Source organism: Mustela putorius, unplaced genomic scaffold (assembly GCF_011764305.1).
Source record: "Mustela putorius furo isolate JIRA1106 unplaced genomic scaffold, ASM1176430v1.1 tig00003972_pilon_pilon_pilon, whole genome shotgun sequence".
NCBI lineage: Eukaryota > Metazoa > Chordata > Mammalia > Carnivora > Mustelidae > Mustela > Mustela putorius.
In genome coordinates, this window is record NW_025422115.1 from 18,404,529 (window position 1) to 18,545,872 (window position 141,344).

Below are 141,344 nucleotides of genomic sequence, written 5' to 3' on the forward strand. Positions count from 1 at the left end.
TGCCAGGGAAGGCAAGGGACACTTCAGGGAGGTAGTGTGTGAGGAGGGAGGGAGAGGGTGTCAGTCAGAGGAGGCTTATCAGAGGAGCTGATGCCCTTGCAGCCACAGGGCAGGGTGAGGAGAGAAGCAAAGAGATGGGGGCAAAGCATGGCACAGAGGGGACAGCCCCTGCGAGGACACACCCGGAAGAGGCAGCTGAGCGCCTCTGATTTCAGGAACTGGAACCTGAAGTATGGTGGGGATGGAGGGGGCAGGGGGGCGGTTGTGCGTGGATTTGGGGAGCAGGAGATAGAAACAGTAACGCTCTACCATGTGTGTACCTGCACTGAACTAGACTTGCTTAGTGTGGTTACCACAAGATAACCTTGTGGATAACCATAAGTAAAATGCTCACATTGACATGTGTAATGTATTATTTTGATATTATTTAAAAAAATAGTAAAATTTGAATAGATGGTACAGTCACGTCTTTCAAATTTTTTTAGATTAAAAAGGCATACTGTGAAAATCGTCCCTCATGCTCCTGACTCCATCCACATATTTCCCACCCCTTCCTCCTTTTCTTTTTTTTCCACACATATATATACAAGAAAATCCGAATATATATCCTCTGGATTTTTTAAAAATACAAATACATGGCAAATATAATGTTGCTTTATTCACTTAACATTACAGCCTTGAGGATCTTTCCATAATAGCACACACAGACTTTCCCCACTGCGTTTTGTAGTTACACAGGATTCCATTGTTCGGACGCATCATAATTTAACCTGTCTGCATTGATGGATATTTAGGTTATTTTGGGGATTTTGCTATTTTAAACAATGCTGCAGTAATGACCTTTAATGTAGGATAAAATTCCAGGAGGGAAATAGCTACGTTCAAGCATCTGTAATTAAACAAGTATTGTTCAAATGCTCTCTTTAAGGGCTTATATTCCAATTTACACTCCCGTGATTAGTGATTCAGTGTGCGTTTCCTCACAGCCATGCCAGCACAGGGTGTTATTAAACTTTTGGATTTTTTGATAATCTCATAAGTGAAAAACTGCATCTCAGTGGAGGGTTTTTATTATAATTGTCCAGTTGTTCGTCACTCTTTAACTTGGATTTTCAAAAGCACAGGGTTTTTGCTGTCTTCCTCCAGCATTTACTTTTTTTTTTTTTTTAAGTATACTACAATGAGATGCACCCAGTCTAAATGTAGTGCTTGATATGTTTTGACAAATGTGAACACCGTGTAACCATCAGCCAATACAATCAAGAGTCAGAACATTTCCATCAACTCACAAATTTCCCTCCAGCTCCTTCCCCAGCCCCTGCCCCCTCCCTGAGCCCCTGGCCACCAACAATCGGCTCTTCAATTGCTGTGGATTAGTATTTTTTTTTTTAAGGATTTTATTTACTTATTTGAAAGAGCGAGAGAGATAGCAAGAGAGGGAACACAAACAGGGGGAGTGGGAGAGGGAGAAGCAGGCCTCCCTCTGAGCAGAGAACCCCATGCAAGGCTTGATCCCAGGACCCTGAGATGAGATCTTGACCTGAGCCGAAGGCAGAGGCTTAACCCACTGAGCCCCCCCCCCCCCCGTCAGTCTTTTTCACGTCAGCCGTTGTAATGGGTGTGATTGATGGTGTCAAGCCTCTTAATATGCTGACTGGGCACGTGTCTTTTGTCAGTATCTTTATTGGCATCCCATTATTGTGTGAAGAAAGGCATGAAAAATCACAGTCGTGATACTGAGCCTATGGATCCATGACCGTGGCCTGTTTTTAAGTCTTTTGTGTTCTTCAGAAGTTTTATAATGTTTTTCATATTGGTTTTGAACATTTCTTATTTATTCCAAAGTACTTTATCTTTTCTGACACTACTATAAATAAGGTCTTTCCTTCCATTATAATATTGATGATGATGCAATTTATAGCTCTGTGGGAATTTCGCCCTTCACTAACTTACTGTATTTTTCTTCAGAGAATTTCACCTTCAGTACACAGTTGTCTGCAAATGTGAAACTTCATCTCCTCCTATCAAGGTTTTAAGATGCTTTCTCTTGTCTAATTGCATTGGCTGGCATGGAGGTGGGCACTGAGGGACATGAGAGTTAAGATCCAGTAGGAAGAGAGAAAGAGGTGGGGGGGAGGGAGAGAAGGTAATGGAACCTGAGCCTGATGGAGGGTTTAATTGTGGACAAACGGAGTGATCCCTTACCCCAGAGAAAGAGAAAATAAGGATGGAGTAAATATCTGGGTGAAGGTGAAAAACCATACTATAGTCCAATGTACCCAGGGCCCCAACACATGGGTAGCAAGTAGTTGGTGGGAAGATCTCAGTCATTGGGTCACTCACTCAAGGCCCTGGCTTAGTCCCTGGTGGGGCCCCCAAAACCTTGAAATGAGAGTAATGAGGAGGTGGCCTTTGGGAGATTTGTGAATGGAAGGGATGGGAACTGAGAGAAGAACACTTCTGGTTCTTTCTGGTGAGTGGCTTTTGGAATGAAGAGAGGGGAAGGGAGGGAAGCGGGGAAGGGAGGGGAGGAGGAGGAGGAGGCAGTGGATAAAAGGGCTCACCTACCACAGTCCTTCTCTGCTGGGAGCTTCTGTCCCTACACTGGGACTCTGACTTGCCTTCACTGACCTTTCACTGATTCTCCTAGAGCCTGGCAAAGTGTCTGCCATGTAATAGTCACCAGCAGCTGGTTTTTGTTTTTGTTTTTGGTTTTTTTTTTTTTTTTTTTTTAATTTTATTTATTTGAGAAAAGGAGAGAGAGGGAGAGAGAAAACACAAGGTGGGGGAGGGGCAGAGAGAGGGAGACAGGAACCCCAAGAGACAAACACAGCTGGGAGACTGGGACAGAGAGGGAGCAGGAGTCAAACCACAGTGGTGAAAACAGGTCATGTGGCTCACCCCGGAGGGGCCAGAATCACCCTGAGAGAAGAAGCCTGGGGAGTGGCCCCAGGGGGCCTCCTAGCTCTGGCTCCTTGAAGGCCGCCCACAGAACCTCAGGCTTGAGCTTGTGGCACCACCTGGTGGCGATGTGGGGGATTGCTGCTTCCCCCATTCCAGAAGCCATCCAGGAATCCTTAGGAGACAGTGGAACAACCTGAGTTGGGAGCAAGCCCAGAGGGGACAAGAGCCTGGGCAATGTGTACCTTGCTTGACTGCACGCGCGTGCGCGCACACCCACACCCACACACCCTGTGTGTGCTCAGGCCCAGGGTGGGCTTTTTGGTGATAGTGGGTAAAGGAGGGGTGGAAATAGGAAGGCAGGAGGACTTGGCCAGGAGAAACTGGGGAGGTTGACTAGCGTGACTAGGAAACTGCAGAGCACAGAGTTAAATCCGTAAAATGGGGCTAATTGTATCAAAGGCCATTTTAAGACGTCCCTAGGATGAAGTACTGTTACTTTTGGAAGTTCCTCCCCAAATCAATTATTAAAATCCCAGAATTGCTGTATTAAATATAACATATCACTGTAAAATAATATGAAGTGATTTTTGTAAGTCTGCCTTGGAAATTATTTGTCTAAGAGTAATTTGTTCACAGTATAATTATCTGCGAGTTCTCAGTGCTCTCTGGTATTCGTTCGCATTCTTGAAGTGCTCACAGAGTTTTTTAAAAAATCTAATCCATGGGGCGCCTGGGTGGTTTAGTGGGTTAAAGCCTCCGCCTTCAGCTCAGGTCATGGTCCCAGGGTCCTGGGATAGAGCCCCGCATCGGGCTCTCTGCTCAGCGGAGAGCCTGTTTCCTCCTCTCTATCTGCCTGACTCTCTGCCTAGTTGTAATCTCTGTCTGTCAAATAAATAAATAAAATCTTAAAAAAAGTATAATCCACAAATTATTTCCAAATGTAATGAAATTCTTATGAACACAACATTTAATAATTAAAGAAGTTGACACAGAATTAATGACATAAATTAACAACTGATGACATTTTGTAGACATTTCATTAAACATTTATTAATTTGGGTTACTGTATAGTTTTTGCATTTTGGAACCAGACCTCTTCTTGGGCTTTAAACTTTCATGTAGGTCTCTGAAGAGCTCAGGGACTCAGTACTGCTTTCCCAGGACTACCTTGGACAGGAAGTGACTCTGATGACGTCACCTCCATAGGAAAGCTATAAAGAATAAAAGTGGGACAATATATTAATGCACTTTGCACAGTGCTCAGTAAACTCCAAGCACCTGGTAAAACGTAGATGTTATTAAATATATCTGCACACATATACTCACGTATAAGTTCACTCGTTTTTGTTTTTGTTTTTAATTATACTGGGCACTCGCTCTGGGCTGGGTAAGGCAATGTTCTAGGTGCTGGGGTAGAAGTCAAGATACCAACCCAAACTTTCATCCTCGTGAAATTTCCACTCTAGCTGGGATATAAACAACGAGCATGAAAAATAAGAATGTCATACAGATGTGAGAAGACCAAAAATGCCTTGAGAGAGGGCCTGGCACGTTCTGGAACAGCAGGGTGATCAGTGGGGCTGGAGTGGAGAGTACAGGAGAGAAGGAGGCTAGAAGGGGAAAATGCGGCCAGGTCAAGTAGGGCCTTAGAGACCATTGTGAGGACTCCGTGCAATGGGGACCCGCTGGAGAATTCTAGCAGAGGAATATGGGAGACTGAATATATGAGCCAACAATGGCCAGGCTACATATAAAAACAGAACTCTGACACACACCTGCAGCGACCTGTACAGGAAACCACGCTCTTTTCTACAATCATCAGCGCAGGAAGCCAGCCCGCTGTACCGCAGGTTTGTGGGAAGCCACACCCCTTTCTCTAGTGATGATCCAGGAAGCCAAATAACAGTCTCTGTGACAAATGGCCTCCCAAAGGGTCAATAACCGACAGGTTCCCGCCTTTTGGTCCCTCGTCCCCACAACGGTTACATACATGGGACCATGCCATATGGGTTCTGAGACTGGCTCCTCCACGCCGCATCATTGCCTGCAGATTCATCCAAGTTGTCGCCTGCATCACTGGCTCATTCCCTTTTGTTGCTGAGTCGCGCTCCACGGTACAGATGTGCTGTCCTACGTTGAGCCACTCACCTTTTGAGGGAAATCTTGGTGGGTTCCAGGCTGGGGTTTTACAAACAAAGCTACTTAGGAACAAGTTCCTTGCAGACAAGTCCCTCTGCGAAAACAAGTCTTTAGTCCTCTGGGCTAAATGCAGTTGCTGGGCCCTTGGTAAGTTCATTTTTAATTTGGGAAGGAAGTGGTTTTATTTTGAAGACAGAGCCACAGGGTCACCCAACAGATTAGTTGTGGGTGTGAGAGAAAAGACAGGAGTTGGGGAAGGTTTAGAAGGAACGGATACACTTAGAGCAGTGCTGGGACATGGTGTTGGCTCACGTCGGCTAGATAGCAGCTACGCAATTGACAGCAAACAACAGCACGACGTCTGGGGAAATGAGAAGACTCGTGAGACACCAGAGGCCACGGGCACCAGGGAGTCCGTCAGAGGGCAGCTGGTACATGGAAAGCCGTTTGATTATCTGCTTGTATCAAAAGTGAAAGAGGGGAATTCCGCTTTCTCTTGTGACGCAGAAAGGCACAAGAGAATGTCACTCCCATTCTAAAAAGAAAAAGCCAGATAATCTACAAACTGCAAGTTTTAAAACTCACCAGGCTGAGGTGGTTGTGAGCAACCAAGAGAACTGAATTCCCGGGAGTGCCAAGTGCCTCTTAGGAAAGACAGGACAGTTTGCTTTGGGAGCTCATGTGGGGGGGCCAGAGGGAGTTGTCCCCCTTTCCCAGGAGGAAGACTAGAGGCAGAGCAGGAGGAGCAGGAGAGGGGAGACCCCTCCCCCCACACACATACATGAGCAGGAGGTCATTAGCTGCGGCTGGAGCTAATGGAGCTAACAGCCTCACCTGTTTCTCAAGGAGGTTCTCTCAACCCCCTCGGGTGGGGCGGGGGAGGGTGGGGCGCAGCCAGCTTTGGTTCCACAGGGGCTGGAGAAGGGGCAGAAACTAAGATCCTCCACTTTGGGGGAAGAATAAAAGTCAGACACCGCCTCTTGCCCTTGTGGTAGGTGCAGATCTACCACCAAGGTCGGGTTTTGTCAAAAACCCACTAAAAGACACAAGGCGAAGGTCAGGAGCAGGGCCCACCCTCTGAATCGCAGGTGCCCAAGTTCTGCGAGGCTGGGCCCGGGGAACGGAGAAACAGTAACAGAAGTCTACCACTAGGGGGAGAGCAAGAGCACACAAAGGGACGACTCGTCGCGCAGGCAGTCAGGGACCTCTGAAGGCTGAGACTGGAACCCCCCCTCCCAGTCCCACCCCTTGCCCTGCACCCCAGGCTGCCTACAAGAAACCCACTTTAAATATAAAGACCTCGGTAGGTTAAAACTAAAAGAATGAAAAATAGACACGCCACGCAAACACCAATCCAAAGAAAGATCAAGTGCCTAGACTAACACCACACGAAGGAGACTTCGGGACAGAGTCAAGTTCATCAAGAGGAAAATCAACCTCTGGGGGGAGAACAGGCCCCCCAGGGATAATTACAACTGATAGAACCAAAAGGAGACATAGACGCATTCACTTGTCTCTCAGTACTTCAAAGAACGAGAGAGTAGACAATCTCAGTCTGGATGTATAACTCGAAAAACTGTTAACTGACTAAACCCGACTGACATTTATGGGACACTCCACCCAACAACAGTGGAATACACATTCTTCTCGAAGCATGTGGAACCGCCCCAACATTGATCATATTCTGAGCCATAAAACAAATCTCAAACAACTTAAAAATAATTAAAATCACACAAGGATGTTCTCTCATCATAATAAAATTAAACTATAAATCAATGACTGAGAGATATTGGGAAAATTCCTGGATATTTGAAAATCAAACAATAGGCTTTTAAGTAACTCATAATTCAAAGAAGAAACCACGAGACTAATTCAAAATACTGTCATTAAATAAAACAACACAACCTAGAAAAATTTGTGGAATAAAATTTAAAGCAGTGCTTACAGGGAAATGACAACATTACACATTTATATTAAAGAATAAAGGAGAGTATCTTGGTGACCTTGTGTAGGTAGAGATTTCTTCACTGGAACAAACAGTACAGTCCATAAAAGAAAAACATGATTATATTGGCTTTCACCAAAATTAAAAACTTCTGCTTTTCCAAAGGTACTAGCAAGAGAATGAAAACACAAACTCCAGACTGGGAGAAAATACTTGGATACAGTATTTTATAAAGTTCTTATAAAGAACCTATGTTGAAAATAGATGAAGAAGCCTTCTGACTCAATAATAAGACAGGCAGGCCATTTAAACATGGGCAAAGGATTTAAAGAGAGACTTCCTCAAAGATGAGATATGATGGAAATACATACATAAACATATTCTTACCACTATTTGTCATTAGGATATGAAAAATTAAAAACATAATGAAAAAAGTGGAAAAAACCCCATAATGAAATACCATTACATACCTATGAGAATGGCTTAAAAAAAAAAAAGGCAGTCAAAAGTCCTGGCAACAGACACTTTATGGAGCAATAGCCACTTTGGACAATAGTTTGGCAGGTTCTTGTACAGTTAAGCATGCTCTTATCATATGACCTAGTAATCTCATTCCTCGATGTTTACCCAAGAAAAATGAAGACATATGTCCACTCAAAGATCTGTTTGTGAATGATGACAGCAGTTTTCTTCATAATGTTGCCAAACTAGAAATGACCCAAATACTCATCTTCTGGTAAGGGGGGGGGGGGGAATCTATGGTCCCTGGGATGGGATATTACTCCACAAGAGAAAGGGACAAGGTATTGTCATGCGAGGACAGGGATGAATTTCAAAAGCATCCCATTGTCAAAGACGACAGACACCATTTATATAAGGTTCTAGAAAAGGCTAACTGTAGGGGCAGAAAGGAGATCTGTGGTGGCCAGGGGCTGGAGGTAGGGGTAGAAAATTGGCACACAGTAGCGTGAGAGAACTTTTAAGGAAATATTTTACATCTTGATTTTGCAGGTGTTTTTTTTTAACAACTGCACATGCTCATCAAAACTTATCTAACTGGGTGAATTTCACTGCATACAAATTATTCTTTAATATATCTGAATTAGTTTAAAAGTGAAAAAGACAGTTGCTGAGAATCAGAAGCGAGGTGGCTCTTGATGTCAAGTATCCTGGAAACAGAGTCGTGCCCCCTCTGGTGGTGTCCAGAGACAGTGAAGTCTGTTTTCTGGCTGAGAAGCTCCCAGCCAGCTGGGACCCCAGATGGAGGCCCAGACCCACATCTCTTGTCTGGCCCGGGTGCACCTCCAGCTGGATCAAGTCCCTCAGGCTCAGGATTTGGTTGCCCTGGTCATTGCAGGCACCGCCCCCGAGTTTTTTGAGGGTACACATATTGGTATCACAAAGAGGGAATTCCTTCAGGACTTGATTATTTAATCAGATGTTAGCAAGCCCAGCAGGGAGAGGGCGGAGGACGTAAACTCTTTAAAAGCAAACAAGCAAAGACTTAAGAACCTCTCAAAAAGAAAAAGAAATGACAAATTGTCAACCTCTTGGGGTATTCTGGCTGACTGCAAGTTTCCAGCCAGTAGCAGTGACTCAAGTTGTAGCCTTTTTGCAGCAAGCTTTGCGTGCTGTCTCTGCATCCTGAGTGGGGTGCTTAAGACTGGAAGGGAGTGTTGCGTCCCTCTCATTTGGATCGAGATAGGGGTCTAGTTTAGCCCCCCAGCACAGATCAGGGGTACGGGAAAGCATGACACATGCTGGGTGTTGGATAATTGTGGGCAACCCTGACTGCGTTAGAGGACACAATGAAACAGGGTTCCGTTTGCTGGTCTTTTATCCAGGTTTTATATGCACTGCCAAGAGTAAAATTGGTCTGTGGTTATCGTCATGCGGGCAGGTGGGGTGATATGGTTTTCTCTGTCAGATTTGGGTGTCAGGATTCTGCTAGCTTCATAAAATCCATTCAGAAGCATAACATCAATCTACATTTCTCCTATATGTTCTGGGAGAGTTTAGCATAGAAATGGCCTGCTCCCCCGGTTTGAAATAACTCATCCTAATACTCTCTACCTGTAGTGTCTCTTTAAGGGATGATAACTTTTTTTTTTTTTTAAAGATTTTATTTATTTGAGAGAGAGAGAGAGCGCGCACAAACAGGGAGAAGGGCAGAGAGAGAGGGAGAAGCAGGCTCCACGCTGAGCAGGGAGTCCAAGGCGGGGCTCCATCCCAGGATCCTGGGATCATGACCTGAGCCAAAAGCAGACGCTTAACCGATTGAACCACCCAGGCGCCCCTAGAGATGATAACTTTAAAAATTTATTTTGTCGTTATTGGTCTTTTGCTCATTGAGTCAATTTTGGCAATTTACAAAAGTGTTCCTAGAATGCTCTGATTTAATGTTGAAACACTCGAACTTATAAGCATAGAGTTGTACATACTACTCTCTTTAATTTCCAAAATAACCTCCACGTGTTACTATTCCCTTTCTTATCTCATATTTTGTGTCGTTTTTCTTGACTAGACTCATTGATGGCTTGTCTGTTTTAATTTGTTCCTACCTTCCCCTGCTCGGAAAGAACAATCTAAGTATGAATTATACTGCTTCTAAGAGGAATTTTGCCTCCCACCTCCCAACCACTTTTTGAACTGCTGTTTCCAGGAATCATGATTCCAGAGAGCCGCAGAGGAAGGAGATGAAGGTTTGAACAGTGGTCTGGCTGTGCTTCAAAGCACAGGCATATGGCATTCTGTCTCTTTCCAGATGCCCACCTCTAGAAATGTGGCTCTCCTACTTACCAGCTGGGGGAAGTGGGGCAAGCCACATGGCTTCTCTTTGCCTCAGCTTCCCCATCAGCAAAATGGGAATAATAATAGCGCTGCCTTCAGAGGGTCATCGTGAGGATCAAAGGTGAATATTTGAATAGCACTTAGTGGGGAGCCTGGCACATGGCTGTGTTCCAGAAGTTACCTTTCGTTAGCATCATTCCTGGTGTGTTCTCCTGCAGGGTCTTCCCCTCCCATCCCCCCGGAAGGTACTAGCTCTTCCCCACCCCAAGGGCCAGATCTGCAGTGGCTTTGTGAACCAATGCACAATGTGGGGGTGATGGAAGGTTGTCCCAAAGAGGAAGAGGAAAGGAGGGAGGGATTGGGGAGGGCATGGTGGAAGCAGACAGCAGCAGGAGGCTGGGAGAGCATTGCCCTGGACTGGAGAGACGGGACTGTGCCTCTGTTCGTAGCACGGATGGTGTCGGCTCTGGGCAGCACCCTGAGGCTGTAGTGAGCCTCCAGGCACATGTGTGGTGTCCTTGTGCCACTCCATGGAGTTCAGCCAGTGGGCCAGCGTGCCTGGAGCGGACTGAAGACAGAGGGTCCTGCTCTGTTGTTCGGGGTAAACCAACTAGGAGTCAGCGGTGCGAAGCAGGTTAAGTTTGATTTTGAAGAATTAAAAAGAAGAAGACGTGATTTCACATAGTCAGGGAATGTGGAAACCCAAATAGATACCCGCTCCCCTGCCTTCTGTGTTTTGAGTTTCTCTCTGAAAGCTTCTCGGGACCTTCTTAATCTCAGAAAGTTCTGCTCCAATGTCCAGGGTAATGTGTGTCCCCCACAGGCTCCGGTGAGAGTCCTGGGGGGTGGGTGGCCTCACTCATTCTCCCTGGCTAGCTGCTGCCGACCCCGTCCCTGGGCACCCTCTTCATGACTCAGTCTGGGGGGACGGCTGGGGGGCTTTTGGGCAGGCGTGTGGCACTTTCCAGCAAGTGCTGTGGTTGTAGGATGCACCCGCATGTAGACATAGGGAGGACCCAGCCCTGTGAGTGGCCACAGGGCTCAGAGGCTCACAGCCCGTGGGGGGCTTTGGCCTCTTTTTTTTTTTTTTTTTATTTTAATTTCTTTTCAGCGTAGCAGTATTCATTGTTTTTGCACCACACCCAGTGCTCCATGCAATCTGTGCCCTCCCCAATACCCACCACCTGTTTCCCCCAACCTCTCACCACCTCCCCCCACCCCGCCTGCCCTTTGGGCTTTGGCCTCTTGTCCTGAGCAGGGAGGGGAAAGAGAGGCCTGGAGGAGCTGCGAAGCAGATGCCCCGCCCTCCCCCACCCAGGCTGGAGGGCACGTGTCATCAAGCTCACTCAGTCTGAAATCCTCAGGGCCCATGGGAACCTCCGTTGGGAGGCTGGCCTTAGAGGTATCATCAGGGGTGAGGTGGGCCTGCGGGTCGGGGTGAGGGCTGCTGGATCAGGCAACAGGACCTCCGATGCAGAGGGATAGGGGCTGGGCTCGTGTTCCCCATTTCTTTAGGGTCAAACATCCGGGGCTTTGTTTTCATGAAATCTGTAAATATCTCACAGGCCCCTTGCCCCTCCCTGGCCAAGCAGGGAGTGCTCTCTTCTGGTCCGTCCTACAGATTACAAAGCTCCTTGCCTAAAAGTCAGGAAGGATGTGGGCCAGCTAGGCCTGCTCACACTATAGTTACCAGATGCTTCCATGACCCAGACCTAAGTAGCTTCTCAAAAGAAGTGGGGTTTTTGTCAAGTGGGGGGAGCTAGGAGGGGTAATGTTTTCTCTCCGACCCTACCCAGTAGGTGCTGCTGCTCTGGGGAGGGGGTGGGCGTGGAACTAGGTGGCGGAGAGGGGAGAGGACCCAGGCTGTGGCCAGGAGAGTGGAGGGATCTGGGTCTGAGCGGTCCTTTCATCAGAGGCCTCTGCACCCCAGCTCCCCCAGCCCAAGGCCCCCTGGAAGCCTTTATGAAGGTTCTAGCCGCAGCCTGGTTTGGCATCTGATGCCCTCACTTCAGGGCAGATGCCTGTCTGTGGACTCCCACAAGCCTCACGATGCCCCAGGCCCTCCTCAGGCGGCTGTCTTGCCCCTGGTGCCCTGCTTGTGGTACCCTGACCCGTCCCAGGCGTGTCACCACCTCTCCTCTCCTCTGCTCAGTTCTCTGGAAGACAAGACGCAGTATGGGTGTCCAAAGTGCCTGGCTCCAGGGCACAGGTGGGGAGACTGAGGCCCAGTGGCCAGGAGCGTTAGGTCCACAGCCAGGTCCCCTGTCGCTTGCAGGGCGTCTGCTCTCTCTGTCCTTCCTGCTTCCAGCCATGCCCTCCCCAAACTGTTAGTACTTCACAGATCCCATGGCCCAGACCTGTGAGGAGGCTGACAGGAGGGCCGCTGTGCCCTGAGATGTTTCTCACAGCGTGGTCTGAGAGAGAGGTGGTGAGCTTCTCTGCCATGGGCCTGAGCAAACTCAGGGTGGGGGTCGGGGGGGGGGGTACTGGGCAGGTGTCCAGGAGGCCCTTTGTGACCCAGATGCCACATGGGTGCCCAGACATGCTGGTGGAACCCCTCTGGGTCTGTGGGCCCTGGAGGGAGGTCCTGAGTGATGGCTTGCTCACCAGGCCTCTCTTCGTCCCCTGGAAGGTCCTGTGTGGGGCTGAGTGCTCAGCTCCGTGGGGCACACAGGACCAAGACGGACTCTGGCACTGAGGACCTCGCTGACCAGTCCAACACTATACTGTTTTCTTGGGATGGGAAGGATTCCAGCGAATCACCCTTCGGTTCAGGCAGGGAAGATGGTCCCACTCTTCCCCCATTCTTCCTGCTGTGGTGCTGCTCTCTCTATACCCACCCCACCCCACCCCAACCCTGTGCCTCCTAGGAGGCTTCCTAGAGCTGAGGGTACAGATACGCCCCCCTGAATACACCAGCACAAACCCGGCATTCAGCCCAGGCCCAGGACTGAGAGCATGGGTTCCAGCATGGGGTCTGTCTTGAAACTCACCTGGGCCCTCAGACAGGCTCCCCTTCTGGGTTCCAGTTGTCCGACCTGGGAACTGGGGACTTTTGACTTGACCTTCTAGGCTCCTTCTTGTCTGAGACCTCCCTTGCTCACTCTGGGAGCACCCAGAAAGGAGGGGTCTGGGGCTGGAATCGGGGCAGCATCTCTGGGGTGCATATGGGCAAGGCCACAGCACAACGGGGAGACCCTGATGACAGGTTCCCACCCACACTCCTCAATCCTCTAGGCCGCCCTTCTCCAGCGCCTTACGGAGAGAGGCAGTGTCTCAGTGCCTGCCCTCGCCAGGAAAAGAATCCCAGCACGACTCAGTGAAGGGAGCTGTGAGGCTACAGACTGGCTTCACTGCAGCCTGTGGCCTGGGCTGGGCTGGGGCCCCAGGACTCTTCTGGAAGAACTGCTTGGCTCCAAACAGCCCTGCCTTTCCACCCTGTTGCTGCCAGGGGGCCCCAAGGCATGAAGCATGTGGGAGCCGAAGGGAGGTGGAGGGCTGGGCTCCCATGTGGCTCCCCCGTGCCTGTCCCTGTCACAGTGGCTCACCGGCTCTCTGTGTCAGCATGTGAGCCAGGCACAAGGGCATTCCCATCTTATGGATCGGGAAACCAAGACCCAGAGCATGCCTGACCCAAAGTCATATAGACAGTGAATGAGGAGAATTGGCCTTGGCCCCTTAGGGCCCTGGTTCTCGCCAAGTACCTTGCCCGTTCTCACTAGTGTTGGTCCCCTAGGAAGGAAGGAGGCTGGCAGGGGCAGATGGGTGCAGAGATACTCCAAGAGGAGGGTGAGAGGTGCCCACCTTCTGCTTCTTCCTGCACCGACCTGCTGTCCAGGACCTCGGGGATACCCCACCCAGGGCAGGAGAGGGAGGGCTGCCCAGCCACGGGGCCTCCCTCCATCTCCCACTTGGACCCCGTTCAGCCAAGTACATTCTAGTCCCTTCCCTTCCTGGGAGATGCCACCCGCCTTCAGAAGTCTCTCCCACTTCCCATGGTCTCACTAGGCGTGGTGAACACATTCCTCCCGTCCCCGGGAGCTCCCTCACAGCAAGACGATGGTGCAGCCCCAGCACAGGCCGGGCATTCAGTAGGAACTCAATATGTGAGTAAGGCCTTTGGTGGCTGGTAGAGTGAGGGACGGTGTGAGGAAGGGAGGGGGTGGGAGTGTGAAGCTGCAGGAGGAGGGGAGGGGGAGGTGGGGGACCCTGAGTAGGGGTGAGTGGGCTAGAGCTACCGCTCCCGCCCAGGGTCTTCCCGCAGGGCTGTGGGCCCCTGGCCACACAGCAGCCTTGTCCTTGGGATAAACCCACCGGGTTTCCACACTGGTCAAGCTGTGGTCCTGACAGGTGGTGGCTGTCCTTCCCACATTCTGCTAGGGGAAGGAGGAAGCTGGAGGATGTCCCCTGAGCCCGACCTCGCTCTGGCCAGCCCAGCCTGGCCGGCCGCAGTGCTGAACCACAGAGTAGAAAATCCTTGTTTTATTCAGCCCAGGTCTGGGCAATCTTGCTCTGTGATATGGCCAAAATATAAAAAATAAAAACCAACAAACGACAAAATACCGTTGTAGAGAAGAGTTAAGTACAAAATTGGGCCTGGCATCCGGAATCCCTGTGGTTTCGGTCTGCGTTTGCTCCCTGAGGCCGGCAGGGAAGGATGCCTGTGGCTTCCAGCTGCCCCTGCCTGTGGGGTGGGGGCGGGGGGGCTGAGCCCCTTGGGCCGGGTCTGTCCTGGCAGGAGGCTTCCTGGGGGAGCCTGGCCGGCTTTGGGGAGTAGGGAGATTGACCGTCTGTCCATCTTCTGTGAGATCAGGATCTAAGGAAAGAAAGCGAGCAGTCAGTGGTAGGCTGTGGGACAGGTCTCCTTCCTTGAGTGTCGGCAAGGCGCCCCTTCCACGGCCCGGATCCCACATGGGAGGGAGGGCAGGTGCGGGTGGAACCCTCAGCCAGCCCCAACCTCCAGAAGAGGGGTGTCCCGGCCTCCCCCACCCACGCAGGGGCCATCTTGGCACCACCCCCTCCCCGTGCCCCGGGTTCCACAGTGTTCTCTAGGCCATTAGGAGAGCTACTACTGTCTGGGAACGCTTTCTTGTTTTTTTTTCTAACAAAGTACTTTTTTAAAAAAGCCTCCTTCCTCCTCTTCAGAAACACGATCGCAAGCCACAGGCTTCAGTCCCGTGGCCTTTCTGGGAACACTGCGTCCAGCTTCCTGTGCCCTGGCCCGGCCGCCCGCCTGCGGTCAGGGTACCACAGACGCTCTAATGAGACTTGAGCCTTTCCAAGCACTTATGTAAAGGGCTTAGAAAGGAGGGCCTCCGCCCTCCCTGGCCCATAGGCCCCTGGGACTGCTTCTCCGTCTGCCTTGTTGAGGAGCCTAGCTTGTGGCATGGCTGGGGATAGGGATGCTGTTTTATTCCACCCTTCCCGGCGGCGGCGGGCAGGACAAGAGGGACGTAGGCTCCCTGCCTCCCTGCACACCCCTTGGCCCTCTTTTCCTCTTGTGTGCCCCTTCCTTTCTTCCTCCTTCTCCTTCCACGGTATTGCTTCCCAGAAACCCTCTACCGTTTATGTGACCCCTGAATTGGGAATGGCTGAATGAGACAGGCCCTGGGGAGGGAGGGGGGTCAGAAAACCAGGCCTACAAAAGAGCCGCCGTGCTGGGGATGGGGCAGGAATCAGTTGTTTTAAATATACTCTGTGACCTGGACAATCTGATCAAATTCAGTTTATGAGGAATCTAATCTCTATACTGGACTAAAGACCGCTATTCTAATTTTTAATATACATGGGCTAGTGGTGGTGGTGGTGGTGGTGTTGTTGGTGGTGGTGTGTGTGTGTGTGTGTGTGTGTGTGTGACCAGTCAGCTTAGTGGTTGCAACTAAAGGGCCAAAGGGCTGTCTCTAAACAGGTTCTGACTCTGATACACAAAGTGAGCCTTAATCCTGGTCACACAGGGAACCCTAATCCCGGTCTCACGCTGAGCCCTAATCCTGGACATACACTGAGCCCTGACCCTGGTCACACATTGAGCCCTGACTCTGGACACACAGAGTCTTAATCCTGGTCACCCAGAGTCTTAATCCTGGTCACACACTGAGCCCTGACCCTGGACACACACTGAGCCCTGAGCCTGGTCACAGGCTAAACTTCATACCTGTCAATCATTAATAAGCATATGCTTTTGTCTCTCTGGGCCTTGAAATCTCTGCCATTTTCCCCCCAGATGATGGACTGAAGTTCTAGAACTAAGCCTGTTTTGTTTTAGTTTTTGTTTTAATGGCAAAGTGTTGATTTGAGCTGATCAAACATTTAAAATTCTCATGGAGTGGGGCGGGGGGTTTCTTGGTGAGTCTGTAAGCAGAAGGTCCCTCTGCAAAGTACTTTACCTGGGGAATCAGAAGAGAGGCTAAAGACAGATAGCCTGGAGCAGTGGCAACCAAAGTGCCCAAGGCCTGGGCCAGAGTCCTGCAGTTTCCAGTACACCCGGGCCCAGCCACTGGGGGAAGCTCGTCCCAACCAGAATCAGCTCTAATCTGGGGCTGTTTCATTGAACGCACTTGACAGAGACACAGCTGCCATTCTCTGGGCACCCTCGGAAGGGCTCTCTGACACCACACAGCAGGCCTTTCAATCTTTTAATCTCCCAAGCCTGAATGGGAAGGGTCTCTTTTGTAGTTGAGAAAAGGAGTTGAGAGAGATGAGGCGACCTGCCCGATGTCACAGCTCAGAAGCTCAGAAGCAGGACTACAGACTTTGCCCCAGTTACACTGCCCCTGCCGGTCCCCCGCTCCTCCCCGTCTGAGAAAGCTTAGGGAGCCACACCATCTGGGCCCAGAGCCCCACCAGGAGCACTCAGCTGGGGTTGGCAACGGACAAGGCTCTTCACCCTGAGTGGTTCAAGTGGCCCCATTTGTTCCCCCGGGAGGACAGGGACCGCATGGAGAGGATGACGGGTGAGCACTTACTGGACGATTTTGCAGTTTGTTGTAGAAACATAGCGACCTGTGTAGTGAATGTTGCATCTCACCACATTGTTGGTGAAGTCCGACTCCAGAACAATGTACTTGGGGTTCACATGGACCTGAGGAAGAAAGGACACCAAGGGAAAAGGGATCCGGTCAGAGAGCCGCCCTTCACCTGTTCACCAGGGAAGGTGGTAGAGATGCAGACAGACAGACAGACAGATGCGGAGGGGCCAGAGGGAAGGAGATGGGAGGGCCAAGAACGACTACTTGAGACTGAGTGCTATGGAGACAGAGATATGCTGGTGCAGAGACGTGGAGAGATGCAGAGAGAGGAAAGAAGAGATCGTGCGTGGTTGAAGAAAACAGCACCAGGTCGCTCCTACTGGAAGATGGGAGGCTGCCCCAGACCCAGAGCCTAGGCCCGGTGGGCCCTGTGTGGGGTGCTTAGGGTCAGAGAGTTTGCATCTCTGCCCCAGAGGACACAGCAGTGAACGAGGGGGGTTGAGCAGGGATCCTGAGCCTGGTCTCCCGAGTCCGAGTCCGACACCCTTTGACCACACATGTCTGTCAAGATGACACAGGCAAAGGCTGTCCCCTGTCAGGTGGCATTTCCCAGCGTGGAGCCGGAATGTCTGACACGGAGATCATGGCCCAGGTATAACCTGTGCTTTTTGTCTGGAAAAGAGCTGTTGGGACACAAGGAAGCCTTCAGAATGTTGGATTAACGGTGGGGGAGAGGGGGCGGGCTGTACCAGGGGCGGCTACACCCAGACTTAGAGTTGCAGAATCTCTAAGAACATGTTACTTTTAAACCCTTTACTCTCCCCCCACCCCCAGGGCAGGAAGTGTGGGCTACGGATGTGGTTTGAATCCCGAGTGCCTGGAACTCAGAGGGCCTGTGTACACATGTGGTGAGTGGCTGGACATGGGAAGGAGAATAGCCCCACCAACCCTGGCTCTGGTCTGAGGCTGAGCAGAGGGGCTGCTGAGCCCGCTGGGAGCCACCAGGTTCGGGGCATGACCAGAGGCTTCTGGGTTGCCTGTGTTCCCAGTGCAGCTTTCCCAGCAGGCCGCGTTCACGCAGGTCAGTGTGCCTCCCAAGCCCCTCTTCACTGCTCACTGCTCTGTGTAGTGCTTTAGGGTGTGGAGCGGCGGGTCCGAGGGCCCACAGGAAGGTTCCCCGCCCTTGCTTCGCACCTGCACAAAGGAGGAGGCCATGACGCCCTGGTCCTGGAGCAGCGTGTGTGGACGTACCACACTAGGCTATGTGTCCTTGACATGCTTTTCTCCTTGTACCCACCCCGCCTCAGGGGAAGTGGCATTGGAGCAAGCAGACATTGGAGAAGGGGTTCAGGCCAGAAGGAACTCTTGGTCCCAGGAGCCTTTGGCTTTGCAGATATCCCTGTGGGGAGCGGGAGGTCTCTTTCGAGCATGGCGATGTCCTCTCGCAGATGGCACAGAGCCTCCCCTGTCTGCAGACAGGGGGTGCACCGTGTAGCTTTCCTAGTCCTCTGTCCCCTAGGGAAGACAGTGTCACTACCCCCTCTAGCAGCGCCACACCTAGGCTGAAGGTTCATTTTCTTATAGAAAGGGAGGCTCTGCCTGCTTAAGGCCAATACCCTCCAATGGGAAGAGGACACCTCCACGTGATGTCCAGGCTGCTCCACAGCCAGGGAGGAGGGAATGCCCTAGAGGCCAGAGCACATCCCTGGGGCAGGGACATGGAGCGGGAGGGGCAGGCAGGAGGGAGCGCCCTGGACCAGGAGGCCCACCTTGAGGATGTAGTTCCCAGGCTGCACATCCGTTATGTCAATCCACTGGCAGTCGATGTCCGCATTGTAAGTGTCATAGCAGCCGGGGCTCAGACCCTGGGAAGAGGGACAGGAGTCAAGGCTGGGGTGCTGGGCCCTGCTCAGAGCCACTCCAGCAGTCTGGGCCCCTCCTTCCTCCCTTCTAGAGCCCACTGGGTAGATGGACCAGACAGAAGATAGGGAGGCATAACAGCCAGCTGGGAGGGACAGAAGGAGGGAGGGGGATGCCTGGGGAGTTGGACAGAGGAACAGATGAAGAGACAGACAGGCAGGATAGACAGATGTTCTGTGGATACCTGGACAGACTGACAGAAAGGTACATTTGGGTGGACAAACAGGCAATGGAACACCATGTCATCTAGAATTTGTTGGAATGTTCCTTTCTTTCCACAGGCGGACTCGCCTGGGAGCGATGCAGGAAGGGACGCCGTGGTGACCCGATGACGCGTGAGAAGACCCTTGTTGCCATGGAGTGGAGTGGCCAGGAGCCTTGGCACAGGCCCAGCTGGGCATTGCTCTCTGCTCCCTCACCCCCCTCGACCCTGCTCCCCTGGGCAGGGCTTTGTCCCCGGACCCCTAGGTCCCCGCCTTGGCCCTCTCGCCCGGCCCGGACCTGCGTGTGAGACGTGCACGCATAGCGCTTGAGGTTGCCGAAGTCACAGGTGCTGTCCTCCAGGCAGAAGCTGGCCTTGTGGCCCTCCGCCACCTTCTTGCCTGTGGCTGCATCCAGCAGGTCATAGTGGCTGAACTCATCCATGCTGTGGTAGTGTCTGGGGGCAGAGCACGGGAGGAGAGACAAGGGGGCCTAGTCACCCCTGCGCTTTCTGAGACGGGCCTGGAGAGCCTGCTGTGACCCAGACTCCTGACCATCTGGGCTCCTGGGGCTCCTTGGTCCCCTGTGTCTCCCAGGGCAGTGTCTCTGGGGCTGCTCCCAGCCAGATCACCCAGGGAGAGCAGCTCCTCTGGAGCCCTTGCTGGGCTCCCACCTGGGCTAGCCTTCCTTGGACCATTCCCTGTATTCTAGACATTCCCCCTTAAAACCCATCCTCCTCTGGGGAGCTTTAGCAAAGGAACTCTTGCCCGGGGGCGGGGGAGTGGTGTTGGTGGGGGAGTGGTGGTGCTGTGGATCCTGGCAGGCCCTCGCACCAGCATGGGCTCCGCCCAGAGCACGGAAGTGGGGGGAGGAGCTCAGGCACCAAGGCCCCGCCCCATGGGAGGGGCCTGACTTACTGATGGCAGCTGTGCCATTCCCACGTGTGCCTGGGCCGGTTGGGGAGGAAGTCCGCGGTGCCCTGGTTCTTCACGCGCTGGGGGAAGCGTAGCAGCACCCGCACGTCATAGTCGGTGGCCTCCGGGGTGTAGGCTGTGCTGCAGGGACAGGCGGGGAGACCGGAGTGGGGCTGGATCCGGGGGACACCGAAGCCCAGAATGGGCCCACCATCCCTGAAGTTCCTCTCCACCGACTCCCTGTCCTGTGGCGGAGGCTCAGGCCTCTCCCCATCTCTCCTAAGCGCAGGGGAGAGGCTGTCCGCTTCTTTCTGGCTTCCAGCCTGTGGCCGGCAGCTACCAGGAAAGCCTTGCTCAAGTGGCATGGGGCCTAACCAGGACAACCGCACCTGCTGGGGACAGCCTGGGGGGGGGGGTGTGTGGGGTGGGGAGAAAGGCATATAGAAATCTTTGGAGGGCTTTTTGAAAGTGGCCCTATCCAGGAGATTCTGATAAGGGGACAGAGCCCTGACTGTTGACCCAAGTACGCCATCTCTCAGGTGCGGCTCTTCAGTGTCAAAGCCGTTTCAGTTTCCCAATCCTGTCTGCCCTGCTGCTCCCCCACACATCCTGGGGTTCCAGCTCCAAACACTGTTTCTCGAGCAGACTTCTCTCCTGCTAAGCTATACTGTTGCGCGTGTTTGACCCAGAACTCACCCAGCCTCCTAGGCCTAACTCAGGTTCCCTCTTTCAGGAAGTCTGCCTTGATTGCCTCACTCACAGTCCTCCTGACTGCCTGTGAGCTCCAGCAGCACCTCCTGTGGCCCAGCCTGATACCACAGGCCCCGTGGGCTCTGTTAGTGTGACTAGGCCACCTTTCCCTGACTGCAAAGCTGCCAGGACTGAGAGGGGCTTTGTAAGAAAAGGAAGGGAGAGAGGAAAGAGGGGCAGCAGCAAGGGGGGTGAGACAGACAGCCCAACACAGACACAGACACACATGTGTGCAGGGACTGACCAAGGCTCCTCCCCTCCCCGGAGGCCTGCTGACAGCTGTCCTGGCTGGCCTCAGGGGCACTTCCTGGCACTCCTGAAGGTCTGGGTCCTGAAGCCAGAGGCAGGAGGCAGCCAGTTGCAGGGATTAGCTCGCTCTCCGAGAGGACGTCTCCTGTCTGCCAGGACATAAGGCCCTTGGCCTTGTCTGGGGGAGGCTTGGAATCCGTCTGTGTCTGGGTTGGAACAAAACATCCTCCTTCCCTCTGTTCAGCTCAATCCTGCCCTTCTGTTGCTCAGCACACCGTGGGAACCCATCAGGGCCTAGGTTCGAGGCCCAGCTTGGCCACAGACTCGCGGTGAGACTTGGAGCGAGTCCCTTTCCTTGTCTCCGTTCGGCGGCAGCCTGTGCGCTGGCTGCGCTCTGCGGCCCGTACTGTTGATGATCGCGGAGAGCCCTGCCAGCTCAGCCTCAGTTCTGCTGGGTCTGTGCCCTGCACCCTGCTCCCTAGCCCGGCTGGGAGCTCAGGCCTGGGCCCGCAGGATGCTCCGTGAACATGGGATGGTAATTTGTCTTTGACTCAAAACTCCTCAAAACTCAGTCTTGGTGGGCTGCCACAGAGGCTGTGAGGTGCTCCCTGCCGGAGGGATTGCAGCGGGAGTCGGATCACGATGCCCTCTTCCCGGGGACAACTGATGAGACCACACCTAAATGCCCAGGCCAACAGAGTGGTATAGTGGACCCCCTGATCTGCGGTCTCCTTTTCCCTGGTTTTGGTTACCCGTGATCAAGGGCAAGATGTTCTGGGCCAAGGAAGCAGTGAGTGAAGTCACATTCTGGTACAAGCAACTTAGGTCATGATGGGCAGATGACACCTTGCAGGTGAGCTACCCGGAGCGGCGGCAGTTCTGTAAGCGGGAAAATGCTGAGGATCTGACAGCCTTCGAGCACACTGAAGAGTAAAAGCCAATAAAGCATTCAAATGCAAAAACAAAAATAGGGCAGCAAGTAACAAAGAAAAATAGGTGCTCTCCAGCATAGAAGGATGTCAATAGACAAGGCAGGCCGATGTCATCTTTAACAAATTCTTTCAGCACAGGGAGATGGCCCCTCAGCTCAGGTATTTGAGCAGAACGTTCGTGGTTCATACATTGGGAAGCAAGCTCGGCAGGCGATAGGATCACCCAGGAATTAGGGAGAGCTGGCGGGGCTCCCCTTCCACAGTCTTGCAAAGTGGTCTCCTTGCCCTCTCTCCCCACTGAGGCCTCTGTCATGTGTGCCCTCTGCCCCGGCTGGAGAGCCACACCTGTCCTCTGTGGGGACGGCTCCACACTCCCACCCTCTATCCTGAGGTCTCATTCCCCCCACTGGGCTTCCCTGCATCCTTGGTTCTAGTCCTCTCTTTGCTCCTCGGCAGCCTGACTGGAAAAACACATACCTTCAGGGCTGGTGTGAACAAGTTCCCTGTCTCATGACCTCTATGGAAATGCTCACTTGTCCCTTTCCCCTCTTGGTTCCCTGGGGGTAGGCGAGACTCCCAGACGAAGAGGTCAGGGTCCCGAGAGGTTGAGGGGTTCGGCCAGGGTCATTCAGCTTGTGGGCAGCCTGACTGGCACAAGCACAGGCTCGGGGGACTCCCCAGAGGCCATCCCCATGTTCCACACTTCAGCCTCGGCCCCTTACCTGGCCAGACACTTCTCTTCCGCAGCACAGCGCAGGGAGTAGAGATGGGCTCTCTGCACATAAGTGGAGGCTTGTACGTAGTTGGGGTCCGGGACCAAGTCGGGGAGACCTGGAGGTGGAGTGGGAGAGACGGAGGAGGGGGAAAGAGTTGGCGTCGAGGGGTGTCAGGCTGGCCGCAGCTAATGCCCAGAGACCCCTTCAGCCACAACTGCCCTTTGTCATTCTCCTTCCTCCGTATAGGCTGTCACCTCCTCCAAGAAGCTACCTAACCAGAGCTAGGGGCATTGATTGGAACAATTCCCCCTGGGCTCAGGTGTGGGCCAGGGAGGTCAAGGAACTGGGGCTCACTTCTGGAGCCCCGTGCTATGGGAACTTCTGAGATCCCTGGAAGACCTGGGATAGGAGCAAAGCCTGGGAGGCAGGCCGGGGTCTGGTGAGCCAGAGAACAGGAAAGGGTATACTTGGCAGGAGAGCCGCATGAACAGGGGCCTGGAGGCAGGACTGAGCGAACCAAGCAATTTCCTGACAGAGGCACTCCCTCCATGTCCTCGTTCCCCAGGCCTCTGGACACCAGCCTCCAGATGCCTTCTTGCATTCTTCCCGAACCACCAGGAGAGCCCTGGGTTCTGGCCCCAAGTGGCTCCCAGAGAGCTCACGGGCAGAGCCAGGTGAATGGTGGTTGGCACAAGTGGGGTGGGCAGAAAGGGAAGGGCGAGTGGGAAAACACATCCCCAGAGTAGGCTGCTGACGGTGCATGATTCTCGGCCTGGGCACCTAGCCTGACCTTCTCAGGATTCCTTTCTTCTTGCCATCGGCCCCCAGACCTGACCGCACCCTCCTCTGTCTGCAACCCGAGGGGCCTGGCAGCCTCCTCTGCAGGGCCCAGGGGAAGTCTGGAGTCTGCTCAGCCCCTGTGAGCACTTGCTTCCCAGGACAGGCGAGAGCCAGGGGCCTGTCCCTCCGCACCTCCCCCACCCAGGGAGCGGGTGGATTATTTGGAATTAGAAGAAACCAAACTCAGGTGTCCAGACCCCGTCCGCATCGGAATAGAGAAGGAATGATCTGATGTGGCTGCTGGGAGCACAGGAGCTGGTGGGGCCCCAGGGTGGGCTGGGAGGTGGGCAGGGGGACCCCGAGCCCCTGGTTCTCGCCCAGCTTGGCCGTGGACTTCAGGGTGAGTGAGCCTGGGGCTTCTCCGTCCCCTCCACCCCCCTGGCTCCCAGGATTCCAGTAGTTAAGGGAGGACATGAGGCTACAGGTCGCTCTTCAGTTTCTTTCAAGACCTCTGCTCTCCAGGGACAAGTAAGGTGCGGGAATTCGAGTCCTGCGAAAGCATTCCGGCCCCTCTTCTTGCTGCCAAAACCCTCTTGTCGGCTTTCGGGTCCCGAAGGTGAGGCAGACACCCCCGCCCCCCACCCATCCCCTCGGCTCTGAGCCCCCAGCCCACTCACCCCAGGCCTGGGCCCCATGCGGGAGGCCGGCCCCGCAGCCAGCGTGATCTCACCTACTCGGAATGAAGAGGAAGCTTGGAGCACAGGGTGGGTGGGGATGAGGTGGCTCCTGGCTGAGGGGGGCGTCTAGGCCAGCCGAGGTCCCATTACTCAAGCTTCAGGAATGCCTGCAGTCATTTCCCAGGGGACCGTTGGGCCCTCAAAGCAAGGGCCCACCTCGCTGCCAAGCTGTTTCTCACCCTCTGGTATCCGGAAGCCTCTGGTGCGGGGAGGTAAGGAAGACAGGAGCAGTCCCCTTCCCCATCATCAAAGTGCCTCTCCCGCAGCAACGTGTGGGGGTGGGTTAGCCTGGCCGGAAGCCTCATGAGACCCAGTATTTGGCACCAGATGGCCTGCCTCCCCCACCCCAGGCCCGGTTTTAATAAACAGTGTGCAGATGGCTCCTCAAAGCTTTTCTGGCCCGACCCTTCCCCTCCAGGCCATTCCATGAGCTGGCTGGGCAGTCCAGCAAGGTTCCAAGAGCCAGCTGAGTAAGAGGCCAGAGGTACTGAGGCCCAGCAAAGGCTGGTGCCCCTTCTGGCTTATGGCTGAGCCCCGACCCTGGTCCTATACTGAGCCTGAACACACCGCAGTTAGATCCTATTAGCAACTCAGAGCCTCGAACCCATTGTTTGTCCCCAGAGTATGTATTAAAAACTCTGTATTTGAAACACTTCTTAAGGAATTGCTTTGACATCATGAATCCTTTTTACTGTAACTGAGTGGGTTTGGTTTGGTTTTGTAAGCTCCAAAGCTATGGGGGAGGGGCCTCTGTATTGTCTACATGTGGGGATTTGGAAGGAAGACCATGGACAGACACCTCAGAGCTGGTCCTCACAACCTGAGCTCTGGCCCTGGCCCTAGATACCATCTTCCTCTTATTGTTGAAGAATCTCAGATTCACAGGTGCCTCCTGCTCCAGGAAGTCCTCCCTGACTGGCTGTGATATTCCAGACCACACATAATATCTGTCTCACCACTAGATGTGTCTTGATCTTTAGTTGGATTTCATTGTATTTACCTGGATTTACTTCCCTCCAGACTCTGCACTCTCTGAGGGCAGGGACTGGGTCCCACTCACACTGTTGGCAGGCAATGCACCATGCTTTGGGGCTGACAGCCTGCCCATCATATTGGCCTCTCTCAGACAAGTTTCTTTCATCCTAAGTGGCTTTACTGTTCCAAAGACTGGGTGTGCTCTGTAACCTGTCCCCTGCAAGGCACGAGGGCATACAGAGGTGCTGGAGGGACCAAGGATCAGAGAAAGCAATGAATTTGCCCATGGTTGCACAGCGAGTAGGGGGTAGCCCTAGGAGAAGCTCCACACCCCCTCCTAGCTCTCCACCTATCATTGTTTTTATAAAAATGAGCTTTCTGGAAGTGTAATCTAGCCACAGAAATGCAGACTTAAGGTATACAGTTTTGGTAAGTTTTAACAAATGGTGCCCACTTGGGACCACGCCCATCATCAAGCTCTGTACTGTTTCCATCATCCCTGAAAGTTCCCTGCTGTTCCTTCCCGGTAAATCTCCCTTTCCTCCACCACCCCAGGTAACCGTTACTCCTCTTTTTCAATCACCGTAGATAGCTATGCCTTTTCTAGACCTTAAGTGGAACCACTCCTACCATTCTTTTCTTTTCTTTGTTCCGTATCTCTGACCAGCACAGGGGTCCCATGTTTCCCCTAACAGGCTCCTCTTGGCCACGCTCCACCTCTGTCACACTAGGGAAGCTGCTGGAAGAGAGTAGCCTTGGGAGTTCAGGTGGCTTCTCCTTACTCCTGTCAGAGGAGGGGACACCCCCGCTCCCCCTGCAGAGGTCCTTGGGCACTGCAGGCCCCTCCCTCAGCTGGAACAATGCCTCCTGCTCCGCCTGCTCTCCTATGAGGCACTGCATCAGCTTATAGGAGCAGTGGGCCCTCAGGCTTGGGCTCTCAGCCCCTGGAGGGACTGAGGAGGTACCCCTGTGTTGTTAGAAGTGAGGGGGGGAAGGTGTAAGCAGGGGCTTGTGGATGTAGGGAGAGGGGACTGGCTTGCTGTTTCTGGCTTGGGAGGTCCAACCGGGCCTTCTGGGCATGATGGCCCATGTTGCCTGAAGTGTCACTACAGTGGAACCATGTGCCCATCCCCCATCCCAAGAGGTGTGCGGAAGATCCCCGGGAGAAGGTAAGAACAACACTCAGTCGTGAGGATGTCATTTTGAGGAGGGGCTGGGATCTTTTATCCAGAATATATGGAACCATCCAGCACTGGGACCTGGCACTGGAGCCTCTAGAAAGTGGGTTCCAATGAGAACACCTCCCAGAGATCCCCATTTCTCTAAATGCAGACACTGAATTAATTACAGTTCTAACGTCTGAGCAAACTAACCATTATTGCTGGTCTGGGTTAGGCCCCTCTCTTGGAATAACATTTTTTTTTTTTTGCTTTTCATTGTCACCCGACCCCTCTGACATGTCTTCAGACAATTTGTGTTTCTGTATACAACCTGCAGTGTATTGGAGGCAGGCATGCATTCTTGAAACATTATAAATGAGATTGTCTTAGAATCTCATTCCACTTCTTGATTTTTCCATCAACGTATAAACTAGGGTCTACCTAGCTCATGATTTGTCATGGCTAGATAGGGCTCCTAGGGAGTGCCCTCTGTGGCCCACTATGGCCAGTCTTCCAGGGTTGGGTCCCAAGGTGAGACCAACCATGGACAGTCTTGGTGTATGGTTTGCTGAGGCTACCCAAAGGGTCCCTGGTCACCATCAGCATCCTGCCATCCCCTCCCGAGAGGGAGACAGGAGCCTGGTGGCTTACCCTCCTCTGCCACAGAATTTCTGTGGGACCCAGGGCCGGCCTGCCCCCTCTCCAGCCCCCACTGCCTCCATTCGTCCAGCTCTGCTTGTCCTCTATCCCACGCAAAGCCTGGAAGGGCTCTGGCCAAGGCCCCTGTGGGCACTGTTCCCCAGAAGCAAAGTGCTGATCGTGGGGGCTGGACACACAGGGACTCGGGCTGTAGAGTCCAGACCAGGGCTGGACGAACACAGAGGCAGAGAGCAGTAGAGGCCCCGGGGATGGCTGAAGCCAGGCTTCTCTGCAGGGAAGGGGCTGGGTGTAAGTGAATCGGGGTCCCAAGGCCATTCTGCAGGCAGCCCTGGAGGCACCCTTGCCCCCATCAGACCCTCCTGGGCAGGGAAGACCCAGAGCCCGGGATAAGGACCTTCTGCATTCCGCATTCCTGCTCCAACCCTGGTGCTTCCTCTGAGGGTGATGCAGGCCCCTTCACTAGGCCCTCGGGACCAGCCTGCCATGCTCCCCACCCCAGGCTGGCCCCTGGGTCAGCCTGCAGGAACCTGAGGCCTATCTCCCTTTTCCCTGGCAGGACCCGGTTGGGGCCTTCTCCGGAAAAGACACCAGAAGGCAAGTTTGCCCTCTCATTCAGTCCCTGGGTGGATAAACCCTAGGTCCGGTTTCCCCACCTGGACAACGGAGAGAGACTACGCTAACCTGCAAAGGAGCCGTGAGGAGGAGTTCGATGGCTCCCCAAAACACCTGGAGAGAAAATACTTTTCAGGAGCTCTTCAGTCTCTTCCCCAGCCTCGGGCAGGAGCCCAGACCTCTTACAACCTCTGCAGACGATTCTTCAGCAGCCAGGAAATTCTCCCACTGTCTGACCTAAATCCTTCCTGCTTCAGAAGAACTCTGGTCCCTCCCGCCCGGCAGCTCCTGGAGACTGCCCAGTGCAGAGGGCCTGTGGTTGCGTTCCTGCCGCTTGCTCACACCTCACCTGTTTCCCTCTTGGCTTCCCCCTTTTTGTGGGTTCCATAAACCTTGGCCCCTTTGAACGCTTTCCTCTCCAGGCCTCCTGCTCCCAAGCCACAGAGGAAGGAGCAAGGAATGCAAGAGGGCCCTAATCTCTTGAGTCTCGGGGGCTGGAGGATAAACAAGGTCCAGCAGGAACCGGTCAGCGGGCGGGCGGTGAGAGCTGTGTAGGGCGGGATGTTTTGGCTCAGCAGCCAGACTCTGGAGGAGCCCTGAGGTGGGGAAAAGGGGCAAGCTCACAGAGTTTGGCCTTGCATAAAGAGGAGACGACAGGGCCTACAGACTGGGAGGAGCTGGCAGCTCCGAGCCCTGTGAACTCGTCATCTCGTAATCAGGCCATGAGACTGTCTGGGCTGGCCCGGAGGGGCCGCACCTGTGTGATGATCGGGTGGGCAAGGTGGCTGTGGGATTCCCTGCATCCTGCTGGGAAGGGGCAGTCCCAGCCCAGGCAAAGGAGCTGTGACAGCTCTAACGCCAGGCTCAGAACCTGCAAGGGCTCCCCGCCGCCTACAGAATTGGGCCCTGACTTCTCAGGGCGGCAGCTAAGACCTTCTGTGGTCTGGCCCTACCAGAGCCTTCCAGATCTCATAGCCTGAAGGGTCAGGAGGCAGCTCCCTCGCACACCAGACCTCTCCTGCCCCAGCCCCTGAGGCATATTTTGGAATTCTGCACACACGAGGGCACACGCTTGCACACACACACACACACACACACATGACCTTGCAGGGGTTCACAGTCTTTAGGCCCCAGACTTGTCAGTGCTGACTACCCCCCCGCCAGCACACATCTGCCCCGCTCAGTGGGTGGAGACAGTCCAGGGGCCGTGACCACCTTATCCCTCCTTTGAGGGCCCAAGTCTGAGAAGGGGATCTGTGAGGGTTTATTCGTCTCAGCGACCACGCCGGACATGGGCTGGGGCTGAGCTGGGAGCAGGCTGACATAAACCTCTGGGGAGGTCAGCTGCCTCCTTGCACACCTCACTCCCTCTCACTCTCCCCGCCCTGTGAACACAGGTCCCTGCTGCTTTCTGCTCACCTGCAGGTCTGCAGGGGCCCCCCAGCCCTGCCACCAGGAGCCTTGGTGGATGCTTCTGTCCCCCGGGTCTCTCCCTGCCCCTCAGGCCCTTCACATTGACTCGAACTTCCATCTTTCTTATAAAACCTGCTCAACCCACTGCCTTCCCCTCTCAGCCCATGGCAGCTTTATCCTTCCAGCTGCACAGGCTACAAACCTTTGTGTTCATGCCTGACCTCTTTTTCTTACACCCCATGTCCAACCCATAAGGAAATCCCAACAGCTCCATCTCCAGACTAGATCCTGAACCTGACTTCCTACAACCTCAATCGTTAGCCTGCCTGGTGCCATCACCCCTGCCAGCATCTCTCCACCAGCCTCCCCACTGCCTATCCCAGCCCTGCGGTGAGGGGCCCTGTTTAAATGTCACTGCCCAGCTCAAAGCCTGCAGTGTTACCTAGTGCAGGGGGCAAAAAAGCCTAAGTCCTCCACGGTCCCGTGGCCTTTCTGCTCTGCCTCTTATCACACCCCTGACTCCTGTCCTGCTCTGCTCCAAACAGAAGGGAACACACTTGAAACCCCCAAGGGAATTCCTGCCTCCGGACCTTTGCACTGGCTGTTTCCCCTTCCTGGAATGCTATTCCTGATCCCTGCGTGCCTCACTCATTCTACTCCGTCTCTGCTCAAATGTCGCCTTCAGGAGGCATACCTTAACCATCTTTGCAACCTGCTCCCCCCCTCCCACACCAGATCTTAGTTATCTCTATTTTCCCACAGTCCTTAGCACATTCTATTATTTCCCTATGTATTATTCTATGCAGGAAAATATGTCCGCAAAGGCAAGGGTTTTGTGTCTTTCTTTTCATTAAGGAAGATTCAGCTCTGGCCTGTGCCCAGCACACAGTAAGACACTCAGTAAGAGTTCCTGAGTGGATGAATCTCCATTCAGGGGAGGGACTGCCCTTTGCCTGCTACGCAGCTGTGGGCCCAGGTGTCTGCACATAGCAGGTGGGAGTAGGAGAGATCTGTGAGAAGGTGGTGGGTGGGGGATGTCTTGTGGCCTGGTTTCTGGCCGCTGTGCTGAAGCCTTCGTAAGGACAGGCCTGGCTCTGGCACACCCCCGACTTCTCTGTGCATAGCCTGGGGCTGGCCCTTGTGGGCCCTGGCGACCACAGGCACAAACACCTGCAGGGCCTTATGGCATCTGTCTGCGTGAGCAGACTTCATTACCAAGCAAAGGTTGGCACTGATTCCAAAAGTTTTTTCTTTTGAAAGAGGATTAGGGGTGCCTGGGTGGCTCAGTGGATTAAAGCCTCTGCCTTTGGCTCAGGTCATGATCCCAGGGTCCTGGAATCAAGCCCCGCAATGGGCTCTCTGCTCAGTGGGGGGTCTGCCCCCCCCGCCTGCCTCTCTGCCTACTTGTGATCTGTCTGTCAAATAAATAAAAAAAATCTTTAAAAAAAAAAAGATTAGCTTTAGGATTGGAAAACCCATGGTTGCTGTTGGTCTACAAGCAGGAGGAGAGGTGGGTTGTCTGTCTCCTGAGGCTTCAATGGCAGAGGCCTCTGGGAACTTACATTCCCCACCTGAGACCCTTCCTGCTCTGGCGTTCGGACACAGCCCATTTCCAGGTGGCAGGGAAATAACCAGTTCCTGAGTGCTCGTCAGCAAGGGAGAGAGGGACCCAGGCCCAACGGTGGCCCCGTAATTCTGAATCCATACAGAAAGGCCCTCTGGGTCCAGCTGCCTCGGGAGAGGAGGCTGGTAGGTCAGAGCAGGGGAGGGGACCAGACCCAGCCTCTCCTTCCTGCTTCTGAGCCGATGGCTGCTCTGCAGGAATGCCCGGCACAGGAATTGGAAGCAGGTGTGGGCTTACGGGCGGACCACCCACCTCCTCCCCCGCTTCCTCTCCTGCCATTCCAGTGCTGCCCTGGGGAGTTTTCCATGTGTTCTTGGCTTGGACAGGAGTGGAGTGGACTCAGGCTGGGACTGCTGGCAGTGTGAGTATGAGTGTGTGCACCTTCAGAGCTGAGAGAACACTGAGATGGGGACCCCTGGGGTTAGGAGAAGAGGGAGGAGGCAGGATGCCCCTAAGGCCCTAATGATTCCCACCCTGCTCTGCTACCACCCCAAAGGCCTGTGGGGCCTGCAAACTTAAGGCAAAAGTCCAAATTTTGGCTTTCTGGGGTTTTAGATCTGAGACAAACAAGGAGACAGACTTTCCCTGAGGGGCAAGAAGAGAGAGGCTTCAGCCGTCTAGCAGGAGAGAGGGATGGCCTGGCTCCGAGTCTGGCTCTGACCCATGGAGACCTTGGATGACTTATGAACTTCTGTGGCCTCGGGCTCCTGGTCTGTGGTGGGGGAGAGGGGTAGGCGGGAGGAGGCGAGCAATAACCCTATCTACCTGCCGCCCTGGGTTGCTGGCAGCACTAAATGAGAACATGAAAATCCAATGCTTAGCATTGTGTCTGGTGCACAGTCAGTGTTCAAGAAATACTAGCTTTGGTGATTGTTACTTAAAATAGGAGTCCTCTCTTTTTGCGGGGATGGTCCAGTTTGGGTCTCGGGGAGAGAGGATGTGGCCTTGCAACCCGATGATAACAGAGGAGACAGGAAGTCTGCCTGAGAGGAGACTGCTCGGGACACAGCTTGTTTGTTCTGACACTAATGACTTTGGCCAAACAGGGGAGGAGGAAGAGTACCCAGGTCCCTCTGTGTCCACAGCCTGTCCAACCTCTCTCAACAGCTTCCTCGGCCTGAAGGCTCCATTTCTTTCTGAAGGAGCATCCAGGACAACCTCAGGGAAGGAAGAAGGGAGGCTGAGCTAAGATCCTGGCTCTGCTCGTCACCAGTGATGTGACCCTGGACAAGCCACTTAACCTCTGAGAACCTCAGTTTGCTTGTCTGCAAAATGCGGCTGGTGAATACTACCTAGGGTTGCCTTGAGGATTAATGGACTTGAACCGTAAAGTTCCAGGAAGGGTAGAAGACACCGAGAAAGCACGATATAAGCGCTTGTGACCAAAGTGTTCTGGAGTCTAGAGTGAGAACGGCAAGCCTTCGCAAACACCACACCGGGAAGGGACTCTGTTTCCTAAGCCTCGCAGGTCTGCTGGCCTGACAGCCCGTCCCAGCCAGGGCCCAGCACAAACTGGACAGTCAAACAGCTTAGGAGTGAATAAACCAGGTGTGCAGCAGAAGCAAGAATACATCAAATTAAACAAAATTAGGTCTGGGGGTTAGGAACTCGGCATGGGGGTTCATGCGGGACCCACAGCCTGGTTTCACAACTAAGAGGCTGTGTGAACAGCAGCGAATGAGCCTGTCGCCTCATCTATGAGATGGGACAAAGATTGGTACCTGGCTCGTGGGGTAGCTGCGGGGACTAAGGGTGGCGACGTGCACAGTGCCCACAAATGCCAGGGTCAGTCTCCCTCCCCTGGTTGCAGCTGGGGAAACTGAGGCCCAGACAGCCACTGGAGGAGGCCGAGGCGCTTGGCCTGACCCACCTGGCTTGCAGGTGGCATGTGGGTCCTCCTGGGGTCATCTGGGTGCCGTGCAGAGATGACAGGCCGGGCCTGAGCTCTGGCTCAGCCATGTGGGCGGGGAGGCTGCCCTGGGTGCCAGAGGAGCACTGTGCCCCCTCTCCGGGAGGCCGTGAGTGACACTGCACAGTTTAGCCACCCGGCTCAGTGGGTGCTCCTCAGCAGATAGCCTGCTTGTTATTATCATCCCTGACCTGGGGCTTGAACTCTGGATGCTTTGGGGATAGAGGCCAGCTTCTACTTTTCTCTCCATCTACTCCAAGCCTGAGGAGGTAGGGAGGTGACCTGGAGAAGGGGAGGTGGGGGTCGGGAGCTGGCCCAGGTGTAGGGGGGGGGCAGGGAGCCAGGGCTACTGTCAGGGATAAAGGGGTCTTGTCTGGCTTCTTGGGTGCAGGAGACTAGATGGAGAGGGGAGGACACTAGAACACCTCTGGGTGTATGGGGAGGTGCAACCTCCAGGCTGGGGAGTGATCTGGTTCCCATGAGGCTGTGGGGGTATGAGACGGTGAGAAAGAAAGGAAGGAGGTGCCCCTACTTTTGGAGCAGTAGGCTAAGGCATTTATTTTGACCTGAAGGCCTTCAGGGGCCCCAGAACTTTCTTGAGCAGGAGAATAATGTGGTCAGCTCTGTAGAGGGACTGGCCAGGGAGAAGCTGGGAGCAGGGGAGCAGGGGAGCAGGGAGGAGGTAGCCAGGGCTTCCTCCTGGGCTTTGATTGGTCGTGTGGGGATAGGGTTGGAGGGCCATGCCAGGCAAGGCTGGCACAGCTCTCCATCCGCGAGGCCCAGGAGAATGGCCAGGGAGCCTGCTCCATATTGTTTTCACAGGGTTTCCAGGACCAGTGAAGCAGGCCAGGAGTGGGAGGGGGAGGCCTGGGGAAAGAGCTGGGGTCTTCAGGGACCAGGAGTCACCTTAGTTGGTCCAAAGACCACCAGCTCAGAAAAGCTGAGACCATGAGGGGATGGGGTGGGGAGGGGGCAGTGGGCAGGGGCAGGGGCAGGGATAGGAGGCCAGGAAGGGAGGGCCTGGCCATGGTGGAGGGAGAGGCACAGTGCAGGAGACACAGCTAGGCTTGGGAAGCCGCCGGCCACCCTCCAGGCGTCTGCACGGATTTGCTGAGAGCCAGGCAAAGTATGTGACCCTCTCTGGGCCTCTGTTTCCTGGTCTCTCCAGTTACAAGTTTCAGAGTTGGAGACAATGGGATTGCAGGAGGCCCGGGCAGCCCCAGCACTGGGTGGGAGGGAAGAGGGTGCAGGCGCCAGAGGAATAAACCCGGGCTCTGGACAGACGCTTGGAAACCGCCCAGACGTGGAGGGATGTGGGCGGAGCGCACATGTGTTTGGTGTTGTGAGGACACATCCACGCCCACACGCACATAGGCTGCCAGCACCCAGCCTCAGACCCCTGGGTGTGTGGCCAGGAGAAATGAGGTCAGTCCCAGAGAATCTGCCCTGGACTCCCACACCAGGCCTGGGGGTCTGATCTCAAGCACAAGGCTTGGCCTTCTCTTTACTGGGATTTTCCATGGTCTGGGCCTAGCAGGGTGGGAAGGGGGAATCAATGATGAGAGAGAAGATACTGCTCCTTCCTTGGTCTGTGAGCCCCAAAGTAGCCTGTGCCCCCACACTCCCTCTCACCCCACACACCACGCCCCCGCTCCCATGACTAGGGGAAGGAGCACCTGGAGGGTGCTGATGGCCCTTACCTGCAGCAATGCACAGGTACCTCCTCCTCCGGGAAGTCCTCCCTGAGCCCCCAGCCCCTGACTGGGGAGACCCTTCGTCTGGGCTCCCCTAGCTCATGCCTCCAATGCCTGCCCAATCACAGCACTCATGTGTCCCTTTTGCTATGCCTCCCCTGACCCCCAGCAGGGGTGGAATGTGATGCTTACTAGCACACTTTTAAGCCCAAACCAACTATGGGGCTCAGGGTCAAGACTGGAGACTCTGATAAGCACCAAGTACCCTCACTCCAGACATGGCCTTAGCCCTGGCCGGTCGCCTTTGAACTTTAAGAACCGTCAGGGCAAAGAGGGTCCCTAGAAAACCCCACTGGTTTGGCACACAGAGGCTGAGGACCAGGCTTAGCTCTGCCGGTGGTGCTGTAGCACTGGAAACCTCCGATTTCTCCCATGCCCAGAAGTGGGTCACTTCCATCCGAGCCCCACTCTGAGGTCACAGAGCCTAACAAAGCCACTGCGAAAGCTTAGTACCCTATAAGGTGGGATGCCCTCTCCTCCAAGGAGCTCTAGGAGCAGATGATGCCCAACTCAGAGCACCCTGCTGCCAGGATGCACAAAGTCTCAGTGAGGACCAGATGTGGATGGGGCCACGATGGGCAGGAGGACACAACCTTCATCACATCCCACAAGCCCCGCCCCCCCCCAAAAAATCAGGCTCCTGCCCCGAGGCCCCTGCAGGTTCTGCAATTGGGACTCGGCATCCAACTTGAGTGCTATGCCCTGGATGTGAGGCAGTGGATGCTACCAGTGGGGACACTCCTCTCCCCTAGCCTTGGGCTCCAGCAGCCCCACAGAGACAGAACCACGTTGCCCCTCTCCCCCTCGTCCCCTGCACAGTGGCCTCTCACCTAGGTCCGTGTGGCTGGAGACAAACCAGCAGTCCCTGAGCTAACTGAGGTAGAGAAGCAAAGGTTGGGGCTGTGCCCCTGTGCCCCTGGGCCCTGCCGGGTTCAGCCCTCACCTGGTGAGCCTGGCCCGGCAACCTTGGAGTCGGGCAGAGAACTGGGGCACTGACTGCAGCCTGATGGGACTGAATGGAAAACCTTTGCTGAAGCTAACTTTGGGCTTGCAGATACAGAGGCAGAAAGGGGAACTCTAGGACAGCAGAGGATGGGCCAATAGCCATCTAGCCTTGGCCAGGCCCCTAGTGGGCCCTTACCACAGTCGCCCCCCTGTGTGTGGAGTTCTCTGTCTGAAGATGGAGAGTTTCCCCTTCGCTGTGTTCTTATGTACAGATGGTTTGGGCTTTCCCAAGACCAGGTCATATCTTCACATCCCCCCTTCCCCCAGAAAATACCAGAGGGAGGCTTGTCTACAGCTCCCTCCCGGGGCTCTCCTCCAGGACCGGCACTGCAGTGAGAGTGAAATGAGGGAGCTAGAGCTACTGGCCTGGGCACAAAACACTCAGCGACCACGAGAAGTAGTATTTGCGGCAACACTTTTAAAAATCAAGATCAGTGCCAGAAAAATCTGTGATGAACCAAATATCAGAATCTCACATAAAGACAGGATCAGTTTGCTTCAAGCTCCAGTATGGCTTTGTATGGCACCGTTACTAATTCTACGTAAAAGCTGGATCTTTTGCTCATCACAGGTTTTTTTAGATGTTTGCATTTGTTTTTTGACCTAAAAGGCATTAAAACATTACTTTCTTGATTCCTGAGCTTTTTGACATCCCCTTAAATTTTTCACCCCTGGCGGGTGCCTCACTACCTCTCCCATCTGGCCCTGGCAGTGTCCCCTGCGCTAACTCCTGTCATCTAGTCTGGACTCCTGCCTTGAGCCAGAGCGGCCTCCCTAACCTTCTGCTCATCCAGGCCAAGCTCACAGATGCTAGTGACTGGGACCTTGCCACACCTCCAGGGGCATCCCCAAGGCCTTTCTGACCCTGAAGACCCAGGTTTCTGATGCTGATACTTCCTGCTTCCCCCTGCAAGGCTGGCATAGGGGCATCTCCAGAGCTGGAAGTCAGGCCCTACTGAAATGATGGAGGGGCAAGGAGAAGCACTCCTTCCCTTTGTGCCCAGAGGACCCACTCCAGGTCTGGAAGGTGCTTCAACCTCAAGCCCAGCCAGTCCCTCCACCCCCGACCCCTCCAGCCAGGGTCAGAGCCCAAGCCTGCCTGGCCAAATCCTGCAGCTAATGATGCCTGGACCTGGGGAGGTCGGGAGGTGGTACACACGGTGACTGTCGAGGTGGGGGGCCACTTAGCTCAGGGGAGGCCCACGGACCGCGTGGCTGTGGCCTGGCCGTGACCGCAGGGCGGCCAGCGAGGCACTGGACGGTACTCACCGCGGCCGTTCTGGTTCGGCCGGTACACGCTGCCCACACTGAGGCGGCCCTGCTGCGCGCCGCTGCGCTCCCCTCCTGGCGGGGGTGCGTCCGAGCTGCGCACGGGCAGGTAGGGCGGCTCCAGCACTCGGAAGGGGGGCTGCGGCTCCACGGCCCGCGGCGGGACGTAGGCCTCGGGCGGCACGTTGGCGTAGGGCGGGTACCAGCCGAGGCGGGGGTCGCCGGCGTAGGCACCGCCACCGCCTCCGCCGCCTGTCGCCGGCGGCGCGTCGGGGCCCGGCTCCGGGTAGGCCTGCTCGAAGCCGGTGGTGCCCTCGTGGTAGAGGCTGTGCGAGTAGCGGCGGTCCAGGCCGTCGGCGGGCTGCGGCGGCGGCGGCGGCGGAGCGTAGGGCCTCTCCGGCGCGGGGTAGAAGGTCTGCGGCGGGTACTCGGGCTGCTCCTCGCCGCCGCCGTACTCCTCGTAGCGCGCCCGCGGCTGGAAGGGGTAGATGACCCCAGCCGAGGCCACGGCCGCCGCCCCGGCGCCGCCGCCACCGCCGCCGCGGTAGTACACATAGCCCTGGTCGTAGGTCCGCGACGCGGGGTCGTAGGTCTCGTACTGGCTGACGAAGGGCGCCTGCGGGTAGGGGAACTGCTGCGGGAAGGAGGGCGGCTGGCGGTAGGTGGTGGCGAAGGCCGAGGCCGAGACGGAGGAGGCGGAGCCCCCGTGTCGTTGCTGGGAGACGGAGGTGCGGACCCGGGCCATGCCTGTGCTGTCCCCGACGGCCACCTCGCGCCAGTTGTCGGGCACCTGGCCGAAGCCGAACGGGTGGCGCGCCTGGCCGCGCACGGTGTCCGAGCCGACGCGCCCCGGCAGGGGCAGCGTCGGGGCCTGCCTACGCCGGAGGCCTCCTTGGCTGCGCCGCTGAGGGGCCTGGGGAGCGCCGGCCAGCAGCACCCGGGAGCTACTGTCGGTGCGCTGTGGCCCGGCCGGCACGTACTCTGAGCCAGAGTTGAGCAGGCTGTACACCTGCCCGTTGTTCTCCCACTGAATCAGCTGCCGCCAGCGCCCCGCGTCCGAGCCCTGTCCCGGCCGCGCCTCCTGACCGTGCACCAGGACGCAGAGGCAGGCGCCCCACACCAGGGCCCCCAGCTGCCAGCCAGCTCGGGCTAGAGCCATCGTGGCCCCTCTGCAGCGGCCTGGTGGACGGAGAGGCTCTCAGGAGTGTACTCCTGTGCGTGCTTCTCTTCCCACGGCCTCGAGGACAGGAAGGCTCCTTGCCTGCCTGGGCTCTAGCTTTGTCCATCCTGGCCTTGTCCCGAGCGGGACGGCTCCTCCGATGACAGCATTTCGAGGCCAAGGGGTCAGGGCAGGGCAGGGGCGGTGCCCAGGGCAGCACGAGGCTCTCTGCAGGGCACCGGACAGGCAGGACTGCCTGGGAGACTTACATGGCCAGCCCGGTACTGGCTGGCCGCTGGGCAGGCGCTTTCCCACTCTGAATGAATAAGCAACAGGCTGGGAGCGTTGGGAGGTTTCAGGCAGCCTAGTCCGCCTGCTGGGGCCTCCTCCGCGGGGCCCTACGGCCCGCCGGGTTTTAGCTATGCTGCTTGTTCCACAGCTGCTGTGCTCCCTCAGTCTCTGGAGCTTCTAGCCAAGCTGCAGACCTACCTCTGAGGAAGGGAATGAAGCAGGGACTAGAAGGGGGCCTCTGGGGGTACAGGCAGAATGTGGCTGGGGTGTCAGCATCCCTAGGGCCCTTTCCACGTTGGACCCAGCATCCCTGGTCTCACCTTCCTGCTTCTCTGGGCTTGAATGAATGAACCCCCAGCCTCTCCCCAGGACCCCCTGAGCTCCCCTTCCCCGAAGTCAGTGCTAAAGGCCACCCTCCTTGTTGGTGGGCCTCCCTGAGGAGATGCTGAACCTAATATTGGACCCCAGGGGCATCTCAGTTGCTTAGGCCTGAGTACAAAGGGGCTGGAGCTTCAGCTTTTTCCTCTCTTGGCACATCTCTTGTGCTTACTCTCTTAATCTGTAGAATGGGCGTATGCCCTTGTGCTGACTAGAACTTGTGAAATCATGGGAGAGGTCAGCCTCTTATGCATCGCATCAGGGAGGTTTCTGCTCTGTGTCTCTTGAATCCTGAGTATGCCCATGGTTAAAATGCAAGCCAGGGGCTGTCTTTGATATGGCACAGCATAGAACAGCAGGAAGGGGGACTCAGGAGAGCTAGGCCTAGTCGTGATGCTGGGATTAATTCGATGGTTGATCTTGGGGAAGCTCCTTCTTTACTCTGATCAATGGAGGATTAGACCAGATGGTCCCCAAGAGTGCTTAGGGAGTTTCTCAGTCCTCTCTGACCATAGCAGAGATAGGAGGGATGCCAGAAGTTTGGACATCTTGGTATCCAAGAAGTCACCCTCTGAAGGACTTCCCTAGGCTGCTTTGTCCTACCTTGTTCGCGAGCTGGAGGGCAGAAATTTCCCTCCTGTGCTTATACCCCAAGTAGGAAGAACTTGCCCTTAACTTGGCCCCTGCAGATTCTCCTCTACTTTGGAAACTCCTGGAGCCCACCTGGGAGAAGCCTCCAGAGTGGACATTCCTCGGAGACCCTGGAGCCCCAGCCCTCACCCTTGCCAGCTAGCATTTTTTTGCCCATTTCACTGGGCCTCAGGATGAGGCTTGATTCAGGTGATTGTCTACCCTCATGAGCCAGTGGGCAACCATTCAACGGGAGCCCCTCAGCTGCCCCATGTGGGGTTAGGTTTCAGACTCCAGGCAGGACTCCTGCAAGGAGTGATGGGTTTGCTGCCCCTCCCATGCCCCCCCCACCAAGCTAGATGCAGATCTGGGCTCATGGAGGGGGCCGGGACCTGGAGAGTTAAGTCTTCCCTGCCTCCCGCCTGCCCCCTGCAGTGCTGGCCCCAGCTGCTTGGAATCCCTGGGGTCCTATAGGGCCCTCCCGCCAGCCAGATGGGCAGCAGCGCCAGGAGAGGAGGAGAAGAAGTGGAAACAGGCCTCAGGGTACCCCCAAGTCGGGGAGGGGAAGGGGGGAGGATGGATGGGGAGAGGACAGAGGATGGCCATGAGGTAGGGGAGTCCCAGGGGCTGAGACTGGAGAAGGGCAAGGACCGCTCTTGGAGAGCCAGGCCCAGGGCAGGGGCTGCCTCGGGGCTTTGAGGCTGTGGGGAGATCAGGGCACAGGCTCTCGTTCTCAGCTAGACCCTGCCTCAGAGCCAGCACTTGGCGTGAAACCCTAGCCAGCGCTGGCTCCTGCTCCGCTTTCTTTTTTTCTTAATAAGGTCGAATCAGAGTGAGTTAGAGGAGCCAAGTTTCCTGTTAGGCTCTGTTTGAATAAACTCTGCTCTGAACAGAGCTTGGGCCTCTGCATCAGTTCCCTGGGCCAGGGCCATGGCCCTGCCAGCCGTCCCCGCTGAGACCAGAGAGCTGGGGTCCCCAGGATGACCCGGCCAGGGACCTGACTTGGCCCTTGGCCATTCCCTGGGGAAGCCCGTTCCGCTCTCAGGGCTTCGGTCTTCATCTGTGTCTTGGGGGTGATAATATGTTTCTTGTGGTAAATTTGGGAGGATGAAGTGGGAAGATTATGAAAAGTGCCCGGCACAGAGCCAGGCACACGGCCACTATCTTTCCTCCTCTTGCACCAGTGGCAGGAGGCGAGGCTCCTCTCCCATGGGTGTTCCCTCTCCCCACTTCCCCCTCCTTTTCTCAGTCCCTTTCCTGTTTGGATCTATCTCCAGCATCCTTCCTAGTCCAGGGGAAGCTTTGTGCGGAGGGGGCCTGGTACCACCCCTTTCCACCTCTTCACTTCCTCCCTCAAGCTCCTTCTTCCTGCCTGCCTGCAGCTCTGTGAGCCCAGGGGAGCCTGCCTAGCTCCCCGTCTCCAGACACCGTGCCAGGCCTTGCCTCAGTAGCTGGAGGTGTCCTGGCATCCTCCCAACTGAAACCTTCAGAGTGGCAGCTCACAGAGAATTGGACAGGCCGCAAAGGGTGCTGAGCTTGGCTTAAGCGAGGCCCTTGAGTCACCAGGCTGGGCTGGCCTGAGTTGTCTGGATGTAAAGGGATGGCGTGGGGGCTCCTCTCTAGGCCTTGTCCTTACAGGCTGGGATTCACAGCCACATTTTAAAGATCTAGCCCTGTGGTTGAGGTTTGTTGCACCGGCACTAGGAACCAGGCTCAGGGGACCTCAGGAGGGCCAGCGATCCAGGGCTGAAAGTTTGCCGATGGCATGTGACTTCATTAAGACCTACTGTGTGCTTGAATCTGGGCTTTGTTGGTGGCGCTCTCATAGAGCAATTAGCGTCCTGTGACCCTAGGATGGAAATCCACGTTCTGGAAAATCCATGCAGGAGTGAGGAAGCATCAGGCCTGACCAGCAGAGGGTCTGGGGAGCAGAGGAGGAACTGAATGTGGGACTCCTCACTGCTTTGCAGAGGGAAGGACCAGGAGGCCCACTGGGGGGGGGTGGGGTCTGAATGTTTCTTTGATGGGGGGTGGAGTGGGGTGGTAGGGGTGAGGCAGAGGGGCTTCCCCTCCTCCCCATGATCACTGGCTGCTGAGCCCGGGGCCCTGGCACCTGGGTGGACAGCCTAAGAAAGGCCATTGATGGGATCTGTGTTGAATTGGGAATGGAAGCTGCAGCCCAACCAGCCTTGAACTACGTATACCCCCGGCACTGTTTCCGGACAGGCGGCTGAGGGGAGTGAGGAATGAGGAGGGCTGGTGAACTGGCACAGAAGTTGTGGACTCTGCAGGGAGAGGACCACCGAGTGACCACTGCCAGCTGAGGCCTGTGCTATCCCCTCCCAGGCAGCAACATCTGGCGCAATGGTTGGGAAAGCAGGGGGGCTTTGGTCCCCAGAGCCAAGAAAGCCAAGGGAGGGGCCCATGGAAGGGACTTCGGCCCTTTGGTTTGGAGCAGCTCTCTCTAGGGCTGGAACTCTGGAGAAGTCCGGAAGTGGGGGAGGTGAGGTCAGGACCTTTTCAAGGGACAGATGTGGGGGGAGGGGAGGGAAGGAACCCACCCTTCTCTAGGACCCAGAGGAATTCAGTGGCTCTGGCTGCCTCCCACTCTGCTTTTCCTCCCAGCTTTCTGCACAACCCCCTCCCGGTTCCCTGGGGAATTGGAAATACCAGAGCTGAAATAACAGTCTGGGCACCGAGGCAAGTTTCCATGACTCCACGGAAGCAGGAAGCCCCCTCAGTCCCCCTCGGCCACCAGCCTGGCCAGTTTCTCCCTTTCCTGACTTTCTCCCCCACTCAAGAGGCAGGCATGGCTGGGGCCTGCTGATTGGAAACCTTCCCTGTTCCCACCCCCAACCCCTCCAACCCAGGGCTCAGAACTGGTAGAGGCCAAGCTGATCCTCAGTACCAGAAGGAAGAGAGGGGGAGCTCCTCCCAAGGCCTTCCTCAGTGGAGGGGTTGGCTGGGGCCTGCTGGGTGGAGAGCCCCTTCTGTCCAGGTTGGGGGGCAGGTGGACCTCAGCCAGCGTGCAGTGGGAAGAAGGCGGGAGCAGAGCCCCCTGTCCAAAGGAGAAAGACCCAGAGGGGTGCCAGTCCCTTCAGCTACAGCCCTGTAAAGCTGGAGGAGAGAAACTGAGGAAGGAACCCAATGATGCTGACTAATAATGCCCTGGCAAGGCTAAGGGAAACCTGTGTCCTCTCCTTTTCCTGCCTCTTTTAACTCTCATTTGGGTCTCACTGGGTTTCTCTAGCTTTTGTTTCTTTTTCAATAGCCCCCCACTCCCCAGCCATTCACTCCCTCCATCTCTGCGGCTCAAAGTCTCTTCCACCTGTCTGTGCTTTCACGTGGCTTACCCACTCACGTCCTCTGCTGCCAGTGTTTCTCCCAACTAGTCCATTTGTCTGCGCATTCCATCAGCAGGCCCCCTGCACGCCAGCTGAATGCCAGCCCCTGGGCGGGCGGGGCGGGTGACAGAAGGTGCACCTGGCCGGTTCCCCAAGACCTTGAGTCTGATACTTGGGCTTCTACTAAGAGGGTGTTTTGCAGGCGGTTCTGGCCAAGAGGAAATGCTGAGATGGATTAAGCTACTGTATGTCGCAGGACTGGACAGAGTTAAGGTTCTTCACTGATAGTACTCTCTGTAGTTGAGTGTATGTGACCCCTGACCCCGACCCCAGGAGTCCTTCAGGAATTCAGTTTTACCCACCTGGGTCCTGGAAGTGGGGGGCACAGGCTATGAAAGCGGAGTGGAGACAAGATACCAGCGATCTCTCCCTTACGTCTCCTACAGCTTTTTAATTGCAGATTACAAAGGAAACATGTCAATTACAGAAAATTTAAAATGTAGACTAATAAAAAATTGACTTACTCTGTAACGTAGAGAAAACTACTCTCTTCGGCTTCCCCCTCCCCATCCCTTTAAAAAATCGAGATCGTACTGCCTACGTTGTCTTATAACCTGCTTTGTTTACGTGATATTTGGTGACCATTTTCCCATGGCAGAGTAACAGTCAAAACCTGCTTCCCTTTCCAAGTATTCTCATTGCTCACTGGAGCTCCTGTTTGCCTAGAAGAAGTGGTGGTCAAGCTTTCATTCCCTCTGGGTAGGACCCTGGGGGAGGCGGGCTAGCTCCAGCACCCACCCCTCCCCTGTGAAGCCCTCACCCCCTTCAAGGCTAAGCCTGGACCCTGAGACCATTATTGTCAGACCTTCCATTTCCCTCAGACAGGATGAACTCAGCTCTAACTGGGGACCATCCTGACAGGGTGAAGACGGCAGGTGGAATGGTAGGGGTTGCCTTAATTTCTATCTGCCCAGGAGGCTGGCCAGCTCCTTCCTTTTTGGAGCAGGTGGTAGTTACCAGCCTTAAGCCTACATAACCAGGAGGGACTGCGGGGACCCTAGAAGACCTGCACCACAGACATTTTTGTGTTTCTCAGAAAGAGAAGCATCTGACAACTTAAAATTCCAAAAACAGCTGTAACATTTTTTACTATAATATATACATAGAAAAGAATGCGACGTGTACAGCTTGATGAATGATCGCAAAGTGAGCACATCCGTGGAATTACCACCTAGACCAAGAAATGGAACATCCCAGCAGCTGGCCACCACTATCAGGAAGCTCCTGGAAGTTCTGCCTGTGTCAGCACTCGGCCGCATCTAAAACAATTTTTCTTCAACAGATTTTTAATGACTGAATTATGTGCATAAATCATAATAACCTCCCTTGGTTGGTTTCATTTTACTTTCTTAGCTCTTCTCAATGATGGTGTAATCAGCACCCTAGCACAGGAACCTTTGTGTCTGCCCTGCCCTGTACTGGCCTCAGAGTGCCCCGGTTTGGTGCCAGCCCTCCTTTGTGCATTGTAGGACTCACTCTGCCTTTTTTCTTTCTGTAAAATGGGAAGAACGATAAGGATTTAAATGAGGTGACATATGAGGTGTGTTTAGTACATGGTCTCATGTGTACAAACACTTAGAAAACAGCAGGCTTTATTAGTGCCTTAGATGAATTAGAAGTTGGATTTCTGGAGAAAGGGTTTGAATATTTCTAAGGTTATTTTATTTGTCAGAGAGAGAGCGAGAGAGCAGGGGGAGTGGCAAGCAGAAGGAGAAGCAGGCTCTCTGCTGAGCAAGGAGCCAGATGCGGGGCTCGATCCCAGTATCCCAGGATCATGACCTGAGCTGAAAGCTTAACCCACTGAGCCAGCCAGGTGTCCTTATTTCTAAGGTTTTGACACAAGTTACTCAGCTGCTCCCAGAAATGTGGTCTCCATTTACCTGCCCAGAATGCCCTGGCTCTTATCACTACCGTGTACTGTCTTCTTAAAAGAGCATTCGACATTGGGTAGGGTTACAAACACAGTGTATTTTTTTTTTTTTTCAGTTGTCTTTCTTTGATTACCTGGGTGAGTGAGCCTTTTCTCTTGTGTTTGTTGACCTTCCTTATGCTTCTATGTTTGTACACAAGTCTGTTCTAGGACAGTCGCCAGAATGGTCCTTTGAAGACATGAGTCAAAATTTCTCTCTTCTGCTTAAAACCCAGCAGTGGTTCCCCATTTCACCAGGAATAAAAGCCAAAGTCCTCTTTGTGGCCTCCGGGGTCCTCACTGTTTGGACCCTCACTCTCCCTGCTCCACCACACCTGCCCCCCCCACCATCCCTCCAGCAGCCACCCTGCCCCACCCCCCACAGCGCTCTGAACTTGTTCAAGGCTTTGCTCAATGAGATCCCAGTCCCTCACTCCTGATCTCCTTATTTATTCTTCTTTTTCTTTTATCCATAGTACTTCTAAAATACCGCACCATTTACTCCTTTGCTGCCTGTCTCCCCCTAGCATGTAAGCTCTATAAGGCTAGGCACCTTTGTCTTGGTCACTGCAGTGTCTCGAGTACCTAGAACTGTGTCTGGCAGGTAGGAGGCACTCGGCAAAATATTTATTGACTCAATGAATAAACGGTGAATTTCCTGGTCATAGTCTTCGACTATTGGGTTTTTTAAAAAATTGTTTATTTATTTGACAGAGAGAGAGAGAGATCACAAGTAGGCGGAGAAGCAGGCAGAGAGAGAGAGAGAGAGAGGAGGAAGCAGGCTCCCCGACAAGCAGAGAGCCCAATGCGGGGTTCTATCCCAGAACCCTGAGATCATGACCCAAGCCGAAGACAGAGGCTTAAACCATTGAGCCACTCAGGCGCCCCATTCTTCAACTATTTTCCATCATCACAATCATCTGTGTAGTCTGGACTTATAAGATGTGATATATTTAGCACTTTTCCATACAGAACTCTGTCACATCTTACACAATGAATTTTTGAAGTTTGTTGTTCATATTAATATTTTTTATACTGATGTGCCAAAGGGCTTTGTTTTTTCTGCTGTCAAATTATTTGTTTCCCCTTACGATCTCAGACTTTGTCGTGTGACTTTTGCCTTCACCAAGCATATATATATTTTCATTAAAGTTTCTTTCATGGTTTTATGATTTCGCTTTTTAAAAAAAAGATTATTTATTTTGGAGACAGTGTGTACGCATAGTGGGGAGGGGCAGAAGGAGCCAGACAATGTTGTTAGGCTCCCTGCTGAACGTCATTCTCATTCTCGCTGGGGTTCAATCTCAGCGCTGAGATCAGGACCTGAGCCGAAAATCAAGACTGACTGTGCCCCACCCCCCCGCCAGGTGCCCCCGTGATTTCATGTTTTAATTCCTTAACCTCTTTGTCTTCATGTGTGGTAAGAAGTAAGAACATAACTTTAAAACAAATTAAGCAACTATCCCAATATGGATCATAAGCGAATCACTCACTTTCTAGTCATCTGAAAGGCCATTAATCATATACTGAATATATTTTATGTGTTTGGGCTTTCCATTCCATTGGCCTGTCAGATCATTCTTACACTGATACTGCCCATTTTAATAATCGTGACAGTTCCCTTTATCATTTTGAAGTTGTGTTTTGCTACCGTTATTTATTGCCAAAGTAAACAAAATCAAAACAATACTTCTGGGAACTGGAATACGATTAAACTTTTAGATTGATTTAGTGACAAACAACTTTACACCATTGAGTGTTTCCATTCAGAAACATAGTGTATCTTTCTACTATGAAGGTTTCTATTCTTGTTATTCTTCAGTGAAGTTTTGTTTTATAGATGAGTCTGTTTCATGCTTCTTTTCATGAAATGCAGAAATTGTGTCCATGGTGGGCGGCTTCTGAAATGGCTCACGGTGACCCCTGGAAATTCTCACTTGTATGATCCCCTCCCCTCGTCTGTGGGCTGACCCTAGTGACCCGCTTTTAATGAGTAGAATACGGCAAAAAGTGATGGGATGTTACTTCTGTGATTATGTTATAAGAAACTGTGACTTTTGTCTTGCTAGAACTCTCTCCGGCCCTCTCACTTGTCTGCTCTGATCACACCAGCTGTCATGTTTGTGAGCCACCTTATGGGAAGCCCACGTGGCAAGGAACTGAGGGTGACTTCTGGCCAAATAGTAGCAAGGAACTGAGGCCCTCAGCCCCACAGCCTATGAGGAACAGAATCCTACCCGCAACCATGTGGGTGAGCTTCCCCGAGTGAACCTTCAGATGAGACCACAGCCTTGGCTAAGAAATTGACTGTAGCCTCGTGGGAGACCCTGAGTCAGAGAACTCAGCTGAGCCACACCCAGACTCCTGACCCACAGAAACTGAGATGATAATGTTGTAAACTTCTAAGCTTTGGGGTAATCTGTCACAGAGCGAAGGATAACTAATTTAGCATCTTTTATTTGGTTTTGTTGTGTGTATTGTGTTTTCTAACAGGTTAGTAGGCAGTAGAAAGGACATTAATTTTTCCGTGGTTGTTCTGTAACTGGCCGCTTCACTCAAATCTTCTATTCTGATAATTTTGTATTTTCCGAGTTTTTCAAAGAAGACTGTTGTATTTACAAATATGTTATAATTTGTTCTCTCTTTTTTTGGGTGGGGTCTAACTGCATTAGCTAAGATCTTAAGAACAAAGTTGAATAACAAAACAGTAGAAATCTTCCTTGTCTCCGTATTTAATGAGAATGTTTCTTGACTTCCACTCTTTTGGTGTTGCCTGTGGGTTTGAAAGTTTAGTATTTTTTTTATCATGTGAGATAAGTATACTTCAATTTCCAGTTCACTAGAGCTTTTTAAAAGAAAGTCAGGAAATGGATGTTGACATTTACCGAACATCTATTGGGCATGTGAAATGATCTTTTTCTTCTCTGACCTGTTGCTGCGGTTAATCAGCTCACTGTGTTTGGGATAGAACATCAGCCATGCATTCCAGGAAGGTTTGCTCATGGTGTATTATTTTAATATATTGCTGGACTTACTTTTGACTTCATCTGATTAAACTTTTATTAGGACTTTTACATCTATATAAATGAGACTAGTGTATGACTCACTCATGTATCCCATCTTTCTTCGGTGCTAGCTGTATTTTAATACCAGGGTTGTTCTGGTTCTACAAAGAGAAGTGTGTGTGTGAGTCAAGGTCCTGGCTCCCTGTCTCCCAAAATGGCTTAGATAGAGACACCTGAATGAAGGGACGACATACAGATGTGTGAATAAGGGGAAGGGAACAGACAAGGGATGGCAAGGCACCTGGAGACTAGCGGTGAACAGGAGCCATTACCATCCCCGGGACCACAGGGACAGGGGAGGAACCCATGTGTCTAGAGCACAGAGACAGCTGGAACGGAGGCTGGGAACATTAATGCCTAGAGAGAGGGCACTAAAGTAGGGAGGGAGCAGGAAAGGGTATCCCAAACAATCCTGCCCCCCACCCCCAACCCTCCAGTCTCCTGCCCATGCCTCCTGTGGTCAGAAGCCAGCCAGAAGCTGGCAGACCAGGCAGCCTCCGGGATGAATGCAATTTCTGGGGGTCAGTTCTCTGGAACCTGGGACAAGGCAGGAAAGGGTGTGGTTTCTGCCTCATGATGGGACCCCGATGGATCTGTCCAGAGCCATGTGTCTAACTGCTTTTATTTATTTATTTATTTTTTAAAGATTTTATTTATTTATCAGAGAGAGGGGGGTGGAGAGAGAGCACAGGCAGACAGAATAGCAGGCAGAGGCAGAGGGAGAAGCAGGCTCCCCGCCAAGCAAGGAGCCCGACACGGGACTCGATCCCAGGACACTGGGATCATGACCTGAGCCGAAGGCAGCTGCTTAACCAACTGAGCCACCCAGGCGTCCCTCTAACTGCTTTTAAATATTCGCTCCCAGGTCTTTTATACAACTTCCTCAACAGATTTTTATTTTTTTGATTCCTAAGATTTTGCTTCTCTCCTGCTTGCTAGGAGTGCATGGCTGAGTATCCCCCACCATGGAAAGAAGGGCTGTGTGTGATGTGTCCTAAGTTCTGGCGTGTAGGAAAGTCTTTCTCTCTTGTCTTCATGCAAGAACACACCTGGAAGATGGTTGCAATTTTAGTTCACAACTGTGACCTCTCAAAACGCTGTAGAAGAGTGGTTCCCAAATGTATTCCATTCAGCACCCTCTGACTGTGTGGGTTTTATGGGGCTCATGGGGTTTCATTGAGTTCGTGGGTTTCAAGGGTTTCATTGTCAAATAAATGTGGAACACTGTGCTTTCTAATCTTGCTAAGTTAACAAGATACACTAACACTTTAAAAGTCCCGAGAAAGCCTCATCAGTCTGGGATTTGTCTTTTTTTTTTCTTTGCTTCATTAAGCATTTCTTAAGTTTGTTTTATGGCAGAAGCTCTTTTCTCCAACAGAAGCATTTCTCAGCATTCCATGGAATCTCTCTTCCAATTATACATTTTCAGAAATATTGTAGATACTCCCTGCATCTCTCCTCCATGGGTGCTTATAGGATTATTTCTTTATCCTTAAAATGAACAAAATCCTGGGTGGTATTTCCAAAGATGCCTTTGTTTTTTTATTTATTTGACAGGGAGAGAGAGAGATCACAAGTAGGCAAAGATGCAGGCAGAGAGAAGAGGGGAAGCAGGCTCCCTGCCGAACAGAGAGCCCAATGCAGGGCTTGATCCCAGGACCCCGAGATCATGACCTGAGCCAAAGGCAGAGGCTTAACCCACTGAGCCACCCAGGTGCCCAAGAAGGAACCTTTTAACCTTATAGGCTCAGGCTTTTCATCAGCCTTCTTTCTACTTTGATTCTTGCTTTTGTATGGTTTCTTCTTTGGGTCTTGATGTCTGTTATGTTCTCTCCTATTGTTTTTAGCCCTTTGGGCTTTTCTTCTACATTCTCAGAGAACTGCTATCTTCCATATTTATGGATTCGATTTTAGTTTTAGTTTTGTTCTTTACCATCTAAATTCAGTTTTGAATTCTGCTGCTGCTTTTGGTTTCTTTCTTTCTTTTTTTAAAAAAAGATTTTATGTATTTATTTGACAGAGAGATCACAAGTAGGCAGAGAGGCAGGCAGGGGGGCAGGGGAGCAGGCTTCCTGCCCAGCAGAGAGCCCGATGTGGGGCTCGATCCCATGAGGCCGAGACCATGACCTGAGCCGAAGGCAGAGGCTTAACAGTCTGAACCACCCGGGTGCCCCTGCTTTTGGTTTCTTTACAGACTTTTTTTTTTTGGTATGGTTTGCTCTTGATTCCCACCTGCTTCTCAACCAGAAACTTTCTCATTTCATTCTTTCCATTTTGTTTCCAACTCTCCTTTCTGAAAATTCACATTTTAACTAAATGACTTGAGTACAAAGTGAGTGTGACCTGATAGTCCCTTACGTTTCTGTGATAAACCTTTGTCAACAGGACAAAGGTTTATCTTTTTCTCTGCCTTTCTAGAGACATGATATTTTCCCTTCATGATACAGAATCTTTCCGAAGACTGGGTTTGCAAGCCTGTGTTTGCATGTGGGTGTTGTTTGCTTTTACTCCTCCTTAAAAAAAAAAAAAAAAAAAAAAAAGAGTATTTTGTGAAATCTTATTTTTTTCCCCAAAACAGGAGGGAAAGAAGGAGATCCTCTTTAGCTCACCATCCATCTGGGTGTTTTTCAATCGTCTGATCACATTTTAGGCTGAAGGACTGGTTAACGCAAACGTGTGTCACCGGGTGGCTATGAACACAGACTGTCTGTGACATATGGTCCCCCACCTCATTGCCGGAGTTGACCGTGGGTCTCACTGGCTCTGGGGTATCTATATGTTTGTGTATTGTGTACATATACCCGCTGTTTTCCATTCAATGTCGTCCAAGGGCCATTTACAAGCTCAGGGATCTAGTTGAGGGAAGGGAGGGCACTGGCAGAGGGCAAAACGAGTGGGGAACTCTGTGCATCAGGGCAAGCTATATGTCATGCCCCACCTCTAGGTAACTGACAAAGCCACGCCAAGACTTATGTCCATCCTGTCAGGACAGGAGAGAGGTGCCATCTGGGAGACACTGTTCAGGGAAGAGTTTCTCCCAGTTATCTACTTGGCCTAGCAACTATGGGCACCCCAAGACCTCGCAGTGAGCTCCTCCCAAGTGCTGTTGATCCCCAGCACTGACACATCGTTTTCTTTTCTTTTTATTTTTTAGATTTTATTTATTTATTTGACAGAGAGCACAAGTAGGTAGAGAGGCAGGCAGAGAGAGACGAGGAAGCAGGCTCCCTGCTGAGCAGAGAGCCTGATGCGGGGCTCAATCCCAGGACTCTGGGATCATGACCTGAGCCGAAGGCAGAGGCTTTAACTCACTGAGCCACCCAGGCGCCCACTGACACATCTTCTAAATGACACACTGTCTGCAAGGCCCATGCTTTCCACCTGCCCTCCAAATTCAGAGGTGGTCAGCAAGTGCTGTCAGGATCTCATCTACTTGCTTCTCATGAGGGACGTTTTTGCTTTTGCACAAAGTAGAATTGTGATCCAGCTCCTGGGTAGGGGGTGCCTCCCTCCAGTCTGGATCTTGCCCATTTCCCATAGATCGATAGCATTCCTGGCCCAGGGATATGCCTCCCCTGGCTTTGAGGCCAACACAGGCTTTCCCTTCTTCATACTCGTCTGATCAGTTCCGCTGGGATCTGGGCAGGAGGAGAGCCCTGCAGCAGAATAACAGGAGGTTGCGTGGGACTCTTCCTTCTGTTCTGGAATGCAGCAGAGACCCAAGCCCGAGTACAAACAACACAAGGGTCCCTCTGTCCCTACACTCAGAGTTGCCTGTGAGTAGCGGAACTGTATCCTCTCCCTCTGGCAGGGCTCTCAGAGGGGCTGCACTGGCCCCTCTCTCAACAACCACCACCGCCTCCTAAGGGGAGTATGAGGGGGGGAAGCCATCTGTCATGAGGGGAGAGCGGGGTTTATGACAGGCTACTCTCTCCCGTCTTTGGGGGTGGGCTGCTGCTTCTCCCTGAAGCCACAGGGAATTTTGAGTAAGGCAGACCAGCACGGTCATAGCCCAGGTGGGTGACTGTGGACCCTGGGAGCCCCCTCTGAACCGTCTGAGCAGGGAAAGGGCAACAGGAGAGAGACGGCAGGTGGAGACAGCCGTGTGTGCTGGCTGAGCTCATGCCTGTGCGTGAACACATGCTGCTGCCCAGCCCAGGAGGACCTCGGGCAGGGCTTCAGAGGATGCCTTCACAGGTCCTCCAGAGGGAGCCAGGTTTTGGACAGAGAGTTAGTTGGAGGAACAATGGAAGCCCTGATGAGCCATCCAGGAAAGGACAGTCTTGGGAGATTTGCGTCCACATCCCTCTCCTGGACCCCCAGTCCGAGAGGTCCCCAGAAGAGAGAGCAGGAGGTTGGGTGTAGCCGAATTCCCCTTGCTTGGGCCATGCCACTGGGGCTTGGCGCTCTGTCTGAGCAGAGGTGGGGATGTCTGAAGGCAGTGAGCAGGAGCCCGTCTCGGTTCTGGTTTTGGAAGCTGGAGTGTTCCCAGAGATGCAGAGGGTGGGGAGTCGTGCCCTGCAGCCATCACCAAAAGTCCTCCCACCCAGCAGTAGAGGGGATTTTAGCGGCGGCCAAAGGTAGTGAGGAGGGTAGTCGTTAGAAAGCAATTCTACGGGCACCTGGTTGGCTCAGTGGGTTAAAGCCTCTGCCTTCGGCTCAGGTCATGATCTCAGGGTCCTGGGATCAAGCTTGGTGTCGGTGTTGGGCTCTCTGCTCAGCAGGGAGCCTGCTTCCCTTCCTCTCTCTCTGCCTACCTCTCTGCCTACTTGTGATCTCTGTCTGTCAAATGAATAAATAAAAAATCATTTTAGAAAAAGGCGATTCTATACCTCAGCACATGGAGACTCAAAGAAATGTGCTACACTTGAACAAAATCCGTCTTTAAAAGCAAAAGGGGAACAGCCCAGCTTGGGAAAGTTTTAGGGTAGGGTAGGTACAGAACCATGGGATGGGAGCCATGAGCAGGGGACTGAGGGGCTGGAGGAGCATGTTCTTGCCCCTTGCCCTTTTCCTTGCAAGTGACAGAAGCCCCGTTCACACCAGCTTCTGCAGAAAGTGGAATTTAATGGAAGGTTCCCAGAGCATCTCACAGAATGTAAGTAAGAGTCCAAGAGTTGAGCGGGAGGAGGGGCTGGGCCGTTGGTGGGCATGAATGACATCAAGAACTGGAGGTCTGTGAGCCCCAGGGCCTTTGCACACCCTCCTGTTTTACTCACCATATTGTCCCCTCACGCAGACTCGTCTTCCTACAGGGCAGAAAATGCGACCACTGACAGCTTCCAAGGATTCGCCGCAAGACAGGACTGCCTCTCAGTGGGCCCAGAGGAGGCCTGGACCATCAACCTGGCAGAGCAAGGGGCACTCTGCAGACAAGCAGTGAAGGACCGTCCTGGGGGGAAGAGGGTTGGTGTCCATCATGTGGTAGCTACTGGTGTTTCTGGCGGGAATCTGATGGTCTGACGTGGCCTCCTGCAAAGACAAGCCTCCATGGTGGAGGTTCTGATGACCCTGTGCCCTCAACCTTCAGGACCCAGGGCAAGGGAAATGACCACAGTGACAATAGCTCACATTTATTGTGGTCCTACTATGTGCCAGGCCCTGGGCTGCGCTCCGTGCGAAATTTCACTTCATCCTCACAGAAACTGTATTATCTCCACCCATTTCAGGGATGAAGATGCAGCAGCTTGGAGAGGGTAGGGGCCAAGGTCACAGGGGCAGCGAGGGGCCATCCTGGCACCTGGTCTGTATCTAACTGGCTGCCAAGCTCAGCTTCTGCACCGTCAAGCTCTCCTGCCTCCAAGATTGAGCACCTGGGCCCTGGCACTGGCAGAGAGGGAAGAACAGTCTTTCTGGTCCGGGCTGTAGTTCTGTCTTGTGGACTTGCAGCCTGGGACACTCCCTGGAGCCTGGCTGTGTCACCGTGAGCTCTCAGAGGGTCGTTTTGCACATCTGAGATGATTCTACCATAAGCTCCTGCTGTGGTCGGGGGGAGTGGCTGCGTAGCCCATCCTCCGTCCTGCCAGCTTTCAGGGCAGAAGGGTTCCCGGCTTCTGGTTTTCCCTCCTCCTATGCTAGATGGAGGGGAGTCCTTGTCTCTAAACCCGCCCCCCTCCCCGTGCTTTGCTACTCAGGCTCTAACTGGGTTCCGTGTGGACTGCAGGTAGCGCGATCCCCGGCAGAGGGCGCCAGAGCCTCTTCACACACCCAGGGTCGAGAGACGGGAGAGCGGAGAGGCGGGTAAGCAGCAGGACGGGGCCCGCAGGCTCCCTGCGCATTCCTCCGGCCTCAGCGGGTTTGCGGTCCGTGCACTTGCGCCCCTAGCTGACAGACAGATGTGCGCATGAGTCTGTGTGTGTGTTTGTGCGTGTCGGGGTGGGGGTGGGGGGGATTAAGTGAGGGTGGGGGGTGGATTCTTCCAGAAACCACATGTGGCAGCCCCTGCTGTGTCAAAGAAGGTCAGAGTCAGGGCATAGGGACAGATACTGATTTTAGGCACTGATTGTACAGACCCCAGGAAATCCCCATTTTCTGGGCAGGCATTTTAGTTCCAGTTTCTGTCCTACTGTGGGGCAGGCAAAGAATGACTTTGCATGAAGGGAGGTTACCACCCCTCCAGGTCTCGGCCAGGTAGGTCTTGGCTATCAGCTCACACCTGTCATCCTGGCTGACCTTCCCAATGGTCCCGTGAGCCAGAGCAATATTAGCCTCACTGTACAGCTGAGGATGATGAAAGCTCAGAGAGGTTAAGTAACTTGTCTGAGGTCACACAGCCTGGAAGTGGTAAAGCTAAGATTCAAACCCTAGCCACTCTGATTCCAAAATATGTGCTGGTTTCACATCTTTGAAACTGGATTTCTCAAACTCATGTTTTCCCCACATGCAGACCTTACCAAAAATGGGCTTGAGGGCAGCCCAGTCAAGTTTCAGGAGCTGTAGCTGGCTCGTGGCTGGAATGACTGAGCTGAGGAATGAAAGCTGATGGACAGTTTGCGGCCCGTTTTTAGGAGTCAAGGAATAGAGAACTATATTTAGCTCTTTGCTGTGGACTAGTCAGCTGAGTGAGGGCCCAGGTGGGGAAGGAGGAGGGAGAGGCAGAGACAGCGAGACAGAAATGAGAGAGACAGAAGGAAAGAGAGAGTGAGAGAGATAGAGACATAGAAAGAGACAGAGAGAGGAAGAGAAAGAGGGAGAATGAATGCGAGGCAGCCAGCTGCCTGGCCAACTTTCCACCTTCAAGATGGGTCTCTGTTTCTAGATTTGCAGGGAGGTGTGCTGACAGGCTGAGGTCTCTTTATGACAGGAAGGCCTGACACTATCACCAGGCTTGTGGGGCAGAGAACAGGGCTTGTCAAAGAGAATCTTCCAGGCCCGAGAGTGTCTTCTGCACATACATGACATTGGTGTGTGAGCCATCCCAGCTCTGGAGACCAGCACAGGGCACAGCTCAGATCCCAAGAAGAGTGTCTCAGCACTGCAGATGTGTTCTAGAAGCTTTCAGGGGTTAGATGTGTCCCTTTCACTTACCCGACCTGGGTTGCCCCTCCCTGTGCCCCGGGGCATCTCTCTTCTTCCTCATAGGAGGAAATGCTGGATCTCCCCCCAGCCCTACTTGGACTTGGTTCTCCAAAGCAGTCCGCTTCTGGAGAACAGAGAGAGGACCTCTGGCCTTCTCGCACAGAGGTCCGTGGTTCTGCCCCTTCCTGCCCCTCAAGAAACACTTGGCATGCTTTTGGGGTATTTCTCCCTGGCCCCCGTCTCCACTCTTCTCCCCACGTAATTCTCCCACTTCCCCGACTACCCCCCCCCAATCCCTCAAGGTGGGGAGCTCAAAGCCGCTTGTCCATAGGACTCAGCTTCCCTAGAAGCCAGTGGAGCTATAAATAACAACAAAACTGCCCTATATATACTTTCCGGGACTCTCTCAGACTCGCAGAGAGGACCGTACATAGGCTGGAGCCCAGGAGACCACCAGGCTGGCCCATCCCATCCGTGTCCCCGCTGACCTAGAGCCGGCCACTTCCCTTGCCCGGCCTGGGTAACCCTGACTGAAACGTAGAATTCTCTAAGGTGGCCTGTCATTCAGGCCAGCGCCCTTCCCTCCAGACTACCCTGCTTCGAGCAGAGGCATGAGGATCCAGCGCGCCCACCTACTCCCTGTGCTGCCACGTGACCTCCCCCAAAGGCTTTCTGCTCTCTGCCCTTTGAGGGCGGCTCACAGCTGGGGTTGTGAGCCCCAGTTTTGGCTTCAGCACATCTGGGAGCCAGAGATTGGTGGGGGTGGGGGAGGTGCGTGAGGGAAGGCACCTGAAGGAAAAAAAAAAAAAAAAAGGACCAGTTTGTAGATGCTGCCAATTTTCCTGGTGTAAATACTCCCCCTATGACCGATCTCAGGCTACCAACGCACTGTCCCTGCATGCAGAACTGGGAGACTGTGTGTGAATGATTGTCCCTGAGCCAGCACAAGTTGACTTGGGCACAGCGCTGTCTAAGGGGAAGAGGGTGGATCTGGGGACCCTGCCCTCAAGGGTGCGCCCAATTCCATTGGGGAGAACCCCCAAGCACATCTGTAGCTCTACACATCCCTCTACCAACGGATTTAGGAAGGGGGAATCAAAAGCCCAAGGGAGCGTGGTGAAGGAACTTCTTTAAAAAACAATTAGATCACTTCACAGTTTAATTGCCTAAATATTTTTTTTTACCTAATTTCAAATCGCTCGTCATGTGAGTAATTGGGCAATGCATTATTGAATTACGGAGGAATGCAGAGCGTAAATGGAAGAGGCAATTGAACATTTGTGTCTTTGAATCAAGTCGTTGATGGACATACGAGGAGGGGTCCATGCTGTGGCCGTGGCCTCCTCTGTGGCTCCTGTTTTTCCTGCACTTTGTGCCACTCCCGCTGCCTCCCGAGCTCCCCTTGCTGTCACTGGATTCTTCTCTTGCTGCCCTCAGCTGCTTTCCCGGTTCTGTGCTCTCCCTCCATCAAGCTGTCCTATCTCTCTACTCCAGCCTCTGTCTCTCACTCTCTCCTGTCAACCTCTGTGTATTGTGTTTGCTTTGTCTGTTCGCTTTCTCTCTCCGCGCCTTTCTCTTCTCTCCTGGGCACCTGCTTTCCGTACCTGTTTCTCTTATGTCTCTGTTTTTCTTGGAGTCTCTCTTTTCTACGCAGACACACAGACACAGACGAGACACACCTGCAAACAGGCAGACACAGATTCACACATGTAGGCACAGACACACATGTAGACACACACAGATACACAGGGACACACACAGACACGCATGCAGACACGTGTATAGGAGCACAGACAGACGTCCCACAGACACACACACAGACGCATGTAGACCCCCTCCCCCTGCCGACACACATAGATACACACAGATACACACACGCCTGGCCCTTGTCTTCCAGTTCCTTCCTGCTCTGCTGCCCACCTCGCCCGGCTGCTCCTTGGTCCCTGGCTCCGGTCCGCATCCGTCCAGGTACCGTGCAGCTGAACTGACTCCCCCTCCCGCTGATCCGGCCCTGCCCCTGCAGGGAAGCCCAGAGCAGGGGCCTGTGCTGGGAGGCCACACACAAACACAGGCTTCATCACACCTGGGAGCCACAGGCCGTGGGGAGCAGGAAGGGACACAGGCAATGCTGGCTCTCCAAAGAAAACGAAATCCTTGATTTGCAGGCTTTGCCAGCTTCCATGTGTAAATACTCTCCCTGTGGCTGATTGCGGGCTATGGACACAGTGTCATGGAATGCAGAATTAGGAAGAGATGTACTTCGGGGCTTCTGAGCCCATCCCAACTGACTTCAGAACACCGCCCAGCAAGGGGAAGGGGCTTCCTTCCTGCCTGCGGGAGCTGGGGGTCCTCTAACAGGGTGTAAAGCAGAAGGGCTAGAGGGGGCAGGGGCATGCCAGGCGGATGGCAGGAGCCAGAGTGGAGGGGAACAGCGCTGTGGTGGGCGGTGCAGGTGATGGTGAGCAGGTCAGTGCCACCAGAGTACGGGGAAAGTGAGAGGGATTGCAGAAGGGGCAGACATGGGCCAGGGTCACTGAGGGTCTTGAAGACAGAATGGAGGAGCCTGGTCTTTTCTGGTGGCCAAGGAGGAGGGGGACACTATCTGGTGCTCCAGTTCAGCTACCTAGGAAACAGGTTTGTTGGTAAGGATTTGGGTGAAGTCCTTTGTTTGGGAGATGATCCCAGGAAGCAGGTGAGGGAGTGGGGCAGAGAGATCAGGTGGAGAGGAAAATCCATGAAGGGCGTATTACTGCTTCCGCTGTGGAGGGTGAGGGCTGTGCCCTGTGCCCTGTCGCGGTGGGGACTCTCTGACTTCCACAGCATGCCTTAGAACAGTCCAGTCAAGGGGAAAGGAGCCACCAGTTCTCATTCCTTGTTGGTCGAGGGTTATTCCTGGGGTGTTAGTGCCCGGCATTCCCATTGGACCCATGTAGGGGCCAAGTTCAGTCCAGGGCCAGAGAATGCCCTTATGAAGAGAGACCAAGGAGCTTAGGGCATGTCCCCAGTGCTGGAAGCAGCAGGTCAGTGCTTTCTGACAGATGCCTTGGGGTTAGGTGGCACAGAGGCTGCTGGTGACTCTGGGAGGGCAGTCTCAGTGCCATAAAGGGGCAGACGCCAGAGACGACTGCTCCTGGAGAGAATGAGAGACAATGAGGAGAAGATAGACAATTCCGAAAAGTATGGACAATGGGAGCACTGCTGGAAGGTGCGGGGGGGGTGGGGAGAGGGTGAGCTGGGAGCAGGCTGGCAGTTGCTTGGAGTGAGTGAGGGAGAGCAAGCAGGTGAACAGACAGGGGCAGTAGAGGGCACCGCACAGCCCCAGACTAAGGGAAATGTAGGCGGGTGCTCCCCAGGGAGCAGCAGCCTGTGCCGACTCCCAGGAAACAGCCAGGGCATGGAGCTGACACCTCGTACTTCCATTTTTCTCCTTGGGAGCCATGGATTGGCTTGGCGTGACCCAGTTCTGCAAGCATTTCTTTGATTGAGTGGAAGCAGACAAGGCCTCTGCTCTCCAGGGGAGCAGATCCCATGCCAGGCATCAAAGGGGGTAGTGAGGAAATGAGGAAGACCTATCTTCATAGTTAGGAAGTTGCAGATGGCCATGACCGATGAACACAGCAGGCAGGGGGCATGCACCAGCGGACACACCAGCAAGCACGGGAGAGGCCCCAGAAGGGGCAGCCGATCTGCCGAGGCTGGGGCAGCGGAGCCTTGAAAGATGATGGACGTGCAGAGGAAGAGGAAAGAGGCAGCAGGCACTCCTGGATTCCAAAGCCTTGCCGGCCTGCTTAAGCCTTCTGGTGGCTGGTTATCACACAGCCTCGACCCTGAGATCCAATGGAAGTTCTTCCATAGCCAGACCCTTCCCACCGTCCTCCAGTGGAGTCTGACTGCCCTCACTGGGGAGATGGGAGAGGCCAAACAGAGGATGGTTGGAAAGAGGTGAGCATTGTCACCCTGCGCCTCCAGCTTAAGGGGAGAAGGCTGCTTGCCTAGGTTCCATTCTTTGGTGTCGAAGGCTGAGCAGCCCTCCCAAGAGATATCCAGATCCTAATCCCCAGAACCTGTGAATGTTACCTTATATGGCAAAACTGTGCAGATGTGATTAAGTTAGGAATCCTGAGATCGGGAGAGTCTCCTGGACTAGTTAGGTGAGTCCCAGTATAGTCTCGAGGGTCTCTGGAAGAGGGAGGCACGGAGGTCTGAGGAGGACATCGGAACCATGACCCTGGAAGCGGAGGGGGGCCCAGGATGCTGGCGGCGTCCAGAAGCTAGAAAAGGCAAGGAATTTCCCTTAGAGCTCCATGGGGAACCTGCCCTGCTGACACCTTGACTTGAGCCTGGTTGAGACTGATTTTGGACTTCTGGTCTCCAGGACTGTAAGAGAATAAACGTGTGTTTGTGTGTGTGGGTTTAAGCCACGGAAGTTTACGGTGATTCGTTATAGCACCAGAGGAAGCAGACTTAGCCGTTAGATGTGCATACTCTTGGGGTGTGTTTTCGGGGGTGGGATGGTGAAGCGAGCAAAGGTGGGCAGAGGAAGCTGCTCAGCTGCTGGGGAGTCATAGACAACTCCACACGCCGCTGCCTCGGATGAAGCATGAGCCGTTGCCACGTGACCCACATTCACGGAATGGGGCCGCTGGAGGCAGAGGATGTGGCCTCGGGGTGGGGGGACAGTGAGCCCTCCGCAAGCCACACTCACGGGGTCCTGTCGGAGGTCTGGGGGCTCTGCTCGGTAACCCCACAGCTGTGGAAGGTTCTTCCTCTGAGCCTTCTTCCTCTGGTCTGCAGACCTGGTAGTTGACCCATTTCTACTGCCCTCGACTTCTTCACCTACTGAGGGGCTCCACAGAACGTCCGCATCTCTTCCGGAGCCAGGAACTGGGGTTTTACTCCCAGTTTCTACAGCTACCACGGAGAACCTTCCAGGCACTGCTGTCTTTAATCCTGAGAAGAGTGCTCGCTATCATTCCCATTTTACAAATGAGGAAATGGATACTCGGGAGGGCGAAATGAATGTCCAAGTTCAGGGCCAAGATGCTCCCGAGGTCTGCCTGGTGCCTCTTCGCTGCTCTGTGGCCTTGCCTCCCATCACTCAGCATTTTCTAATCAGTAGTGCCATCGCGAGCAGTCCCTTCAAACTCTTTTGGCCTCAATTTTTTTTTTTTTTTTTTAAATTTAAACGCTGTCCTGCCTCCCTCCTAGGGCAGCTTTCACTCAGCTCCAAGAAAACAAGATGTAACAGGCTTTGTAGGACCGCCTGTGACTCTGTGGCTCTGACTCCCTGGGCCCTCCCTCCCGGGGCCTCTCCCTCATCCATTCCCGATAGCTCTGGGCCCTGATCCAGGGGAGGAAAAGGAAGCAGAGGGGAAAGGTCTCATCTCTCGCTGCGCGTGATTTTCAAGTTCAGCTTGTCACCTTTGTTCAGTTTCCCCTAATGCTGGAAGTTATGCAGGACAGCTGTGCAGGCTCACGTGGTTTGTGTGTTGGGCCTCACAGAGGGGGAGGTGTGGGTTGAAATCCAGCCGTGATGGGCACCTTTTGCTTGGCGCAAAGGTGCCATCTGCCAAGAGGCTGCGTCTGCCTGGAGGCGACAGCCTTTTCAAGTTGTCACAAAAGCCCAGCATTGGTTTGCGGTGGGCAGGGATGGGTTGGCTTTGCAGGGGGTCAGTGTTGCAGTTCTGGATCTACCCTGAAATCCAGAGTAGAGAAGGGAAGGAAGAAGCAAAGCCCCACCCAACTCACTGTGGCAGACCCGGAAGCCACCGGGGTCCCTCTGTGGGTGCCGCTCAGACCCTCCCAGAGATAAGCAGAGAGGCAGAGAGAGCACTGGGGCTCCAGGGTTGCCCACCTCTGGCCTTTGCCTGCCTCTCTCTGCATGCCTCTGCTCAGGGGGCTCCACCCCAGCGGGGCCCCAGGAGCCACGCACCAAAGGGCACCAGTCCCGGGCAGTAAATTCCCTCCTGACTTCTCCCTTCAGGGTCCTGTCTGTATGAGAGGCTCCGGACCACTTCAGATTGCTGTGCCTCAAAGCGGACTTCAGAAACTTCCTTGGTTGCACCTCATCTAGACTGGCGATTAGTGCCCAACACACACACACATACACACACACTCACACACCCCATACACCAAGCCAACAGCTGCTCCCTTCTCTCCCCTCATTTCCCCTTGGCTCCCTGCGTCTCCTGTGCCCCAGAACCCACCTCCAGACCTTTGCACACACTATGGCCTTCCCCAAATTCTCTCCTTATGCTTTCCTTTCCACCATCTATATATTAACTTCCCATAAGTGCTGCACAAAACCCTGCCCCTCAGGCAGACCGGAGGGACATCTGGCATCTGCTGGGCAATGGGCCAGGACCATGGGCTCTGGGAATTCGGCTTGGTGCCTTGAGTGCCTTTGGGGTCTGGGTTTGAAGTGCACTCTTGGTGTGCCCTATGCAGGCCTGCACCAGATGCGGGGGAGGGGGACTCTCTGGGCAGGGTCGGACAGCACCCTCCGGCTGTGAGCAGGCCCCCAGGAGACTCCCGGGGCCCCCTAAGCTGTGAGAACCAAAAGTATCTTGTAAACTGGTCAACACAAATTACTGGGAATTTGGGACCGGAAGATACCAAGGCTGAGGGACTAGAATGCACTGTCCCCTACGGAAGCTACTAGCTCTGAGTGGCTACTGGGCACTTGAAATACAGTTCATCCCAATGAAGACATGGTTGCCAAAAATGTAAACTACACACTGAATCTTGAAGAAGACTTAGTAGGAAAAAAATCTCATTAATAATCTTTATATTGATTACGTAGTTGAAACAACACTATTATGGATATGTTAGGTTAAGTAAATGTGGCTTTTAAAAAAATGTGGCTATTAAAATATTAAGAGATACATTTGTGGCTCACATTGTGTTTCTACTGGACGCTGCTGGTCTTGGGGGTAGAAAACACAGGAGGGGTCCTTGGATAATTGGTCGCACTGTGAAACAGGTAGTGTTTAGAAACTGGATAAAGAAAGCAGAGGCAGCCTCCCAGTCTAGCCCCGCGTGGGGCCCTGATGGTAGCTGGGGCCAAGCCCTGGCCCCTGGGTGCTGGTCCTGCTGTGGGAAGGCAGGGCTGGGGGCACTGTGCGGGCACACCCCAGGTCAGAGTCCTTGCTAGCGGGAACTGCGGCATCCCAGGTGTACCACAGCGTGACCTGTGTGGGTGAAGACCTGGGGACCAGGGAGGAGGCTGAAAGGTCCTCTCCAGGTGGCCCTTGTTGCCACTCCGACACGACTCCACTCTGTCCCACCACCCTGCGTAAACCCAGGCCATCGGGATAATGGTCATCGCTCACAGTGAATCATGCTGGACCACCATGTGTGTGTTTTGGGTGGGGGGAATTCCCAGTCAAGAAAGGGGGTATAGGAGAGATCACGGTGCTCACTGCACCTGTTCCCAGGGCTCTGGAGCTGTCTAGAGATACGTCCAAGGGGATCCCAGTAGTTCCTCTGTCCCAAGCTCATGGCTGGTTCTCACAAATCTGCAGCCAGAGTGGAAGGCCCAGGACCTCTGAGAGCCGAGAACAACAGATCCCTTCCTTTTACTCCCCTTCCAGTCCCCCAGAGCGCCTCTGGCCCAGAGGACCAAGCTTCGTCCCCTGCAACCCTTCCACCTAGCCAGAGAGCACTCAGTTGCCCAGGGAGGCTGGGTGGGCTGCCCCCTTCCTGATGCAGTAGGGAAGGGTCCTGGTTCGTGGAGGCAGCGCGCCCTCTGCAGGACGAATGTGCAAGTGCAGGTCCCACAGGAAAGAGGAGGAAGTGGCTTATTGCTGAGGCTCTACCTAAGAGCTGTGGGAAGTCACTGATCCTGGAGGTCCCCTCTCTCCTGTGGCTACTGTTTTTTGGGTTAAAGATGCACCTTACTCCTGCGGTGTCTTCCCGACAGCTGTGGGTTCTCTGAGTTGATATCTGCTAGACCAAAGACACTGTAATCCATAAGGTAGTATCTTTATTCCTAATTTGTAAGTGAGGAAATAGAAGCTCAGAGAGGCTTATTACCCAATCTGATTCTAGAGCCCAGGGACTAAGGCAGTTCCTTCTGTGCCTGTGTAAGGTTTGACCTTTTAGGAGGGAACTAGAGCTGTAAGGTCGCTGTCAGATGGAGAGTTCTGGAAACCTTCACTGAAGGGACCAAGCTGAGGTGAGAGTGTCAGAGGGATGTGGAGATCGGGGCTGTGAGGTAGGAGTGATACCAGGCATTTCCGTGGTCTCCTGAGGAGACATTTGTCAGTGTCTCTAGAGCCCCAGTTAGCATGTGCTCTCTTTCCCGACACTCACCCCTCCTGCCCTTCCTTCCCCCACATCTCTCCTTCCCCACTCATTCCTGCACGTCACCCTGCCATCAGCCACAGGGGCCTCTGAAAACAGGGTCCCTGCTGCCCTAAAAGAAGAGAACATACTCACCCATCACTTGGTTGTCTGTCTCCCTTCCTCCCATTTCATAGAAAACTGAAGCCCAGGGGGTTGTGATTGCCACAACCACGGCTCAGCCCTTAGGTCTGTCACCCTGCCTGAGTGGCAGGGGGTGTGTAGCAGAGTCTTCGTCAAGGAGAGAGCAGCCAGGAGTCTAGTCTCCCCAGCACAGCAGACCCCATATCTTCCCTTCTCTGTCCCCCTGCCTTTGCCGGGCAGGTTCTTCCACACCCTCCCCTCCTGAGGTTAAGGGTTCTGAGAGCCCGCCTTCGCCAGCTCCCCTTCCCCATAGTCACCTTCCCTGTCACTTCAGCGCTCATCTCATATTGGCCACTGCAGTGACCAGCGCCACTCCCCCCACTCCACCCCTGCCCCTGTTACTTGCACCATGGCCATCATCATGGGCCACTGCCGTTCTCTCTCTCCCTGCATTTGCTGCATCACTGGGCCCCTCCTCCTCAGGGCTTCCACCACTCTCCCCTCCTCACTGCCATCCTCTCCCTCTTGACCACGGTTAACATCACTCTGTCATCACCACTTTACTCACCGTGTTGCATGCAATATGGCCAATGCCATGACTGTCCCCACCACTGCCACTACTGTCCTCTCCCACCCCGTTTTCAGCCCTGTCATCACCACCAATACCAGAACCTTCACCACCCTCACCTCCTCCTCTGCCATCTCCTCAGCTATTTACTATTTCCATCCCACCACTCCCACCATCACCTCTCCCACTGCCTCGTTCACCTCTGCCGTGCCTCTCACCACTTTTCTCCTTCAGAGCTCATGGCTGACCTTGAAAATGGGACCTGGGGGGCGCCTGGGTGGCTCAGTGGGTTAAGCCGCTGCCTTCGGCTCAGGTTATGATCTCAGGGTCCTGGGATCGAGTCCCGCATTGGGCTCTCTGCTCAGCAGGGAGCCTGCTTCCTTCTCTCTCTCTCTGCCTGCCTCTCAGTGTACTTGTAATTTCTCTCTGTCAAATAAATAAATAAAATCTTAAAAAAAAAAAAAGAAAAGAAAATGGGACCTGGGACCTGGGCAAGAAGCTGGTCTGAGAAGAACACCCCCCTGCTTGGCAGACCCCTCCCCCCATTCCTCCCCAGCCTTGCCCCACCCCCGCTCTGGATTTCTCAGCGAAGACCATCAGCACGCCAGGTGTCAGAATAATCGCTCCTCTTGACCCTTCCTCAGGATGCTTCTGACAGGAGACGACTCAGTCCTCCCTGTCAGCCACGCCTGTACCTAAAGAGACAGCTGCTGTCGGGTTGAAGGATCGAGGCCATTAATCCGGGGCTGCCCTTGTTTGCATAATGATTGCATATATTTGCATGTCATTTGCTCCCAGCTTCTGAGTAGGGCACTGTGGGTGTTCAGGTGCCATTTATATAACACTGCAGGTGAGGGTCAGGCCTTCGAGACTCGGGCCCTTATTAATTCCCTAAAGAGATTCTTTTATGAGCTGGTGCAGAAAAGAAGTTGGAACACCTAATTCTAGAGCCATCCAGCTGCAGGGGTCTCTGGTGGGGAGGCAGGGCGGGGGCAGCTGGAGGTGCGGGGGAGGCTGGTGGGGTGGGAGGTTTGGCTGCAGAGACCCTGCAGACTTTGGCCCACGGTATCCGTGTAGGATAGTGCCCTGCACAGCCACTCCTGGTCTCTCCAGGCCATAAGCCATTTGCTGTGTGACCTTGGGCAAGTCCCTTCCCATCCTGAGAGGAAGGAGGGCGTTAAACCTCCAGTGCCCCTCCAGCTGGCACCTGCTCTGAGCACCAGGATTCTCAGTCCCGTCTCCTGGGGAGTTTCTAAAAAATACCCACAGCCTGGCCCCGTCCCCAGAGAGTCAGACTTCATCAGCAGGCCTTGGGCATGGGTTATTTTTAAAAAACTCCCTGGTGATTATCATGTGCAGCCAACGTTCAAAGCTACCGTTCGTGACTCTACCTTCTTACCCTGCCCACAGCCTCCTGCAACCCAACTCCCTCATTTCCAGTTGCTAATCTTTCCCCTGCTATAGGCTCACTAGACCCAGGTTCTCTAGAGACAGTGTGGCTCTTAGTGCTTCTGTTCACTCCCAGGGAGTGCGGCCAATAGCCTGCATGTGGCAGGTTAGACCTTGGCATGGAACTTATCCGCTCTCCACCTCCGTCCTCCCCCACCTGGGTCACCTCACCCAGTCCCTGGGATAGGGACTGGTCACCCCTATCCCTCCTCTTCCACACTCACAGGGTGGCCTCATTCTAGCCTCCCAGGCTTTACTGCTGCCATTCTGTGCCTGATGGAGAGGCACAATGACCCCTCTTTGGCCTTATGCTCACCTCTGCACCCCACGTCCTTGTACCCCCAGAGCCCAGCTCAGCCCCTGTCCCACAGAAGGAGTGGCCAGAGCAGCCTGGACTTGGTTTCTAAAACCAGACATGGTCACAAGTATGGCTCTGATTTAGCCTTCTCTAAGCTTCTGAGGCAGGATTAGGGAAGTGGGAAAGGTCCCCTGCATGCTCTTCTTCGTTTTTTTTTTTTTTAAAGATTTTATTTATTTATTTATTTGACCAACAGATCACAAGTAGGCAGAGAGACAGGCAGAGAGAGGAGAAGGGAAGCAAGCTCCCCGCTGAGCAGAGAGCCCGATGTGGGACTTGATCCCAGGACCCTGAGATCGTGACCTGAGCTGAAGGCAGAGGCTTAACCTACTGAGTCACCCAGGTGCCCCCAAGTTGTCTTTTATTCTGGGTTTTGGTAAAATGAAAACACAGTTTTGTTCTTGGAGAGCTGTATCTCACACAGGCACCCTTTTTAAAAAAAAATTTAAATGTATATTTTTAAAATTTATTTGACAGACAAAGATTACAAGTAGGCAGAGAGGCAGTCAGAGAGAGGAGGAAGCAGGCTCCCCGCTGAGCAGAAAGCCTGATGCGGGGCTCGATCCCAGGACTCTGGGATCATGACCTGAGCCAAAGGCAGAGGCTTAAACCCACTGAGCCACCCAGGCACCCCCCACACAGGAGCCCTTATTGAAATCAGCTGTCTCGGGAACATAAACCCAAGCAGCACAGTACGTGAATTTCCTGCCTGGAAACGCTGGCTCTTCAGCCACACAGGAAGACTCTGGTGGAGAGACTGGGGCCCCACTCTTCAGCAACACGCCTCCAGCACTCATACAGTGGCCGAGGGACTCCGAGCTAGCCCTGGCTGGGGACTGTCACTTGAGGGGAAGGAGACCAGATACTAATTGGGGTTGTAGTGCCTTTTGAGTGACGGTCACTGAGAGTGACAGGATGGGAGCAGGAAGGGGCAGCTGGGGAAGAGTGGGAGGGATGGTTATGCCTCCTCTTAGGGGCCAAGGTCACAGCAAAATCAGTGGATCCTTCAGTCCCTCTGAAAAGATGTAGCCACTGAGCAGGTGTGTGTGTGCGTTTGCACATACACATGCATGCAGATGTGCACACTCTCAGAGCAGATATGGGGCACCTGGTCAACCCTGGCCTCTCTGTGGGTTCAGCCCCTTCTGGCCAATCCTTTGTCTGCCCTGAGGGCACCCTCCAAGCATGAGCAGGCTGGGCAGGGGCACTGTCTGGGAAGTGTGGGCGGCACAAGCTTTTGCCCCAGGGAGCGACTAGGCTGCCTGGGCTGGGGAACAGGGGGCGTTCTCTGGAGAGACTGACGAAGGCCAAAGAAAAGAGTTTAGTCTGAGGATGCATTCCAGGCTGAGATATGAAAGTGTGCTTATGAGGCTTTGAAACCAGGAGGGGAATGGCCTGCAAGCCAGAGTCCTGGGCTGTGTCCATCCACAGACCGCAGGGGAATCCGTGGATGAACCACTGAATGCAGGATCATGATGTTGGGCATAAGAGGGAAAATGGCAGTCTGTGTGCAAAGCCCTGTGGTCAGGGCCTCTTCTCAAGACCTGGTCCAGGGTTGATACTCATTCAGTTTGGCTAGGAGGCTCTCGAAGCTGTTTCCAGCCTGACCCATGTGCCTCCAAGTGTGGAACCACAGTAGAACCTTTCATTTGTGGAAGAGTTTCCAACGGGTGCAGTGTCCCTGGTGTGCCTGCCCCCTCACTGGTCTCGCCATCTCCCTGCTCACCCACCAGACCTCTCTCACTGTTGGACATTCCTCTCTGCCCCTGCGTGTCCGCAGGAGACACACCGCGCACCACAAACTGACTCCAGAGGCTGTTTCCTGTGTAGCTGTATTAGCTACCCCCTCACCCTAACGCCCGTTGGACCTCACGGCTGAAGCACCACCTCTGTCCTGACCATCGAGGGCATCTGTCCATTGAGAGAGTCCTCAGAGAAAGAAGTCCTTCAGTGGCTGAGGAACCTGGGGAAGAGGAGGGTGCCGGCAGGTTGAGGCAGACAGATGTTGGTCTGTTGCTCTCATTCCTCAGTCTGTCCAGCCAGTGACATCCTACTGAACCCCGGGGGGCCCAGCCCTGTGCCCGACCTGCTGGGATGGACGCAGGGCATGAGGGAGGCGGGCGGCGTGGTCGGGTGGCATAGCCTCCCTGGGAGGTGGGAGTTGCACATGCAAACGGCAAGGAAACCTTGCCAAGCCGCACCCATGGGCTGGTGGCAGAGAACGAGGCAGACACAAATTGTGACTCTGCAGCGGAATATCCTGCCATATGTCGGGGCTGGGCTCAGAAAATCAGAGAAGGCTTCTTGGAGGAGGAGGAGGAGGAAGGCAAATAATCCGAGCCACTTACATCCTTCTGGATGAGCTCAGCATACACCAAGCAGGCAGCAGAGATCAGCACGTCAGCATCAAGGTCAATGAGGTTGTTGCAGGCCTGTGCCAGGAGAGGAAGCCAGGAGGAAGCAGGTCTCCCTGGGTACAGGCGACTGCCTCCCACTTCCAGGGGAGAAGGTCACTGCTCCCAGCAGTAGCCGGGGCCACCTGATCTCTCCCCAACCAGCCTGGCACAATGCCGAATTTTCACCTCAGGAATGTGGTATTTGTGGGGAGATGGTAAGTGTCATTTTCATACGGGACTCTGAGGGGGTACCGGGGTTCCCCTGAAGGTCTCAGGAGCTTCTAAGGAGAACTTGTTTTATAATTGGGCTGTCTTCCTAGATTTTTTTAAATTTTTTATTTATTTTTTATTTTATTTTTTATTTTTCCCTAGATTTTTTTAAAACCTAGACTGCTTTTTAGCAATGTCAGAAAACTCTCGGTCTTTTGCCACAGGGGGACCCTAGGGCCCAGGGAGTTAACTGGGAGGCAGTAAACCTAGAGGCTGAAAAGCTTTCAAGGCCTCAGTGTCCTCCTTTGCTAAATTAGGGCGCTGCTGTGATGGTCACTGTCCCGCTGCATCCGGCTTGTCGTGAGACCAGCTCGGTGCTCAGGACAACCCAGTTCCTGCCACGGCCGGAGGGCTGGGATGGCATGGGAGGCGTGGGAGGTGTGGGGGTGGGGGAGGGGCTGGCCCGGCCCCAGGGTCCTCTCACCAGGAGAATGCCGTCGCTGGTCAGGCTCTCCTGCAGCACCTGCTCGCGCACCATCTGCAGCATGCTGTAAGCCACCAGCACCTGGAAGTTTCTGCAGGGTTTCCCTGTCAGCAGAACCTGCAGATGGCCCACGAGTCTCAGCCCGGGCTTCCCGGCCCTTTGGGCCCTGTGCCTACTGACCACAGACCTACCCGGGGTTGGCCATCCCTGGGCCTCACTGCTGACTCCCTCGCTCACTCAGGCAGGTGCTACCTCGGGGGATCCCAGGCATTGTGCTGGCTACTGGGGGACGCAGAGAAAAAGCCTCAGGTAATTCCTTAGCTAGAGGAGGAGAGGATGCGAGAGGAAAGGAGGGAAAGAGGAAGGGAGAGGGAAGGGGGAGGAGGAGGGGGGAGGAGGAGGAGTGGAGCTTTGGCAAAGCGAAGGTTGACCAGTCAACAATCCAGAGGTGTCCCCAGGGGTCTGGGGGTGGCCGTGGACTTGGGCGTGGAAACCAGCAGGCCAGGAGGGAGGGGTAAGGCAGGTGGGAGTTGACTTGTGGGGCGCTGAATGCCAGGCGGAGTGTTGAGCTGGGCAGAGCAGAAGTGGGCAGTGGGTCTGTTCCCAAGGAGGTTCATGGGCCTATGGCCCGAAGGCCTGGGATCAAAGAATTGCACCTTTGACCTGTGCTCGGAGGGCCCCTCCTTCTCCAGGAGTGAGAGCTCACAGGGAGCCAGCACTCAAATGAAGGGGAAAGCAGAGGAAGGGGCAGCTGGGGACGTGGAACAGAGGGAGGCCTGCGGGGGTTAGAGTGGCAGGGAAGCCGGCCAGGCTTCCATCGCACAGGCTGAGAGCCCCTCCTTCTGCCCCCGCTGCCCTGAAGAAGGTCCTGGTAGGACAGGATGGACAGATGGACAGGCTGATGTTCTCGCCTCCTCCAACAAGGCCCCATAAACCCCAACCTGCTCAACTCCATCCCAAAGCAGCAATGAAGGGGAGGCAAGGAAACGGGCTTCCCCCCTGTTTGTTAAAGGGGTAGGGGTCTAACCCCTCCATCCAAAGAGGACTCACCTCCCAGAGCCTCCAGACATCCTCAAAGGACTTGAAGGCCCGCTGGAAGCAGAGGCAGAACCAGGGGAAGAGGGACTGCACGGCCCCCGCCCCCTTCCCTCCTGTGGAGAGAGAAGCGGGGTGTCAGCCCGGAGGACCCAGTGGGGGAAACCAGGGGTGGTGCACTGATAGGTCCATCAGCAGGGCTTGAGAACACCCCGGGGAAATCCAAAATGCCTTCCTCTCACGTTGCCAGCTCTCCAGAGAATGTTTGGGGTGAATTTTCAACTGCCCGCTTTCCAACCCCACATCTAGACGAACCTTCCTACCGGGACCTGGAGAGAGGACCAAGGGCTCCAAGCTGCCGGGACAGGACTGGGGGCGGGGCCCTTCTCAGGCCCACCCTGTGGGTGGAGCTGTCCGTTTGCAGGGGGTTGGGGGTCGTCTACTCACTTAGGTGCTCCGCAAACACGGGGTCCAAGAAGTTGATCAGAGTGCTGAGCATATCCAGGTTCTTGCCAACTCCGATCTTGATAACACAGCTGTGCTCCTGAGAAAGATGGGTGGGAGCAAGGGCAACCGGATCTTTCTTGGCTTGAGGGCCGGCAGGGGGTCACCAGCGACTCAGTGCTGGAGGCCCTGTGTGTAGTTGGCTCCGGGCTGGGCTCGTGTCTGTATGAGCCTGGTTGTGTGTGCGCACGTCATGTCTGTGTCTCCGTGATCTGGGTGTGTAGGTGTACTCTTTTCTTTTTTTCTTTCTTTCTTTCTTTCTTTTTTTTTTTTTTTTAAGATTTTATTTACTTATTTGACCGACAGAGATCACAAGTAGGCGGAGAGGCAGGCAGAGAGAGAGAGAGAGAGGGAGGAGGAAGCAGGCTCCCTGCTGAGCAGAGAGCCTGACTCGGGGCTGGATCCCAGGATTCTGGGATCATGACCTGAGCCGAAGGCAGAGGCTTTAACCCGCTGAGCCACACAGGTGCCCGGTTTGCTTTTTTATGTGTATGCACCTACATGTGTTTCGGGGGTGGGGATCCAGGGATGTCTCAGGTGTGGCTCTCAACACAGCCAGCCTGGCTATGCGGACAGAACTAAGTGGGACCGGGAAGAGCATCAAGCCCATTGTTTAGGGGAGGGAGAAAGGGATGAGGTTTGATTCTGGACAGCTGCTCCCAGACCATGAGGAAGGGCTTTCCAAGGGAGGGTGTTCTGGAGAGAGCCACTTCAAAAGCCCTCAACCTGATCAATGTGGGGTGCATCTGGGGAGTAGTCAGTCCCCTGGTGGGTCTGAACTGTGGGTCATATGAAAGAAGCAGTGAGAGAGAAGGCCACAGATAGTCCTTGAATGCCCAGCCAAGGTTACCGGAGCACAGCCCTGTTTGGGGGAGGGGGGGATGCCAGGAAGAAGCAGCCATCCCTGGGACTGGCCAGTTACACTCTTTCAAGGTTTGGTGAGAACTGGACCCAGAGCATCCTTCCAGTCCCCTCCTCAACTCCAATGCCTGCAACACACACAGCCCCCCCTCCCCCAATAAACTCACTGGGGTGAGTGTTGCCTGCCCAGGCTCCTCTGGGACCCAGAGGGCTGTTACGTGGCTGGAGGAAAGAGCCAGGGCTCCCATTGCTTGCCTGACCTCCGGGGGGGGGGTGTCTGGGGAGTGGCAGGGAGGTGGGCCCTGAGCTCAGGCCCAGCCCTCACCGTTTTCTGCAGGAAGAACTGGAAAAGCCAGAAGGTCTCATGGTCGTGTTCTGCCATCAGCTGGAAAAGCATCACCATCTCGTGGAAGCCCTGCTGGTACTCTGGGTGGAGGAGGGGAGACAGCGAGGACGGGTGAGCCCTGGCTTGGGCAGGGAAGGGGTTCCAGGAAGGAACCGAGAAGGGGGGCTGAGGGGAGGCTCAGCCCCACGGCCCACCTGCCTGGGTATTGCAGACATAACTCAGGAGCAAGATTTTCTCCAGTCTCTTCTTGTCGATAATGACGTTGCCTAGGTGGTCTTTGTCGTAGAGTTTCTGAATGTCATACGCTAGGTTGGGGACAAGAGACAGGTCAGCAGCACCAGATGGCCTCAGCAGAGGGGCCATGAATGAGTTTATTCCCCCAAAGGGCAGGGCCCAGGGCACCCTGGGGAGGGGATTGTGAAAATGACATCTGCCCACAAGGCTGTGCCCAGCACCATGCCTTGAGCTGCCTGACTTTGTCTTCACCTCCGAATCCTCTGCCAGGAATGTGCCCCCCCATCCCCACTCCTCTGGCCCCGTCCTTTGAAATCCAGTCTTGTTCAAGGCCAAAGGGGAGAGTTGAAGACAAAGCAGCAGGAACAGCATGCACTCAAGGGAATACGACACTAGGCATGTAGGAGCCTCTAGGAGACATGATGGGTGGACTAACCAGGGTTTAGCCAGCAGAATTCCAGAATTCAAGGCCTCTCCCAGGAATCGGGAAACCATCCGCCCCTGCATATGACTGAGGAGCAGGCAGGCATGGCCTCAGGCTCCCCTGCCCGACCCAGCCCTGTCCACCGGACTCTGCTCACCGATGGAATTCCGAGTCTCCATAAAGTCCCGGTGCAGGTTTTCCAGAAGGGGTTGGATCTTTTTATACATCTCGCATAAGGCCTCATAGTTCTTCCTGGGCAGACAGAACTGAGGCTGGAGGAGACAGCCTTCCCCTCGCCAGTCAAGGGCAGTCTGAGCAGCACTCTCCACTGGGCTCTCCCCCTACCTGTGAAGCTTCCCTCATCTTGGTCTGTACCAGCCCTAACTATGCTATTCTGTGCTCATGTGCCCCCGGAAGACAGCATGGAGGCAGGTTCAGTCTTGTGGCCCTGGGGGTCTCACAGCTGTTCCTGATTTCTGGCTCCACAATTAATAACTGGGAGTTTGCAAAGAGGGTGAGGCCTTGGGGACATCATGATCCCTCTCTAAGACGCAGTTTCCTCTTCCGTAGAATGGGGGTCATCCTGGCACCTTGGAGTCAGAAGGCCTGGATGAGACAGTGTTTAGTGTCCATCATTAGGACGTGCTTAGGTGCTGTAGGATGCTGGTGACCCTTCAAAGCCATGTCTACACCTTAACTACTAAATCCTGTAAATGTGAACTTACTCAAAAAAGGGCCTTTGGGGATGTAGTTAAGGATCTTGAGATGAGATCAATCTAGATTATCTCAGTGGACCCTAAATCCAGTGACAAGTGTCCTTCTAAGGACACGCAGAGACACAGAGACAGACAGAGGGGAGAGAAGAAGTCCGTGTGACCATGGAGGCAGAGATGGGAGGAGTCCCCAAAGCCACCAAAAACCTCAGAGGCAGGGGAGGACTCTCCCATAGAGCCTTCAGGGAGTGGGGCACTGCTGGCACCTTGTTTTTGGGCTTCTGGACTCTAGAAGCGAGGGAATAGATTCCCACTGTTGCAAAACCCTATTTGTGGTACCTGGGACAGCAGCCTTGGAGAGCTAACACGGGCTCTTGTCAGGGCTCTCAAGCTTTCCAGACCAGCCCTCAGTTCCCCGACTTCCCTGAGTGGTTCTCCACTGGCCCTTTGTGCATGAATCTTCAGCTCAACTAGGCTGCTTAGGCCCTAAGGGAAGAAGGAACTGGGTGGTGGTGGGGACGAGGAGCTGTTGGGATTAAGCCCCTTCCGGGCCATCTGTGCAAGGCTGATTGGAGCTGAGCAGGCAGGTGCTGGCACCTCCAGTGTTCGCGCCCTGGGTCAGGAGCACAGGGGCGGTTTTGTCTCTTAGAATAAGAAATCCATTGGGGGGAAGAAGACTGCAATCGTCAGGCTGGGATGGGCACTGTCACCTACCCTCCCCTGACAGGGTCTGGAATGTTCTACCTCCTCGTACTGTCCACGGTGAGCCGCTCATCCTGGGAGCTCTGCCATGAGTAGTAGCCCGTGAGGAACTTCCAGGCTTCTGTCCTCACGAAGGGGTGCAGACCCTGGGGTGGGGGTGAGAGGTCAGGAGACCTCCAGATGCCTGCCAAGAGGGTGTCTCCAAATGCCACGCCTGCCCCTTGCCCACCTGTGCCCTCCAGTGCCAGGGCAAGGCCTTGGGGACCATACCCGTTCCAGGATGTTCACACAAATGAGGTCTCGTGACTTGGCCAATAGACCGTTCTCATCGAAGAAGCCATCCCATTCTGTCTTGTCAATGGGTGGTTTTCTCTTCGCCTGGCAAGGACAATCACTTCAGCCCTCTGTTAGGAACCTGTGGCTTTTCTTTTTAAGTTTGATTTTTTCCCCCATCCTATCATCTGGAGTTTGCAATATGGATCAATTTCCCTGCCTCTGACTCACTTCTGGAAATCTATCCTAAAGAAATTACTGCAAAGTTACAGAAAAATGCTGAACACACAATAATTTTCAGGGTGTATTACTTACCAAAAGGAAAAACCGCATGTGCTCTAACATGCAATAAGGGAATAGTTAAACTATAATTTATATGCTCAGTGGAATATTGTGAGGCATTAAAAAATGGGGCTTACAGGGAATGAAAACCTGAAAACATTAAAATATTAACGGAAAAAAGCAGAATACAAAATTATACATTCAGTATCTAGCCTCTATCCTCTACGTGCTATACTCCCCATAGACCTGTTACATATTATGAAAACTATGCCTTATATACTCTAATGTATAGTGCATTAATCACTAGGGCAATTCTGTTATGGAAAAAACTGAAAAAAAAAAAACAAAAAAACAAAACCCAACAAAAACAAAACCAACAACCAACCAAAAGCTAGAGTGATTATCTTGGAGAAATAGGGTCCTGTATCATCTTTTCCTTTTTCCTGTGTTTTCAAACTTTTCTGTAATAATGTTTCTGACTTTGATAGTAGAGAGATATAAAATAAGCGTTAAACACTCCCATGAGCTAACTTTTGCCTTTCCTGGAAGAGTCAGGGAGTTCATCGTGAGAAATGGTTTCTGGTTTACATAAGAGAGGTGTGTGTGTGTGTGTGTGTGATGGGGGGAGGTGAGGACACTGCTTGGGAAGTAATTAAAAGTGCTCATAAGTGGAAGTGGTGATGCAACATGGGGGCTTAAGTGGGTAGGAGAAGAATCAATGAAACAAGATGGGATTGGGAGGGAGACAAACCATAAGTGACTCTTAATCTCACAAAACAAACTGAGGGTTGCTGGGGGGAGGGGGGTTGGGAGAAGGGGGGTGGGGTTATGGACATTGGGGAGGGTATGTGCTTCGGTGAGTGCTGTGAAGTGTGTAAACCTGGTGATTCACAGACCTGTACCCCTGGGGATAAAAATATATGTTTATAAAAAATAAAAAATTAAAAAAAATAAAATAAAAAATTAAAATTCAGTTAAAAAAAAAAAGTGCTCATAAGACAGTAACCAGGAGGTAAGAACTCCTGCCAGAATGGGGGAAGCTTCTTAGAGGAAGCCTTTATTGGAGAGAAGCTTATCTTGAAATGCCATTATTGCAGGCACGAGGACGGGCTGATGGACACAGCTTGGAGGGTGACTCGTCCTGTGTGATAGGCACACTCCCAACTCCCCAGGGATATATACAAGGATATACACCGGAACATGCCCTTGTGTGACTCAAATTGAATTTGCATAGGAGTCCCCTGAGAATCTTCCTAAAAAGCAGATTCTGATTCTGAGGGTCTGGGGTGGGGCTCAGGATGATGCGTTTCTAACAAGCTCCCAGGAGATTGCTGCTCTGCTGCTGCTGGTCCGAGGACCACGTGAGAGGAAGCTGTTAGAAGTCGCTTTAGTACTGGAAATTAAAAAAAAAAAAAAAATCAGAACCCATGGGCCAAGATTGGCAATCATTTCCACTAACGCCACATTTGATAGGCATGGATTGAGCCCTTTAGTAATGCCTCCAGGATCTATCTTCTGAACCAAAATAGGACACAGGGCCCCAAGAAGATACAAAAAAAACAAAACAAAAACAAAACAAACAAAAAACCCACCAACTCCACCCTCATTGTTGGCCTAACCTTGGGAAGCAGGTTCTGTCCTGACGTCATGCCCCAGTCGCATAGACACTGTTGTGTCTGCCATCATGTTCTCCCAACCTATATTCAGACTGTGACACTCAGCATGAACTGTGGCAGGAAGCAAGAGAGAGTAGGCAGGGACGCCTGGGTGGCTCAGTTGGTTAAGCGGCTGCCTTCGGCTCAGGTCATGATCCCAGCGTCCTGGGATCGAGTCCCACATCGGGCTCCTTGCTTGGCGGGAAGCCTGCTTCTCCCTCTGCCTCTGCCTGCCACTCTGTCTGCCTGTGCTTGCTCTCGCTTCTCTCTCTATGACAAATAAATAAATAAAATCTTTAAAAAAAAAAAAAAGAGAGAGAGAGTAGGCAATGCTGGGCTGCGTCCTGGGGTCCTTAATCATGAAAGGGAACTTTGGCGGTGCATTTCCATAGAATTCTTAGTCAATTTATCAATTTCTACAGTAAAGGCAGCTGTGATTTTGAGGGGGACTGTGCTGAATTTATAGGTCAGTTTGGGGAGAGTTGACCATAATACTGAGCTTTCGGACCCATGAACATGGTGTATTTCTCCATCTGTTTAGGTCTTCTTTAATTTCTCAGCATTGTTTTGTAGGTATGTAGCTTTTTCATGTATTTTGTCAGATTTATTGCTAAATATTTTGGGTTGGGGGGATGTTGTTGTAAAAGGTGTTATTTTTAAACTTTCAACTTCCAATTGTTCATTGCTAGTATATAGAAATACATTTTTAAAAATTTTTTATTTTTTTTATTAACATATAATGTATTATTAGACCCAGGGGTACAGGTGTGAATCACCAGTTTTACACTTCACAGCTCTCACCATAGCACATACCTTCCCCAATGTCCATAACCCAACCTCTGTTCTCCATACCCCCTGCCCCCAGCAACCCTCAGTTTGTTTTGTGAGATTAAGAGTCTCTTATGGCTTGTCTCCCTCCTGATCCCATCCTGTTTCATTTTACAATGGGTTTTTTATATATTGATCTCATATCCTGCCATGTTGTTAACCTCACTTATTAGTCTTAGTAGCTTTTGCGGTTTCCATGGGGATTTATTATAGAAGCCAACAATGAGCAAACTGCAATCCATGGGCCAAATCTGGCTTGCAACCTGTTTGTTTTTTTTTTAAATAAAGTTTTATTGGTACACAGCTGTGCCCATTCATTCATGTATCATCTATGGCTGCCTTCACGCTAAAATAGCAGAGTGAAGAGGCCCCTGGGTGGCTCAGTCTGTTGTGCACCTGCCCTAAGCTCAAGTCATAATCCCAGAGTCCTGGGATCAAGCCCCACATTGGGCTCCCTGCTCAGGGAAGGAGCCTGCTTCTCCCTCTTCCTTTGCCCCTCCCTCTGCTTGTGCTTTCTCTGTCTCTCTCTCTCTCTCTCTCAAATAAATAAATAAAAATCTTTAAAATAGCAGAGTTAAGTGGTTGCAACAGAGACATATGGCACAAAAAGACTAACATCTTCTGTATTTCTCTATTTAGGTCTTTTTAAATTTATCTCAGCATTATTTTGTAGGTATGTAGGCTGTTCATATATTTTGTCAGATTTATCCCTAAATATTTTTGGTTAGGGGGATGGTATTGTAAAAATTTATTTATTTATTTATGTATTTATTTATTTATGAACTGGCTAGACCTTCCATTGTGGAGGTAAACAAACATGGTGAGAGCAGGTATCTTTGCTCTGTTCCCAGTCTTAGAGGAAAAGCATTCAGACTTTCATGACTCAGCATAATATTCACAGCAGGCTTTTTGTAGCTGCCCGCTATCAGGTTGAGGAAGCTCTGTTCCCCTGATGGTTTGCTGGGAGTTTTTAATCAGGAATGGCTATCGGGTTTTTTCAAACAATACTCTGCATCTGTTGAAATGATCGTACAGTTTTTGTTTCTTAGTTTGTTAATACGGTAAATGATGTCGCATGCTTCTGAATGTTAAATCAGCCTTGTATTGCTTGGACAAACCCCAGTGGTGATATGTTATCTTTTTTATACATTATTGGAGACTATATGCTTAATTTTATTTTGGATCTTTGCATCAGTGTACACGTGAGATATTGGTCTACAATTTTCTCTTCTTGTAATGTCTTTGATTTGGTATCAAGGTCATACTGGCTTCATAGAAGGAGCAGGGATGGGTTCCCACTTTAAAATTTTCAAGCATAGTTTGTATTGAATAGGTAGCATTTCTTTCTTCAATATTTAATATAGCTCACAAGTGAAGACTCCGAGGCCTAGCGTGTTTTTTGTGAGAAGATTTTTTAACATTTTTTTTTTTATTAGATTGAGGGATGGGAGTCAGAAGAAAAAAATTTTTTTTTACTTAAAAAATTAGAGATTTAGAGGAACAGGGCATTTTCCTTCTAATTCGCTTTTAAAAATAAAAGCAGGTAATATAGGAAGCAACAAGGAATTCACAAAAGCATAAAGCACAAAAATGATAGAAACCCAAATAAATCAATTATGAAAATAAATGTATTATATTCTCTGATTTACAAAGCATTGATGATGTACCAGGCACTGTCCCCGGCACTTCGTACTTATCATTTAATCTTTGCAGCCACCTACAAGGTAGGTGTGGTTATTTATTTTTTCAAGATTTTATTTATTTATTTGAGAGACAGAGAGCACAAGCAGGGGGAGCAGGAGAGGGAGAAGCGGACTCCCCACCAAGCAGGGATCCTGACATGGGGCTCAATCCCAGGGCCCTGAGATTGTGACCTGAGCAGAAAGCAGATGCCACACGGACTGAGCCATGCAGGTGCCCCAGTAGGTGTGGTTATCACACTATTTTACTGATCAGGGAGCTGAGGCTGGGAGAGGGGGTTATTTAGTATATCAGAGGTCATACAGTGAATACCAGGGCTGAGATGTGAGTACAGAGCTGTTTGGCGCCAGAATCAGGGTGTTTAGACTGGGGGGATATGTAGTCCCCGAGGTGCTGAATACTCTTCTTCAGCTCTGCAGTAGCTTTTCTTCTAGTCACTGATACGTAGACCAGTTGTGAAAGTCTCCCACCTTTACGGTGTTGTTTAACAACAGGTTAAAGTCCTCCACCAGCAAAAGCGACACCATGGCCTTGTTTCCTCTAGAATAGCCTGGGCCAGAAGTAGGAGTCCTAAGTGGTTCAGTTTCTCTAGCATCTCCCTGCTATGAGAGGGCTTGGCTGCAAGCATATATCACCTCTTCTATTCTGAATCATTGTGTTAAGGATTTTCTCTAATATTTTAATTTTTAAATTTTAAAAAATGATTTATTTATTTATTTGAGAGTGAGAGAGAGAGAGAGAGAGAGAGCACACAGAGGGAAAGGAAGAAGCTTGCTTCCCACTGAGCAGGGAGCCTGACTCTGGGCTCCATCGCAGGACCCTGGGATCATGACTTGAGCCAAAGGCAGATGCTTAACCGACTGAGCAACCCAGGTGCCCCCTCTAATATTTTTAGTAAAATAGGAAAGCGACTGGAGGATAAGGCAAGCTTTCTAGGAGGGCTTCTGATGCTGTGTTGTTCTGAAAACTCATAGCAACAGAGTCCCCACTGTAGGAAGGGTCACTGGCTGCTTATGGTTCTCAACCTCTTCTACTCGGGTTCCCTTGGGGACAAGATATAACCCCAACAGTAAGAGTGCCTCATCATGTCAGTGCCCTCTCACCCAGGGGAGGGCAGGGTGGCCAAGCAGGGAAGGAGTATTCAAATTGGGGTGGAGGAGGCATACGTGCCATTTGAAATTTACCAGGCTGATTATTACCAGCCCAGGTATGGGGGTGTATCATCAGTATAGCATAGTGATTAAATGAATGGTTTAAGACAATGGTTCTCAAAGTTAACTGCACATCAGACTCACTTGGAGCCCTTGTTAAAACACAGATCACTGGACCTCACCCTGGGAATTTCTGGTTCGGGATACCTGGAGATCAAGAGCCTGCATTACAAGTTTCCCGTTGATGTTAATGGGGCAGTTTGGGGCACCAGATTTTGAGAGTCACTGATTTGGAAGATGGACTCCACAGTCTGGGTCTAAATACCAGTTCTGCCACTTACTAGCTGCGTGACCTTAGGCAAGTTGCTTTGTCTCTGTGCCCCAACTTTCTCATAAAACGAAGATAATAGAATCATCTACTTCATATAGGTTTACGTTGAGAATAAATGACTACAGATAAAGCCTCCAGAACATACTAAAGGCTATGTGACTGTTCGTTATTTTATTATTATCACTCTGTAAGTTCAGAGAAATGAGTAAAGATATAAAGAAAATCCAAATCAAGACCTGGTGACCTTTATTTGCAATAAAGCCATAACATTTACAACTCAGGGAGAGAGGTATCCATTTTGCCTCTCTGCTTTCTTATGTATTAATCATTAAGATTAATGAAACTTGAGATTGGTTATGGTCATTATAATTAGTTTTTATGATTTTGAAAAATACACCGTGTGGAGAACTTTTATGACTGAGACTGACTTTTAATGAAAAGATAGATCTTGTTGAGTGGGCTTGAAACCACGTGTTAACAAAGGCATTACTGCCACCTGGTGGCAGCATACCAAAATTGTTGGCAAAAACACCAAGGAAAATTTATCAGCATCTCCGTGATTGAACTTGCAAATCTAGAAGTCATTAAAGTTAGACCGTGACATATGGGGAGAGGTAACTGGCTTAGAAAGAAGGGTGAAAGGGAGGAAAGGGACCTGTGTTTTTCAGTCCTGATGTAAGATCAAGGTACAACTTACCCTGCTCAACCTTGTAGGCCAGATCAGAGTTCTAGCCCTTCCCATCCCACTGAGGAAGGCCACATGCAAACTGAACACATACCAGGATGAAGGAGGCTGACCACCTGGCAGAGAGGCTGTTTTCAGGAGAAAGGGTGGTCATGGACCCTGCTGGACGTCTTCAAAGCAGCTTCTGACCAGAGCTCACTGGAGCCCTAAATGATGCTTATTTAGCAGGGGAAAGTGATCTTCCTTTTAGGGAATGAATTTCATTCCCAGGAGGAACTTAGCCTCTCCCTGACCTCCTATAGCTGAACAGAGGAAGGCAGTGTGTGTCACAATGCACCCTGGAACCGTCATCACAATGACCTTGGAACATGGGAGCACTCAGCCTCAAAGGTAACACACACAGGAACCAACTAAATCTATTGGTCAGCCCGAAAAACCATAGGACATCCTGTGTACACGTCCTGTACACAGGACACAGAATGTACAGTGGAGGTTGGGGATAGGAACATGCAGATCAGGGTGCTGGGCAGGTCGGGGGAGGTTTCCTAGGAAAGGTGGGCCAGGAAGCCTTCCTCCCTGTCTCTGGGCATCCCTCCTCTGGCCCGTTCCCCTTGTTATCCTACAGATCACTGCCCAAACCCAGATAACACCCAGAATCTGAGCTTCAGGTCTCTCGGGTATCGATTCCCGGGATTCAGAATCAGTTGTCTGGGATGGGGGCCTGGGGACCTGTATTTTGAAAAACTTCCCAGGTGATTCAGTGTCAGTATGTGTATCTGATTGCTAGCTTCTGGGGTTAGATACCCGTCTTATTTTTCCTTATATCCAGAGCACTTTAAGACAGTGCCCGCATGACTGACTGAATGACCTAATTGAATGGAAGAATAAGCGAAACTCTTGTAGATCTCATCTCACTGTCCTCTCTGAAGGTATTATAGAGATTTCTATATGGGTTCCTCAGGCCACGGTCAATGCCTGATTCCTTTGTGCTTTCCTCCCAGTACCAATCCCTGTAGCCTGGCACTTGGCAGGTTCTCAGCATTTGCTGAATGAATCTGAGATGTTGGCTCCTCTTGGCTCTGGCCTCACTGGTTCTCTACCATAAGCATTGCTTGCGTCTCTACCCAGGTCCCGGCCATGAAAGCCATCTGGCTTGAAAGCATCCATAGTCATTAAGAGATACTAGTAATTAGATCAACCAATTAGGAAGCAGGAGCTTGGAGGTGGAATTTGGACTCTGACCTTAAATTTGGATGTTCCCCCCCCCTTTGGAGGCTTGGGTCCCCCAGCCATGAAAGCAGAATACAGCCCACCTCCATCTCTCACATCCTTATTAACATAATGAATCAGCATCTACACAGACCTCTTAGCGGACACAATTCATTGTCTCATTTACTGTTACTATTCTGCTAGCTTGCGGCACTGTGGGGGTCCTTTTAAATCAAAACACCTTATCCTCTTCCTCCCTCCCCGACTCCTTGCCAGCCTAGGAAAGCATTCTAGCATCGTCCCCTTAATCTGCCGCCCCTAGGTCTTCTTGGTTCGGGAGGTGGGTGGCTTTGAGCAGGAAGGGGTGAAATGAGGATGGGGCAGCCTCCCACAGCAGGGTGCCTCCCTTCTGAGGTCCGAGAGAAGCTTTGAGAAGCTTCCAGAGCAAATGTCCAGAGCAGAAGGCGTGGCATGGGGCATTACTCACCATTTGGGATTATCTATGCCTCTGTTCCTCCACATTGAAGATGTCGACAACTGAGAATTAACTGTAATTTTTCCCTAAGAAGCTCGGGGATCAGGCAGGGAGTTGGAAAAACTGTGTGCTAAATCTGACGTGGCTTCTAAAATGAACACGATAGCTCTAGATCGTCTACTGAACTTCCTTTCACCTCTGGCTCCTTGTCTGTAAATTGTAGATAATAACCGGGGCCCAAATTAGCTGGTATAGTTTGGTCATGTTACAAAAGCGTCAGAGCACATGGAGGCTTAATATTCAAGTGGAATTGCAGGACACTGAAGCAAGAATCATTGTTGATCCCCTTCACTCTTTCTGCTGAAATTTACAAGGGATTTACATGTGTCAATCTTGCGTCTTCGGGGCTGAATGGTCCTTACCGTGTCCATTTATTTACGTAATTCCCCAAATTCTTTACATACCCCCCCCATCATTTTTCTTTTATGCATTTCCCCCTCCTTGACAGCAGCTCAGTTTTACAGTTGTAAATTTCTGTGCCTGGGGGCTCTTCAGGGGACAAGAATCCCAGCTTATCGAGTATTATTTTTGGTAGAGGAGTATGGGCAAAGCTTGGAGAGATCTAGAATTGGCATTAAGTCCTGGGAGGGAACAAGGCTCCCAGCCCATCTTCTCTTGGGAGAATCTGGGTTGTCCTTTGGCTGAAGGGGGTGGTGGTAAGGCAGGAAGGTGGCGGGAAGGTGTGGAAGATGTTTGGCAAAGACTCTCTCTTCAGAAGTACAGAAAGTTCGGGCGCCTGGGTGGCTCAGTGGGTTAAGCCGCTGCCTTCAGCTCAGGTCATGATCTCAGGGTCCTGGGATCGAGTCCCGCATCGGGCTCTCTGCTCAGCAGGGAGCCTGCTTCCTCCTCTCTCTCTGCCTGCCTCTCTGCCTACTTGTGATCTCTGTCTGTCAAATAGATAAATAAAATCTTAAAAAAAAAAAAAAAAAAAGAAGTGCAGAAAGTTCATGGGATTTGGCACCAGAAAAACCCAGGTTCAAATCCTGATCATGCCGCCCGACCAACCATGTGACCTTGGTCCCACCTAGGGACCACCAAGTTCCCACCTTGGCTTTCCACCTCTGCTTGGCCACTCAGGAGTGGGCACTGGGCCTGGGACACTTCCTTACCAAGAGACGGGGAGTCCTCACAGCCTGGGCTGGATAGATCACCTCCTGCGGGAATGTCTGTCCCGCGGGAATGTCTGTCCCTCTTCCAAATTCAATGCGCGCTCCTTTGTTCCTCTTAAGTATGTGGTTAAGTGGTGCCTGGTCAATCTCTTCCCAGTGGGGAGGGAGAGAGGTCCTTTGTCTGCAGCAGGAGAGACTTGCGTGCAGATCATAGCCCTGTGTTGGCTGGAGGACCAGATCCACTGGCCACAGGGGACTAATGCCCACTGCTGAAGTGGATCCCAATCTGTCTCTTGGCGTGAGCATCTCCTTGTTTTCTCCGGGGCCTGTGTGAGTAGTGTCTTTGCTGGGGGTGCTGACACCTGCAAACCACAGAGTGGGTTGGCATCTCGCGATGCTTGTTCCTGGTGGTGGGCATTGCTGCACAACTCGCTCTCCTCCATGCAGGGGACCTCCTCCCTAAACATGGTTTTGTTCTTACCCTTACTGAGGGGGGTCACGGGAAGGGAGAGATGTGATACTACCTCACGGAACTGAAGGGTAAGTGAAGCTGTGTGTGTAAAGAGGCTGGCCTGGGTATGGAGCACGGAGCCATGCAGTCCATGCTGTTTATTATTAACCTCAGCATCTCTATTTTTGTTAGAGATGCCCGGATGTGTCCATAAAAGTCACTATGAACTAGACTCAAGTTAAGGGGCTGCCTGCTTCCGTGAGGCTTCTCGAAACATCTGTATGAAAGTTCAAAGATCCTGTGAGCTGGTCAGTTTCTGCTGCTCTGCTTTTCTCCAGGAACCTAAGGACCAGGATTACTACCCAAGCGGACTGCGGCAATTATTAGAAATTAAGTTCCCTCGAGCTCCTTATGTCAACGCGACATACCACCACTCTGTGCCATGTGATGGGACTGTGTCCCCATAACAGCGATCTGCCAGCCTCTTCAAAGGACATCTCCCCATGACCGTCCACGTCCCGGCCATGCTAGTTCTTGGTGTAAATCACACGCATTTTATCTCATCGCAGAGTGCCAATGATCTTTTATGCTCAGGCTGCATTTTTCTCTTTGCCCCTCATTGTGAGGAACTGGGATAAGTTTAGCTTCCCCACAGCAGGTTTCCTGGCCTCGCCCCCATGGAGTGCGGTATTTCTGACTAAGCTGAAGACAGCTGCACGTCATCTGTCACTAATGTGAGGGAAGCAGAGAGCGGGGAGCTGGGCTGCAGGTGGCTGTCCTCCGAGCACCGTGGTAGCTAGAATCCCCCAGAGAAGTAGCCAGCCATGCTGAAGTCCGCTGAGCCAGTCAGAGTGCTAAGGGGTCATTCGCTGCATGTTAGGTCATTATTAAGGTCTTGGGGAGACCCCACTTCCCTCCAGTCAGTTGAAAATGATACCTCTATGACCTCCCATTCTGGTCATATGCACCAGAAATAACCCACAGGAGCAACGCAGGGCTGAGAATCCTCCAGAATCAGCAAAAGAGAGCCACTCTGCCCTGGGCAGCGAGGCCTGAGTCCCCGTGAACTCCCTGCTGCTCTGAAGGGGCCTTTCCCTATTGGGGGTCTTCATCATGGATCTCCTTGACTCCTGACTTCTAGCGCTTAGCTCTGACTCTCCATGGCAATGGCTGTCATGTCTCCTGATCATTTGGCCCCCAGAAGTCCCCTGTTGTCCTCAGACATCCAGACCACAGGGCCTTTGTTATCTACCTCAGGGGAAGTGCTTAACAACCATCAGTGCTCTTCTGGACCAACCTGTGAGGACGGCAGGAGCCCAGAGAGGTTAAGTTACTTGCCTGGGATCACCCAGCGAGTAAGTGGGGAGTCAGGAACCTCCTACCTCCACCCAGCTTTGCCACCAGCTGAACTCTGTCACACTGGCAGGTGGGGGCATCTTGCAGGAGTGAACCCCTTGCTGGCTCAGGGGACTGTGATCCCACAGCCCACTGGGGAGGAGGGAGTCAGCCATCACTCCTTCTTCAGATTCTGAACTTGGTATTCCGGTATTCTGTCCAGATCCAGAGCGGGTGCTGAGGATCCGGGGAGGGAGGCAGAAGTGCTACCATGTAGCTTTTAAAGGCCAATGGAAAGAGTGAAATGGGGAGGAAAAAGGACAAGAAATTCCAGCAAACTCCAGGGACTGCTAATGGAGAGAAATAATGTGGCTAATTACATCTCTGAAGGCTATCTGTTCCAAAATGAATTTTTAATGAAAAAATAATGCATTCTCCCTGCTGCTTGCATCAGGGAGGGAAGGGACCGAGCAGAGCCTCCCAGGGCAGGCCACAGCAGCTGTGCGTACCGGCGCCTCTCACCACTTCACCGGTCTCTTCCCAGCATCCTCGTCCCTGGGATGCTTATGAAGCAGCCTCCCCCCAAAGCTGCAGAACCAGCTGGGTGCCCCTCCTGTGCCCTGGGAACCAGGAACCCCAATGCGGGTGAAGACCTGTAGCTAACATCCTCACTGCCTCAAAGCTCTGGGTTTTTCTCCAGCAGCTCCCCAGGAGGCCTTCCCTGGCGTGTGGGGGGTGGTATTCCTCTGCCTTCTCTCTCTCTTCTCTCCCCACCAGCAAGTCATGGATCTTAAATCCAGAGGTGTAAAGCTCCTTATGTGGAATGAAATGCTTGTCTCGAACATTCCAAACACATCTGTCTGGTAAGTGTGTGTTTTGCAGGAAATGAGCCCATTCTCCCCCTCCCAGGGATAATCTATTGAGGAAAATAGGGGGAGAGAAGCATGAGTTTCAGAGTTCAACAGATCTGGGTTCAGATCCTAGTCTTGCAACTTACTTGTGGTGTGACCCAGGGCAAGTGGTTTAATTTAATTTAATTTAAGGAGACTCAGTCTCCTTACCTGTAAAATGGGGTAACGCTATCTATTATTGCGAAGTTTAAATAATGTCTATAAAGTGCTCAGAACAGTGTGTGGCACAGCCCGAGCCATTGTTTGCTGTTATTTGCCCCAGAGTGCACCCAAGCTAACCCTGAATCTCCACCCACCCAGGAAACTCCAGAACTACACACCACACCCCTCAAATTCAGGAGTATATCAGCCCCCCTGAAATGCAAGACTTCATGCTTCCAAATCCACTCTTCAACGTATTCAGATTCACAGAAACACAAGCAGCCCTGCAAAATGCGCATATGAACACACAGGAATCATACAACATTGCACACTCACACTTCTATGCTTTCCAACACACAACCCTAAGCCCATCCGGAGGACCTGGCTTCTATGCAATCTCAAGTGTATGGACACAAACACACGCACGCCTACGGGGACAACGCTGAGCAGGGTGCCAGGGACAGCACTATGGGGCCACATCAGTATTGGCGGGGTTCACAGTCATTCCCTTCCCACAGACTCAGGATGCTTCTCTGCTGGCAAAGCATTTCTTTCCACTAATGGGATTGCGCAGAAAAACACTGGGCCAAGAACATGGAGCCAGTCAGTGTTAGGGGGGTGATTTTTTGAGACAGGATCTGAGGAAGACCGTTCTATAACCTGAACCCACCTTGACCCTGACCCTGGCCATAAACTGGTCTTCATCCCAGAATTTGAAATCGAACCCTGAAAAACATTTACAGCAATTCCAATTCACAGAGCAATTAAGCTCCAGAGAGGGGTAGTAACTTGCTCAAGGTCACACAGCAAATCAAAGACAGACCTAAGAGCTAGAATCCGTTCTCCTGCCTCCTGGCCTAGTGTCCTTAGATCTCAGTAAAAGGTGATGTTTTAAAGCCAGGCTTTGAAGAAAAGAGGGGAAATGCCCAGGTGAAGGGGCCCCTAGTGAAAGTTTAATAAAAAAATCGCTGATGCTCTTACTTTCTGGGGGCATAGGAGTCTTTTGCCCTCTCCTCCCTCTGTGGGCTGGCCAGGGGAAGGTCTGCAAGGGGTGGGTTCTGCTCCTCACCGTCACCCCCCACCCCGTGGACAGGGTGGCCGAGGTGGGGGCGCAGGTCTGGGTTGGGCATCGCTGCCTCTGTTCGGGTCTTGTGGAGTAGCAGCAGCAGCGGCGGCGGCAGGAGCACGTGATGTCCCTGCGCAGAGGCTGAGATAAGAAGGGGGATTGATCTTTCTGCTGCTTCAAAGAGAATTCAACCCTCCCTGTCATGGCCGTTGATCAAAGGCTCTGCAGAGAATATTTTATGTGCCCCGCCCTGCCCCCACTCCGGGCCGGCCGGGGAGGCAGGAATCCCACTCTGCATCATGCTGAAACCGTCCTCCAAAGCCTCGCTGCAAACCAGAGACCCCCCTTTCCTCCCAGCTAGGGTCCCACAGCAACTCCCAGGAGCCGATGTTCAAACTCCCAGTCAGCCTTTTCTCCAGGCAGCTCAGCCCAAAGCCAGGTCCGTGGGAACTGGTACTCTCCTCATTGCACAGATGAGAAATCGAGGCACCGAGAGGTTAAGTTACTTGTCCACAGCCACAAGTAAGTGGCTTGGGAAACCCCCATTCTTATGGCATTATGTCCTCAGAAAATTCCCCGTCTGATGACTAAAGTAGGTTTCTCCCTCTGGAGCTGCCCCTTCACCCAGCACGCGTAGATCCCAGAAAGACTGAAAATGTTCTCTGTGAGATAGGGAGGCTGGGCCTGGCTTCTAAAATGTCTCATTTCAGACATCTGGAAAAATCCAAATTCTTTCATTTCACTTTGCCTCTTTGGTGGGACAGAATGCAGATTTTTTCCTGCCCATCCACCACCCCACAACACTACCCAACTCCACTAATCTGTAGCGAAAGCGTTCTGCCTTATGTATGAAACTCCTTAAATGTTGATTTATTAAATACAGCACAAATTCTAAATTCCTTAACGTGGCATTCAAGGCTCTAAGAAACTTTGAGGGGCCACATGCGCTAGTAGTTAAGAGTGTGGGCTCCTGGACCAGACTTCCCAAGCTAGCACCCCAACTCTTCCACCTCCTAGATTTTGGCCCATGGATTGTTTAGAAGCGTGTTGCTTAATTTCCAGTAATTAGAGAGTTTTCCAGATGACTTTCTGTTATTCATTTCTGGTTTAATTCCATTAGAGTCAGAAAGCACATTTTGTTTGTCTTCGATTTTTAATGGCTTATTGAGGTTTGTTCTATGACCCAGGATATGATTTATAGGGGTTGATCCACGAGCAACTTGAAAAGGAGGTACTTTCTGCTATTGTTGGTGGAGTGTTTTTTAAATGTCAATGAGTTCAAGTTGGCTGGTGGTGTTGCTCATATCCTCCAAATTCTTGCTGATTTTCTATTTTCCATCAGTTACTGAGCAATGAGTCTTAAAGTCTCAAAAGAAAAATGTATGACTAGATTTGTCTCTATCTCCTTTTAGTTCTATTATTATTATTATTATTTGCCTTGTGTATTTTGAAGGCCTGTTATTTGATGCATACACATTTTGGATAGCTACATCTTCCAAATAAATTGATCTTTTTATCATTCTGGAGTATTTCTCTTTATCCCTAAGTTTTCTTCTTCAAGAGTGTGCTTTGCCTGATTATAAGATAGCCATTTCAGCTTTTAAAAAAAATTATTTATTTATTTGACAAAGAGAGAAATCACAAGTAGACAGAGAGGCAGGCAGAGAGAGGGGGAAGCAGACTCCCTCTGAGCAGTGAGCCCAATGTGGGGCTCGATCCCAGAACCCTGGGATCATGACCTGAGCCAAAGGCAGAGGCTTAACCCACTGAACCACCCAGGCGCCCCATTTCAAGTTTTTAAAAAAAATGTTCCATGATATATTTATTTCATCCTTTTACTTTTAACCTATCTATGTCATTATACTTAAAGTAAATTTCTTATAGACAGCATAGAGTTAGGCCTTGCTTTTTATAAATCTAATCCGATGATCTCTGTCTTTTAATTGGTATGTTCAAACAATTTAATGTGTTATGTTTGTGGAGAAGGTTGGATTTAGATGTACTGTTTTATTGCTTGGTTTTGGCTTATCCCCTCTGTTTTTCATTCATTGGTTCCCCCTTTTATGCCTTTTGAATTATTTGAATATTGTTTTAGTGTTCCATTTTTATTTTTCTGCTGGCTCCTTGATTATCTTTTTGTTATGTTTTTTAATTGGTGGTCTTAGGGATTGTGGTACACATACCTAATTCATCATCATGAACTACTTAGAGTTAGTATCTTACTACTTCAAGTGAAGTATATGACCCTTCTAGCCATGCAGACATACATTGCAGCTGCTGTACACAGGATGTCTGTATACACCAAAAACTCCATCAGACAATGTCACTGTATTTGCTTTCAGTAGTCATAGCCATTTATTTATTTATTTAATTTTATTTTTTAAAAGATTTTATTTATTTATGACAAAGAGAGGGAGTGAGAGAGGGAACACAAGCAGGGGGAACACCAGGCAGAGGGAAAATCAGGCTTCCTGCTGAACAGGGAGTCCCATGCGGGACTCAATCCCAGGATCCTGGGATCACCATCCAAGCTGAAGGCAGATGCTTAACAACTGAGCCACCCAGGTGCCCAGTCATACCCATTTTAAAGTACTTAAGAGGGGGAACAGTCTATCATATTTACCCAACTATTCTCAGTTTTATTTCTCTTCTTTATTCCTAAAATCCCAATTTTTTTTTCTGGTATCACTTCCCTTTTTCTTAAAGAATTCCTTCTAATATTTCTTTTAGAGCAAGCATGCTATCAATGAATTCCTTTAGTTTTCCTTTCTCTGGAAATATCTTTTTTGGTGGGGTGGTTGGGGGAGGGGTGCTTAGAGATGGTATTTTCACTGGGTATAGAATTCTGGGTTGACAGTTCTTTCTTTTCAGTACTTGAGAGATATTGTTCCACCGTCTCCTGGTCTCCATGGTTTCTGTTGAGAAATCTGTAGTTATCTTAATTGTTGTTCCTCTGTAGGTAATGTATTACTTTCCTCTGGCTTTTACAAAAATGTTTTCTTTTATCCTTGATTTTCATTAGTTTGATTAAGATGTGTTTGGATCAGGTTTTATTTGAATTTATCCTTTTGGGGGAGTTACTAAGCATCTTGAATCTATAAATTCATGTCTTTTCACCAAATTTGGAAGGTTTTCAGCCATGATTTTTTCTTTTTCTTCTTCTTTTTTTTTTTTTTCCCTGCATCAAACTTTTTCTCCTCTCTGCCTGGGACTCCAATGACATGAATGTTAGATTTTTAATAATGTCCCATAAGTCCCTCAAACTCTATTCATTATTTTTCCAATCCTTTTTTAACCTCTGCGTTTAGATTAGATAATTTCTATGAATCTGTTTTCAAGTTCACTGACTCTTACTTCTGTCATCTTCATTTTGCTATTGAGTCCGCAATTTGAGTTTTTTAAAATTTTAGTTGTTGAATTTTTATATTATAAAATATAATTATGTAAAGTAAGTTGTAAGATTTCCCTTTGGTTCTTTTTGATGGTTTTCATTTTGTTCCTGACTATTTCAATCTTTCTATTCATTTCACAACCATCCCTCCTTACCTTATGAACTATAGTTATAATAGCTGTTTTAAAGTCTGTGCACGACAATGCCAAGATCTGGTCATCTGGAGATCCGTATCTATGTTTTCCTTTGAGAGTAGTTGAAATTTTCCTGGTTTTTCATTTGTAATCTGGGGCATTTTGTAATTAACCTTATTTGTTTCAGACCACAAGTCTTTCCCTGCCTTTTGCATTGAGTTAGTTCTACACTTTCATGGCTCAAGGGTGGGTGACTTCATACACAGATTTAAGGGAGTCTGTTCTCCAGCTCTCCATGACTGTCTCACACTCTTGGCTCCCATCTCCTGGTCAGTGGGCTAGAACCTGGGGTTTTAGCATTTCCATATTGTCACACATTTCCTTTGGCCACAGTGGGATAAAAAAGAGAAAAAAAATTAAACAGAACTCCCCCACATTTTCCATAGGGGCCCTTTTTATCAGTTTCTCCAGCCAGAGAGAATGATTTGCACTCAGAATTTTAGATCCTGCACCACCAACAGTGCAAGAATATGGCTTCATGATTGGGGTTTCCTCGTGGTGCACCCTATAAAGGAAAAGAGAAATGATTGAGATTATTTCTCTGCCCCACTCTCCATCTTGCAGGTCTCTGTCCCCAGTCTTTTGGCCAGTCTTTTGTCAGGCTTTCTAGAGTCCAAGCTGGGAGGTATGGGAAGGAAGAAACCCAGGAATCACATAGCCATATTGGTTGATCATTAGTGTTTATTGCTTTCTCCAATCCACCTGCTTTTATTTATTTTCCAGGGTTCTTGCTTTCAGTCAGTGGGAGGGAGAGGGTAAAGTATGGTTAGTCCATCTTAGTGGTAACCAGAGGCCTGTAGACAAGTAACTTTAAGGGATAATTTGACTAATTTTGTTAGCAGTATCCCAATATTTAAAATAATTTTGAAGTCAGTATATTTATAAATTTAATTTATTAAATTTACAACAGTTTTTCAAAGGACGTGATGCAAAGGTTAGGCTTGTTCAATTAGACATTTAAGTTACTTAAGAAAATTAAATATATGAAATGTTCAAATGTAGTTGAAATTGTTTAAACAAACTTAATTAAATTGTAAATGGCACTGGCTGTTTAAGGAAGTTTAATGTTTCAACTTGAGTTAATCAAACTTTAATTGAAGAAAAATGAAGGCCTTGTTCTTATTTTATTACATTTATAAATAGAACAATAAGATTGGTAAGCGGAACTTAACCCTTAAAGAAAATATCTGTTTTTAAAGGTGTATATTTAATAAATTGAATATTAACTTTTAAAAAGTAACTAAAATGGTGTTTTTGTGTGCTCCCCACCCCCCCCATGCACACCCAAAACACTTCATTGGCAGGGGCTCCAGAGACAGCCGTGTCACTCCCAGGCAATTCCCACTGTTGGAAAGATGTCTGTCTTTCTACTTGAAATCCCTGGGTAGTGTAGACAATACAAACTGTTGAAGACAGACTGGTGAGTTACTTTTATTTCTCTGAGACTCAGTTTCCTTATCGCAAAATGAAAATGAAAAAATGACCTACCTCAAGGGTTTGTTTTGGAGATAAAACAAGATGTTGAAGGTAAAGTGCATGTGTACCTGCTTCTGTGTGTGAAGTACTTCCCATAGAAAGTTTCAGAAGTCATAGTAGAAGCAATAGCAGTGATAGTAACAAATGCTGCTGCTGTTGGTGGTGTTATTCTCAAAACCATTTCCCAGGGGTGCCAGGCCTGGCACAATGGGAGGCCATGAGAAAGCCAAACTGAAGTGGGGGACTGGGAGTAGGGCCATCTCCCCTGTCCCCCGTGTGTGGCTGCTCCTTCCCTGGTCCAACCATTTCTGATGATGCAGACAGTTGTCTGGTGGTGGCGGGGGGTCCCTGAAAGATGCAGAGCTTTGGCCTCAGAAAAGACTATGTTCAGACCCCAACACTGCCTTTCCTCCTGGTTGGTTTGAAAAAGCTGCACAGACTCCCCAACCCTTTGTTCCTTCACCCCTCCATGTCATGGAGCTGAGAATCACTAACTCATAGGGTGGATTTAGGTCTTAAATGGGTTCCTATTCAGTGTCCAGCATGACACCTCGCATGTGGCAGGGGTTGGCTCGCATCTCCACCATGCACATTTTACTCCACTGTGAATTCTTTGGCTGCAGGCAATCCAGTTGTCTACACTAACCCAGGGTATCTGGTTAACCTGTCTGCATTGACTCCACTGAGGAACAGGAGGTCCATCTTCTAGTCCTGGGCCTTGACACTTAGGTCAAACCCTTCTCCTCCCTGGGATTCAGTTTTCTCATCTCTAGATTGGGTATGACAGTCCCCATTCTGCCCCCACTGGGTCTATACATCTCAGATGGCCTGTGGGTGTAGAGCGCTTAGTTCTGAGGGGTAATTTGTCCTGATAGACTCAGATCATCTATGGACAGAGCAGGATTCTTGACTTCCTCTTAGCCTGACTGGAAGTTAGATGCCTTGTGTTCTAAGGGCTGATAAGTGGCCTTCATTCCAGGCAAGCTGGAGGGTGGAAGCAGGCAGCCATTTGCAAGCTTGAGCCCTGGGCCCCTTCCTCTGAAGCAGAAGTTGCTGTGGCCATATGAGAAGGGGAACTCCTGGGGGTTATCAGTGCCACTGTGGCTCTGCTCAGACTCCCCGCAGCCATCACTGCCTCCTTGCTGCTATATTTCTATGCATGGGGTCTCTGCTCCTTAGATCTGGAATGGGCAGTGAGAACCTCCCCTGGTGTTTGGTTCTCCTGTCTCTGGGCATCGTGACCTGAGTTGGCCAGGCCAGTGTTCCTTGTAGCAACACCTGGATCCTTTAAGTTCCCATGAAGCTCTCCCCTTCCTTCAGGAAACCTTCCAAAATCCTCTTCCTTCCCCGAGGGTCTAAGCCAGCTCCTGCTCATACTCTGTCCTGCCCTGGACTCTTGCTGTTCTCTGAATGGCCCTGTCACTTAGTAATATCCCAGGTAGAGAGCTTCCAAAGGAAAGGCCCAGAACACCTCCTTCCTTAGCTCGCTGACAACCCTGTCCTGGGCTGGCCCAGAGGACCGCTGAGACTACTGGCTGCATGGGGACACATGACAAGGGACAGAGTGGCAGGGGCAGAGACCAGGTCCTGGCTGTGCTGCTCAGAACACAGGTGGCAGAGAAGCTGCAAGGGAGAGGCATGCCCCACAATGAGTCCCAAGGCATGTGGGGACCAGTCTTTGGTCCCAGTGAAGCCAATGTCTAATGTGTGTAGAGGACCTTCTCCCATCCCTGCAGCCACTGGGCAGAATGGGCTTGATTACTTCTTGTCTGCAGAAGAGACATCCAGGCATTCAGAGGTTCCGAAAGAGGAGGTGGAATTCCCAAAGACACGGAGGTACTGAGGACAAACACCCCAACTAGAAGCTCTAGTTCCAGCTTCCAGCTTCTTAATCTCTATCTCTTTCATGAAGGTGGGGAGTGAGATGGTGCAGGAATAGAGCAGTGAGTGAACGCCCACCCACAGCCTCTCCGTGCTTGCTTCAAGCCTTCTCTGCGGGAGAGAGTGACAGACGTGGAAGGAGGCAGGGCAGACAAGCAAAGCCGGAGACTCCATCGGGTTGGCCTGTCATCTCCTGGGCTGGATGGTACCTGAAAAGCCTGGGGGGGTGGGCGGATGTGAGTGCGGACTTTCTACTCTGCAGGCCCAGCCCCAGCCCCAGCCACAGACTCTGTGAATTTTGATCTCATGTTCTTTCCTGGTGTCCCATGATCTGAGCATCTCGGGAGCTTCCCAGCTCCAAGAAAGAGCCTAGAAGTAAGGTTGGAGCAAACAGTGACATTGGCTGAGCCTATGATCTAGCTCCAAGGCTCCTGCCTCCCTTCCTACACTGGATCCCAGAAAGATTTGCTCTCTAGGCATGGATTGGGCTGGCTCTCTGGCTCTCTGGCTTCTGAAACCTCTCATCCTTGTTTTTGGTAAGCTGGAGTGTAAAGGTCTTCCCCTCTCTGGATAATTTTGCACTGGACCATTTTCCTTCTGTCTCTTCTCATCTGACTCTAGCCGGGGAAATACAGGCAATCAGCATTCCTTCCTACTGGCCCAGAAGAAACCTCTGGGAGAGGAGCCTGGACCAGGTGTGTGTGCGTGTGTTTGGCAGAGAGAGAGAGACAGAGAGAGGGAGAAGAGTTGAAAGAGAGAGAAAGAGAGAATTTCCTATAGACAGGCCTCCCTTATCGGGCAGGCAGGGACCAGCCTTGCCCAGCAGATCTTTTAGGAGACAGGACTCCCAACATCAAGGCCTCATCAGTTCCACTGGTAGGTTCAGAAAGTGGAGGAAGCCTCAGTCAAAGGAAGCCAGGCCAGCTCATTAGCCATGACCATCCAGAGGCTTGGCCAGAGTTGTCAGCAGGCAGGAAGCTCAAGGCCAGCGAGGAGTGGGAGGAACCAGGCCAGAGCAGGCAGCCAGAGGCCTGGACACAGAGGTAAACATCACTGGGGCTCAGCACTGGCAGCAAGCAGGGTGCTGAGTCAGCACAATCCCTGAGGGGAAACTGAGGCTCAGAGAGGGACAGGGTCCTGCCAAATGTTGCAAAGCAAGACAGGGGACTGAAAATAGGTGTTTGGATTTCAATTTAGGTTTTTGGTTGTTGTTTTTTTTAAACACAAAGTATCTGGTCGTGTTGTTCCAAAATCAGTAGCTAGAAAGTGTATTCATCTCTGTGCCTTGCCCACTTCCCAGATGTTTCTGGGGGAGTGGGCCATGCTCTGAGGCTCTGAGAGATCTAGGATTGCATGGCTCTGCTCCCTCAGTGGCCAGGCAGGGCCTGTTTACTGTGCAGAAGATATCTCAGTTAAGCTACAGGCAGAACACTGTGGAATACAGGGAGGGAGGGACAGACAAATGGAGGATTTTCCTTACTTTTACCTTACCTCATTCCCAGAGGTTTATGGGGGCTATGTGTCTGTGAGCCCCCAGTGGTTTCCAGGGTATGGACCTGACTTTGAAGGGTGAACAGGATCCAAAGAGGGCAAGGTGGGGACCAGCATTTCAGAAGGAGGGGGCAGATTTTGCACAGATCCGGGACAGGTGTGGAGCCTGGCGAAGCCCCAGGGGACTGGAATGGAGGGGCGGTGGGTGACTGCAGAGGGAAGGTGGACTCTGTTAAGACTCCTTATTTGCCTGCCAGCCCATTGAGGGCACCATTGTGGATAAGCCTACCCCTCCAGAGGCTGATCTCTTTGGCCCTAGTCACTGTGTTGTCACAACGATGCTGTGAACCAGCTTCTCAGAACTTGGTGACTTGAAATAATTAAGCATTGAATTCAGCATTGAATATACTATTCTATGGGTCAGCAGTTTGGGCTGGGCTCTGCTGGGAAGTTCTTCAAGTCTCAATGGGGCTTGCTCACAGCCCTGGAGGTGGACTGGCTATGGGCTGACCTAGGTTGGCCCAGGCTGGGCACACTAAGATGACTTGACTTCGCTCCAAATGTCTTTTATTCTCCTGCAGTCCAGCTGGGGCCTGTTCTCACAGGGATGATGGAGCACAAGAAGGCAGGCTCCAGTGTGAAACCCCATTTTATTTTTTTAAAGATTTTATTTTTAAGTAACCTCAATGCCCAGCGCGGGCTCGAACTTACAATACCCATATCAAGAGTCCGACACTCCACTAACGGAGTCAACTAGGTGCCTGGGACAGCCCATTTTAAGCCCTCTGCTTGGAACCTGTCCACTAGCATCCCATTGGCCAAGTCATGTCATGTGACTGGGTCCGGCGCTGAGGGCCCCACCAGGTGGGAAAGGGCAATACAAACTGTAAAGGGCATAGACCCATGGATGGGACCCCCTGCAGTCATTTAGCCTGGGCTTGGCGAGAGCACCCGCACCCACCGCCCTGGAGAGACCAGGAACACGAGCCTCCAGGACCTGGTCCAGATCCCGCCTCCTCAGAGAAACCCTCCTGATTGGCCTGGCCCTCAGACTAGCTCAACCGTGGGGGCTCAGGTGACTACGTGTGTGTTTGTGTGTGTTTGCATGTGTGCAGAACGGGGTGTGTGGCGTAGGCATCTGTTCGCGTACATCTGTGTGTGTATACAGGACTGCGCGTTGGTGTGCCTGCATGGTGCATATAACTGAATGTGTGCACGCACGTGTGGGTGCGTGTGTGCATGTGCGTGTGTGTGTGTGTGTTGCTGCCACAGCCAGATGGTAGGAGGTGGTGAGGGGCTGCCTGTTTTTCCCTTATCCCCATTGCGCTGGGCTGGGGAGCACGGGAGGGGAATCAGAGGGGTCCCTGCGCTTCCAGAAGACGTGGTTTTCTGCGGAAGACGCTTCTCCCAGCGGTGACGAGCCAGGGTGGCAAAGACCGGGACACAAGAGCCCAGGGCATGTAAAGAGAGCCCGGGGCAGCACCTGGGCCTGCCAGCCAGGAAAGGCTTTCTGAAGGAGGTGAAGCTTGACTGGTGTCTAGAAGGTGAGCGGAGACATGGGAGCAGAGCAGGGCACTTAGGGAGGGGCGGGAGGCTGTCCCCTGCAGAGTCACTAGGGTGGCTCAGGCCTAGTGGTGAGAACAGGGGGACGTGTTTGAGGGATGGCAGTGGCTGTGTGTGCTTGGGTCCCGGGGGCCTGTTGGGGAGAGTGGGGACAAGCCTGGAGAGGCGGGCAAGGGTGTATCCCCACGGCTGGGGATGAGGGATACAGGGAAGCCGAGTAGGAGAGGAGGCTCTGGAGTGGCTAGGGCAGACCAGAAGCCGGAAGATGGTGTGTGACGGTGCAGGGAGGAGATGAGGAAGACCTGGATCAGGCAGAGGGAGTGGAACTAGGAGAAGGGATTTCGAATCTACAGGACTTAATGACCTGTGAAATGTGGCCCCCAGGGCGAAGATGTTCTAGATCCAGGGTCAGGGGCTGCTAGAGCTGAAGGGGATCCCTTGAAGTCTAAGGGGGTGAGAGGTCTGGCCCTGGGAGACTGTCTTCTGGTTCGAAGCCAGCAAGACAGGGGTTAGGCCATCTTGGGAGCTTGGGGCACCAGAGGTCCATGTTCTAGACTCCTGGGCTGGGCTTGGGCTGGGGATAGGCTTTGGGGCCCTGACTCTGCACAGCACCTGCCTGAGGCTACCCCTGCCACCCCCATACCAGGGCAGCACAGCTCTTCCCTCGCAGGTAGCCTGGCCCAGTCTGTGCACCCCTGCCTCCTTCTTCATCTGGCACATCCTGACAACGACAGGATGGCTAGCAGAGAGCAGAGAGATCTGAACGAGCCACCGAGGAAAGGAGGCATCAAAGTGCTCTCCTAGAGCTGAGCTCTCTCCCCAGCTCCAAAGGCTGCTTCAGACACCTCCCCCCTCATGTCATAGGCTTGGGGGACCGAGTGATCATCAGGGAGGCCCCACGTTGCCTGTCCCCCCCCAACCGCGGGGAGCTTCCAAGATGGAGGTCTCTGTCCCACCCATCACCTGGGAACCTTTGCTGCCCTCTCCCCTGAGCCTCTGGCTGACATCCCTTATTCCCCCCAAAAGTTGTTCTCTTGACCCTGGGCTCTCCTTCAGAACTTGTCACTAGTTGTGCCCACCCTGGGCCGGAGCAAGGGCTTCTCTGCTCTGCCAAGGGTGTGGGTCCTCGTCAAGTTTGAGTCCTGTTCAGTGGGCCAGTGGCCAAGACCCCCTTTCCTGAAGAGTTGTGTGTGCCTCTCGTGCAGCTGCTAAAGTCAGGGAGGCCCCTGGATCTGGACTTAAGCATTCCCTGGGAGAAGAACCAAGATCTGTAGGTCTTTTCTTTCCATCTTTGATTTACAGGCAGGAGCGGGGTTTCAGAACAAGCCCTGGCTATATAACCAGGAAACTTGGATTCCTATAACTTGGCATTGGGAAACCTTGTTGAACTTCAACTCTAGAATGGGGTCCAAAGCCTCAAAAGGCTAATCTATGAACTGAATAAGAGAATGCATCTGAAAATGTTTAATAGTACCTAGCACAATACTAGGTGCCAATTAAAAAAAATTTTTTAATTTAAAAATGGAATAATGTGCATAAGAAGTTACCATTACCCCTATTCTTAGTACCCAGGGAAACCTCAGAAGGGAAGATGCTCAGGGGGAAGGGTCTCAGAGAGTTCGCAGGTGGGTTTTATTAAATATCGCTCTTCCACACCCTGTACCAAAGAACACAGGCCAAGTTAAATTCGACCAGCAGGTGCCAAGGTGGGAAGTCTCGGTGCCAAGGACACAGAATAGGTGGCCAGGGCTGCAGGAGCTGGAGCAGGAGATGGTGATGTGAGCAGGAGATTAGAAAGGAGGAAAGTGAGCAGGGCCCAGTAGGTGTAAGGTTTGGAAGGCTGAAAGCCTGGTTGGGTAGGCATCACCATAACCCCAGCAGGATGCTGGCCGTGCGCCCTCCAGGGAAGCCTTTCCTCTGGTAGAAGAGGCTTTGGTCTATGAGTACTGAATCTCTTGATAGACCAAACAGTCCTACGCTGCAGGACCTGGCCCAGATCTCCCTGGGCCCAGGATGGAGGAACAGCATAGCCAGGGGCCTCTTGGGCCCCTTGGGCATCTTGGAGCCCTTGCTGCCACAGACCCATCCAGGAAATTCCAGTCCTTTTACTGCTGGAATTGGGAGCCTGGGGGAAGAGGGGGAAATTCCGTAACCTCTAACGGCAGGCTGAGAATGTAGAAACCTGAGGGGAAACTGAGGACATAGAAAATGCATATGGATCCGGGGTGGGGAGGGCAGGAGTGTGTGAATTCTCTCTTATGGCTGCAGAAGCCACCCCTGGGGTTGCTGGGGAGGGGGAGCAGCGCTGGTCAAGATGCAGGGAGGGGTGGGGAGAGCCACTGAAAAGCATACCAGACCTCGGGCTTCTGGGGGCAGGGCCCTGCACATCACTTCCTTCCCAGAGCACAGCCTGAGCCCAGCCCAGTGGCAATGAGTGTTGGTCGCATTGGTTGATAGGAGAGACCTAGAATGAGATACAGTCACAGAGACAGGGTGATAGAGAAACAGAGAAGCCAAGAGATGAAAGGACATGAATACTCAGGGAGAAAACCTTGAGATAATGGACAGAGAGAAGGGAGAGAGAGGAGAAAAATAAAAGAGAGCAGAGACAGAGAAGGGGAGAGAGAAGATAGTGTCTTCACCAAATCCCAAAATAGCAGCTGCTGGTGCCGGCAGCCTGCCCTGAGATGGCCCCTTAATTGGGGCTGAATTCAGCATTCTCTGAGCCCAGCGCATGTGTCACAGGACGGTGTGTGCTGGGCCAAGGTTGTCAGAAAAGACCCAGCTGGAGCTGGAATGTGTGCCGAGTGTGTGGCTTCCTGCTCTGGGCTCCCCAGACCCCCCTCCATCTCCCACACTGCACCCCCCCCCCCCCCCCCCCCCGGCCCAGGCCATGGATGCTGCTTGGAGGGGAGCCAGCAGCTCCAGGGGAGGTCAGGGCCTCTCCTGCTCCCCTGGGGAATGGGGAGGGGAATGGGGCTCAGGGAGCGGGGAGACGGTGGAGGGGAGCGGATGATCATTGCATCTGAGGAAGAGATGGTGTTTGGACAGTTGGATATTTAGTGGTGTTATTTTAGGGCTGAGTTACAGTTAACGGGCTGATTTTTCTGTCCACGTCCTGTCTTCCAGATGCCAGCACCCAGTTGTGTGGACCAAGCAGCCATAATTTAAGGTACCACTTCCTCTTCAATCCATTCCCCTATTTTTTGGAAGAAGGGCAGGTCCTGTGTCTTTAGGGAACACAGCCTCTGCTCCAGCCAATTATCAAAGGAGGTCTGGTTGGGCTCCAGTTCCCCTTAGGATAAAATAAAAACATCTGCTTTTCATCATGCCCTGAGGAATTTTTGTTAGATGTCAAGAATTTTCCAATAGCATGAGAACCAAGACTAGCATACCGGGAGAGCTCAGGACCCTACCTCCCTGCTTCATCTCATGGGAGATTCAAAACTTTTTCTAGAGACTAATACCTATCACATCTGTGCTTGTGATGCTCAAAGCTTTTTCTAGAGACTAATACCTATCACATCTGTGCTTGTGATGCTCAAAGCTTTTTCTAGAGACTAATACCTATCACATCTGTGCTTGTGATGCTCGATACTGGGTTAATTTGAAAACAGGAATTGACAATTCGTTGGAAAGGGCCCCCAGACCCAAAAGAAGACGGGATTAATATTTACATGCCAGGCATTGTGCTGAACAATTTCCCTTATGTCATGTCACTTAATCCTCACAACAGGGTTGTGGTGTTTTTATTATCATTTCTGCTTCTAGATATGGAAACAGCATCTGGAGGAAATCAGATAATTGGCCCCAGTTACTTATCTGGTTAATGAAGAGCTGGGGCCCCAACCGTGATCTACTTGCCTTCAAAGCCCATTTTATTACACCAGGTGAGCCAAGGAGATCAAAGAAGGCTTGCTTCTAGAAGCAAGGCTGAGAATTGCCCTAGAGAGTGGACTGAGTACTCTTCTAGGAGACTTGGGGGATATTGATATGAGGGTAGCTCTATTCTTGACTGACCCTCCTCCATGGAGTCAGATGGTAGGGAGAAATGTCAGCAGGAAGCCTAATCCCAAGGTGCCAAGAGTTTAGTGCTATCGTAGGTTGGGTTCACCTGGAAGCAGACTCTGACATGATTAGTAGGCAAGACACTTATTTAGGGAGTGGTCTCAGGACCGATGCTTGTTGGGAGAGTCGTGGGAGAATGTAGGCTGCAGGACAGCCTCAGTGAAGACCTCCGCTGATTCCACAGGACCTGGGAAGCTGGGATGATCCTTCAGAGCGTTCTTGAGTTGGGATGAGGAAGCTGGACCTTTACTCTCTGTCATTGACCAGTCACTGTGTGGTCACCACCCTGGGGACTGGGCGTGACCTTGGACAAGGACACTTTCTTCAGTAGAGGCAATTCCCGCAGAGAGCGGACAGATGAGAGCTATCAAACAACCACCCCCCCAGCAGCTGGGAGAATAACCTGCACGGGCCATTTGGGTGGTCCAGCGCAGCCTCCCTGACAGGGTTTCCCAGTGATAACAGTAAGAGAGGTGGCTGGGGAAGGCCAACTTAGATAGACAGAAACATCAGTCATAACATAGACCAGGGATGACGATTACCTAGGGGCCAGGGCCTTACAGATTATGAGAGAAAGGGAATGATGCTACCCTGAGGAGTTCTGGAAAACAACCTATAGTTTGCCTCTGTCTCCTGCACCAACAACGACACACAGAAAAAACGTACCCAGGAAATCAAAGTTCAGGACAGAGTCACTCCCTGGCTAACATGTCCCCCAGAAAGACCCTGAGTACCTAACCCTGTGTGGAGCTACAGTGTGTGGGAGGAAAAAAGAACGGAAGGACAAGTAAAGGACGAGTTGGTCCTTTCCCAAGGCATTCACATTCTGGCTGGGGGTGCAGCTTCATATGTGGGAGCAGACAGAGAGTAGCACACGGTGTGCTCCCAGGCTGTCTTGGATGGTTCTGCCAGCTCTTAGGGTAAATTAATTCAGAGAAGAAAGCCAGCAAGGTGGGAAAGTCAAAGAGAGATCCTCAGAACAGAAAAGACTTAGGATGAGCCTTGAATAATGGAGAGGAGTCAAACAGGGATCTGCACTCCTGAAATGTCCTCTCATTTCCCTGCTCTGTGACCGTGGGGGAAGGGAGTCATTACTCATCCAAGATTAGTTTATCTCCAGATTAAGAGGTGACCCAGAGTAGCACCCAGTCTTTACTCTTGCGTTTATAAACCCTGTCACTCCAGGCGCCCTGGATCTGTCCACAGTTCTGAATTTCAGAGCACTTGTCCAAGCTTCACCTTGGGAAGACCAAGTCTGCAGAATGTTTCTCCTGCAAGAAAGTGGCAAGATGAGCCTCTTTATGTAGGGTTTGTGTACGGGGGCTGCAGCCAATGCCAGGAGGTCTGTCCCTCAACACCTAGACCCCAACTTACTTTCACTGAGTAGAGCAGGACAGGATAAGCAGATTCTGCACCCCACCCCAGCAAATTTTCCTGTTGTGAACAGTGCACCGGGGTTGCCACATGCTTAGTGTTTACGAGCAGAGCATAATTTGGGCAGTTTAAAGGTGTGCCCTCAAGGGAGCTTATTTTTGGTGATGGGACCATTCTGCGTCTTGATCAGAGTGGTGATAATACAGATTATACATGTGATAAACTTACAGAACCATACATATACACATACAAAAGTGAGTGCATGCAAAGCTGGGAAAAGTTGAGAAAGCTCTGTAGTCCAGTTAATTGTATTGTGCTGATATTAAGGTCCTAGTTTTTTTTTTTTAAGATTTTATTTATTTATTTGACAGAGAGAAACACGGGGAGAGAGGGAACACAAGCAGGGGGAGTGGGAGAGGGAAAAGCAGGCTTCCCATTGAGCAGGAAGTCAATGCAGGCCTCAATGCCAGGATTCTGAGATCATGACCCAAGCTGAAGGCAGATGCTTAACGACTGAACCACCCAGGCACCCCAGGGTTCTGGTTTCAAAATTGCTATGGTTATCACCACATTCCCTCATACCACTGGGGGAAGCTGGGTGATGAGTACTTGGGACCTTTTTGTATTATTTTTTCAACTTCTTGGAATCTATAGTTATTTCAAAATTTTAAACTTAAAAAAAAAAATCTATTCTATCTAGTGGCAGATCCTGCTTAAGGACCTCATTTATGTTGTGGACACATAGCCAGGCCTCTGTCCTATGTGGTTTTGTGTATCATTTTTGCTTCCCCAATGATACTGAGAGTTCTCTGACAGTGGGGATTGTATCTTCTGGTTGTTCTGTCTCTTTCTCAGATCTTAAGCATAAACAGCCAGTGCTTAACTATTGCTTGATGCCAGACTGATAAATATTTGGTTCCCTCAGGACCCAGGTTTTTTCAAGCCTTGAATTGGCTCCTACCTTCCTGAGTGCCCATGAAGTCCAACTCTGTGGCAGCCTGTCTCTACAGCCATGTGAGGAAGTGGGAGAACATTGGACTTGGAACACAAGAGCCACTTCACCATGAACCACATATAGAATATCCACATCATCACAGAACTTAACATGTCTTATATCTAAACTTCACAACCACCCTGCAAAGAGGGAGCTGCACCCCATTTTGTGCATGAGAACAGACCCACAGTATTAAGGGGTAAGTAACAGAATTTAAACCTAGTTCTGTTTTCCAGCTTTGCCACATATAAATCAGGTAAACTTGCGCCAGTTGCTTAACCACTTTGACCTTCAATTTCCTTATCTGTAAAATGGGAAGAATAATACCTCCATCACAGGCATTTTGTGAGAGGTAATGAAATAACTTATGGCATTTGCTATTCTGTGGCTTCCTCAAAGGCAGGGCCAGGAATGGCTGTTTATTGAAGTAACTGATGAATGAATTAATGATTGAAAGAATAAACAAATGCTCGCAAAGTGCCCTCTCAGTTCTAAGCACAGGGTGGAACTCTATAAAATGTTAGTTCCTCTCTGCTTTCCTCTTCATTCCAGCCCAGGCTTTCCTGGCATGATTTGCCATCCAAACAATGCCAGGACAGTGGAGAAGCTGCCAGTCCCTTCTGGTTCCAAAGAAAGGAAATGCACCCCTTGCAATTTGAGGAGTTTGGGCATGGAAGGAGGCGTGGGAATCCTTCTGTCCCTGAATTCATTCTCAGGCCTATGGCCAGGCAAAGCCAGACGAAGACTGGTGCAAACCGGCAGCCTGGGTGGGGGCCACTCAGGGACTCTTCCAGGGTGTCTAGAAAGTGGAGTCTAAGGGCTGGGCCCACAGCCCCGGTGTTCTCCTGCAGAGTAACCTTGAACGAAAGTATCAGGAGATCTAGGGAGGGCGGCAGGACACCTACCTTTGGAGAAAAGGCATAGCGCTTTATAGCCCCTGTATGCCTGTAGTGAATGCAGAATCCTGGAATCCAAGCTTGTCAGGGGTATGAAGAACTCTGACTGCCATTAATGCAGCTTCAGAAGGCTGATTCCTCTCCAGGTAAGGGGACTGGTCCAAGTCCTGAATCCCCTCCTCCCCAACCTGACCCTGGGTACAGGAGACTTACTACTTCCCTGGCATGATTATTCACTACTTGCCCTGGTGGGAAGGGCAAGCTGTTCAGGCCATTCCTGTGTTTCTGGGACCCAAGTTTACCTGAGTGAAGCTGAAAGAGCAGTGGGGTGGTAACTTCATAACTGAAGGTTTCATGGCCAGTTGTTTGCACTGTGATGTCTGGGATAGAACCTTGCATTTTGGAGAGTTCAGGCGATAGGTAAAACCCTTGGGGAGGGGTAAATCAACCACAGAATTCATACTATGGTGTAAATGATTGACAAGCTAAGTTCCTCCCTGTCTGAACAATGCTTGGCCTGCTGGTTCCAAATACGGACCTCTGAGAGGTCATTCCATGCAGTTTTTGCCTCCAGAGCTGTTTGATCAGGTGGATAGGCAGCACAGCCCTAAGGCTCCTTGTCCCTTAGGCTCCAACCTCTCACCCCATTTCTGGCCCCAGAAATCTACTTTAGGATAGGATTTGGGGTTTAATCTATCTCTCCCTGGTTTGACAAATTACCCCCTCATTCTGGCCTAGCAGGGATGGGAAACTTGACCAGTCATGCAGGCTCCACCCCCTTTGCTTATGCCTAATTTGGGGGCTGAAAAGAATGCCTGACACTTCTAAGGCCCTTCCCGTAAGTCCTCCTCTGTGGTTGAACATGTATGGATTCATAGTCTCATTTTAAATATAAGGAAACGAAGCCTCTGCAGGTGATGGTAAAGGGACTTGTCAAAGTTCACACAGGGAGACAGTTGGCAGGACTGAGTGTAACTCCCAGGGCTCCTAATTGCTGTTCCTGCCCCTGCCGACCCTCCGCAGTATGCTGGCAAACACCAGCTGCAGGGGCTGCCTCAGTTCTCTCTACTGTCTCCAGTTCTTCCAGCTTGGACACGGGTGTTGGTTTTCAGGAAGAAACTCTGTCCTCAGGAAGCTCAGGTTAGGGTGGGCAGACATGAGTGTGACGCCGGAAGCAAGGAAAAGCCTCAGGCAGGGCTGAGGAACTGGGAGCATGGGAATGAGGGAGAGCAGAGGGAGCCCTTGGCAAGGCAGGCAGCCCACTGTGGGATCGGCACAGCAGTGAGGTGATGGGCTCCTTGGATGGGTCCTGTGAGAGCCAGTGAGAGTTTCATGTCAGTCTGCCCCTTCGGCAGACATTTTGTTCTTTCCATCTACAACTCCCCACTCAGCAGAGTCCTCCAGACACCTTGTGCCCCTAGTCAAGCTCGGTGCTTCTATCACCAGAGGCCAAATGCTCTCCCCAGGTCCACCAGCTGCCCCCACATCCACATCTAAAGACAGGTCTCCAGAGGGAGCCTGGATCCCATCCTCACTTCTGCCCTCCTCCCCAGCACCACACAGCCCAGACTCTGCCTGAGCACTGGAGCACATTCTTAGAGCAGCAGCCTACCGAAGACTCCCAGAGTCCCCAGGGGTCTTGATAAGACATGACAAACTAGACTATAGGAATAGGGCTAGTTTGCATCTGCTACACTCTAAGCTTGCTCCTAGGGTCAACATTTTTTCTAAAATGTTTATGGGATGAAGGCTCGCTGGTCCTAAAATGAAATCCAATCTCTGGACAGAGTCAGGGCTTAGTGACAAGAGTTAGCGGCCAGAAGGTGTCCCAAACAGTGACAGAAGCCTGGTCTCTTTGGTTTGGGAAAGCAGGGAAGGCCGTATGGACCTATCCACTTGACTTTACAGTGAGTACTTCTCTTTCTCCCTTGGGACCTAGTCCCCAGCCAGAGACAGTGGAGGGTAGAGGAGACAAAGATCCACCTTCAAGGGGCTCCAGGCTCAGGGGACAAGATCAACCCCTCACAGGGAACACTTCCCAAGCACATTTGTTTCCTATGGATGTTGTAACAAATTACCACGAATTCGATGACTTAAAATAACACACATTTATTTTCTTACACCTTAAGAGGTCAGAAGTCTCATAGGGCTAAAATGAAAGTGTTGGCAGGGCTGTATTCCCTTCTGGAGGCTTTAGGGGAGAATCTGTATCCTTGCCTTCTCCAGCTTCTAGGGGTGGCCTGCCCTCCTTGGCTTATGGCCCCTCTTCCATTTCAAAAGCTAACAGCACTGATCATGCGTTCCTCATATATTAGTCTGATATTGACTCAGCTGGCTCCCACTCCACTTTTAGGGATCTTTGTAATTACATTGTGACAGCCTGGATATCTAGGATAATCTCTCTATTTTAAGATCAGCTGATTAGCAACCTTAATTCCATCTGCAAATTTAATTCCCCTTTCCTATATTAACATAATATATTCCCATGTTCCAGTGATTAAGACATGGACATCTTGGGGAGGTGGCAGGGGGCGGGGGGTAGCTGATGGGATTATTCTACCCCGACACACCAATTTAAAGAGAGCATCTCCTGGTGGGAGCTGGAGACCTGGGTTCTCATTCTGCTTGCCCACCGACTTGTGTGTGGCCTTGGGTCGGTTCTTTCCCTCTTGCGCCTCAGCATCCCCTTCTATATTCAAGGAGGATGAGCTAGATGATGGCTGTACTAATTCTGTAAAGCTGGTCTCTGAAACATAGACACCTGCCAATACTTTAGTGGCTTTAAGAAAGACAGCAGGTGGGGCACCTGGGTGGCTCAGTGGGTTAAGCCTCTGCCTTCGGCTCAGGTCATGATCTCAGGGTCCTGGGATCGAGTCCCATATCGGGCTCTCTGCTCAGCAGGGAGCCTGTTTCCCCCCCTTCTCTCTCTGCCTCTCTGCCTACTTGTGATTTCTCTCTCTGTTAAAAGAAAGACAGCAGGTAAAGCAATCCAAGATGTGCATCTCAGGTATATGGAGGCTCCATGTGGTCATTTAGGGATTGAGATTCTTTCCCTGTCCTGCCTCTACACTTTGCTCTTCAAAGTGTGTTTCTCAAACTAACAGGCATCAGCATCACTTTGGAGCTCTTCAAACATGCCAGCTCTTGGGCGCTTGGGTGGCTCAGTCAGTTAAGCATCCGACTCTTGATTTCGGCTCAGGTCATGATCTCAGGGTTGGGAGATTGAGTCCCACATCCGGCGGCTGCATGCTGAGGGTGGAGCCTGCTTAGGCTTCTCTCTTTGCTTCTCTCCCACTGCTTGCACACATGTGCCCTCTCTCTTAGTAAATAAATAAATATTCAATTAAAAGATGCAAACCCTTGGTTCCCATCCCCAGAGTTAGGGAATCAGAAACTCCTGCTGGTAGGGGGGTGTGTTGGGCAGCAATCCATGATCTAATGATACCCATAGGTAATTCTGATGCACACTGAAGATTAAGAACCACTGTTCCAGGACATTGTACTTAACTGCTTGGGTGCAGCTGGGTCCCAGACACTTCTGAGTTTAAGCTCATGGGAGGAGAGCATGGGGGAGCACCCGCTATGGTTCTGTGGGCTGGGCTTAAAGAAACACATACCACATCCACTATTGGTGAGAATTTGGTCCCGTGACCACACTTCATTGCAAGGGAGGGGGTGGGAAAGGTGGCCCTAGCTGAATAACCATGTGACTGACTATAATTCTAGCTCTTTGGAAGAGGAAGAGGATGGATATTGACATATAACTAGGTATCCCATTATAATTGTTTAACTGTCTTCTATTTCGTAGGAATGATAATTTCTTGCCTCTGTCTTGAATCACAAGTCTCATCTGATAAGTTGAATGCACCCCAGAGTTGTGTCCTCATCTAGGTCAACCCAACTCTCGTCTTAATGACCACAGTTTCCTGGGCATCGTGATGGCAACCATGATATCAAAGTCATTTCCGATTTGGAATGACAATGAGCCAAGGGGAGAGCGTAGAGAATGGCTTTACAAAGTCGTGGCTAACCTCAGTCTGAGTAGGTAAAGACTGGGGTGGAGAGACTATGTTTAGGATATCAGACATAGTCACTTTGATCTGCCCCATAAATCGCTGGTGGTTTTCAAGGTATCCTAGGGACAGCAGGCTGGGGAGCACACTTGTTGCTGCCCCTCCCCCTCCAGCTATGTCATCAGCGATATTAGTTGAATATTAGTTGATTCACCATGCTCCACTCCCTGAGTTGTATGCTTAATGACACCAACTGCTGCATTCGGGAAATACTCAAAGTTTTAGGTGAGAAAAATGGGGAAACAGCTGTCCATTCTCCCCTCCCTCCCTGCATATTGTTCTAGGAGCTTCTTAGGGTTAGGGGAGAGGTCCCTTCCTTCATCCGGGGCATGGTATCCCCTGGGGTCCAGATGCCAAGTGGGTGTGTGTGGTTTTATTCTCTCTCCTTAGTCACACTGAGCCCCTCCATTCGGATTTTCTGGTAGTTTCACGAGTGTTCTGGGCTTTCTCAGACAGCCCGAGTTGGCTGAGCTTCCTACAGAAGAGCTGTCCTGGGCTGGGCTTGGCGCCGGGCCTCAACTTCACCAGAGGAATGGTGAAGAGTGTGCCTCCTGCATTTTCTGTGGCTGTTGGGGAAGATGCTGCCTGTGTGCAGCTCAATGTACCTTAAGTAATGGCTCCTGTGATAAATTCTGCTTAGAATTTAATGCCAGAGACATGTTTATGTCTCCTGAAAAACTGGCCTTTTATTCTGGCAGGGAGAACACTATATCCTTTTGGTTCCACTTTGGTTTGAGCTGCCAGGAACCTCAGAGCTAAATTTAATGATTAATTGCAACATCTCAATATTTTCAGTGTAAGACATAGTTCTTGCTTCCTTATGTGTTCACCGGAGTTTCTCAGAGAGACTTCTGTACTACTCTGCGCTGCCTACATTATCAGCTGGCTTGCAGTCCAATATCAGCCCCACAGGACCAGAGTCCTGGCAGGTGCGGTGGGGGCTGGGAGGGAGGTCTTGTGCAGCCCAAGTCAGTTCTTAGAGGAATTGAAGATGGAGACCCACTGCTATGAATCTGATATATTTTAAAAGATTTTATTTATTTATTTGAGAGAGAAAGTATATGAGCATAGGTGGAATGCCCACCCATTGCCAGGCTCAGGGGAGGGGTAGAGGGAGAAGGAGAAGCAGACTCCTTGCTGAGCAGGGAGCCCAATGCGAGGCTTGATCCCAGGACCTTGCGATCGTGACCTGAGCTGAAGGCAGATGCCTAACTGATTGAACCAGGCGCCCCTGGATCCTAGCGATCTTTCCCTCAAACACCCTTTACTGAAGATATGCCATCTCAGAAACCACCTTAAAAATGGGCTTGGATATAGGGGGATTTTGAATAATAAAGTCTGCAGAGGAGTCCTCTGCAGCTGTGAAAGGAATGAGGAAACTTCCTCAGAAGTAAAAGCTATTTAATCAGGTGAAGAAGGAAAGGAACAGAATAGAGTACTAACTTTTGTGAACAATAGGAGGAAATGTGAATGCGTATTTGGTGTTGCTTATATAGATGTAAGGGGCTCTGGAAGGCTTTGTAAGAAATTAGTAATAGTCGCAGGGAGCAGGTGGTGGCAACTGGGGTCTTAGATGGGAATGAAAGGAAACCTTTCACATATAGAAAACTCTCACTATATAACTCCAACATTTTTTTCATTTTTGAACCATGTGAAGATATTTAGATTCAAAATAATTAAAAATATATGTATGTCTGCTTGAAAGGCACTTCCCTGTCACTGCCATTTCATGAAGACAGGCATTTGGAGCCTGAATTTCCTCTGTGAATGCTTTCCTCATACAACCCCATCCCAGGTCAGCCTCTCCTGAAAGGGCTGCTGCGGCTCACGGCTTTGGACTAACTACAGCCTTAGAAGAGTGGGCTGAGGGGAAGAGAGTGAAAATGCTGCTCCATATCTAAGAACATTTGATGGTCAGTGCCCAGGTTCTGGAATGTTCTGCCATCATGGTTGCCTGTCAAGGGCATCTCCTCCTGAGACAGGCTCTGATACCAGTAAGTGTCAGAAGACCAATCAGAGTTCAGACATTGAGGCTTTGAATTCCAGCCTTGCCTTGGGAGTGGGTCGACGCTTGGGACTCTCACTGATCTGGCAAAATGTGGGTTGAAAGAAGTAGGCTGTAGGAAGTAGGATGGCAAAGCTCAAGACACACATAAATCAGATGAGAAGGGAAGAGGAGAGAGGGAGAATGCATGAGCAGAGGACGAGATGGGCGGAGACTGGCAGTGAGTCCCCAGCACCGTGTCCCCGAAAGAAAGGCCCCTTTGGGATCCCCCGTGTGAAGGATTGCTGAGAATTTTCTTTATGGCCCTAGGCTTGGTCCCTGGCTCCAAATTCTCTCTGGGACACTGGAATGCTCTTTGCCAGGCTCTGCCTTAAATAAGCTGAGGCCTCCGCGACAGTGCTCACCCTGTTTTGGAGTGGGGAGAAGCATAGAGCTCATCCAGTCTGGCCCCTTCATTTTACGGAGAAGGTCAAAGTCCTCAGCATGGAAAGTGACTTATTCGAGGCTACACACCTGAGACCTAAAATTACCATCAGGGATGAGGGACTGGGGCTCACCAGTCTTTCTGGCTCACCCAGAAAGTTCACATCCAGCCAGCAACTCAGGAAAGGGGCCTTTCTCTTCCTCATTGACACAATTTATACTCTGGGGGCGGAGGTTGTCTTTATTACTAGGTCACAGGCAGGGGCTGCCCCAAAGTGAGAGGCTGACCCATGGGATAGGGGAGATAAAGGGGAAAACAGTCTCAGAAAAGACTGCAGGTGGACAGACACACTTGTCTGGGGCCATTAGGATGGGAAGTCAGGGAGATAGAGATGTTTCAGGAAGACTGTCCCTGAAAGGGAAGAAGAATAGCATAAATGATGACTTAAGACCCCGGTAAATCCTGACCTGGTATGTCAGCGTTCTCGCAGCCGGTGTGAATGCCAGGCCTGTGACGGAGGGATAGATGGTGTGCTTGGAATGATGGAGCGCTCCCGCGTCTCTCCAATCTCCTCCGTGATGCCGGCCCTGTTTCATGCTCAGTATCAATAACAAGGATGTGTCCCGGAATGAAAGATGGTCCAGGGATGGCAGGATCAACCTGTCTCCATTACATCTTCTCTGACAATGGAAGGTTCGCCTTGGAGCCAGGCTCCCGGTGGACAGAGAGAGCTCGGGGTGCAGGCCTCCCCTCCCACTCCACTGAGCGCACCCGGGAGGCACCCCTTCTTCTTATCTTCCAAGCCATTCCTTCTCGGCCTATAAAGGTCAGGTTCAGGGTCTGTTTCATCTAAGAAGCCTGCATGGACTACTCTGGCCTGTAACAAATTCTTCCTTCCCCTAACCTCCTGTACACTTGGATGTGAACAACCTATCACCTTGAGTTAATGCCTATTTCACTTATATCTGATTGCCTCCTATGTTTCAATTCCCAATAAAATCATATACTTTCTTAATTTCACAGTGGGTCCTGGGCCCATCCATGCCTAGCACAGAGTAAATGTGCAATAAATGGGAACTCAATGACAATTTTGAATTGGAGTATATGAGTCTCTTCTCTCCCACCAATCTAGAAGCTCATCAGGCATAAAGTCACCTTCTCTGCCTGCCCTGTTGCCCAGCACAGAGTACCAGCACAGGATGTAGAGAGAATGGAGACCAATAATGCTGGCCAGTTCAGCCCTTCCAAGGGAAGGTGGGCTCTTCCAGCAGCGGTTAACAGAGCAAGCCTGCCCCAGATGCTGGCACTGAGCCCCTCACTCTTGCGTGAATCTCCCCCACAGATCCAGGGATCCCACCTTCCATGAACGCTCAAGACAGGCTCTCCCCATAGGGTCCCCGGATTTCTCTCAATCAAGGCATCTAGAGAGCTGAGGACCAGGTGGCATGCTGCTTCCTCTGTAGGCTCAAGGAGTGGCCACCATGCCCACTCTGCTCCTTGTTTGACCATGTCAGGTTCAAGCATTGTGACATGAACCTCCATGGAGGCTAGCTGGCTCCTGCTCCCCCAGCTGCAGGAAGGGAAGCCCTGAGCCCCCTTCCATTCGTCTTCTTCCCAAATGCCATCCACCTTCCCCTGCATAGACTTCTCATGTGATAATGGAGCCATTTTTCTTCCTATAGATCTTGGAGAGGTCGGTGTGTCCAAGGCCTTCCAGGAGGCATACATATGTCCTTGGGCCAAGGAGATGATGTCACACATAGGCCAATCTTTAAGCACCCTCATCTCCAGGAAGTTCCTCCTTGTACCTGACCCAAATTTCATTCAGTTCAGCTGAAGCCCAGTTCGCTCACTGTCCTCCATAGAGCTTGGCTTCTCTCCTCCAGCTCATTCCCTCACTTCCTCTTTGCTGGCTGTGTGCAGCCAGGATGGGGTCATCCCGTGACCTCGCTTGAAATCTCAGAGCCTGGGGAACGGCTTTTATCATCCCCGCCGGTGGTTCCATCTGTCTTAATTACATTTTCGATTTTGTCACTTACCGTCACTTCGTATTTCTTTCCGTGGCTGAGCGTGCCCACAAGGACCTGGGTGGAGGGGAGGGGGGGTGGGGGGGTGGGGAGAGGGCCCTGCCTTCCCAGTTGCTCAGCGTTTCCCGGCTCCGTCACTCAGGACTGGCAAATTGCTGGCACCTGCCCCGGGGCTCGCCGCAGAGCAGGCTGAATAAAATTGCCGCCCTCACCCTCCACCCCAACTAAACAGCCTTGGCTGTGGCCCAAGGCTTGGATCCAGGACGTCCCCGCTGCCAACTCCTCCAGCCAGCTGCCTGCCCGCCCGCCTGCCGCCTGCCCGTGGGTTTCAGGGTGACCTGGGGCTTGTCTCCAAAACACTGCAGGAAACTCAGAGTCCCCCCGGCTGCCCAGGGCTGGGCACCTGCTCAACTGGCCTCTTGCCTGCCTCCATCTCTTTCTGAACTTGTTGTGAGAATCAAGGCAGCTCATTTGACTCCCGTGCCCGTACACCCTCGTTCCCTGGAGGGGATACGGTCTATGCCACAAGTTTGGAGGACGGGTAAATAGAGGGCCCAGAAGTAAAATGGTTTTGAAGGCTAAGTATGATATAATGAGAAAATGACACATATTTTGATGACCTTTCATTATGGTTTAGTATCTAGGGAACTAACGAAATTGAGCTCACACACAGGGGTTTAGTTAGCTCAACACTCTTTCTTTCCCCCATCAGAAACTGGGTCCAGACTCCAGTCCCAGACTGAGCCCTACCACTGGTCTAAGGCTGTGTGGTCCTTGTCATAGACTAATTTGTGACCTTGGCCCCAGGCTGAGCCCAACTCTGGTCACAGGGTGGCCCCTGTCCCAGTCTAATTTCTCGTCCCGGTCCATCCTTCACCTTGGATTGTCCTGGTCTTGTCCCTAAATAGGCCTTGACCCTGGCCAAGACAGCCTGTGCCCATACCCCAGGAAGGGAAGGAGAGCATGGCTGCTTGGCCCAACCCTGGTGCTCGGTGCCCGAGTTCATGTTCATGTGACTGTCTTTGCAGGCTGCAGGCTTTCTGGGGGAGGAGCTGCAGTGGCACAGGGCAGGCCAGAACCAGATGCCCCTTTGTGACCTTGAGGTTGTGTCTTGAGTGTTTCCATCCCTGTCCTTGTCTTCAGAGTCTTAGAGACACAGGTCCCTCCCTTTGGAAGGTCTCTCCTCTTTCCCTTCACCCTGCCTGTGACCTTGTTCCTGATGCTCACCCTGCCCTAGGGGGAAAGGTCTCCCGGCAGGGGGGGCATCCCGCTTCTCTCCTCTTGTCCTTGAGCTTGGAGGGTGTCTCCAGGTTGGTGCAGCCGTGGGGAAGGGAGAGAAAAGTGGCTTCCCCTGGAAAGACCTTCTCTTCCTCTCCATCTCCAGCTCTGCCTCCTCCAAGAAGTCTTCCCCAACACCTCCTCCTTCTCTCCAGCTTCCCTCAGACTCAGTGGCCTGCATTGGGCACCAGCCGCCACAGCCCCGAGTTCTACTTTGCGTGTGGATGGAGTAGGTCTCCCCACACTCCTGACAGCCAGGCTGACTCGACATCCCAGGAACATCAACACTACCCATTCTGGGAGTGATACCAGTAAGGCCACACTTGACCCTTGATGGAGCTGGTTTAGGACATGGACTCTGCCACTGGCACAGTGACCGAAAGAGGAGTTTCTTTCTGGCCCATGCCCAGGTCCCATCTCTTACAGCCTTTGTGAGGCCTCTGGGGCGGTGGGGGGCAGGTTATCTGTGGCGCTGGGAAGTCACTTGCACTGAGACACCCTTCTCCTCACTGGCAGGAAGGGTGAGATGACGTTCAGCATGTCCTCCCCAGCCCTGCTGTGCTCTCACAGAGCCTGGAAGCCTTGGCATTGCGTTGCTCAGACCTGATGACTTTGGAAGCCCCTTGTCCTTTATGAAGTCCCATTTAGCTTGGAACTCTGGGGGAGTTTCTGTTTCCTATACTGCGCCCCGACAGAGTTTCAGATGGTGTCCACCATACCCTACTGGCCAGGCCACATCCAGGGAAACTGGGAAGTGTTGGTTTTGTCCTAAGAGGCCATGTACCCAGCTACAATGACCTATTACCAAAGGAAGAGATCAGGCAGAAAGTCAGGTTAGCACTCTGACTCGCTGCTACAATAAGCCCGAAGAAGCTGGAACAGGCCTTTTGAGTTCTGCTATCCCTGTGCTGTTAACTTTAAAGCATCCCAAACCTTGGGCACCTGGGTGGCTCAGTGGGTTAAGCCTCTGCCTTCGGCTCAGGTCATGATCTCAGGGTCCTGGGATCGAGTCCCGCATTGGGCTCTCTGCTCGGCAGGGAGCCTGCTTCTTCCTCTCTCTCTCTGCCTGCCTCTCTGCCTACATGTGATCTCTGTCAAATAAATAAATAAAATCTTAAAAAAAAAAAAAAAAGCATCCCAAACCCACATAGAGCTGCTACAGACTTCAGAGCCTTACCCAACCCCAGTCTATTGGTAGAATCAGTTTCTCTGCCCCTGATGTTTGGACCAAGGTGTGGAGATGCAGTGAATGAACCAAGGCCTGGGCTACTGTATCAGCTGGGTCTCCTGCTAGGCCTGCCTTTCTGCCCTGCACTAATGATTTCATTCATTTAACAAGCCCTACGCCTTCCCTGGGCTCCCACCAGTCCAGCGCTTACCTCTAACTCACTACTGGCCACATTGGGTTGTGCCGGTCTCTCTATGGCTCTGCCTCTTCCTTCTCCACTGGGGTTGTGAGACCTGGCAAGTAAAAATACAGGGCACCCAGATAAATTTGAACTTTAGATGAACGATGAATAATTCTTTTAGGACAAGGATGTCCCATGCAATATTGGGGCCACAGTAACACCCAGAGTGATTCTTTGCTTATCTGAAATTCAAACTCAGTCGGGGGTCCTGTATTATATCTGCAACCCTATCCCCGCCCCTCTCACCCCCTGACCTGCCCACGATACTCAAGTCCATGTTCCCCGAGTGAAGGCTTAAAGGACAAGAGAATGTGAGCCTTGTCCATAAACTGGAGAAGCTTGCCTACTCACTTTTCAGTGTTGCTGCTAAAATAAAACCAGTAAAAGTGCTTTAGAAATGAGAAAGCTGTGTCCAAATGTGTTTTGATATTATCGTCTTCATTGCCATTGCCGTCATCCAAATGGCCCCAGATCAATCTGGATGTAACACATTAGGGCAAACGACATTATATCATAATCATGTTATTACTACTATTATTGTCGCTATTGATATTGTTACGGAATGCTACTTTATGGATCACTGTGATTATTTTTCCTGTAGAGAATTTCATGTTCTTTTCAGTGACTTCATTATGAATACTGATACCCAAAACCTTCCCCAAGGCTCTGAATGGCGGGTGCCTGAAATCCCTGCCTCTCCCTCAGTAACCACGCCATCAATGGATACCAAAGTGAGTGCTCTGGCATGGAATCCTTTTGGGGAAAACAAATAGAAGGTTACCTTCTGAGTCCAAATCGAGGTCAGTGGTTCAGAGTGTGAGCCTTGGAGCGGGAGCATTGTCATCCTCTGGTAGATTGCTGGAAACGCACATTCTCGAGCCCCACCCCACACTCCCGAATCAGAAAGTTTGAACATGCGGTCCAGATCTTATGGGCAATTAAATGCACCCTAAATATGAGAATCATGGATCTAGGTGGGTGTGAGAGGACTGGGAGCTCTCAGGGCCCTTCCATCCCTGTACTATAATTCTACCCTAATTCTAATCCCCACACTATAATTCCACCATAATTCTAATCCCCATACTATAATTGTATCATCGTTCTAATCCCTGTACTGTAATGTTATCATGATCTCTGTGCTATAATTCCACCATAATTTTAATCCTTATACTGAAACTGTACCATAATTCTAATTCCCATACTACAATTCTACCATAATTCTTTTTTTTTTTTCTCCCTGGGGGGATATACCTTGGCCTCTCTCTTCTCTCTTTCTCCAATTTCCTTCCCACACCAGGGTATTTTATTTTTTTATCTTATTTATTTTAATTCTTGTATAATTAACATACAGTGTTATATTAGTTGCAGGTGTACAATATAGTGATTCAACAACTCCTTACTTTACTCAGTGTTCATTGTAATAAATGTACTCTCCCTCCCCCTCACCTATTTCATGCCGCTGGTAGCCATCCTGTTTGTTCTCTGTAATGCAGAGTCTGTTTTTGGCTTTGTCTCTCTTTTTTTTTGTTGTTGTTTATTTTGTTTCTTAAATTCCACATACGAGTGAAATCATATGGGATTTGTCTTTCTCTGGATGATTTATTTCACTTAGTATGATACCCTCTAGATCCAACGGTATTGTTGCAAATGGCAAGATTTCATCCTTTTCATGGCTTAGTAACATTCCATCATATACATGCTACATCTTCTCTATCTGTTCATCTATCAGTGGACACTTGGGGTGCTTCCCTAATTCATCTATTGTAAATAATGCTACCACAAACACAGTGGGCATGTATCTTTTCAAATTAGTGTTTTCATATTCTTTGGGTAAATACCCAGTCTTTTGATTAGTGGATCAAACGGTAATTCTATTTTTAATTTTTGAATGGAAGAGTAGTTCCATCCTGTTTTCCATAGTGGCGGCACCAGCTTGCCTTCCCACTAACAGCTCATGAGGCTTACATTTTCTCCACCTTCTTGTCATCACTTGTTGTTTCTCATGTTTTTTATTTTAGTCATTCTGACAGGTATGAGGTGGTATCTCATTGTGGATTTGATTTGCAGTTCCCTGATGATGAGTGATGTGGAGCATCTTCTAAAGTGTCTCTTCCATTTGGATGTCTTCTTTGGAGAAATGTCTGTCCATATCTTCTTCCCATTTTTGAATTAGATTATTTGTGTATTTGGTGTTGAGTTGTGTAGGTTATTTATATTTTGGATACTAATTTTTTATCGGATATGTCATTTGCAAATATCTTCTCCCATTCAGTAGGTTGCCTTTTACTTTTGTTGATTGTTTCCTTTGCTGTGCAGGAGATTTTTACTTTGATGTCGTCCCAGAAGTTTATTTTTGCTTTTGTTTCCCTTGCCTCAGGAGACATATCTTAAAAATGTCACTATGGCTGATGTCAGAGACTTTATAGCTCATGTTCTCCTTTAGGATTTTCATGGTTTCAGGTCTCACATTTAGGTCTTTAACCCAATTTGAGTTCATTTTTGCATATGATGTGAGAAAGTGGGTCCAGTCTCATTCTTCTGCATGTAGCTGTCCAGTTTTCCCAGCACCATTTATTGAAGAAACTGTCTTTTTCCCATTGCATATTCTTGTCTCATTAGTTGAAGATTAATTGACCATATTATTGTAGGTTTATTTCTGGGTTCTCTATCCTGTTCTATTAATCTATGTTTATTTTTGTCCAGGTATCATACTGTTTTGATTATTACTGCTTTGTAGTATACCTTGATATCTGGGATTATGGTACCTCCAGGTTTGTTCTTCTTTTTCAAGATTGTTTTGGCTATTTGGGGTTTGTGTGGTTCTAGTCAAGTGAGGGAATATTTGTTCTAGTTCTGTGAGAAATGCTGTTGGTATTTTGATAGGGATCACATTTAATCTGTAGCTTGCTTTGGGTAGCATGAACATTTAAACAATATTTGTTCTTCCAATCCATAAACATGGAATATCTTTCCATTTGTTTGTGTCATATTTAGTTTCTTTCATCAGGGTTTTATAGTTGTCAAAGTATAGTTCTTTCACTTCCTTGGTTAAGTTTATCCCTAGATATTATATTATTTTTGGTGTAATCATAAATAACATTGCTTTCTTAATTTCTCTTTCTGCTACTTAATTATTAGTATGTAGAAATGCAACAACAGATTTCTGTTAGTGTAGAAATGCAACTTAATTATACTTAATACTTAATTATTAGTGTGTAGAAATGCAACAGATTGTGTTCTGCAACCTTATTGAGTTCATTTATCAGTTCTAGTAGTTTTTTGGTGGGGTCCTTAAAGTTTTCTATGTAGAGTATCATGTCCTCTGCACATAGTGAAAGTTTACTTCTTCCTTACCAATATGGTTGTGTTTTATTTCTTTTTCTTGTCTGATTGCTGTGGCTAGGACTTACAGTACCATATTAAATAAAAGTGGTAAGAGTGGACATTCTCCTCTTGTTCCTGATCTTAAGTGAAAGCTCTTAGTTTTTCATCATCCAATATGATGTCAGCTATGGGATTTTCATAGCTGGACTTCATTATGTTGAGTTATGTTACTTCTAATCCTACTTTATTGAGGGTTTTTTTTTTATCATGAATGGATGTTGTACTTTGTCTAATTCTTTTTCTGCATCTATCAAAATGATCATATGATTTTTATCATTCCTCTCACTGAGGTAATGTGTCATGTTGGTCAATTTAAGAATGTTGAACCATCCTTGCATCCCAGGAGTAAATCCGACTTGATTATGGCAAATGATTTTTTTAATGTATTGTTGGATTCAGTTTGCTGATTTTTAAAAAAGATTTTATTTATTTATTTGACAGACAGAGATCACAAGCAGGCAGAGAGGCAGACAGAGAGAGAGGGGGAAGTAGGCTCCCTGCTGAGCAGCAAGTCCAATGTGGGGCTCGATCCCAGGACCCTGAGATCATGACCTGAGCTGAAGGCAGAGGTTTTAACCCATTGAGCCATCCAGGTGCCCCAGTATGCGGATCTTTTGTTGCAGTTTTTTGCATCTATGTTCATCAGAATTATTGGCCTATAGTTCCCTTTTTTGTGGTGTCTTTATCTGGTTTTGGTATCAGGGTAATGCTGACTTCATAGAATGAGTTTGGAAGATTTCCTTCCTCTTCTATATTTTGGATAGTTTGAGGAGAATAGCTATTAATTCTTCTTTACACACTTGATAGAATTCACCTGTGAATCTGTGTGGTCCTGGACTTTTGTTTGTTGGGAGCTTTTTATTATTATTATTACCGATTCCATTTCATTGCAGATACTAGTCTGTTCAAATTGTCTCTTTCTTCCTAATTCAGTTTTGGGAGGTTTTATGTTTCTAGAGATTTATCCATTTCTTCTAGGCTGTCCAATTTGTTGGCCTATGATTTTTCATAATATTCTCTTATACTCCTTTGTATTTGTGTGGTGTTGGTTATAGTTCTACCATATTTTGCATCCCCACACTATAATTTTATCATAATTCTAATCCCAGTACTGTAATTCTATCATATTTCTAATTCCTATACTGTAACTCTACCATAGTTCCAATCCCATACTATAATTCTAATTATGATAATTCTACAATAATTCTAATGCCTCAATTGTAATTCTACTATAATTCTAATCCTATTGTAATTCTTCAATAATTCTAATTTCCATAGAGTATAATTCTACTATAATTCCAATCCTTATACTATAATTCTACTATAATTCAAATCATCATACTACAATTTTACCATAATCTAATCCCTGTCCTATAATTCTAATCCCCATATTATAATTCTACTGCATTCACCAAGATCTAGGAAGACAGGGGCTAGGGGAGTGAGGAAGAGAGTATGGGCACCAAGGGAGGTGATAATGTTGGCTGACTTGCTATCTGGTGCCCATGGCCAGGGTCCTCCCTGTACTCATAGCCTTCCCACAGGTGGGATGCGGAGGGTAGAGCACTCAAAGCTGAGGAAATGTGACATGCAAAGGCCCTGAGGCTTGGCAGCAAATTTGAGAGAATGGGTTTCCAGATTTGACTGGAATCTGTGGTATCAGTTAAGATGGTTTACAGCCAGAGAATAGCTGCCCTTGGATGCCACTGGACTCATTCAGATCTTATTCATTTGTTTTTTGAAGGGCTCTGAAGGTTTTTGGCAGGAGAGGCATATGGTCAGAGCTGTTCTTCTGTAGCATGGAGATGGGGAGAAAAGAGATTGAGAGCACAGAACAAAGCATCCATCAGGGCTGATGTTAACAGCCACAAGGATAGGCACAATCTCCAGGTTGCACAGCATGCCCTTGGAGCCCTGGCTCCAAGAGTAGAGTTGGTGTCCTCCACAAAGGTGTCTTTTTTTACCCACAGCATTAGAAAAGTGAGAAACCAGCCCTGGCTGGTTAGACTTTGCAGCTCTTGGCAGCTGGGGATTTTGGGATCTGTGACAGCATTAGCTATGACAGAGCCAGCACTCTCCAACAGGCTTTGGGGTGAGTTTCCCAGCACAGGCTTTGGTCTGGCAGCAGCTATTACCATGGATATCTGGGGGGGGGGTCAGCTTTAGGGGGTATAGAGACTGGGAATCACAGAGAGCATGATGTTAGATGGGATCTTGCTCTGCCGCTTCCTTGCCTCCCAGGTCTGTGGGGAGGAGGCTGCCCTAGGATCTGGTCTTGCTAAGGTCTGGAGAAGGAGTCTGGGGTGAGGGTGGGTTTTGTGGGGGTAGGGGAGAAGGAAAGAATAAATATTTACACCACTCCTGTTCACCCTTCCTCACCACCTTCACCTTGTTCCAGTCCTGCCTCAGGTGACCAAGGGAATCGCTCCTCTTCTTTTGAGGAACATTGAAAAGAACCTCATGCTCCATGTCACCCTATGGATTGGCAGCTTTGGGAGTATAGCGGATGTGGCTTTCTCATAAAAGGCATTGGCCATGGAGGCAGTAGTGTGGTCCCCTTCTGTGGCTCCACAGGCAGTGGGAATTGCTGAGAGGGCCTCTGGCAGGAGAGCAAGATCACGGTTCCTCTTTATAGGAGAAAATACTTACCTCCAAATACAATGGAGATGCCCCACGGAGATTTCAAATATGACTGCATGTGTGTTAGGGGGAGGGTTCTTTATGTAATACTGGTCCTTTGATGGTACGTTGAGCAAGGGTCAATGATTTGGCAGCAATTTCTGGGAAGGTACCTCCATTGTGCTCCTATGTAGGGGAGACATGAACTATATGTGCATAGTCCCTGGCATAATGGAGGCACTCGATAAATGCCTATTGGCAAGTGGTTTCATAAATGGGCATTGAGCGGTCACTGTGACTCAGGTCCTTTTGTGGCCTTGTGGACCTCTCCCCATAATCCTCTGGGGGCAGAACCATTAACATTTGCAGATCATGGAATGTATCTCCTTTGCTTTCCATAGACATCTGGTTTCACCCTCTAATGGATGATTCCCAAGGGAATACCATGTTTCTACTTCCTAAAGTCTAAATGTTAGAGCTGTGGCTCATCAAGACTTTTAACTAACTCTCACCCACATAGTAGAGATGGAGAAATGGACCCACTGATGAGAAATTACTCATCACAAGTTATGAAAGGAGTCAGGGACACAGTCAGCACTAGAATCTGGGTTGCCTGATTTCACACTGGCACTTCCTTCACTGAGTCATACTATCATTCTTCAGTACCATCCCTGGGGGGGGGGGCAGAAAGAGAGTTTCCCTAAGAGTGTCCTGACATCATGGGGTCAAAGCTCCAGGGTTTCAGATCTCCCTGTTCCTTAACCCCCTAACAAAAGACCTCAGGAAATACCATCTATCCCTCATCCCTCTGAATGGTCATGCTTTTGAATTATATTGCCCACGACTTCAGAGCAATTACTGGGGTTAATGGTTACATCTTGGGCAGCATAATAGCTAAGGTCACAGAGTCTGAAACCAGACTGACTGAGTTCAAGTTCCTGTTCTGCACTTACTACCTATCGTGGTCGTGGGCAAGTCTCTCAACCTCTCTGTCTCAGTTTTCTTCTCTCAGTATAAGGATGGCACCAATACCTACCTCATAGGTTCCTATGAGGATGAAATGAACTTCCTTTGCAAAGGACTTAGAGCAGCGTCTGACACACTGTAAGAGCTAGACAAAAGTTTAAGATAAAAAGCACGGTTGCAGTCTGGGTTCCCTAGAAACCAAGCCCAAAACAGTGATTCAGATGCATGGGATTTATTGAAAGATTCTTAAAAGAGAAAGGAAGAGAGAAAGGGAAGGAGGGGAGAACATGAGAACAACTTAACGAAGGCTGTGGTCTCAGCTGGGATCTGGCTGTCCTACTTGGGAACACCAACTGCACCACAGAGGCAGTCTCATCCTGAGGCGAGAGGCAGAAGTTAGCCTTTCACTGGTACCACTCAGTCCTTGTCTACAGGACGCCTCGAGCAGCAGAAGAGTGGACCATCCCAGAAGAGGTGAATTCCATTTGCCAAGGGCAAATAGTGAAGACAGGGGCTGTAGGCTATTACAATTGATACCTGCTACAGTTACAAAATGAGGATCAGTTACACAGTTACAGTTACACAGCAAAGGGGATCTGGGTTCTGCACCAGTGGTACCAGCTCAGAGCACTAAGACCTCTCAAATCCTCCTTTGCTTGACAGAAGGGAGAGTATTGTCCTTGATCGTGACTCTTCCCTTTTACCTCCAGCAGGGCTGGGCTTTCTCTCTTATCCTATTCTCTGCAATAAATCAAAACTCTTATCAAGAGCTAGAGAAATTCAAGGACATCCTCAACCCCTGCACCACATTGTCAGTTGTCACAGGCCCCTCCTAGCAGAAGGATCTCCTAAGGACCCCTCAACTCAGAAGGCTCCCACTCCTGGGACTCAGGCAGGGTCCAGCACTTCTGGTGACAGCTTGACCTCATCCCCAGGTCCCTGTGGTGGGGACTTAACCATGCAGGAATTTCTATCACACCATGAACACCTCGGAGGAAAATCGGCAAAATTAATTGGAAATTAAAGTCACCAAATGAGCACTGAATTAAGAAACCATTAACTCCAAATGAGTGCTGGAAGGGAGCGGAAGTTAATTACAAAGGCTGCCTGGTTATTTTGCGTGTTTTCTGCATCACAGTTATCGTCTTAGATCCTGATGTCTGAGTCTGATTAGAATTTTGTGGCTACCAGAGTTTTTCGTAGTGAGATATGTGGTCCACCCCAGGTATCCATGGACCAACTCAGGCATTGAGGAGGCCTTCTTTTCCTGACAGAGGGCCTCCCCACAAACTCCCTGCCTGAGGTACAGCAGCATCCTCCCACAGATGCCTCCTGCCTCAGTGCCCTGTAAGGGAAGCCATTGCCTGCGGCATCCCGGGGAGTCCTTGCCCGCACACTCTCATTACATAATGGGCACCACCATCCACCTCATTAGGCTCTGCTGGGGATCAGGATTAAATGGGATACAATGGAAGAAGCACATGGCTTATTAGCCAAAGGGGCTCTGGGAGAGAGGTGTGTGTGTGGTGGGGGGAAGCTGACTGTTTGCCAAGAGAACCTCCCAGATGTACTGCCCCAAAAGGCAACTCTGGATCAGCTTTCTTCCTTCCCTGGGAGCAATCTACCACAATAGTTGACTAACTAGCAGGGTGCAGGCTCCAGAAAGGCAGGGGCTCTTGTTCTGATCACAGTTCTATCCTCTGTGCCTAGATCTGTGTTTAGAAAAATATATATTTGTTGAGTGAATAAGTGAATTAGACCCACCAAGAACACTTCTCTTGCCCATGGGTGGAGGGTAAGTCAACTGCTGGGAGCCAGGTTATCTCAACAGAAGGACGTGTTTGAAGCCATCACGGCCTTTCACTGGTGCTACAGCAAGGGCTCTTCACAGGTTTCCCCCTTCTCTTATTCCTTCTTGTATCTCCATCTCCTCCTCCCATTGTCTATATTATGTCCCTGGGTAATTTTTCTAAAATCCATATCTCATCATACCTTCCCCAGCTCCATATTCTATGCTGCCTACAAAATAAACTATAAAAGTCTATAAGGTCCCAACCTGGCATTGGAGACCCTCAGAGATCTCTATCTAGTCCCCAGAGCTTCCCTTCTAGAATTTTTCTCCTCCATAAAGCCCTTCCCAACCACCTGGGCTCACTGTGAACCTGAGTTCTCTATTCTGTGCGTTCTGTGTCTGTGAATTTAGCACATACCCAGGCATGATCCAATGTTTTGATTCTTTATTTAGTGACCTATGAGTGTTTTTTTCCCCGTCTCCTTACCATCGATTATAATATCCTTGAGCAAATGGATTAGGATTTTTTTGGAGCTCCCACAGAAAACCCAGGAAAGAGCTGAGAACACAGAGATCTCATGATGAAAGACACTGATTGCTCAATCAGTTAATTCAGTGGCTTCCCCCCGTTGTGCTCCTCCGCCACATTGTCTTATCACAGCTCTCAGTGTGCCTCTGCTCTGTAATTCACACCCTGTCTTGTAAGCATTGATTTTCCCATATGGCCTCAGCCCCTGGGCTGTGGGATCACTGAGCACAGGGTAAAAATGTCCTTTCTCCCTGAAGCCCCAGCAACTGGCACAGTGCCTGGCACCTTCAGTAAACTGAAGTTGATGACATGATGCCCCGCTGGCTCTCCTTTTTGACCCCCGAGCCAGGCAGAGCCTTCCCTACACCTTCCATTGCATTTATTCCTTCTCTTACTCATTTATTCATTGCTTTGTTCAGCAACTGTTATTAAACATTGGTTATGTGTGAGGCACAAGGCTAGGTATTGGAAGGAGAGCAATGAAAAGACAAGCAGCTTCTATGTCTTCATTTCTGGCGATACACAGTAATTTTCCTGAGGTTGAGAGAGAACGTGCCTGATCTACTTTGATGGTTCCAATGCATAGGGCTTGACACATAAATTGTCCGCTAAGTGTAGACTGTGTTCATTAGTAATGTGTCTAATTGGCTTCATCCCCCTTTAAGACTGTGGTCCCTCATTAATCCTATGGGATTTTACAGGGACTGGCATTGCCGTAAGGCTGGCGTTGGAGAGACCACCCAAAGGCCAGGTCACTGAAAAGATGCTTTCATGAAACAAACATTTCCTGAAAATGTCCCTGACCTCAGGCAGCCTACAGTCTAAAAGAGTAGACAAAGATAAACAGAGAGAGACAAATCTGGTGGGTAAGTGCCACCTGGAAGGTCAGCAGGACATGGGTGTGGGGCAGTGATGGTGCACACAGTTGAGGGAACGCTTTCTTCCATCCTGGAAGTTGGGGGGTGCTTCTCAGAAGAGGGGATTCTTGATCTGGGCAGTGAATCAGAAGCATGCCATGCAGACGAAATGAGAAAGGCAGAGGGAGTGGAATGTGCAGAGGTTTCAGAGAAGATTTGGAACATTTGGGAAATTGCTGAGACAAGGCAGAGTTTAAGAGATAAAGGAGAGGGTCGGAGGCAAGGCTGGAGGAACAGACAAGAGGGAGGGTGTGTTATAAGCCTGAGAAGCACAGGCTTAGTCAGGTGAGCTGGGAGAGACTTGAGCACTGTTACAGTGAGAAGACAGTCGAGAAGCAGAAAAAAACCCTGCAGGTGGGGTGAGAGGTTTAGCTACAGTCCTTGCTTTGACCAGCATCTCTTTCTCCCTCAGGCAGGAGCATTTTCCTCTGGCCCCTTTCACTCGGAACCTGCCTATCTAGAAGGTTACCTGCGCACACCCACCATTTCCACCACCTCACCACCTAGCCCAGGCCTGGCCAATCCCAGCGTTCCCCTCCCCCGGCCAGTGATGGGCTCAGCGGTGGTCACGTGATCCCACCGAGCCACTGAGACTCGGTCCTGGGCTCTTTTGTTAGAAGGAAGGCAGTGTCTCTTCTGTTGGGGCTGTTGAGAAGCTTTGAGACCTGGATCTGTTTGCAGCCCTCTGCCCACCGTGTGGTACAGACCTGCCTGAATGAAGTGGTTCTGGAGGACACTGAGCCAAGAGGTGCCATGCTGCTGAGTTTTGATGGCGTCACCTGAGTGCTGGGAGGAGTAAGATCAACTTCTGGGCTTTCTAGCAGCATCCTTCTTTAAGCTAATTTGGATCAGATTTCAGTTATTTGCAACTGAAATGTCCTAACACACTAAAAAAGATAATAAAGAAGTTAGAGACTCCTAGTGGTTGATTAATCAGTTAGTTGCTGGCCTGGTCTAGACAAGAGGCTTGGCTCAAGGAGGATGAGCAGAAGGCTGTGTGCCTGAAATGGATGAGTTTGGGACGCTTCTTCAGGAAGGGGTGAGAGAACATCATTGAGTTAGTATTTGAGGAGCGTGGTTTGAATTTGAAGAGAGGAGATGGACCTGGGACGCACACAGGTGGGAAACTCTGTTTATCCAAAAGCAGAGGAAACTAGGGAAGGCCCCATACTGGGTTACAGCAAAAAGGTAGGGATAAAGGGGATTATCAATAATACAGGACAGTGACTCTTAATCAAAGGAAACAAACTGAGGGTTGCTGGAGGCAAGGTGGGTGAGGGGAAGGGATAATTGGGTAATTGGTATTATTATTTTTTTAAGATTTTATTTATTTATTTGACAGAGAGAAATCACAAGTAGATGGAGAGGCAGGCAGAGAGAGAGAGAGAGAGAGGGAAGCAGGCTCCCTGCTGAGCAGAGAGCCCGATGTGGGACTCGATCCCAGGACCCTGAGATCATGACCCGAGCCAAAGGCAGCGGCTTAACCCACTGAGCCACCCAGGCGCCCAGGTAATTGGTATTATTAAGGAGGACACTTGATGTAATGAGAACTGGATGTTATATGCAATTGATGAGACACTGAACTCTACCTCAGAAACTAATAATATACTATATGTTAATTTATTGAACTTAAATAAAATAAAATTTAAAAAGTACACAAAGCAATTGTACTCAAAACAAAAGTCTTGTGCCCCAAAGGAAGCAAACTAGAGAGGGAGCTAGAAGCTTACTTCCTACAAAGGGCCAGTTAGTAATTATTGAAGCTTTGCAGGTCAGACAGTCTCTGCCTCAGTTAGTTAACTCTGTTGTTGTAGAGTAAAAGCAGTCATAGATAATAAGTAATACAGTAATATTCCTATAAAACTTTATTAAAACAGGTGGCAGACCAGATTTGGCTGTGAGTTGAAGTTTGCTGACCCCTGAGCTAGAGCGTAGGGTGTTTAGTGCTACAGATAGAATCACACGGGAGCGTGTGTCTGGAACTTGCAAATCATTCTTCAATTAATACCTAATTTGCCTGCCATAGAGGAATTTGTTGATGGGGTAACAAGGGTTGCTCAGGTGGACTGAAATAACCAACCCTCCACCCAGAAATAATCCCATAATCCCTCTAGATCTTGATTTAAGAATCCAGCCTTGAAGGGGTGCCTGGGTGGCTCCGTCAGTTAAGCATCTGACTCTTGATTTAGGCTCAGGTCATGATCTCAGGGTTGCGAGATTGGGCCCCGTGTCAGGCTTCACGCTGGGCATGGAGCTTGCTTGGCATTCTCTCTCTCCCTCCCCCGCTTTAAAAAAAAAAAAAGAATCCAGCCTTTGAAGCTGAAAAGAGGCTTCAAGGGCAGCAAGTGCTGGGAAGCAGAGGACAGTACCAAGGACAGTGCCATTCCTTGGAGGGCAAGGATAGTTTGGGAAGCATCCTGTTTCTATATTAATAGAAAAGGCTTGTGATCAGGACCGGGAAGGACATCTTTGCATCTTTATGAGGTGGAAGAGGGAGGGGAAAAAAAAAAAAAAAAGCCCTGGATATCCTGAGAAGTGTCCGAGAACCTAGATGCTTGCCTGCAGAGGCTGACCTCTGGGATCACATAACCAGTGAGAATGAATCTTTTTCCTAAAAGATCTAAAAATAAGCCACAATTTCATGTAAGTATATCTAGGTGGCATGAATGAAAGCAGTGCCTCGAAGAGATCCCGGGATGTCACTTTAGGTCTTGGTGTCTCTTCTTCCTCACCTGTCAAATGGAGATAAAAATCATATCCCTGCCTTGCTCACAGGGTCATTATGGTTATCAAATGAGACAGTGGAGAGGAAAGTGCTGTGAGCAGCAGAAAGTATGGATGGGAGGAACTCTGTCCAACAGTCCAGTCCAGCCTCTGACCTGCCATGACTCTCTCGCATCCTTTTCTCTCTTTAGTGTTAAAAAAAGAAAAAAAAAGAGAGAGAGAAAGAAAACCTTTTCTTTCCAAGTGATGCAGGGAACATGTCAAAACTAGTTTCTGCCTGACTTCCTGGAGCAGGCATTGTTGGTCACCTACCCAATATCCATCCCACCACCAGCCGTTTCTCCCCTAATAGCACCTAGGCTGTGTTCAGGGTTGACTTGCTCTTGGACGTGTGGGTTTCATGAAGGCAGTCTTAGTGGCCCCACTTCCCTTGCCAGTTGTTTCAGGAATGGATATCTGGTCGGTGAGATGTGAGAGAAAGATGGCTGAGAGGTATGGATCGTGTGCTCACACTGATGTTAAAACTTTTAAAAGAGCACACAGGAAAAACTGATCTCTCTCAGAATAGCTGAATAGAGGCTCGAAGCCCATAGTGGAAAAGCAGAGCCAGAGCTGCTCCTGGAGACCCTAGAGCCAACCCCAAATTTGGGCTTCCTGTTTTGCAAGACACCAGGGTTACTTGTGGTTTGAGCTAGTTGGGCCAGAACTTTCTCTTACTTAGAGCTTAAAGCATCCTCACAGGTGATCACTGTTCATGAGGAGCTGACCAGGCACTGGTGTGCAGTGCAGGCAGCCACTGCTCCTCTACACAGACCTCCCCCTCACCTTCATCTCAGGGCTTCCCCTGAAGACAAACCTGACAAGCCATATGCTCCCCAGGCCTGCACTTGTCTTTCATTAATCCCTGGGGGTAAAGTGCTGCAGCGGGGGTCCTGGCTGTGAGAATAGGGCCCCATCTCCCTTGCCCTCACACCTAAAGAAGCTCTCTGCCACTCACATGCCTCTTGAACTTAGTGTTTAAGGATAGAACATTTTGAGGGGGGAACGTTTACTCTATTTTAACCAAGAATGAGAGAAGGAATTTTGTGGCTCCTGGGGTGTGGGCTTGGGAACAGCTGAGAGTTAAGGCTCATATCCTTGGGAGCACAGAGCTCTAGAGCTGTCCCCAGCCTGAGCTGCATTCCAAGCAGGCCTAGAGCATGTTCTAAAGCTGGGGAGGTCATCCTCCCAAGCCTGCGTTGGTGACATCACCATGGTCACAGATGATAATTGTCTAATGTGAACATTCTAGTGTTTTTTGGGCACGGGGCTCAGCGTGCCTGGTTCACATATGCAAAGCCAGGCCAGGCTTTATGGATTATGAAAATCTCACAATGCACAGACCCATTAAAGTTCTGGAAACCTATAGAAAGCACCAGAAAGATCAGCCTCAATCCTCTGATGCATCTCATGAACACACCACGTTATGCTGCCCCAGGGCCACATGGGATCTTGGATCGGAGATGTAGAGGCTCCCAGTCTAGAAGCACACTCCTTGAGTGAGGTCTGCCTTAATTCACCAACACTTTATGTGTCCTCTTCACCAGGAACGGGTGCAAAATGAGATTGTATCCTTTTACTAATGAAATTAAGTGATACGCTCTTTCTACTCTGTCTTTTCTCCCTTCCCAGGACCTCCTGGCTACAATAAAACCAGGAACACCAGGGGTGCATATGCAGACAATCTATGGGTCAATCCTGGTGCCATTGCTTCAAGGAGAGGAAAACAGAGGGCCCGTGGGGTTTACACCCTGAGCTGCAGCTGGACATCAGTGTCTTTGTGGGGCAGTGTGCCAGGCAGGCAGAGTCCCTATCAGCGGCCAGCGCCGTGCTGGCTTTGATGGTCCAGCAGCATTTTCTCCAGGTATGTGGGGTTGGGGAGCGTACGCGGACGTATGGTTGTATCACATCTCTCTTGGTCTGAGTTCCCAGTGCTGTTTTCTCAACTCACGTGCACACTCCCCCCTGCACACAACTATGCATCCCTGCACCCTCTTCTAGGGCCACATCCACCCATTTCTGCCCAGGACTAGCAGACCATACATTGCTTTGTATCCATGTCCCCCAGTCACAAAAGGAGACCCATGTGGAAGGTTCCTGGGATATTTCCTCCTCCTAGCCGTGCACCCTCAGTGCCTTTTTCTGCACACATCAGGATGGCCCAGGTGAGAACCCCAGCCCCGCTAGGGTCCCAAAAAGTATGTACCTGGGCAAAAGTGAGAAAGGTATAGTTGCTAAAGACCGGTAAAGGGAAGTCTACATTGCAAACCCTAGAAACACCCTTTGGACTTGTCTCTAGCACTCTTGCTGGGCTGCCCCCATCTGGGGAGTCCTCTTTTGGGACCTCCCCATTCAGCCGTAGCCTCAGTGGCTCCTTTCTCAGGATCAAACTACCCCTACAGCCCTCTGGACTCTGACTCCCATGCCTACACAGACAAACCCAGCAAAATGCCTGGAGGACAGGAGGGCTTCCCAATTTTGATTACTGATTCCCCCCAAAAACAGGTTTTGATGCAGAATTTATTTGGTTTGGCCTGATTCTCCTGTTGTGTCCTTGCATCCACCCCCACTTGCTGCGCTGCCTTAGCACATCCTCTGGGCTATTTCCTGGCTCTTTCCAGCTACCATTCTGTCTCTGGTCACAGCAATGCCTCCGCCAACAGACGAGGCAAAGCCTCCCCCTCTACAGCTGGGGAGGAGGACAGCACGGAGCTGGAGATTTTGGCAATGAGAGAAGAAGAATCATTTGGGGATTTCTCTAGTAGTTTAGCTCAGGTCAGGGGCCTATCAACTAGGGTGGCAACCTTGAGATTTTGGACTCAAGGTATTGGCTAAGAGCTGTTTCGGAGCAAAGCACACATGGAACTAACTGGGTACGGACAGCTGGAGCTGAGGGAGAGCCTGAGAAAAAGGAATGACGGGGAAAAAAAAGAAGGTGAGATTGACAGCAGGTTAACAGGGATTTCACAGGTCCAAGAAGGAGAGAAAAAAGAAGCAAGCAGATATCAAGAGATGTAGAGGAAAATGGAGGGAGACCCGGCGGCAGAGAATAGCCAAGAAGTCAAGATGGCGACCACAAGGCCCTGCCCCAGGACGGTGCTGGCTCTCTGAAGCCCCCACAGGGTAGACCAGCTGTACGCACCCATCCCTCGATGCCAGAGCCCCAGGAGGAGTGTGCATGCTGTTGGGTGTCAAAGGAGAGGCCCGAGGCGCTGGAGGGGGCCCAGTTTACTCAGGGACAAGATGGCAAATGTAAGGGTTGACTGGGGCCAGTCCCCAGCCCTGGAACCTGTCTCTCCACCCCTGCTCTGTGCGGCTTGCCTCTGAGCCCCCTTTCTGGGAAGCTCTTGTTTGGGTTCACTGACCCCATCCAAAGGCATTGGAGCCTGAGCCCAGCAGTGCAATCCTCACTGGAGGGAGGAGAGACCGCAGGCCCAGGAAGGGAGCCAGGCAGGCAGCCTAGGAGAGAGAAGCGAGGAGCCGGCCTGCAGGGAACACCTGCTACAGCAGGCCCCAGGGTGATCCCTTTCCTTTCCTGAAGATAAAGCCTTTGTTCTTGGCCTGTCTCTCAGGGAACTCCTGCTCAGACAAGCTGTCTCTCCCTTTCTGCTACCCTGGGCTGGGGGATTCTTTCTGCTTCCTCCCCTAGAATAAAGGCCTCCACACACACCAGGGAGTCCCACCTCCTCGCCCATCCTCAGGCGTTCTCTCGCTATGGTGCTGGGATGGGGCAGCTTTGGGTTGTTTGGCACGCCTTCGAGAGCGGGACTTCCCACATTGTCCCCAATGTGTGGGGACAGCCCTGGGTGCTCTACAGCTTGGATCAGCCCTGGGTGCTCTAGAGCTTGGATCACTGCCTTCATGGCTGATGGAGGGGCCTACAGAAGCAGGCCTGGACCTGGGGGCACCGGCTGAAGTTTGGAGAGCGCCCTGCTGCTGCTAGGAGGGGACGCTGGGGGAGGAGCTGGTACTGTGGCCTCGCAGCGACTGTGCTGGGACTCAGGCCCCTCTGGAGCATCTGTTCCTGAGCAGCTCCTGTGCCGGCCTTGGGAGGTTCCACAGCTAACAGTGGCCCCCACCTGTCCCCACGCCCAAGAAAGAACGTGGGCCGGGGTAGCGGGGGACCACATCCCAGCTCCAGCCCCCCACTGTCCTATTTCAGGGGTGCTAGCAAGTCCTGCCCATCCCTGCCTCAGTTTAACTCTACTAAGAAGGGCACAACCCGGGCCAGTTCGGCGCCCCACTCCTGACCTTTGCCCCAGCAGTGGGGTGAGTGGTGGAAGGGTCTTTGCGGCAGTGGAGGGGGGAGGAGGCGTGGCTAGTGGAAGAAATCCCTGCCTGACCTCTAGCAGTCAGGAGCGAGAACGGACAGTCCAAATGGCCGGAAAACATAACACATATTAAAATTGCCCGGTCTGGCCAATGACACATACCCCAACCCATTATCAGACCCAGGATACAGAAGGAGACATCCTATAGCCTCTAGGATGAGCACAGGAGTGAGCTGGCCACGGACCCCTTGGCTCCCAGCCCCTGTCACACACCTCTACCCTCCTCAGACAGTGAAGGTTCTGCCTCCCACAGCCCCCTGCTTCCCCATGGAGCCCCCACTTCAGCCGTGGGAGCCACACCTTCTTCTGGCCATGAGGACAGAAGGACTGAGTGTGGGACCCCTCTGAGGGGCTTCCCTGGTGAAGTAGGTCAGCCCCCAGAGGAGGTGTAAGGGGCTCTGTGAAAGGCTCATAGCCTAGAGGGACCCCTCAAATGACACCAGCAGCTTCCCCAGGTGGGGATAAGGTGACCCTCTTGCCTCTTTCCTCTTCTAGATACCCCCTGCTCCCATCAACAACATGGCTTCCTTCTCTAGGACCCGCAGTGACTCAGAAATAAGTCCAGGTCGAAGATGTTTCCTTTTTGGGGCACGTGGCTGGCTCAGTCAGTGGAAAGCATGTGACTCTTGATCTGGGGGCTGAGTTTGAGCCCACGTTGGGTATAGAGCTTACTTAGAAAGAAAGAAAGAAAGAAAGAAAGAAAGAAAGAAAAAGAATGAATAAGATGTTTCCTTTCCATTTCACAGAGAAGCAAAACAAAACAAAAAGGAAAGAGAGTGGGAAGGGAGGGAAGACGTCCTCAGCTAGAAAGGATGGCCATGCTTCAATGTTAAGAGCCTGGGTGGGCTCACAGGGCCTCCTGAGAGCTGTTCCTGGAGAGCTGGTTCAGCAAGGAGGAGCCTCGCTGGGTCTTGAGCTGGGGTGCGAGCTGGCCCCGGGGAGACCTGCCAAGAGCCCTCACTTAGGTCCAGCGTTCCCTTCCCTGACCTCCTAGGCCCACAGCCCTGGGCTCCCCATTTTGACCCCTGTTCTCGTTACCCAGGGCCCAGGGAGGAACCGTCTGCTGAGGTTGGGAGAGGGACCCAACCACAGCCTGCAGAGAGGCTGTCGGAAAACCACTCCCCTCCTGAGTTCAGGCCGCCTTCCTGGCAGAGGGGGTATGGGAACATACTGGTCACCAGGGGCTTTGGGTCAGTCACTGGCCCCTGTTTTCTCTCCTTGTCTGCTCTGTGCACATCTGGACCCACTTCACAGTGCCTGCCTGCTCTCAACTCCTTCTGAGGACAGCTCCCCTGACATAGCCCCTGAGCAGAGGGCACCATGTTATCCCACCAGGGACCCCTCTTTACTGGGCACAGTCTCACTGTTTTTCACAACAACCCTTAGGGTATTGTCCCGGCCTAGGTCAGAGAGGTGAACTCACTTGCCAGAGCAAACTCAGCCGGCAAATAACAGAGCCAGGATGTGAACCCAAATGTGTCTGACCTCAAACTCCCCCTCCTTCCCTTGCTGGTTGCTCCTAGAGGTTATGAGTCCGCAGGCAGCGGGGCAAGGGCAAGGTGGGGACCCATGTGATCCGCGTGCGCTAGGCTCCTCACTGGCACCGACAGTCCCCAATGTTCTCTAGGCTCATCTGGAATGCTTGGGAGGTGGTCATCTTCCCATGGGGACAGGGGGCAGTGGGCATGAACTGGGCACGACACAGAGGGCTGGGCTGCCCTGTTCCAGGGCTGCCTGGGAGCACCGAGGTTGGGGTATAGAGCCCCAGGTGGTCAGAAGACCTGAGACCCTGACCTCTCTGGTCACTTCACCAGCCTGGCCCAAGCTGTGGGCTCCAAGGAGCCCGTGGTCTGTGGGGCCTACAGGGGGGTTCCTTAGCTAAGTCAAAGACCCTCACAGATCTAGGCCGTACTCTGTCCGTAGGGGCTTCTCAGGTCAGCTTTGGCTAGTAGAAATGCATCGCACTCCTTGCTTGTGCTTGGCTCAGGCTGAAATGAAATTACCGTGTTTCCTGCAGCACATAGGAGTTAGAATTGCAGAGATTGGCCTGGGCTGGGGAGGAACCCCTGCCAGTCATTTTGCTCACTATTTCTCAACCCTTTTAAACTCCCGCCTCCTTTGATAAATACGAGGACCTTCAGTGATAGTGATGTTTCTAAGTGGAGTCCATGCCGTGGTTGGGGGAGGCCGAGCAGTAGCCCCCTCAAAACACCAGCCAGTGTTATTTTATTTGGGAAAAGGGTCTTTGTAGATATGACTAAGTTAAGTTAGCAGGGAGATACCCTGGATTGTCTGGGTGGACGCGAAATGCCACCATGTATCCTTAGAAGAGGGAGATGTGACACACCCAGTGGGAGGGTGGTGTGACCATGGAGGAAGAGATGGGGGTGACATGGCCACAAGCCACGGAACGTGGCCGCCACCAGAATTTGGCAGAGGCAAGGAGTGGATTCTGTCCTAGAATCTCTGGAGGGAGTGAGGCTCTGCCAAAATCCTTGATTTCAGCCCTGTATTTCTGATTCCTGACGCCTGGCTTTCAGAACTCTGACAGAATAAACGTCTTTGGTTTTAAGCACTCCAGTCCATGTGAACTTGTTATGGCAAGTAACTCATACGATGATTTCAAACAAGTGAGAGCCACAGTGAACTAGACAAATTGTAAACTTCCTGAGCCATCCTTGAGGTTTTGATGGTCCCTCAGGCTGAGAGTTTGATATTATCTAATGCACCCAATTTACAGAGAAGAAAACTGAGGGCCAGAGAAGGGCAAGGGCTGACTCAATGTCATGAAAGTACTTAGTGGCAGAGACAGGACCAGAGCTGAAGAAACTCAACTCTCAGTCCTCTTGGGGCTCCGGGCTGCTGTCTTCTATCCTTTATTCCTCGATCTGGAGGGAGACGGGTCTAGAAAGGTCTGGTGAATCAGGAAAGTGAGATTGGGGCCAGGCTGAGTAAAGCCTTGAGCAGCACACCCCAGTGTTAGAAGCTTGTCCAAGAGGTAAGGTGCAGCTGTTCTAATATTTTTCTTACTAAAGAGTATCTTCCAGAGACGGTGAGAGGCATCAAGTCTGGTTTATAAGGCCTTAAGGACAAGGCTGCACTTGTAAATGGTATTCTTTATAACCTGGGACGGAAATCAAAGGTTGGTACTGGTCAGTCAAGAGAGGTGTCTGGTGGAGAAATACTGCAGAAGGGAAAGGCAGTGGGTGGGCCCAGCGAAACGAGTTGGGGGGCCAGCCTCCTCTCAGCCATGCTGAAGACCAGCCCTTGCCATGAGCAGATGTGGCAAATATAACGAAGCCCTAGCATGTAACCATGCACACATGTGCTCAGAAGTACACACGGGACTCGGGCACACACGGGACTCAGGCGCACACAAACACATGCCCGCGTGCGCACGTGCACGCGCGCGCGCACACACACACACACACACGTGCACGCGAGCAAGGGCTGAAGCCAAGCCTGGGCAGCCAGGGAGAGATCCTCATAATTCGTCAGTCGCCCTTTGGGTTACACTTTAAGTCCAAAAGCCAAATGGAGCGTGTTGCCACGATTTGTTCTGCTGGCATCACCGCTCTTGAACGAGCCTCAATCCCCAGCATGAGATGCAGTGTGGCGGAATCACACAGCTTCCTCTGTCTGCTGCCGAGCCTGCCGATGACATCCTCGCTCCCGGGGCCTGACCCCCTCTCCCCTGCCTTACATCACTCTGCTTGAGCCCCAGACTGAACACAACAGGCCCAAATCCCCACCAAGGCTCAATTGCTCCAGGATTTAAGAAACGATTATTTTTCTGACTATTTTTCAGGGAAGGGAGAAATTTTGAGTGTAGAGGGATGAGAGAGGGCCTGGGGTAGCATCGGACCTGGGAAACGGAGCTACTTAGGCCTGGGCCTCCTGTCATGTCGCCTCAGTCTATGTCTCAGAAAGACCACTGTCCAGGGAGCAAGAGGTGTATACCCAGGGACACCAGTCGGACAACCTGGCCCAAAACGGTACACAGCAGAAGGGGAGGACATACCCGGACAACTGGCTAACAAGGCAACCTAGCCATCTGGGATATGGGGACTGGCGGGCAGCTTGTAGGACACATAAGGAACCCCAGGAACCTTCTAGAACCCTGAGGAAGGACTAGCACCAGAGAAAGGAGTGATGGTTACAATGATTTTGTGTTAAGGATTTGTTGTGCTGTTGCTACCTCCCAAGAACCCAAGTAGTCTGGAGGCAGGCCCTGCTGGTGGGCTGGTGGCCAGGGCTGGTGGTCAACACCAGGGGAAGATGGGGAAGCAGTCTCTGTTAGCACATCCACTCAGAGACAGACCAGGCTCTCTCCCAGGTACAGACTTGGTGAAAGCCAGCCAGGCCAGGGGGATGCTGGGCCTCTGGGACTAGTCTTTCTCTCCTCTTTTAAAGTGTATATAGAGACAGCTTGGGGTCAGAGCATAGGGCTTGGCTCTGGCTCCTGTTTTGGAGAGTGACACCTCCACACAGTCCAGTCTCTATTCTGCTGTGTTGACCCTGACCCCTACATTGCCCAGGCCAGACCTGGACACAGAGCATACCCAGTGAGCTCCCATCTTGGGAGAAGTAAGGGGATGCCCATCAGGGGTCCCCGAGTTCTACATGGAGACTTTACTAGAAACTCCCAAAGGTCCCTTCCCCTCCAGAGTCTGGGAGGTACTACCCTTTGAGGCCCTCCTGGTGACAAATGATAGAAACCCAATTTGAGCCAATTAGGCATAAAGGGGTATTACCGAACCGTGAAATCAAACATTGGAGAAGGCCAGCGGAGCAGCAAGCCTCAGGAAGACTAGGTGTGAGACCCCCTATGCCACAAGGCCTCCTCACAGTGTCTCCTCCTGCTGGCCAAGGCTGTCAGCCTCCTATTTTCACACCCGCCTTCTTGATAGACTGGAACCTTGCACGTGGGCTCCAGCATTCCCTCTGCCAAGAGCTCTCTGCAGGGAAGAAAGGGCCCTCTTTCTGGGGTTCTAAGTGTTCAAATCCCAGGGAAAGATGCTGGTTGGCCAGGCTTGGGTCATGGATCGGTCGTTGTGGGTAGGGACCCGAAAGACAGGGTAAAGGCCTTCTGCAATTGGCAGGTTCCCGGTGGAGCAGGGAGAGGGTTGGGCAGCAAAGGGATGGGGATCTTAAGTCAATGAGGGCATTCCCTCCTCCTCTGAGCAGGCAGGAGCAGAGTGTGGGGGAGGGGTATAGAGACATGCAGGGGCTGTCCCTCTTCCTACTGCCCTGCCACAGATTGGCTGTCAGGGCCTCTCTTTGACATTTAAGTCCCTTTACAGCTCTTCCCCCACATCCTTACCACTCCGGTTCCTCCGGCCCCAAACCCTCCTTCCACCCGCATGCAAAGACAAGCAGAGTGGCTACAGGTGTGGTCTCTGGAGCTGTCTGAGTTCAAATCCCAGCCTTGCTACATACTAGCTGTGTGACCTTGGGCAAGTTACTTGACTTCTCTGTGGCTCAGTTATTATAAGGCTGAAATGAGTTAAGCCATGCAAAATCACCTCGAACAATGCCCTCAGGAAGATGCTAGCTCTTATCCTGGTTTCTAAGGCTTGGTTTACACCGACCCCCCACCAAGGATGCCCCAAATCCTTGTCGTCTTAAAGGTCCTCTGACCATTGTGCCGCCACAGACAAGCCTCATTTCGGAATCCGTGTGGCATTCAGGCTTGGGCACCTTTGGGAATGACTCATCTCCTGGACTGGTCCAGGCTCCCTTCTTTTGGTGTCTTCTGTCCCTGGGGCACCGTGGCAGGTCTAGGCACACAGGGGTGTCAGGAACTGCATGAGCATACCCCACAGCCCTCATAGGACCGGTGGGCACTGGAGAGAGGTGCTAAGAGTCACCCCAGAGCCCAGCACTGATGAAGCCATTAGAACATCGTACACATGGCCCCTTCTGCCAGCTGCCACCCTGCCAGGAGCCAGGAAGGCCCCGTACCTGTGACATCACACCCTCACCCACAAAAATAACCGGCACGTCTTAGCAGCTGGGAGCGGCCTGCTTTGTGACAGATGATGCGTGCAAGTCGCAACTGCTGGAACGGTGACGCCCCTCCTCTTTGTCCCGGGAGCAGGGGAGAGGCGCACCCGCTCGAGGAGATGTCTGAGACTACAAGAGACAGGGAGAAAGCCGTAGGCCGAGTCCAGATTTTCCAGATTTAATTCTGGAAACTATAGCCTGTCAGGGTCCTTGGGTCCAATGTGGCATCTTGCTTTGGCTCTGGCATTGGGTCTCCGCCCCTGCTCCTGCCTTCATTCCTCCTTTTCCTGAGTCTTTCTGGGCTGAGGGGATGCCCAGGGCTGGGGGTGGTGTGACCGGGGTTTAAGGAAGATAAACCTACATTAGTCAAGGACTGTCAGACCCGATTATCTCTCCACAGGGCCTGGCAGCAACATTGTTTAAGTCTCTGGGCCCCTTCAGACCAGACACAGTAGACTCCACTTCTACCATTGGGTGTCCCCAGGGCTCTGGCCACAGAAGGTATGTGGCTGTCCCACCCAGCTCTCTGAGTGATCCCAGGATCACGTGGTGTCCGCCAGTCCCTCTGGGCTCAGAGAATTGCCCAGGATGCTTGGGGGCTTCCGTGTGCCCTTTCCGCCGTGGGGTGATACAGAGTGATGACCAGCAGCCTGCGGTCCCCCAGGCTTCCCATCCCCCAGCATCTAGGAGTTTAGCAGAGGCAGCAGTGGCCTGGAGGAACACCCTGAGCAGGCCTGCACGTGCGTGTGTACGCCAAAGCTGTGCGCGTAACCACGGTTTGGGAGCCCGCCTTTGCTCAGAGGTACGTGTGTGACTGAGCCCAGAGGGGAGTGCTCAGAGGCAAACGTAGCATCACCAGTGATAGTACATGGTGGGAGGGTGTCTATGTGTGTGTGCCAAGGAGGAGGAAAGCTAGGGGGGCTTCCTGGAGGCAGACACCGAGAAGAAGACTCCCCATATGCTTACCTGGGCTAATCCCCTTCATCCTCCTATCGTTCCTGGCAAAGAGTGGGACCAGAGAATTCCAAACACCCAGTCTATTTAACTTGGGGCCTCATTACGGAATTATTTTTTTCCATCAGAAAATTTGCTGAAGCAAAATGGTGTTTGGCTTCAGCAAACATTAAGCAGTTTGCTTTCCCAGAGCTCACACTGGCAGGAGGGCGGTGAGGAGCCCGGGGCCGTGGGAAGCCAAGTGGGGACCCTTAATTGGCTGGGAGAACCCTCTGGTGGCTGCCCAGTGAGCAGCCTCACGTCTAGAAGGGTCTCACAGCTCTCTCTGCCTCGGCCTGAGCCTGGAGAGTTCTTCCTTCACTCCATGCACCTGATGCCCAGTTGTTCTGCCTTCAGGGGTTAGTGCAGTTTGCCAGAAGCCCACTGATTCCCTTCCCCTTGTCTTGCCCCCACACCCATGTCTTGCGCTGAGTTGTCCTGATTCCTCTGAAACGTGCATCTGTACCTCTCCCCCACCAACCTGGGGTCTCTTTCCAACAAGGGTTTTTGTTCGTTCTCTAAGCACAAGGTCTAAGGCATGGGAGTGACTTTTTAAAAAAAGTTAATGCGTATTGGCCACCTACTATGTGCCAGGCACCTTATAAGGAGCATCTTCTTACTCTGCGAACGACCTAGGAGCTCTGTTCCCCACTTAGCATTCTCCTTTTATAAAGGCATTTGAAACCCATCCTGTCCAGGAAAGGCGGCAGGCATCGAAGCATGTCTTTCTGACATCAGAGCCCAAGGTCTTCACTGCAGTGTTATGCCGCCTCCCACAGAGGCAGAAGCTCAGGTTCCCGGGGCTTGAGGTCCCTGCTGGCGTATCACCTAGCTCTTTGAGGTCTCGGCTTCTCCCTCTCTAAAATGCAAAGGGAGGTGCTTCTAGCTTTAAAGGTCAATGACAGTAGCAGGAAAGGCAATAAATGTACCTTTGAGTTGACATCTTGTTTTCAAGATTATTCTCTCTGCTTTGTTGGTTTAATTATGGCCTTTTGCCCATGGCCTCTGGAAGCCTGGCGAAGCGAGGCAGGCACGTTTTCTCCTGGCAGTCTGGAGAGGAGACAGTGCCCGAAGCTGGGGTCTCAGACCCTGGGGTTCAGTTGCCACTCTGCCCAGGCAGTCCTTTGTTGTCTGCACTCCCAGCCCCTGGTCTGATAGGAGCCAGCTGAGCCGGATCGGAGCTGGCCTCCAGGACTATGGGCCAGAAGGCATGGACTGCAGAGAGCCCCTCTTCTCCCCTCTCGGAGGAACCTATTATTCTGAGGGTCCCTAAAGCTCAGGCTGAATCCTGCACAGATCTTCCCCAACCCCTCCAGGAGAGCCAGAATCCCAAGTCCCCAGCTGGTCAGTAGGACTGTGGGAGGTAGTGCCCAGGGCACTGGCTGCCGGAATGCCTAGCTGTGCCCACATCTCCCCTGGGCACTGCCAGACATGCCCGCCCATGCC

The 141,344-nt window shown here is 51.3% G+C and overlaps 2 protein-coding genes across 2 annotated transcripts; both read right to left on the reverse strand.

The window, feature by feature from the left end:
• Positions 1-14,245: 14,245 nt before the first annotated feature.
• LOXL1 (lysyl oxidase like 1) lies at positions 14,246-37,822 on the reverse strand. The gene is made up of 7 exons (XM_045070529.1): positions 36,327-37,822; positions 22,435-22,543; positions 19,785-19,922; positions 19,168-19,324; positions 18,516-18,611; positions 16,744-16,859; positions 14,246-14,594 (listed from the first exon to the last, which is right to left on the reverse strand). Exons 1-7 carry the CDS (start codon positions 37,483-37,485, stop codon positions 14,588-14,590), a joined length of 1,782 nt encoding a protein of 593 aa, XP_044926464.1. The 5' UTR covers positions 37,486-37,822; the 3' UTR covers positions 14,246-14,587.
• Positions 37,823-67,302: 29,480 nt separating this feature from the next.
• Positions 67,303-80,611, reverse strand: TBC1D21 (TBC1 domain family member 21). The gene is made up of 11 exons (XM_004758374.2): positions 80,392-80,611; positions 73,662-73,769; positions 73,434-73,537; positions 72,134-72,228; positions 71,513-71,623; positions 71,298-71,398; positions 70,055-70,151; positions 69,623-69,723; positions 68,573-68,689; positions 67,831-67,914; positions 67,303-67,445 (listed from the first exon to the last, which is right to left on the reverse strand). Exons 1-11 carry the CDS (start codon positions 80,449-80,451, stop codon positions 67,413-67,415), a joined length of 1,011 nt encoding a protein of 336 aa, XP_004758431.1. The 5' UTR covers positions 80,452-80,611; the 3' UTR covers positions 67,303-67,412.
• Between the last annotated feature and the right edge of the window lie 60,733 nt (positions 80,612-141,344).

What these genes read in the sequence shown, in the direction of transcription:
- LOXL1 (XM_045070529.1), bottom strand. Translation starts at nt 37,485, where the DNA reads ATGGCTCTAGCCCGAGCTGGCTGGCAGCTGGGGGCCCTGGTGTGGGGC. An exon ending in GAATGGCACAGCTGCCATCA is followed by an intron (nt 19,325 to 19,784) that starts GTAAGTCAGGCC and finishes CTCTGCCCCCAG; the next exon opens with ACACTACCACAGCATGGATG. An exon ending in CTGGGAACTACATCCTCAAG is followed by an intron (nt 16,860 to 18,515) that starts GTGGGCCTCCTG and finishes TTTCTTCCTCAG; the next exon opens with GTCCATGTGAACCCCAAGTA.
- TBC1D21 (XM_004758374.2), bottom strand. Translation starts at nt 80,451, where the DNA reads ATGACCACCCTTTCTCCTGAAAACAGCCTCTCTGCCAGGTGGTCAGCC. An exon ending in CGTGTTTGCGGAGCACCTAA is followed by an intron (nt 69,724 to 70,054) that starts GTGAGTAGACGA and finishes CTCTCTCCACAG; the next exon opens with GAGGGAAGGGGGCGGGGGCC. An exon ending in ATGTCTGGAGGCTCTGGGAG is followed by an intron (nt 68,690 to 69,622) that starts GTGAGTCCTCTT and finishes GGCCATCTGCAG; the next exon opens with GTTCTGCTGACAGGGAAACC.